The sequence below is a fragment of the Pan troglodytes genome, chromosome 5, assembly GCF_028858775.2.
Source record: "Pan troglodytes isolate AG18354 chromosome 5, NHGRI_mPanTro3-v2.0_pri, whole genome shotgun sequence".
NCBI lineage: Eukaryota > Metazoa > Chordata > Mammalia > Primates > Hominidae > Pan > Pan troglodytes.
In genome coordinates, this window is record NC_072403.2 from 139291621 (window position 1) to 139435799 (window position 144179).

Here is a 144179-nt window from a genome sequence, read left to right on the forward strand (position 1 = left end):
TTTATTTTTTATTGATAAAAATGTCATCAGTGTACTCGAGAGGAAGCTGGTATTCATCTGAGTAGGAGAAGGAGGACAGATCAGTAGTTGAACTTGCACTTGAGATGAGAAGCATCTACCACCCACACCTTCCTATTGTTCTACCTTCCTAATCCTGACCAGCTGTTTCCTTAGTGTGTACAACTGGTTGTATGGGTGGCAGGGTTACAGAGGATAGATGGGTCAGTTCCAACTTGTACCATTTTTTTTCCACATGCCCAAATGAGGATGAATTAGTCACATTTTTGCACACTAAGGACAAGGCATTTATTTTTTCAACTGATATATAGTATTTTTATAAACTTCTGGCTTAAGAGGCAGACAAAAATTATATGTTTAGATTTTTTTAAAAAATTATCAACATGGCAGAGTAATCACTTTAAAACCTGTGTGAGATCATGCCATGTCTTTGCTTAAAACCCTGAAATGGCTATTTTACTCAGGGTGCAAGCATACGTCCTTAAAACATCCTACAAGGCCCTACACAACTTGGTTCCTTATTACCTTTCAAGTTTCGCTTCTATTTCTGTCTCTCTTGCTTACCCTTTGCCACACTGGAGTCTTTGCTGTGCCTCTGAGACACTAGGCACATTGCTGTCTCAGGTTGTTTTAACTTGCTATTTCCTCTGTCTAAAACAAGCTTGTCTAACCCATGGTCCGTGGGCTGCATGTGGCCCAGGATGACTTTCAATGCAGCCCAACACAAATTCATAAACTTTCTTAAAACATTATGAGATTTCTTTTTGGTGACTTTTATTTTTAGCTCATCAGCTATCATTAGTGTTCGTGTATTTTCTGTGGCCCAAGACAGTTCTTCCAGTGTGGCCCAGGGAAGCCAAAAGATTAGACACCCTTGGCCTAGGGCACTCTTCCACAGATACCAAAAGAGTTTACTTCCTCACCTCCTCCTGGTCTTTGCCCAAATATCCTCTTCTCAGTGAGGGAGTCCTCTCTAATCACTCTTTAAATGGAATCCTCACCCCAGCATACCCTATCTCTTTCTGTTTCATTTTCCAACATACCATCTGACATTCTATATCTTTTATTTATGTATTGTTTTCAGTCCCTCTTCTGGTAGAAAATAAGCAGCAAGGGAAGGTATCTGAGCAGTTTTGTTCATGGTCATGTCTCTCAAGACCTTAGAACAGTGCCTGACACATACAGGTGCTTGATAAATAGTTGTCAAAATAAATGAGGCCTTTTACTTCCTGATGGTTGGGCATAACATCTTTTTGAACATCTTAGTTTATTAAAGAAATTGCTAATCTTCTTATTCATTTCAATGAATCTAGAGAAATTTCTTCATCCTCCTGATTATTTTGGGTTTCTGAATTAGATGTTTTATTTTTATTTATTTTCCTGGGGTTGGCAGTGTCACCAGGGTTTTAATTAGTGTGACTAAAGATGAGCTGTTTTCTTCTAGATCAGAGACTGGGGCATGTCAAAGCCTGGGTGTAGTGAATTTTTATAATTTTATGTTGCCTTGGCATCCATTTTGAGTATAAGTTTAATTTCCTCATACTAGAATCAGGGGTTAGTCACCCTTGAAACAGTTTGCAGTTCTATACCATGCCCAAATGGCTCAAGCCAATGGCCAAAGCTAAGAACTTCTGGATGTCTCCCCCGCTAGCAGATTGTACTCCCTGCTTTCCCACTGCTTCCTTTAAACAGACCATATAGGCATTTGCCCGTGAACTTAGTAACCTACAGCCTAGTCCGTTGTCTATCCTGCTAGTTGCCACACACACTCTTTCTCAATGCCTAACTCTTCATGTTCTTCTCTTGTGCCAGGGGATGGAAGATTGCCCTCCAGATTCATTGCACCCTTCTTGCCTAGATTCTGTAAGTAAAAATCTTTGAACTTCCTATTTTGGTGGTGTTTTGAATTTGCTCCTTCCATTCTCAAGAACCAAACTGCAGGCTGGGTTTTCCCTGGGATGTCAGGACTAACACACAGTTGACCTCTCAGCCCCAGAATGATGGTTAGGTAGGCATACACTAAACACAGGTCAGATAAGAGCCACAAGAGTGTCTTCTAGTATAAATAAGTTTTCCATGTGAGGAACCCCTTGTCATTGGTCAAACAACTAGACATTATGCTCTTTGCTAGGTGAAAGACCCACGTCCAACTCCCCCTCATTTATCTTAGCAGGGCTGCCAGTGGGGCAGGGTTGCTAGCCACTCTGCTACTGGAATCCTAGTTTATCTGTGGGATCCCAAGACAATGGGACCTTGTGAAATCTCTATCTGCTGGCTGGGATATGGATACTGTCTGTGATCAGATATATTATTACTCATTCTGTCTAGTCTGTCATTTTCACTCTGATTATATCTTACCTGTGTGTATTTAATTTGTGCTGTTACAATATTGTTTTATGCTCACCAACCTCCTAACTTTGGAAAGGATTCAAAGCATGTATATTTTCTGTCTGTAGCCAGTTTTTATACTTGAAGGCAAAGGACCAGTTTTCTATGATGTTAAAAATGATAGTGTGCACAGAGGCTCAATAAATGTAGGTTGACTTGGTGCAGTGACTACTGTCTTTTAATGCCACAGAAATTATTGTCATAACACATGGGTATCAATCATACCAAGCTATATAAGATCCATACAAGAAAAAATAAATTTTTTATGTCCTGAAAAATATCAAGAAATACGGAATCAGAAAATGGAAGGAAAGGAATAATTAAGTAATTTTATATTATACGGCTTCAATGTTTATATCTAATTATTTAAGCATTGAAAACATTTCAGAATGCAGATTATCCTAATGTGTCTTGCTTTCATATATTTTATAAAAGTAATTGGTATAATATTCATCAAAACCATTTTAGTGATCTCTTCAAATCCATAGATTCTCCTTACACTTCAGTGCCAGAGAATTTTAGAAGTAGGACCAAGGTCTGTTGAAGAAAATACTAGTGACGTGGCCTTTATTATGTTGTCTCAGCAAGGTTGAAGATAACGATTTCAGCCCTGATCTATAAAGATAAAGAGGCAATGTTTTCTAACACAAGATCTCACCTATTGGTAAGTCTTAAAGCCCCACCCTAACAAAGTATGAACCAGTTGTTACTGCTATCTCATTCATTTCCTCTCTGCCATGCTTCTTCCCAGTTTCTTGGTTATCTCAAGGCCTTTGGGAAACAAGACTGTTCTTCAGAAAATGTTTGAGGTCCTTGAATACAGAGACTATTTACTAGAGATGATAATGACCCAAGTTTCTTATATTAAAAACAACAACAACAACAACAACAACAACAATTCTTTGAATTTCTGGGCACTGCTCCAAAGAAAGAGTTGACATAAGTGTATATCTTTGTTTTAAAATATACTCTAAGTTCTAGGGTACATGTGCACAACATGCAGGTTTGATACATAGGTATACATGTGCCATGTTGGTTTGCTGCACCCGTCAACTCATCATTTACAATACGTGTTTCTCTTAATGCTATCCCTCCCCCAACCCCCACCCCGTGACAGGCCCCAGTGTGTGATGTTCCCCGCCTTGTGTCCAAGTGATCTCATTGTTCAATTCCCACCTATGAGTGAGAACATGTGGTGTTTGGTTTTCTGTCCTTGTGATAGTTTGCTGAGAATGATGGTGTCCAGCTTCATCCATGTCCCTGCAAACGACATGAACTCATCCTTTTTTATGGCTGCATAGTATTCCGTGGTGTATATGTGCTACATTTTCTTAATCCAGTCTATCATTGATGGACATTTGGGTTGGTTCCAAGTCTTCGCTATTGTGAATAGTGACACAATAAACATACATGTGCATGTGTCTTTATAGCAGCATGATTTATAATCCTTTGGGTATATACCCAGTAATGGGATGGCTGGATCAAATGGTAATTCTAGTTCTAGATCCTTGAGGAATCTCCACACTGCCTTCCACAATGGTTGAACTAATTTACACTCCCACCAACAATGTGAAAGCTTTCCTATTTCTCCACATCCTCTCCAGCATCTGTTGTTTCCTGACTTTTTAATGATTGCCATTCTAACTGGCATGAGATGGTATCTCATTGTGGTTTTGATTTGCATTTCTCTGATGACCAGTGATGATGAGCATTTTTTCATGTGTCTGTTGGCTGCATAAATGTCTTCTTTAGAGAAGTGTCTGTTCATATCCTTTGTCGACTTTTTGATGGGATTGTTTGATCTTTTTCTTGTAAATTTGTTTAAGTTCTTTGTAGATTCTGGTTATTAGCCCTTTGTGAGATGGGTAGATTGCAAAAATTTTCTCCCATTCTGTAGGTTGTGTGTTCACGCTGATGGTAGTTTCTTTTGCCTTGCAGAAGCTCTTTAGTTTAATTAGACCCCATTTGTCTATTTTGGCTTTTGTTGCCATTGCTTTTGGTGTTTTACTCATGAAGTCCTTGCCCATACTTATGTCCTGAATGGTATTGCCTAGGTTTTCTTCTAGGGTTTTTATGGTTTTAGGTCTAACATTTAAGTCTTTAATCCATCTTGAATTAATTTTTGTATAAAGTATGAGGAAGGGATGCAGTTTCAGCTTTTTACATATGGCTAGCCAGTTTTCCCAGCACCATATATTATATAGGGAACCCTTTCCCTATTTATTGTTTTTGTCAGGTTTGTCAAAGATCAGATGGTTGTAGATATGTGGTGTTATTTCTGAGGCCTCTGTTCTGTTCCATTGGTCTATATATCTGTTTTGGTACCAGTACCATGCTGTTTTGGTTACTGTAGCCTTGTAGTATAGTTTGAAGTCGGGTAGCATGATGCCTCCAGCTTTGTTCTTTTTGCTTAGGATTGTCTTCTCAGTGAGGGCTCTTTTTTGGTTCCATATGAACTTTAAAGTAGTTTTTTCCAGTTCTGTGAAGAAAGTCCTTGGTAGCTTGATGGGAATGGCATTGAATCTATAAATTACTTTGGGCAGTATGGCCATTTTCATGATATTGATTCTTCCTATTCGTGAGCATGGAATATTCTTCCATTTGTTTGTGTCCTATTTTACTTTGTTGAGCAGTGGTTTGTAGTTCTCCTTGAAGAGTTCCTTCACATCCCTTGTAAGTAGGATTCCTAGGTATTTTATTCTCTTTGTAGCAATTGTGAATGGGAGTTCACTGATGGTTTGGCTGTCTGTCTGTTAATGGTGTATAGGAATGCTTGTGATTTTTGCACACTGATTTTATATCCTGAGACTTACTGAAGTTGCTTATCAGCTTAAGGAGATTTGGGGCTGAGATGATGGGGTTTTCTAAATATACAATCATGTCATCTGCAAAGAGGTACAATGTGACTTCCTCATTTCCTAATTGAATATCCTTTATTTCTTTCTCTTGCCTGATTGCCTGGGCCAGAACTTCCAATACTGTGTTGAATAGTATTGGTGAGAGAGGGCATCCTTATCTTGTGCCAGTTTTCAAAGGGAATACTTCCAGTTTTTGCCCATACAGTATGCTATTGGCTGTGGGTAAATAGCTCTTATTATTTTGAGATACGTTCCATCAATACCTAGTTTATTGAGAGTTTTTAGCAAGAAGTGCTGTTGAATTGTGTGGAAGCCCTTTTCTGCATCTATTGAGATAATCATGTGGTTTTTGTTGTTGGTTCTGTTTATGTGATGGATTATGTTTATTGATTTGCATATGTTGAACCAGCCTTGCATCCCAGGAATGAAGCCAAATTGATCATGGTGAATAAGCTTTTTGATGTGCTGCTGGATTCAGTTTGCCAATATTTTATTGAGGATTTTCACTTTGATGTTCATCAGTGATACTGGTCTAAAATTCTTTTTTTTTTTGTTGTGTGTCTATCAGGCTTTGGTATCAGGATGATGCTGGCCTCATAAAATAAGTTAGGGAGGATTCCTTGTTTTTCTATTGATTGGAATAGTTTCAGATGGAACAGTACCAGCTCCTCTTTGTACCTCTGGTAGAATTTGGCTGTGAATTCATCTGGGCCTGGACTTTTTTTTGGTTGATAAGCTATTAATTATTACCTCAATTTCAGAGGCTGTTATTGGTCTATTCAGAGATTCAACTTCTTCCTGGTTTAGTCTTGGGAGGGTGTATGTGTCCAGGAATTTATCCATTTCTTCTAGATTTTCTAGTTTATTTGCATAGAGGTGTTTACAGTATTATCTGATGGTAGTTTGTATTTCTGTGGGATCGGTGGTGATATTCCCTTTATCATTTTTTTATTGCATCTATTTGATTCTTCTCTATTTTCTTCTTTATTGGTCTTGATAGTGGTCTATCCATTTTGTTAATCTTTTCAAAAAAACAGCTCCTGGATTCGTTGAATTTTTGAAGTGTGTTTTTGTGTATCTCTTTCGGTTCTGCTCTCATCTTAGTTTTTATTTCTTGCCTTCTGCTAGCTTTTGAATGTGTTTGTTCTTGCTTCTCTAGTTCTTTTAATTGTGATGTTAGGGTGTCAATTTTAGATCTTTCCTGCTTTCTCTTGTGGGCATTTAGTGCTATAAATTTCCCCCGTACACACTGCTTTAACTGTGTCCCAGAGATTCTGGTACATTTTATCTTTGTTCTCATTGGTTTCAAAGAACCTCTTTATTTCTGCCTTCATTTAGTTATGTACCCACTAGTCATTCAGGAGGAAGTTGTTTAGTTTCCATGTAGTTGTGTGGTTTTGAGTGAGTTTCTTAATTCTGAGTTCTAATTTCATTGCACTGTGGTCTGAAAGACAGTTTGTTGTGATTTCTGTTCTTTTACATTTGCTGAGGAGTGCCTTACTTCCAATTATGTGGTCAGTTTTAGAATAAGTGCAATGTGGTGCTGATAAGATTGTATATTCTGTTTATTTCGGGGGGAGAGTTTTGTAGATGTCTATTAGGTCTGCTTGTTGCAGAGCTGAGTTCAGGTCCTGGATATCCTTGTTAACTTTCTGTCTTGTTGATCTGTCTAATATTGACAGTGGGGTGTTAAAGTCTCCCATTATTATTATTATTATTATTATTTTTCTTTGAGATGGAGTCTCGCTCTGTGGCCCAGGCTGGAGTGCAGTGGCGTAATCCCGGCTCACTGCAAGCTCTGCCTCCCGGGTTTATGCCATTCTCCTGCCTCAGCCTTCTGAGTAGCTGGGACTACAGGTGCCTGCCACCACGCACGGCTAATTTTTTGTATTTTTAGTAGAGACGTGGTTTCACCATGTTAGCCAGGATGGTCTTGATCTCTTGACATCGTGATCTGCCCACCTGGGCCTCCCAAAGTGCTGGGATTACAGGCGAGAGCCACTGTGCCTGGCCAAAGTCTCCCATTCTTATTGTTTGGGAGTCTAAGTCTCTTTGTAGGTCACTAAGGACTTGCTTTATGAAGCTGGGTGCTCCTGTATTGGGTGCATATATATTTAGGATAGTTAGCTCTTCTTGTTGCATTGATGCCTTTACCATTATGTAATGGCCTTCTTGGTCTCTTTTGATCTTTGTTGGTTTAAAGTCTGTTTTATCAGAGACCAGGATTGCAACCCCTGCTTTTTTTACTTTCCATTTGCTTGGTAGATCTTCTTCCATCCCTTTATTTTGAGCCTGTGTGCATCTCTGCACATGAGATGGGTCTCCTGAATACAGCACACTGATGGATCTTGCCTCTTTATCCAATTTGCCAGTTTGTGTCTTTTAATTGGGGCATTTAGCTCATTTACATTTAAGGTTAATATTGTTATGTGTGAATTTGCCCCTGTCATTATGATGTTAGCTGGTGACTTTGCCCATCAATTAATGCAGTTTCTTCATAGCATCAATGGTATTTACAATATGGCCTGTTTTTGCGATGGCTGGTACCGGTTCTTTCTTTCCATGTTTAGTGCTTCCTTCAGGAGCTCTTGTGAGGTAGGCCTGGTGGTGACAAAATCTCTCAGCATTTGCTTGTCTGTAAAGGATTTTATTTCTCCTTCACTTATGAAGCTTTGTTTGGCTGGATATGAAATTCTGGGTTGAAAATTCGTTTCTTTTAGAATATTGAGGCCAGGCGTGGTGGCTCACACCTGTAATCCCAGCACTCTGGGAGGCTAAGGCGGGTGGATCACGAGTTCAGGAGATTGAGACCATCCTGGCTAACATGGCGAAACCCTGTCTCTACTAAAAATACAAAAAAAAAAAAATTACCAGGCGTGGTGGCAGGTGCCTGTAGTTCCAGCTACTCAGGAGGCTGAGGAAGGAGAATGGTGTGAACCCAGGAGGCAGAGCTTTCAGTGAGCTGAGATCGCACCACTGCACTCTAGCCTGGGTGATAGAGCAAGACTCCATCTCAAAAAAAAAAAAAAAAAAAAAAAAAAAAAGAATGTTGAATATTGGCTGTACTCTCTTCTGGTTTGTAGGATTTCTGCCGAGAGATCCGCTGTTAGTCTGATGGGCTTCCCTTTGTGGGTAACTTGACCTTTCTCTCTGGCTGCCCTTAACACTATCCTTCATTTCAACCTTGGTGAATCTGGCAATTATGTGTCTTGGGGTTGCTCTTCTTGAGGAGTATCTTTGTGGTGTTCTCTGTATTTCCTGAATTTGAATGTTGGCCTGCCTTGCTAGGTTGGGGAAGTTCTCCTGGATAATATCCTGAAGAGTGTTTTCCAACTTGATTCCATTCTCCCCATCACTCGCAGTTACAGTAATCAAACGTAAATTTGGTCTTTTCACATAGTCCCATATTTCTTGGAGGATTTGTTCGCTTCTTTTTACTCTTTTTTCTCTAACCTTGTCTTCTCGCTGTATTTTATTAATTTGATCTTCAATCACTGATAGCCTTTATTCCACTTGATCAAATCGGCTACTGAAGTTTATGCATGTGTCACGAAGTTCTCGTGCCATAGTTTTCAGCTCCATCAGGTCATTTATCGTCTTCTCTATGCTGTTTATTCTAGTTAGCCATTTGTCTAATCTTTTTTCAAGGTTTTTAGCTTCCTTGTGATGGGTTCAAGCATCCTCCTTTAGCTGGGGGAAGTTTGTTATTACCGACCTTCTGAAGCCTACTTCTGTCACCTCATCAAAGTCATTCTCCGTCCAGCTTTGTTCCGTTGCTGGTGAGGAGCTGCAATCCTTTGGAGGAGAAGAGGCACTCTGAGTTTTAGAATTTTCAGCTTTTGTGCTCTGGTTTCTCCCCATCTTTGTGGTATTATCTACCTTTGGTCTTTGATGTTGGTATGTTGGTGACCTACAGATGGGGTTTTTGTGTAGGTGACCTTTTTGTTGAGGTTGACGCTATTCCTTTCTGTTTGTTAGTTTTCCTTCTTTTTTTTTTTTTTTAGTTGGAGTCTCACTCTGTCACCCAGGCTGGAGTGCCCTGGTGCGAACTCGGCTCACTGCAAGCTCTGCCTCCCAGGTTCACGCCATTCTCCTGCCTCAGCCTCCCTAGTAGCTGGGACTACAAGCACCTGCCACCACACCTGACTAATGTTTTGTATTTTTAGTAGAGACAGGGTTTCACTGTGTTAGTCAGGATGGTCTTGATCTCCTGACCTCGTGATCTGCCCGCCTTGGCCTCCGAAAGTGCTGGGATTACAGGCATGAGCCACCATGCCAGGCCCAAGCCACTGCGCCTGGCCAGTTTTCCTTCTAACAGTCAGGTCCCTCAGCTGCAGTTCTGTTGGAGTTTGCTGGAGTTCCACTCCAGACGCTGTTTGCCTGGATATCACCAGCGGAGGCTGCAGAACAGCAAATATTGCTGCCAGCTCCTTCCTCTGGAAGCTTCGTCCAAGACGGGCAGCCACCTATATGAGGTGTCTGTTGGCCCCTATCAGGAGGTGTCTCCCATTTAGGCTACATGGGGGTCAGGGACCCACTTGAGGAGGCAGTCTGTTCGTTCTCAGAGCTCAAACACCGTGCTGGGAGAACCACTGCTCTCTTCAGAGCTGTCAGACAGGGACATTTAAGTCTGCAGAAGTTGTCTGCTGCCTTTAGTTCAGCTATGCCCTGCCCTCGGAGGTAGAGGGAGTCTAGAGGCAGTAGGCCTTGTTGAGCTGTGGTGGGCTCCGCCCAGTTCCAGCTTCCCGGCCACTTTGTTTACCTACTCAAGCCTCAGCAATGGCGGATGCCCCTCCCCCAGTCAGGCTGCCGTCCTGCAGATTGATCTCAGACTGCTGCACTAGCAGTGAGCAAGGCTCTGTGGGTGTGGGAGCTGCCAGGCCAGGCATGTTAGAGAATCACCTTGTCTGCTGGTTGCTAAGACCTTGGGAAAAGCACACTATTTGTGTGGGAATGTCCCGTTTTTCCAGGTAGCCTGTCCCGGCTTCCCTTGGCTAGGAAAGGGAAATCCCCAAACCCCTTGTGCTTCCCGGGTGAGGGAATGCCCTGCCCTGCTTCAGCTCACCTTCCGTGGGCTGCACCCACTGTCCAACCAGTCCCAATTAGATGAACCAGCTACCTCAGTTGGAAATGCAGAAATCACCCATCTTCTGTGTCGATCACGCTGGGAGCTGCAGACCAGAGCTGTTCCTATTCGGCCATCTTGGAACGCCCCTCCTCCATAAGTGTATATCTTTTAGCTACTGAGCATCCATGAGTGAATTTTGACAGCTCAAGATACCTATAACAATCTTGCCAAGATTAGTGGTCTGAACATTTATGGTCTCATGGTGAGGCAGTCCTAGGTTCCCAGGCATAAATTATTTAAAAATATGAAGAACACTTCTGACTCATCTACCTATTGAAGCCTACTGTCATTTTCTTCAAAGACATAATATCATTCCCTTTTTCCAAATTTCATTAGGTACCCACTGGGGTACTGAATAAAGTATATAACTTTATATTTACTATCCCAGCCTCATTGGAAGCCTCCCCTCCAGGCAAGATGGTCCACTCACTGTCTTCCAGATTTCAAGAGAGGCCTCAAGAATTCCCACTGCCATGCCTTTGCCAACAAACTTCCGCACTTGGCATGATCTATGCCCCTAGGCCCAGACAAATCCAGCATCTGTCAGGAATGCTCCCTTGGTACAGTCATGCTTCAATTCTGATCTTCTAGACATTTAATTTCTTGGAACATTCAGAATAATGAATTTGATACCAAGATCAAATTCCAAAAAACTAAATGTCTAGAAGATCAGAAGTGAAGGAGTGAAATCTTGAGCAAGTGCAGTTTTTTTTTTTTTCTTTTGAGACAGAGTCTTGCTCTGTCACCCAGGCTGGAGCGCAATGGCATGATCTCGGCTCACTGCAACCTCTGCCTCCCAGGTTCAAGTGATTCTTCTGCCTCAGCCTCCTGAGTAGCTGGGATTACAGGCACCTGCCATCATGCCTGGCTGATTTTTGTATTTTTGTAGAGACAGGGTTTCACCATGTTGGCCAGGCTTGTCTTGAACTCCTTACCTCAGGTGATCCGCCCACCTTGGCCTTCCAAAGTGCTGGGATTACAGGTGTGAGCCACCACAACTGGCTTGTGCAGTTTTCTTAAATACCAATTTAGTCATCCATTGAATTGTGACAATAATGCCAAATTTGCAGAGCTGATGTGAATGTTAAACTTTGTAAACTCTAGAAAGTTATGGAAATATTAGGTGTATCATTATAATTCCTGTTCAATACCATGTATTATTTATATTACCTTATTTCTCCATCCATTATTCTAAAGTTTTTGAGAGTGCTGTATACTTCTTATAATTTGTTTCCCCAGTATGCTTGGCCAAGTGTCCTTTCTATTCTATATGAACAAAAATATTTGTCAATTGATGAACTAGATTTGAAACAGTGATGAAATGCTTTCAGATTATTTCATATTTGACATCTTATTCATTGGTTAGTAATATGTGAAGATAGGGCTTAATTATTTTTGTTGTTGTTAATTACAGATTTTAGGTAATTTAAAACATAACCATTGTTACAAGAGCTATATATTCTGTATATTAATTTAAAAAAATGTACAGTTCTCTTTTTCATCTCTCTGCTGTAAAATCAATACTGAATTGGATCAAATGCCAGCTCGTATGCACTTTCAGCTTTGAAAGTTAGGACACAGCTTTGAGTCTCTCTGACCGCAGACCAACTTGTAATTTAACCTACCAGAGGCTGGGTGTGTATCAAAACACAGTGGCTTTACTCAGATCTTTTAAACAGCTACAAAGGTGAAAAAGCTGAGGATGGAGTGGAAAAAGAGAAAGGATACTTTGTTTTAGGGACCTGTTTTATTTATTTATTTTTTTGTATCCATTGATCACAGGACATCAGTGGCTGCTTCAGGGACTTGGGTTAGTAGTCTCCAGGGTTTACTTTACTCTGTATCTAGGGCAAACCTGACAGTCTGGAGTAGAGCAAGAAAAATATGTAATACAGTCAACTACATTATTTAAAAAGCCACCTTTCTGTTATTCTTATGGGGTTGAGGAAATTGTTTCTCTATATGAGTATAAAATTTATCACCAATGTTCAAGGCTTTAAAGCAGAGTTGAAGGCAACCTGAGAATCACTCAGTATTCTTTCTTCCCTTACGTTTTATATCTGCTACTGAATTATTAGTGATGGCTCACTGTGCTTCCAGTGAGGGCAGAGGGTGTTGGGCTCCCCCTAAACAGGGAGAAAAAAGAACAACAAGGATATATATTTTTTTCATGCTGCCTACTGGTTTTGAATGTTTTAGGCTATTTAATTGGAAGAAGAAGGAATTGTTAAAGTTACTTTAAAACTCTACAATTGCTTGATTAACAAGGAGGAGAAAAACTATTGGATAAAACATACAGTTATTTAAATAAGGTTTAGCAATTCAGCAACATCTATCAAAATCTTTATTATTTTCATGTTTAAAAAATACTTTAGGCTGGGCGCAGTGGCTCAGGCCTGTAATCCCAGAACTTTGGGAGGCCGAGGCGGGTGGATCCCTTAAGGTTGGGAGTTCGAGACAAGCCTGACCAACATGGAGAAACCCCCTCTATACTAAAAATACAAAAATTAGCTGGGCATGGTGGCACACGCCTGTAATCCCAGCTACTCAGGAGGCTGAGGCAGGATAATTGCTTGAACCCAGGAGGCAGAGGTTGTGGTGGGCTGAGATCGCATCATTGCACTCCAGCCTGGGAAACAAGAGCGAAACTCTGTCTCAAAATAAATAAATAAATAAATAACCAACCAACCAACAAAACAAAAAAACCAAAGCAAAACAAAAAAACTTTATATGGTAAAAAGACAGCAAAAATAGATTTTTGTTCAAAGAAGAAAAGATATACTGCCATTGTTGTGGTTCTGTAGATGATTTTAGTCTCTGGCTCCTCAACTGTGCACTGAAGTGTAGGTTGATTTCAACCATGGCTTCTCCAGCTTCAGTCATTTATCGAAGCTAAAACCATAGTTTAAAGATACGTGAAAAAACAGAGCAAGTGGAAATTAAGCTTGATTATGGTCTTTCATGTGTTACTTTTGCTGTCCTTGATTGTGTATTTCTGTTGGATCAAACACTCCTATGTTACTGCTTGGCACCATAATGAATCAATATATATTCCAAGTGGCAAGAGGTAAGTTGAGAAGGAAGATGAACCAGTGCAACAAAATGTGCAGAATACAGTGACAATAGTATGGCCAATCAATCTTGGAAATTACCCACTTGTTTAATTTTGAGCAACATGATCTAGCATTAATGTAATCACACTCTAAATCAGACAGTGTAATTATGAAGAGTGAGAGAAAAATGAGCCTGCAACTGAGGAGAAAGAAGACAAAGACCATGTCCTCTTCCTCTACCTATCAAAAGCTTTAAAATGTTTATTTACTCACAAATCCTATTCCTGATAATGTTTCAAAAGAAAACAGTAGAAAAGGCTGGGCATTGTGGCTCACGCCTGTAATCCCAGCACTTTGGGAGGCTGAGGTGGGCGATCCACGAGGTCAGGAGTTCAAGACCAGCCTGACCAGCATGGTGAAACCCCGTCTCTACTAAAAATACAAAAACTGGCTGGGCGCGATGGCTCCCGCCTGTAATCCCAGCACTTTGGGAGGCCGAGGCAGGCGGATCAGGAGGTCAGGAGATCGAGACCATCCTGGTGAACACTGTGAAACCCCGTCTCTACTAAAAATACAAAAAAAAAATTAGCCGGGTGTGGTGGCAGGTGCCTGTAGTCCCAGCTACTCGGGAGGCTGAGGCAGGAGAATGGCATGAACCCTGCAGGGCGGAGCTTGCAGTGAGTGGAGATCGCACTGTTGCATTCCAGCCTGGGCAACAGAGCAAGACTCCGTCTCAAAAAAAAAGCAAAAAAACCCAAAAATTAGCCGGGTGTGGTGGGATGCGCCTGTAGTCCCAGCTACTTGGGAGGCTGAGGCAGGAGAATCGCTTGAACCGGGGAGGTGGAGGATGCAGTGAGCCGAGACCGTGCCATTGCACTCCAAGCCTGGGTGACAGAGTGAGACTCTGTCTCAAAAAAAAAAAAAAAAGAAAAAGAAAAAGAAAATATGTTATTTACCAAGATGTCATCTATCATATAACATGAAATATAGCACAATCATTAAAATACTGCCATTAAAGTGATATTAAACTAATAACATGGGGTAATGTTAAGAAAAAAGTGAGACATAAAATTTTGTATATGTTGTATGTTAAAAGCTAAAAAAACCAAAATAATACATAAAATGTAAGAAAATATACAAAAATGCTAATCCAGATATAGGTAATATTGAATTTTCTCAACTTTTTTTGTAGGTTTTGTAAGGACAATTAAAATTTTAAAATAAGAAGCATAATTCTCCCTGCTGAAAATAAAAGATTTTCCTTCTCTTCTTTTTATCAGAGAATTTATTCTAGAAAGCTTCTAATTTTAAACATAATTATCCTCAGTATCTGTGAGCGATTGGTTCCAGGCCCCCCATGACCCCCGGGATACCAAAATCCAAAGACGCTCAAGTCTCTTCTATAAAATGGCATAGTATATGCATGTAACTTACACACATCCTCCTAAAGACTTTAAGGCATCTCTAGATTACTTATAATACCTAATACAATGTCTACATATCACTTTGCATGGACTGAATGTAGTACTTGGTATATGGCAAACTGAAGTTTTGCTTTTTGAAGCTTTGTGGAATGTTTTTTTTGCCCCCCAAATATATTTGATCCATGGTTGATTGAATCCACAGATGCACACTCCTGGATACAGAGAGCCTACTGTACTCTCTTGGTTCATTAAAATGTGTATAAATCATTTTGAAGACTAGATAGGCCCTTTGTCAGCCTAGGAAGGTCTCTCTCAATAATCTAGGAACAATGCCATTGAAATGTACACAACGAGGGAGATAGCATCCTTAATCTCCCAGTTTCTGTGGGAGGACAGGAATCTAACTTCAGTGGAAGCCAGGCTCCAGAACTACCTTCTGTCATAAAAATACGAGAAGTTTGTTTTTCCCCGGACAAGGTCAATTAGCTAACAGGAACGATCTCCTCAATTTCCAGGTAAAGTTAGGATGAATGATGTTTGCAAATAGGGCTGTCATGTTGTCTTACCTGAGAAATTGTTATTTATCTTGAAAACACGTATGTAATGCGTTGTATCTGCTGGGCGATATAAGGGGGTATGATTACTTTCTGTTTTTGGAATCTCTTAATGGATTACCTGTGATGTACCTCACATTCTGGCTTAATGTTTATTCAGTAATAAAAGTGCTTTCTTTACTACCTTTATGGAGAGAATTTCTGGGTTGGGAGAAGATTATCATTCTAATTATATTTATAATCAAATAAGTTCACATTGATATAATGAGCTTTATTATGCTTACAATGGGAAATATACTTTATAATTATTGTCTTTTTTCCTAGTTGATGATTTCTTTACCTTTTCGTTAGCAATAACTATCACCACTTTATTGGTTTATTCTACTCTAAGCTCTAAGCTCCCTTCCACTTCCAATTCTTTTGACTCACAGACTGTCTGTTCCAGTTTCTTCTCAGCTTCACAACATAGTTTTTAAGTCCAGGAAACACATCTGTACTATCTTGTACAACTAGGAACCCTGCTAGTGTCCCATGTAAGTCAACTGAAAGCCTTCCCTATTTTCTTTCTTTTTTTTGAGATGGAGTCTTGCAGTTGTCGCCCTAGCTGGAGTGCAATGGTGTGATCTTGGCTCACTGCAACCTCCGCCTCCCTGGTTCCAGCAATTCTACAGCCTCAGCCTCCCGAGTAGCTGAGATTACAGGTGCACGCCACTGTGCCTGGCTAATTTTTGTATATTTAGTAGAGATGGAGTTTCACCATGTTGGCCAGGCTCATCTCGAACTCCTGACCTCAGGTGATGCACCCGCCTCGGCCTCCCAAAGTGCTGGGATTCCAGCTGTGAGCCATTGAACCCGACCAGCCTTCCCTATTTTCAAAACAAGGACTTTATCACTAGTTCTAGTTAGCCCTTCCTTTGGTTTCTGCTTTCTGGTTTTAAACTATTCCTTTTTTTTCTTTTGTTTATCCTTTCATTCTCCCTTGAGTGCTTTGAGCTGCATTTTATACTTAATGTGCATAGATTTTGTTATATAATTTAATATTCAAACTGGGACACTTTTGAGAGTGAAAAGGTGGGGTAAATAATTACTGGGAAGTTATGCTGTAACCAAGACTGTCCTAGGCAAAACTGGATGTATGTAGGCAAAAGAATCTGAGGTTGGGAGTACCTTTGACTCAAAGTAGTGATTTAGTGTAATAAACCAATCAAGTGGTTATGAACTGATTGTTAACACAAAGATAGGTAGGTAAAGAGATAGATAAATGCAATATTTGGAGTATATTTATTTTAAAATATTTTTGTTGTTTATCTGAAATTAAAATTTAACTGAAGATTCCATATTCATATTTGTTAAATCTAGTAACCCCAGATGCATGGTCATCATAAATATGTTTATTGAAACTGTTTTCCTCAAGGATGGCAATTTCTTATTCATCAGTAGGGTGAATAGCTCAGCATTTACAGTATATTATTTAACATAAGTTAATAGGCTAAACACCATAAAACTAACAAATAAGGCTTATTAATTTAAATGACTAGAAAGAAATATATTTATACCATAAAAAACATAATTTCTTATTTTTAGGGGAAAATTAAGCTAATCTAATTAGGACTCTAAAGGATAAACATAATTTGAATGGCTAAATAAAATAAATCATAGTCTATATCTTTAAAATTTTGTTTTCTCTTTTCATATATCTGTTCTCATAAACATTTTGAATAGAAAATACAAAAATATTATTACCGTATAAAAGTGATCTCATTACTTTTTTGGCATTCTACAATATAGTAACTTTTTCCACTACAGTCAAAAGATGCCTATTTGCCAGTAAGTCTTCTAAAATTCTCAAAATTTTCTTTCTCTTTCTCTTGGCTGTAACAGTTCACAAGTACAATGAAAGACTAAGTCAGATGGCTGGCGTTGGTGACTCACTTCCTCCCCCTTTTGGTAGTTTAGCTAGACACCCGTCTGAGTCAGCTTAACCAAAGAACAAACAAGCAGATACAGTGCCTGAGTTCTGGGGCTCCCCCTTTGTCACAAGGCTGTTTTCAGTGTCCCATGGCATTGTTAAAGAAAGCTCTCCTTGTTACATTGTCACAATGAAGTAGCCTACCCCTCTTACTCTATCAATATGTAGAGTGGTAGTACCAGGTGAGGCATTGCTAGAACTCCTTCCAGGAAGCATCCAGATCCCCCTTCTTCAGCATGTCTCTCTGCAAGATAACACAAGCCAATGGGATGGTGTGTGCTTTGCTGTTTTCACTGCCGATATATTTGCTATATTCCCCAGGACACCCACTTTACTTTTATGCCTATGATTGCTAATTTTGTGTGTGTGTGTTTGTGTTGTGCTCCCATTACATGACATATACTGTCTGAATTAGGGAAAGATGGCAGTGGTGTAATTTTAAGACCAGAGCCGCCTTTTAATTGGACTTTTATGAGACACAAAGGGCTTTTTACCCCATGTCCAGACTGAAATAAAAAAATTCAATCACTTCATTACAATAATTTGTAAGTCATTCTTTTCATTCTGAAAAATCTCCCTTTGCACTTTATAACATTTCAGAAAGTAGAACTGTTTTCATTTGTTTGTTTATTTGTTTGTTTTTGAGATGGAGTCTTGCTCAGTAGCCCAGGCTGGAATGCAGTGGTGTGATCTTGGCTCACTGTAACCTCTGCCTCCCAGGTCCTGGTTCAAGTAATTCTTCTGCTTCAGCCTACTGAGTAGCTGGAATTACAGACACATGCCACCATGCCCAGCTAATTTTTTGTATTTTTTAGTAGAGATGGGGTTTCACCAGGCTGGTCTTGAACTCCTGACCTCGGGATCCGCCTGCCTCGGCCTCCTAAAATGCTGGGATTATAGGCGTGAGCCACCAGGCCCGGCCCAGAGAGTTGAACTGTTAAGGAAAAACATACATATTTATCTAAAAAATATATATATTTTTTTACTTAAGAATATATGTATTTTGAGATAGGATCTCACTTTGTCACCCAGGCTGGAGTGCAGTGGCACAATTACAGCTCACTGTAGCCTTGACCTACCAGGCTCAAGTGATTCTCTCATCTCAGCTTCCTGAGTAGCTGGGACTATATATAGGTGCATGTCCCCATGCCTGGCTAAGTTCAAAAATTTTTTTTTTCTAGAGACAGGGTCTCTCTGTGTTGCCCAGGCTGGTCTAAAATTCCTGGGCTCAAGCAATCCTCCCACCTGGGCCTTTCAAAGTGCTGGGATTACAGGTGTTATCCACTGTGCTTGACCAAGGAAAATAATATGTATTTCCCTCTTAAAATGAATTCAAGAGTTTTTTGGTTTTTTTTTTGACGGAGTCTCACTCTGTCACCCAGGCTGGAATGCAGTGGCGTGATCTCGACTCACTGCAACCTCCGTCTCCCGGGTTCAAGTGATTCTCCTGCCTCAGCCTCCCGAGCAGCTGGGATTACAGGCACATGCCACTACGCCCGGCTAATTTTTTTTTTTTTTTTTTTGAGACAGAGTTTTGCTCTTATTGCCCAGGCTGGAGTGTTATGGCGAAATCTCAGCTCACTGCAACCTCTGCCTCCTGGGTTCAAGCGATTCTCCTGCCTCAGCCTCCCAAGTAGCCGGGATTACAGGCATGTGCCACCACATCTGGCTAATTTTGTATTTTTAATAGAGACGGGATTTCTGCATGCTGGTCAGGCTGGTCTTGAACTCCCGACCTCATGTGATCTGCCTGCATCGGCCTCCCAAAGTGCTGGGATTACAGGTGTGAGCCACTGTGCCCGGCCTAATTTTTGGTATTTTTAGTAGAGATGGGGTTTCACCATGTTAGCCAGGATGGTCTTGATCTCCTGACCTCGTGATCCACCTGCCTCAGCCTCCCAAGGTGCTGGGATTACAGGCATGAGCCACCGAGCCTGGCCTAAGATTTAAATAATTATGGAATCTTTGTTAAATAAGCATGAACACTTTAGAATGTAAATTTCAGAGTTAGAAAAGAAATATTAGGTAAGTGAACATATTTACTGGTTTTGTAAATTATTTTAGGAGGACCTGGGTTACAGGCACTTGCTTAAGGCACATATGTGAAATAAAACTTAAGGAATAGCCCTCAATGCTTCATGAATCTCCTATCCTTCCCCTTTCCTCTTTGGAATGGGTTGAGTACTTTTATGGTGAAAGTCTTATTCCTTGCTCTTTTCCTTCATATGACAAATTAATATCCTGAGCATAATATTAAAAAAAAGCAAACCAAACCTGTTTATTCTCTGCTCTGGCAGTTTGACATTTCTGTGTAGTACCCTCTGCCAAGTTGAGCTATAAATCCTCTGTGTTGATTTTACTGAGAGCTGTAAGTAAATGATACTTCTGTATTTGGGGGATAATTTTATTTTGCTTTAAAATATTGAAATAAACAGAAAATCACCCAACAGACACTATCTTCTATCATTTTTCCTATAGTTTAAGGCATTTTAAAATCAAATGTTATTTTCGAATATGTTCTGCAGAAACACTTGGATTTTCCCCACTTGCCTTTACATACTTTGCTGTGTGTGATCAGGGCTGGGACATTACAAATTATATTTCCTTGGCTCCTTTGGTACTGGCAGAAGATCAGAAGAATTAAAGGAAAAGAGAAGCTTCTGGTTTCTAGCATATACCAGTGGGAAATACTGGTAGTTGTTGTTATGGCATTGGAAGTCAGATGATTTCACACTTTTTTTTTTTTTTTTGAGACAGAGCCTTGCTCTCGCCCAGGCTGGAGTGCAATGGCGCGATCTCGGCTCACTGCAAGCTCTCTGTCCCGGGTTCACGCCATTCTCCTGCCTCAGCCTCTCAAGCAGCTGGGACTACAGGGGCCCTCTACCATGCCCAGCTAATTTTTTTGTATTTTTAGTAGAGACGGGGTTTCACCATGTCAGCCAGGATGGTCTCGATCTCCTGACCTTGTGATCTGCCCGCCTCGGCCTCCCAAAGTGCTGGGATTACAAGTGTGAGCCACCGCACCCAGCTGATTTCACACTTTCAAATTGAAGCAGAACTTTTCCATGTGAAATGGTTCTTATTCAGTGTTCCAGAATCAGCCAACAGTGCAGCATCAGGTGTGTGTTCCAGGCCAGGATCATTAGCAGTTTCTAATCTCTAGGTATTATTTCCACTTCCTTCTTGCTCCCCTGTCTCCCATCATCATTTTGTTCTTCTAGATATTTTAGTACCTTTGTTTCCAATTTCCTGTTGTAATGTGTTTAAATTCTTAGTGTTTCTCTGTTTTCCTAACTGGACTTTGACTGATAAAAGTACTGATGAAAAGCCACTAGAAATCCTACACTACAAATAGAACATATGTCTTTGACACCAGAAGAAAGAGGCACCTCAAAAATGATGCTCCTTTTCTAAGAAGGTATAGCGTTTCACAAAAGAATGAGGAACTACATTCATGTTTCTGAAATGAAAATGGGAGTGGTGTGTCATATTTTAAGCTCAACACAACTTCCTGGAATGTAAATTTTACTTGAAAATTTGTATTTAAAGGACAATATTTCTTTCAATCTTGAAATTTTGGGGGCAGATGATTTTACTAGTGAATTCTACCAAAGATTTAAAGAAAAGTTGATAATTTTACTAGTTTAAAATCCTTTACAAACTCTTCAAAAAATAGGAGGGGGGAACACTTCACATCTCATTCTGTGAGGTCAATATTACCCTCATAACAAAGCCAGACAAAGACATCACAAAAAATAAAACTAGAGACAGTACATATATATTCATATATATGTAAAAAATTTCAAGAAAACATTATCAAACTGAAGCCATCAACATATACAAAGGATTATACCATAACCAAGTGGGATTTATCACAGGAATGCAACATTGGTTTAATACATGAAATCATTCCATGTAATACACTGTATCAGTAGAATAAAAGACAAAATTAACATGATCACCTCAACAGATGCAAAATAAGATTTTGGTAAAATCCAACCCCCTTTTATGTTTAAAATACTCAACTAACCAGAAATACAAGGAAACATTTTCAAACTGATAAAGATCCATGAAAAACCTACAGTAAACTTCATAACTAATGGTGGAAGACTGAATTCTTCCCCCTAATATTAGGAATAAGACAAGGATATCCACTCTTGCTACTTCTATTCAACTTTGTGCTAGATGTTCTATGTCAATTAGTGCAGAAAATGAAGAAAAGGTACCCAGATTAGATGGAAACTAGTAAAACTCTATTTGCAGATGTCATATTGTCGTATGTAAAAGATCCTAAGGAACCCTGCACAGAAAAATATTAGCACAAATGAGTTAATTCAGCAAGACTGCAGGCGACAAAGTCAATATACAAAATACATTGTAATATGAAATCAAGAAAAATATTCAACTTATAATAGCATCAGCAAATTAAATACTTAGGATTTTTTTTTCTTTTCTTTTTTTTTTTTGAGAGCCTCACTCTGTCGCCCAAGCTGGAGTGCAGTGGTGCGATCTTGGCTGACTGCAACCTCTGCCTCCTGGGTTCAAGCGATTCTTGTGCCTCAGCTTCCTCAGTAGCTGAGATTACTGGCACCCACCACCATGCCTAGCTAACTTTTGTGTTTTTAGTAGAGATGGGATTTCACCACGTTGGGCAGGCTGATCTCGAACTCCTGACCTCAAGTGATCTGTCCACCTCAGCCTCCCAAAGTGCTGGGATTACCGGCGTAAGCCACCACACCCAGCCAGATAAATTACATTTTATCAGTGATTCTGAGGATATTGTGTATCCACATCCAAAATCATGTAGTTAGACCTGTACCTCACAGCATATGCAAAATTAACTAAAAATGGATCATAGGCCTAAATGTAAGAGCTAAAACAATGAAATGCTTATAAGAAAGTATAGAAGTTATTCTTTATGACCTTGCTTTAGGAAATGGATTTTTTAAGATATGACATTAAATGCACAAGTGATAAAAGGAAAAAAAAACATCAATTGCACTGCATTATAATTAAAAACTTTTTTTTTTTTTTGAGATGGAGTCTCGCTCTGTCGCCCAGCCTGGAGTACAGTGACCCAATATTGGCTCACTGCAAGCTCCGCCTCCCGGGTTCACGCCATTTTCCTGCCTCATCCTTCTGAGTAGCTGGGACTACAGGTGTCCACCACCATGCCCAGCTAATTTTTTGTATTTTAAGTAGAGATGGGGTTTCACTGTGTTAGCCAGGATGGTCTCGATCTCCTGACCTGGTGATCCGCCCACCTCGGCCTCCCAACATAATTAAAAACTTTTGTGCTTCAAAGGACACAATAAAGAAAATGAAAAGAGAACATACAGAATGAGAGAGAATATTTGCAAATTATATATCTGACATGGGATTTATATCCAGCATATAAAATTTAAAAAGATAGGCTGGGCATGATGGCTCACGCCCATAATCCCAGCACTTTGTTAGGCTGAGGTGGGCGGACATCAGGACAGGAGTTTGAGACCAGCCTGGCCAGCATAGTGAAACCCCATCTCTACTAAAAATACAAAAAATTAGCCAGGCATGGTGGTGCATGCCTGTAGTCCCAGCTACTCGGGAGGCTGAGGCAGGAGAATTGCTTGAGCCTGGCAGGCAGAGGTTGCAGTGAGCCAGGATAGCACCACTGTACTCCAGCCTGGGTTACAGAGCAAGAACGTGTCTCAAAAAAAAAAAAAAAAAAAATTTAAAAGACAGACTTAAAGTACTAACATATCAATAATTACTTTAAATGTAAATGATGTAATTACACCAATTAAAAGAGATTGGCACTGTGGGTTTTAAAAATGAGCCAAGTTTATGTTGTCTACAACAAACTAACTTCAAATACAACAATGTAAGTAGGTTGAAAGTAAACAGATGGAAAAAGGTATGTACACATTAATTGAAAAAGAGCAGAAGTGGATATATTAATATGAGATAAACTAGAAGTCAGAGAAAAGAAAGTTACCAAGCACAAAGGGAGATTATATAATGATAAAAGGGTCAATACACAAAGGAGACATAGAAACTGACTTCAAAATACATGAAGCAAAAATTGATAGAACCTAATCCAAAATTATATTTGAGGATGTTAACACCACTCTCTCAACAGTTGATAGCAGGACTAGATAGAAGATCATCAAAGATATAGAAGACAGAACTACACAACCAACAAACAGGATCTAATAGACTTATACAGAACACTACACATCGAAAAGGAAAAACACATTCTTTTCAAGTGCTCATGAAACTTTCATTGATACAGATTATATCCCAGGAAACTAGAAGAAAAATTAGCAAAATTGGCCCAAAGCAAATTGAAGAAATGAAATAATAAAGAGCAGAGATCACTGGAATTGAAAACAGAAAGTAGAGAAAATCAATGAAACAAAAAGCTGGTTATTTGGAAAGATCAACGAAATGAATAAACTTCTAGCAAGACTGATGAATATTAAAAAGTAGAAGACACAAATTAACAATATAAAAAACAAAACAAGCAATATCTTTACACATTATGCAGCTGTTAAAATGATATAAGGGAAGCACTATAAACAGCTCTGCATATACAAATACAGCAATTTAGATGAAATGGACCAAATCCTCTGAAAAGTCAAACTACCAAACATCCAACCTGAATGTCATGATCTAATTAACCTAACAATTCCAAAAAAATTGAATCTATAGTCTAAAAATATTTTAAAAAGACATCTCCAGGTTCATACTATTTCACTGGAGAATACTACCAAATATTTAAGTAAGAATTAGTATTAATTCCAATTCTACATAATCTCTTTGAGAAAACAGAAGTGGAGGAAACACTTCCCAACTCTTTTTTTTTTTTTTTTTTGAGGAAGGGTCTCACTCTGTTGCCCAGGCTGTAGTGCAGTGGCATGATTTGGGCTCACTACACCCTCTGCCTTCTGAGCTCAAGCAGTCCTCCCATTTCAGCCTCCCACGTAGCTGGGACTACAGGTGTGCCCCACCATGCCTAGCCAATTTTTGTATTTTTTTGTAGACTTGGGGTTTTGCCATGTTGCCCAGGCTGGTCTCAAAGTCCTGGGCTCAAGAGATCCTCCTGCCTTAGCCTCCCAAGGTGCTGGGATTACAGGCATGAACACTGCTTTCTGCCCCAACTCATTTTATGAGGCCAGTAGTATCCTAATGCCAAAACCACATAGCACAAAGAAGGAAAACAACCAAATGATCATTATCTCTCAACTTCTCAAGAATTTAGACACAATAATCCTCAACTACATACTAGCACACTAAATCTAGTGGTGTGTGTATATATATGATATTATATATAAATGATATTTTATACATATTAATATATATAATATATATGTAAAATGACCAAGTAGGATTTGTTCCAGAAATACAAGGCTGGTTCAATATTAAAAGTTAATAAATATATCTGTAAGATAATAACAAAAGATCCATTTAGATCACTATGTGTCCGGAATTGGTTCCTTCCGGTGGGTTCTTGGTCTCGCTGACTTCAAGAATGAAGCTGCAGACTCTCGCGGTGAGTGTTACAGTTCTTAAAGATGGTGTGTCCAGAGTTTGTTCCTTCAGATGTTCAGATGTGTCTGGAGTTTCTTCCTTCCGGTGGGTTTGTGGTCTCGCTTGACTTCAGGAGGGAAGCCGCAGACCTTCGCAGTGAGCGTTACAGCTCTTAAAGGTGGTGCACTCGCAGTTGTTTGTTCTTCATGGTGGGTTCATGGTCTCCCTGACGTCAGGAGAGAAGCTGCAGACCTTAGCAGTGAGCGTTACAGCTTATAAAAGTAGTGTGGACCCAAACAGTGAGCAGCAGCAAGATTTATTGTGAAGAGCGAAAGAACACAGTTTCCACAACGTGGAAGGTGACCCAACCAGGTTGAGGCTGCTGGCCCTGGTGGCCAGCTTTTATTCCCTTATTCGGCCCTGCCCACGTCTTGCTGATTGGTCCATTTTACAGAGTGCTGATTGGTCCATTTTACAGAGTGATGATTGGTCCGTTTTTACAGAGTGCTGATTGGTGCATTTACAAACCTTTAACTAGACACAGAGCACTGATTGGTGCGTTTTTACAGAGTGCTGATTGGTCCGTTTTTACAGCGTGCTGATTGGTGCGTTTACAAACCTTTAGCTAGACACAGAGCACTGATTGGTGCGTTTTTACAGAGTGCTGATTGGTGCGTTTACAAGCCTTTAGCTAGACAAAGAGTGCTGATTGGTGCGTTTTTACAGAGTGCTGATTGGAGCATTTACAAACCTTTAGCTAGGCACAGAGTGCTGATTGGTGTGTTTACAATCCTTTAGCTAGGCAGAAAAGTTCTCCAAGTCCTCACCAGACCCAGAAGCCCAGCCAACTTCACCTCTCAACTAGAGTCCTAGAAAATAAGCCTGGGTACTAAAGATTATTCAAAGAAATAATGGCTGAAAACTTCCCAAAGTTAGTGAAAGAAATAAACCTACCAGTTCAAAATATTGAGTGAAACTCAAACAAGATAAACTTATTAAAGAAATCTATGCCAAGACATATCATAATGAAACTTCTGAGAGCTAAATAAAAACAAAACAAAATGAAATAAAATCTTAGAACACACTGTAGAGAAGCACTACATTATCTATGGAGGGAAATTATTAAAGTGTTTTTTTTATCTGAACCTATGAAAGCAAGGAGAAAGTGGTACAATGGTGTTCTGGTTTCAACCTCAGTAAAAATATCCACTGGAAGGAAGTAGAAATAAAGACATTCTCAGATGAAAGTAACCTAAGAAATTTCTTGCCAGAAGAACTACCCTTAAAAAATGTCTAAAAGGGGCCAGGCACGGTGGCTCACACCTGTAATTCCAGCACTTTGGGAGGCTGAGGCGGGCAGATCACAAGGTCAGGATATCCAGACCATACTGGCTAGCACAGTGAAACTGGGTCTCTACTAAAAATACAAAAAATTAGCCAGGTGTGGTGGTGGACGCCTGTAGTCCCAGCTACTCAGGAGGCTGAGGCAGGAGAATGGCGTGAACCCGGGAGGCGGAGCTTGCAGTGAGCCAAGATCGCGCCACTGCACTCCAGCCTGGGGGACAGAGGGAGACTCCGTCTCAAAAAAAAAAAAAAAAAGAAAAGAAAAGAAAAAAAAGTCTAAAAGTATGTTCTCTAAGGAGAAAGGAAACAATAACAGAAGGAGGCTGGGATTTCAGGAGGAAGGAATTTAAAAAGGAAATGGGTAAAAATAGGGGTAAAAATAATAGACAATATTTTTGTCTCATGAGTTTTTAAACCGTGTTTGAAGTTGAAATGAGAATTATAACATCATCTGATATGGTGCTTAAAATACATAGAGAAAATATTGAAAACATTTATATTTAAAAGCATGGTGAGTAAAAGGATCTAAATAAAGCTATGGTTCCTACATTTCCCTCAAAGTGATAAGATGTTGATACTAGTAGACTGTAACATGCAATGTCTGAACATTGTAATGAGAGCATCCATTAAAAACTATACAAAGAGATACATTGAGAAACACTCTCGATAAACCAAAGTAGTGTTCTAAAATATTTGAAGAGAATAAGAAATGGGAAAAAGAGGAATAAGAATGAGAAAAAAATGAAACTGAACCTAAACTTCACAACTTAAAGAAATTAACTCAAAATGGATCATAGATTTAAGTGTAAAATATAAAACTATAAAACTTTTAGAATATGATATAGGAGAAAATCTTTGGGACCTAGGGCAAGGTGAAAGGTTCTCAGATTTGACACTAGAAACATGATTCATAAGTGAAAAAAATTAATAAACTGGACTCCATTAAATTAAAAAGTTTTTCCCCACAAAACACTCTGTGAAGAGATTGAAAAGACAAACTACAGGCCGGGCTCGGTGGCTCACGCCTGTAATCCCAGCACTTTGGGAGGCCGAGGCGGGCGGATCACCAGGTCAGGAGATTGAGACCATCCTGGCTAACACGGTGAAACCCCGTCTCTACTAAAAATACAAAAAATTAGCTGGGCGTGGTGGCGAGCGCCTGTAGTCCCAACTACTCAGGAGGCTGAGGCAGGAGAATGGAGTGAACCCCGGGGGGCAGAGCTTGCAATGAGCGGAGATTGCGCCACTACACTCCAGCCTGGGCGACAGAGCAAGACTCCGTCTCAAAAAAAAAAAAAAAGAAAGAAAAGAAAAGAAAAGACAGACTACAGTTTGGAATAAAATAACTGCAGGTCACATATCTGACAAAGGCCTTCTATCAAGAATCTATAAAGAACTCTCAAAGCTCAACATTTAAAAAAATCCCGTTTGGAAATTGGCAAAAGAAATGTAAAAGCATTTTGTCAAAAATGACACATGAATTGCATGCAAATGAGCACATTTAAAGATGTTCAACATCATTAGCCATTAGAAAATGCAAATTAAAACCACAATGAGATAATACTATATATCTGTCAGAACATCTAAAACACAAAATAATTATATAGTTGGCCCTCCATAAGCGAGATTTCTCATTTTATGTAAGGGACTTGAACATCAGTGGATATGGTATCAGTCAGAGGAGGAGTCCTGGAAACAATCTTCTGTGAATAGGAAAGGCAGGCTGTAATAACAAATATTAGTGAGGATGTGGAGAAACTGGATTTCTCCTACATTGCTGTTGGGAATGGTGCAGTCACTCTGAAAAATAGTCTGCCAGATTTTACAAACCTAAACATGTAGTTATAGTACAACCAGGAATTATTTTTTGGGCATTTATCCCAGAGAAATTAAAACATGTTCACACAAAATATTTGAATGTTAAGAACAGTTTATATAGTAAAATACTGGTAATTACACAAATGTCTTTAAATGAGTATATGGATGAAAAAGCTCTGGTACATCCATGCAGTAGAATACTACTCAGCAATAAAAAGTAATGAACTATTGATACTATGTAATGATCTGAATGAACTCCAAGGGCATTTTGGTTACTGAAAAAAGTTAATTTCAAAATATTACATACTGTATGATTCTATTCATATAATACCCTCAAAAAGACAAAACTACAGAGACGGAGAACAGATCAGTGGCTGCCAGGACACAGGAACAGGTGTAGTGGGGAAGGGGGACACAAAGAGGTAGTAGAAGGGAGTTCTTTTGTGGTGCTAAAGGAATCTGTATTTTGACTATAGTGGTGATTACACAAATTTTACATGGAGAAGGGTGCACAGAGACACACGCACACACGCACACAATGAATGCAGATTTTTAACCACTAATATGTTAATGTTTATTTCCCAGTTTTGATTTTGTAGTACAGTGATATAAGATGTCATCATCAGAGGAAGCTGAGTGAAGGTTGCATGGGACTTTTCTATTTTTACAACCTCCCATGAGTTTATTCTCAGTTCATAACAAAAAGTTTAAAAAATGTGTTTGGAATATGCCAACTCAATGAACCTAAGAAAATTTTATTTTCTTTGTTGGTGAATATTGTGTTGCTTTTATTTAAGCCTGGAAAGCATAAATTTTTATGTGCAATTGCTGATTAGAAAATTTGGCACTTCTGTACTTGGAGAATAAAGTGGCATTAACATTGCCTCCCAAACAGTTGATTTGGGCAAGCTGCTAGAGGAAGAACAGTGTGTGCTGAGGTTGCTCATGGCACTGGCTACCAAAGTAAAAGAGCTGAAAATTGTGATGTCTTCATGTAAACTCAGAGACCCATACAGCCAGTATTTTGATAAATTATTTTGCTACTGCAGGAATCACTGTTTTAGATTACACCCCACCAGAAGTCATTGATTCCAAAAGAGCTTAAAAGTTTCTAAGTTACTCTCATTGTAAACTTTGTTTACAAGCAAGTGATTCCAATTAGCTCTACATCCTACTAATAGCAGATAAGTATCACCCGTGCCACCCACTAAATATTCTGTTTTGTGTGTATAGTTACCATTTTTTCCATTTACACATTTAAAGTGTAATAATTTTAAAATTATATTTCCAACGGGAAACACATACTGTGATTTAATACAGAAAGTTTGAATCATAAATTTGATATTGGGTAAAATAGGAAAGACAATTTAAAAATTTTAGTACAATTAGAAATCCGCAAAGATTGGAGAGATGAGACTTTCCCAAAGAAATTGATGGCAAAAAATATCACAGACAATTCTCTTTACTACTGGTAGTAGGTGGATGCCATCTAAAAATAGTAGATATACTCAGAGGCATATTTAAAATAGCTTTAATACTGTGTAACTGCCAAAGGTTTGATCCTTTATATCTTTCAGTGGATAAAATCCTGAGAATAATTACATAAATCTTCATTGTTTTTTGTGGGTAACATAAAAATAAACTGTTCAAACAACGAGAAAACATTGTATTAACAAAAGAAAAAAATATTTGCTAGGAATGAAAACCACAATTGAAAAGCCAAAATTACTTGATAATTAACTTAAAGTCTATTTACAATAACAACAACAACAACAACAAACCCCAGTCAAAAAAAATTGGTAAATTCCACACTGAAGTTAAGGTCAAACTTGTGTGGAGCTTAACAATAAACTGGTAAAGGCCAGGCACGGTGGCTCACGCCTGTTATCTCAGCACTTTGGGAGGCCGAGGCGGGGTGGATCACGAGGTCAGGAGATCGAGACCATCCTGGCTAACACGGTGAAACCCCGTCTGTACTAAAAGTACAAAAAAAAAAAAAAAAAAAAATTAGCCAGGCGTGGTGGCAGGCGCCTGTAGTCCTGGCTACTCGGGAGGCTGAGGCAGGAGAATGGCGTGAACCCGGGAAGCGGAGCTTTCAGTGAGCAGAGACCGCGCCACGGCACTCCAGCCTGGGCGACAGAGCTAGAGTCCATCTCAAAAAAATTAAAAAATAGAAAATAAAAAATAAACTGGTAAAGTGAAAAAGCCATACCTATTAAATGATACCCAAGGAAACAATTCTAACATTGAAGAAGGATAACCTGGAATGATTGGCTGAGAGATGAATCATAACCTTGCTATTTAGTTTACATTGGAAATAATGGACAATAATAATTTAGGAATGTAGTTATTGATCTTTGTCTACTAATTTTAAAAGGATAATTTATACTGAAATAACTGGTAAAGATAATTTTTAAAGATATTTGAGATTAAAAAAATGAATGTAATAACACATATAGATGGGTGTATGCATGGAAATAAATCTGTGATGCTGACATTGGCGGGAAAGGTAGCATTTCTGTATCCTGCGTGAATCAGCAGCCCTGCAGTCACTCACTAATAATATCTCCTCTCATATCTCCTCTCAAAGAGTTTGTCTCTTGGTTTTCTTTTTCTTTTTTCTTTTTTTTTTTTTGGGACAGAGTCTTGCTCTGTCGCCCAGGCTAGAGTGCGATGGCATGATCTCAGCTCACTGCTACAACCTCCACCTCCCAGGGTCAAGTGATTATCCTGCCTTACCCTCCACCTGTATCCTGGGATTACAGGTGCCTGCCACTACACCCGGCTAATTTTTGTATTTTTAGTAAAGACTGGGTTTCACCATGTTAGTTAGGCTAGTCACGAACATCTCTTGGTTTTCTTTGTGCTTTACTGAGCTGGAAAGAAATGCTGGATTTTGTTTAATATTAGTAGAAAAAAAATTTATATGCTTATCTTTTTAGATTAATCCATAAGGAAATGGGAGATGAGGCCAGGTGTGGTGGCTCATGCCTGTAATCCCAGCACTTTGGGAGGCCAAGGCAGGTGGATCACTTGAGGTCAGGAGTTCAGGACCAGCCTGGCTGACATGGTGAAACCCCATCTGTACTAAAAATACAAAAGATTAGCCAGATGTGGTGGCTGGCGCCTGTAATCCCAGTTACTCAGGAGGCTGAGGTGGGAGAATCGCTTGAATCTGGGAGGTGGAGGTTGCAGTGAACTGAAATCTGGCCACTGCACTCCAGCCCGGGCGACAGAGCAAGACTCTGTCTCAAAAAAAAAAAAAAAAAAAAAAAAAAAAGAAAGAAAAGAAAAGAAATGGGAGATGAGTTTGAAAACTTGCTCTTTGACATATGTATTTGTTGGCTTAGGCAGAGAAAAATACTGATCAGATTTTCAATTATTGGAATTACTCTTTTTAAAGTGGAGAACTGAAAAACTTTTCATGACAATGCCTGAAACATAGGTTAAAATGACTAATTATTGTTTTGCCTAATGGTAAACTGGTTCTCAAAGTTGGCTTATTCAGCCAAGATATTTTAAGGGTAACTTCTCTGTGAAAGTGAAATTGTGAAAGCTTTCATTGGTGAATTACATTTCACTTTTAATTCTGTGCAATAAGATTGCAACAGAATTAAAGTGTGAGAGCTGTGAAGAGTTTTATCAACAATAAAATTTTGAACACTTAATTCAACTACATAAAATTAAAGTCTAGGTAATTTGTTATTTTTCCTCCTTCAAAAAGGCCCTTCAACTATTGTTTTCCTAAAACAATGGAAGAGACAGCCTTATGATATTTCACATGATGCAAGTCCTTTGACCTTTTGTTGTTAATTTAATTAATAATAAAATTAATTTTAAGCCTGTTAAATATTTATTTAACAGGATTAAAATCTTTAATTCTTCTTTAATTCTGTTAAATAAGAGAATTTCTACCAGCGGTCATCTGAAATATTACAGTATGCTATCTCTTTAGTAGTATTCTGGTCATCTTGTCTTAGTGATTGTATTATAAAATTTTCAAAACAACAAGAAAACAGTTCAATTTGTATGCACATTTTTCAGTGGATTCAGGTTCTCAAAATATGCTGACACTAGAACAGAAATTACTGTACCATATATATTCAGGTCAGCTCAAGTTTTTGAAATAAGTAAATTTAGTGCAGCAAAAATTAGGCATGTGCAGCAAAAAGTCTGCACTCTTAATCCAGCTGTGACTAAACGAGTCAGAGAAGAAAAACTTTTTTTTTTTTTTTTGCTGATAACAAGTAATTAAAATATTTACAAATTTAATGAATTCACTGTTCTCCTAAGCGGCCTGAGGTGATCTATGAAAACGGTTTGGTATTCACTTGACCCAGAAAACTCCACAAAATCATGCCAACCAACAGGTTCAAATCTTTGTGTTCATTTTAAGAACACTCATGAGTCTGCCCAGGCCATCAAGGGTATGCACATACAAAAAGCCACTAAATATGTCACTTTATAGAAACAGTGTTCACTATTCTGATGTTACAAGGGTGGAGTTGATAAGTGTGTCCAGGACAAACAGTGGGGTTGGACACAGGGTCAGTGGTCCAAAAAGAGTGCTGAATTTTTGCTGCATGTGCTTAAAAATGCAGAGTTATGCTGAGTGAACTTAAGGTTGTAGACAGAGATTCTCTGGTCATCGAGCATATCCAGGTGAACAAAGCACTCAGGATGCGCCGCTGGACTTACAGAGCTCATGGTCTGATTAAATCCATACCTTAACTCCCCTGCCACACTGAGATAATCCTTACACAAAAGAAACAGATTGTTCCTAAACCGGAAGAGGTGGATCCACCGGAGAAAAAGAGATCCCAGAAGAAACTGAAGAAACAAAAACTTATGGTGTGAGAATAATAAAATAAAATACATGCAAACAAAAGTTAAAAAAAAAATCTTGTTAATTCTTTTTTTGTTTTTTGAGACACAGTTTCATTCTGCCTCCCAGGCTGGAGTGCAGTGGCGTGATCTCGGCTCACAGCAACCTCCATCTCCTGGGTTCAAGTGATTCTCATGCCTCAACCTTCCGAGTAGCTGGGATTACAGGTGTGTGCCACCACACTTGGCTAATTTTTGTATTTTTAGTAGAGACAGGGTTTCTCCATTGTGGCCAGGCTGGTCCCGAACTCAACTGATCCGTCCGCCTCTGCCTTCCAAAGTGCTCAGATTACAGGCGTGAGCCACCGTGCCCGGCTGAAATCTTAATTCATTCAACGTAATCTCTGCTGGCATTTTTCTAAGTGCTTGGCATAATCAGTGAATGAAGCAGATAGAATCCTGGTTTGTTTATAAACATTTTCAAGTTAAAACCCTTCAAAGTTAAAGAATTTTCTCTTAACAATGGGCTTCTTTAGATACTATCAGGGACCTTTGAAGGACTATTTCTTTTCTCTCCAATTAGAGAAAACTTACTGGAAACAGTCAAGAAACACTGATTTAGATGCTCTTTAATTTCTCTAAGGACCTAGGTAGTTAATCTGAGAATCAGAAGCCTCTTAGGATGAGTGTGAAAGAAGTCAGTTGATAGAATTGAGTGACCTCCAGGGATATCTGTCTGGCACAGATCCATCTGGAGGCATCTCCTGTTCCCACAACAGAAGGAAGTAGCCCTGTGGTAGAAAGTTTCTGTTCTCAGAGCCTGGCCTTTCTCACTGGACAGTAGTGGGTCAACACTGGATATTCTTGCTCTTGGGGTCCCTTTTCCTGCGCTCCATGCAGCCCATCACCCCACCGTAGATGGAGCTCAGGACTGGTCCATTCAGTTTCACTGCCTTTGCTTATACTCACATGGCATTTCTTTCTCCATGAGACTGTATTTATTCTTACCAATGCAGTACAGGTGTTCCCTATGCTCATCTACTTCATATTTATATAGACAATTTTAAGTAATTTTATAAGTTATAAAAATGGTCCTACTCTTTAACTATGTGCCTATTTTTGATTTTAATTGAAGAAAAATATATTTCCTAATTTCTGTTCTTATTGTCAATTATATGAAAGTATAGATGGTTTATTTTATTTATTACATTAACAGGTAAAGTTTTAGGTTCTAGGGATAGAGTCACAAGAAAATGACAATAAATGGAAAGTGGAGAGAAAAGAGAGGCTCAGTCCCCACCTCATCATCTTTGTGTCTTTTTCAGTCTCTCACAGTAAGGCCTTCTGATGGTTTCCTATAATTTTTTTTTTCTGAAAATATCCCAGATGAGGGCTCAAGCTGCATGGAGCCTCCATTTATTTCAGCTTAGTGGTGATTACTGTCCTAGTTGCCTGCAAATGGGTCCTCATTTGCCACTGTAGTCTTTTTAGGTTCCAACTTTAGTAAAGATGTGATGTGCTGGTAAAGACCTCTCAATTCCTATTTCCAATGGGCCTGCCTCCCTACCTCAGGCTGTATCTCTTAACTTTCCTACATGCTGGTCCCCAGGACTGGGATTCTTGATCTCAGATCTTGCATTTGCCAACTTTTTTTTCCCCCCTGGACACTTTATTCTACCCTGGCCCAGAGTCAGGTCTCTGCTGTTTTAGGAAGAGATCTCCTTGAGGATCGACTGCCTATCTGACCTGTGAGCACTGTCCACCCTGGAGTCCTTGATGTAGTGCTTTTCCCAGCCCCTGGATCTGTCTGGGAAGCCTAGATGCTTGCTTTTGCTAAGTAGAATACCTCATAAATTCACTTAGCTCTGGCTCCGTGGGCTACATGGCCACCATCTTTAACTAGGTGGCATGCCAGGTCTCAGTATCTCTCTCCTTACCTCTGCTTTTCTAGGAAGAATCTTTATTCCCAATCATTTACCTCCTGAGTTTTCACAGATGGAGACTTTTGCCCCCTATTTCTCCATGTAGCTTCCTCTAAAGAATATTGTGGGTGCTTTTCTGGCTTTCATTGCAAATGAACTATTTTACTACAGATATCATTAACTCAAAAAACCCTTTACTGGGTTAATTTTAAACAGAAAATTTTAAGAAAATATTCAAATAAACAAATATATAATTCAGGTTAGACAATTTGGTGTTGAGACTGGTCAGCATTATGTAAGAAAAAATCTGCAGATCCCAAATAGCTGGATTAAATTTGTTTAATGATTCTTATAAAATTGCCATGAGTAAGTAATTGAAAAATAAAGCTTCAAAAATAAACTGGCAGCAGAGCACAATTGCAGTCACATTGCTTAACAACAGGGATATGATCTGAGAAATGTGTTCTCAGGTGATTTCATCACTGAGCGAACATCACAGAGTGTAATTATATAAATCTAGATGGTAGGCTTCATAGTATAATCTATTGCTCCTAGGCTACAAACCTGTACAGCATGTTACTGTACTGAATACTAAAGGCAATTGTAACACAATGGTATCTGTATATGTAAACATAGAAAAAGTATAGCAAAAATATTGTATTATAATCTTATCATCATATATGTGCATTGAACTGGTTTGTGCAGCATGTGACTGTAATTTTGAGTGAGGTTTATATTGGAAATTACTGTATGCTTGCTATGGTTTGAATACGTACCTCCAAAATTCATGTTGAAACTTAATCTTCAATATTAAGAGGTAGGGCCTTTAGGAGGTGATTGGATTATGAAGGCTTCTCTTTCATGAATGGGATTTAAGGCCCTTATATAAGAAGCATCACATAGCATTCAGCTGCTTCTTGCTATTCTGCTGTTTCTCCATTGTTGGCCCCTTCTGCCATATAAAGACACAGCAATAAGGCACCACCTTGAAAGCACACAGCAGCCCTCACCAGACACCGAATCTGCTTGCAGCTTGATCTTGGACTTCCCAGCCTCCAGAACTGTAGAGAAATAAATTTCTGTTCTTTATAAATAACCCAGTCTCAAGTGTGTTTTGTTATAGCAGCACAAATGAGCCAAGATAATACTTCAAGCAAACTGCTTTTATTTATTCTGGAGTATATGTAACTTATGAAGTGTGAAACTATTCTGATTCTTTTGAAGATTGAGGTCAGGATTCAGTTGATGCTAGAGATGAATACTGATTGGCTATTTATTGGTTTTACTTCAACATCATGTCCTACATACAAAATTTATATAAAATCAGAGCATAGGCATTAAAAGTGGAAATATTTTGTTAAAGCCTTGTTCACAACTTCTTGAATTTCATAAAACCATTTAAGTCAGGGGTGATGACTTTTGATGATCATTCAAAGAGGGAATCAACAGAAACTCCCAATGAGAGCAAGATAAACAATTTGTGTCATGTATAAAATGAACAAAACAAAAATGAAAAAGAGCTGTTCAATCTTTTTTTTTTTTTTGTCTTCTCTTCCTTGGGAAAAGAAGGCTGGAAAAATAGCCTGAGCTAGGAGTCTGAAGAGCCATCTATTTAACTATCATCTTCAAAAATATTTATTCTAAATATTATCTTGACTACTTAATTTTTCCTTCTTACTTAGAAATCACAATGCCTGCCTTGTAGTTTGTTGTAAGAAGCAGACAAGTCGTGGAATATGAATTTGCTTTGCAAACAATAAGGTCGTAGATGCACATGGGACATTTATACAGGAGAGCAGATCATGAGTGAGCCCAGGCTTCGATTCTGTCCCTGCAATCTTGGCAGCCATGCAGACCTCTTTGAATCTCAGGTTTCCCACCTCTAAATGAACTTGTTCTGAGTTCATAGGTCCCTCAAAATCTAAACCGTTACCTACTTTCTAGATTTCTCCATAGCTTCATATAAACAGATTTTTTTCCTAAGAATTTGTTAATTTAACCTATTGGATTAATACGATCATTGAAATGTGTATCAGATTTTAAGTATGATGATTTTATTCCCAATAAAACAAAAAATTATTTTCTATGATGAATATGCATACATTAAAAATGACGAGAAATCATTTTTGGTACTTATCTGAAGAACTCATCCCCAATTTTTGCCTTTTTTGCTTTGCAAAGCACATTTTCTTGTAGGAACATATTTTCAGGGTGAGATGAACAAGTCATAGTTATAAGTTTTTTTTTTTTGTTTTTTTTTTGAGACAGAGTCTCACTCTGTCACCCAGGCTGGAGTGCAGTGGCGTGATCTCTGCTCACTGCAAGCTCTGCCTCCCGGGTTCATGCCATTCTCCTGCCTCAGCCTCCCGAGCAGCTGGGACTACAGGTGACCACCACAATGCCTGGCTAATTTTTTGTATTTTTAGCAGAGAGGGGGTTTCACCGTGATGAAACCAGGATGATCTCCATCTCCTGACCTCGTGATCCCCCCACCTTGGCCTCCCAAAGTGCTGGGATTACAGGCATGAGCCACCGCGCCCACCAGTTGTAAGTTCCGATACATGTACTTGCTACTTAAGAAAAACATGCCGAATTTAAAGCAAATAGTACTGTAATAAAAAAATCTGATTTTCCTGAAAATGGTTTAATTTTATGATGTAAATGCAAATCTTAGAAGTAAAAACTTTTTTCAAAGACTTTTATCAGACTCAATTAGCAGTTAAATGGGTAGAGAGAGGATGTCAGTGTACGAGAAGCCACATGGAGTTTTGGGTGGCCAGGAGCAGGAAGTCAGGCAGGTTTGGCTTCAATTGTACTACCTAGAGATATTTTGGAAGAAGCTAGAGTGAACTGTGTACATATATGAGTTTAGATTTCATAAGACACTTAGCTTTACTGGAGTTCACTGCAGAAAATGAGGGAAAGAAAAATGTTCTCGATGTATACAAATGCCACAGACAGTTGTTTTTACGCCTACTTTATTTGATAGCTTCTAATGGCTGAAGGAGATTTCAATATCAAGTAGTTGTTTATCACAAATGTGCCTAAAAATAATTTTAAAGATCTTTGTAGGGAAGCAGAAACTCTTTTAAGTCCAGATGTTTTCTCAGGATAACTAAACCTGGTAAAATCACCTATGTAGAAGTAAATAATATTTTATGGCCACATCTGCAAAATGAAATATGATCATCTTCATTGTCGATATAAAAACAAATGAAAGTTATGGGTAATTTTTGATAAAATGAATTATACAAAGCATCATTTATATTTTTATATTTGGCTTTGGGACATAAGGCAATATGGAGAACTTATGTGACACTGACACACACACACACACACACACACACACACACAGAAACTCAAGTACTCCTCTCTGCCTCATCCTTATTCCTTTCTGAGATCAGCCCATATATCAGTAATCCTCTGCTGAACTAAAATAATATTTTTGCTCCAAAAGTCTGCTAGGGAAAACATCTATTAATATATGTTTTTAAATCAAATATTTCCAGAAATGCTTACAAGTCCCTTTAAATCTAGCAATGATAGCATAATAAAGGGCATATTCTAGGGAAGAAAATGCCCACCTAAAGTAGAAATTTACCAGTTAAAAATCACAAAACATCAAAAACTATTTTCAAGGATTATTTCCATTTACCTAATAGGTTTTTCCATTTAAAAGTTATAAAATATTTAAAAAGAGAAAACAGAACATTCAAATAACCTTAGTTTTTCAGTTTTATAATCAAGGAGTTGGACTAGATGCTAATTTTTTTTTTTCTCAGCTCTAACTATAATTTTAGTCAACATAAAAAGACGTTAAAATGTATCCCACTGGTTCATTCAACTGTTAATAGAAAAAAGTAGCTTAAAATTGTGAAGTCTGAAAGTATAGCCATTCTAATTTACAGATAACAAAGGCAAGTCCTAGGAAGAAAAGTGACCACCCAAGGGCATCCATCCATTCAGAGATCAAGCAATGTCACTGTTTTCAAATCTGCCTGATCATCAATATTTTGCTTTGTTTTGTTTTGTTTTATTAATGGTTCTGGAGTCCCAGTCCCTACCCCTGGAAATTTTGCTTTAGTAATATGGGGTGAGATCAGAAATTTCATTTTTTTAAAGAGATCCTCAATATTCTAAGGAACCACAGATCATACCAGACTACTTGGGATACAGTGGTGGAGAGGAACAGATAGGTTGCACAGTCCTTGGGCAGGCTCTCCATTGTCACACAACAGCATTTTCCTAACAGGTCCGTCATTTTATGACCCAGGGTTCCTCTTTCCTGGTGTTTTCTCCCCTCTAGCTGGACAGCATATTATGAGAGTGATATTACTTGGTGTCTAGTTTACTTTTCTTTGATAGCTTCCTGTGGAAAAGGATCTTCCTGAAGGAAATAAGAATTAAAAGAGTAGATGTATAGACCTTAGTTACCATCCAATACAAATCACTCTAGACCTTTAATTCCACTTAACTACCGAAACTGTCCTTACAGTAAAGTATGAATCTAGACATCACCATGCTACAGTCTTGAGCCTTTCAAGGAAGTCTGCAATTTGAAAATTATTTTCTTTACCTCAGGTCATGGGGTACAATGAAGTGAATTTCTCTAAATGGTTCAAATACATCATAAGGAGATGGCTCTTGGAATACATTTGGCATAAGAATTTCTTAGTAAAAGAAAAGCTTAAATAGAGTTAATATCTAATAACATAACATAATTGGTTTTATATAGTGACAGTAGAGAGCAAAGTTCCTTCTAAAATCTTCCATTTAGAATTCCAAGCCCCTCGACATTCATATTTCTGTCAGTTTTCAATATAGATTTTATGTGTTCACTGTATGCAAACTGTAGCCAAAATATACATTTCTATTCCTGATGCTACTGTGGATGTCAAGGTTTAGTTTAAGCCTTTTTTTGGTAGCAAACTGTGAGAAGTATAATTTCAGCTTTCAAAGAAATATTATTCCTGATCTTCCTTGTTAGTAAAAAAGTAACAGTTTGTTATCTATTAATTTTAAGGAAAAGATTAGAAAAAGGAAAAAAATAATAAATGACTTACCTCTAAGTATGTATGACTCCATGTTAAAGCAGCTAAACTAAAAGCTTACCACAACTTAAAGAAAAACTAAAATTCAACATCATTCAGTTTCTTTTTGCATCCCATTTAGGAAATGTTTGTTGCTGAGGCTGACAAAATAAATTCATCATTTAATCATGTCATTTATAATGCTGTCTCATGATACTGTCTCTGAGGATCAAATATTCAGTTAAAGCCATACTAGACTACCAAATAATATATAAAACATTTATGAACATTTTATGCTTGCTTTACAAGGCTGATCTATTAAACTTGTGACATTTTTATTTAAAAAGAATAAACAAGAATATCAATGGTATTATTTTATCCTTATATGGGTTAAGAAATTATTTATGAGTTGTCTTTAGAAATCTACCAATGTTAGATGTGTACATAATTCTTCTTTTTCATTGTAGCTGGGGGCCAAGGAAGTGGTCAATTAATATTTGTACTGCAAATGCCTTAAGTGGATACCTATTAAAAGGTATACAAAATATAAACAGTACTGCATATTTTCAAAACTTTTAAATAAACACAAGGAATATATAGGTATACATGTTATAATTTCAAAGTCAACACTAGCACATAAGTTTTTCATATCTAAATACATACTAGGATACTTCCTATTTCAACACATGCACCTACAAAAACATGGCCATGCACATAACCTTACTTTCTGCCACTTGCAACAAAGAATATACAATATTGTACATTGTTTCAACTTATATTGTATTGGAAAACTAATGAGGATGGCATTAAAGAATTCTGATCTAAGAAATCAAAATGCAGGAAGATAATTATTCCTTAGATTAAAAACACTGAAGACTGATGGAAAGTTAAGATTCAAATTGCTTGTCGGAAGAGAACAGGTCCGCCTGTAAACACTCAGAATGCTCTGTTTGACAAGTGGGACTAGAACTTCTGTAATATAGCAATCCAGGCCAAAGACTTAAACCATCGATGCTTCGGATCGCAGAGAAATGGTATAGTTGTGGGTAGTTCTGCGCAAGGCAGGGGGTGCAGATGGAGATCTGGATGCCCATCTGGAGGGAAGACGACGATTTGCTGGTCTAGCAGGTCGGGAAAATCCTTTTCCATGTGAGGCGTTCACTGACATGGATTCCTAGGACACAAGTAAAAACATTCCTCTCACTTTGTGGGTACCAACAATAGGCTTAATATACGATGGGTCTCAACTATAAGATTAGTCCGTTAGTAAATTTACAAGAAAGAAAAAGCATTGAAAACTAAAGAAGGTAGTTGTCTAATATTTGTGGTTTTGAATGTTTTAAAGCAATTCAATTTTAATATGGAATATGACATTTGATAATTTTGTACCTTTCCTTACGCTGACAAATTTTAATACAGTTAATCTCTCTGTAGAACTAATGATGAGCTCAGGATTTAAAATTTCAAGTTAAATAACTTGAATATCATGGAAATACAGATGTTTCTTAGTGCGCTGTTAGTATGTTACAGTGTTATTTAAAAATAAAAAGATAATTTATAGAAGGAACTGTTCATTTATGTCAAATTATTGACACTTTTAGAGGTGATAAGCAAAAGGCACACAAACCAAATGATTAATCTGATGCTTTTTTTTTTCCACTATCACTGGCACTATCTATCAAAACCTTAAAATTATCATTAAAATACTTTTAAATACATCTTCATTCTAATTACTAATACAAAATTGCTATCTCTTGGGCATGTTCTGATGAGAGAAAACCTTTTCTTTCACTTTTCTTCTCTTTCATTTTCTTCCTTCTTTCCTTTTATTTTAATGGAAAAAAAGCATTCCTTGGTCCTTAAAATTAAAACAAAAGTACAAAGCTTCCATGACACACTTTATACACTTGGTTCTTATTGACCCTTCTTAGACCCCACAAAGCCTGTGCTCTTTCATCTGAGCTAGGCAGTGAGGATGGCCTCCTATTTCTACTATTTTAGCCATGGTCTGACAGTAAACTGCAGTTTCTTTTTCTTTTTGGAGACTTATTTTCTAGATTTGTTCCCACAGGAGGAAGAACAAAAAACAAAAACAAAATCTGCTCCTAAGGATCTATAGTAGAGAACCTCCCTGCCAAACTCCCAATGAATGCAAAAAGGGAAATCACTCAGTATTATTTCTTGTTAGTTAACAAGAATTTTGTTTGGTTATTGTACAGATATATCTATTTCCCATCTTTAGCTATAGGACCTTGCGGGCATTGATGGGCTCAATTAAAAAGCAGAGAAATACAAAAGCAGGATACTTTCTGCACCTTATAAAAACGGGCAAGATTTCTCATAAGATGGATGAAAACTGATATTTTTGCAGGGTTTGAAATCCACATAGTAGTTTTTTACACCAGAAGGAAGCAACTTGCATAATAGTTTAAAACCATGCTGCGTACCCACTGCATTCTATGAAACTAGGAGTTCTGAAGTATTGGTTAATAACAACAATATGTCACCTTGTAATTTTTGTTAGCTTCTTAAAAATTATATGAGTAAAAGAGAGTGTTGTATAACTCTTCTTTGTAAATACCAATTTCTTTGACCTCTTTTTCTCTTATAACTAATGAAGATTAAACTCTTTCATAAATAGGAACAAAAAAAGATAACAGTTTACTTAAAATGTCCATTTGAGTGGGGTTTTTTTGGTCAATTTCTATGCTAAGAATACATACAAATAAGAATAACCTTATTTATATATACTATCTTTTAGTTCCACAGATAAAAAGGACTCTATTAGGCACTGTTTTAAATGATGTGTATTTCCCATATTCATATTAATGTGATTAATCCTATGAGAAAGAACATGAGTCAAATGCTGAGAATGACTGAACCAATCATAGTTAATAACTGAAAAGTGAAAACGATTTTAAAAATATTTTCCATACACTTAAAAAAGAACCTTTAAAATAATGAAATTCTATAAATTGAGAAATGTCCATTCTGAGTATTTTTTCAAGAAAGAGCAAACATTTGATCTTCTTCAGGTTCCTAAATCCACTTACTGTATTTATGTTATCCCATTTCAGAATTTTTCAAAAGTTACAATGTACTATTCTCAGTCTTAAAAACTACACCTTCAAGGTTCATGTTGAGTTATATTTATTTACAAACAGGGTCAAGGGGCTAAGAAGAGTCCAAAACTTGTGCCCTCATTCTATTTATATGAATTGGACATATAAACATGATTCAGAGCCATTGCTAATATGGATGCTACCAAATTATGTTATATTTGCTTTCTCACCTCTGTTATCTTTTTCGGATCTATTCCTTGCTTCACTTCCTGTCCCCCCCACACAGCTGTCTTTTGCTGAAACTGTTGTTCCATTTGGAGCATTTCTAAATGCTGACTTAATGTGGCACCACCACTGACATCAGAATTACATTTGGTGCAATTATCCTGGAAGCACTTAGAATTTTGCAATGCAGACTCTGTTGCTGTCTCATAGGTTTTCAGCAGCTTTTCCACAACACCATAATTTGACCTGGGATCAGCTGACCTCGGACGGCCAGACAAATTACTCGGTCTCCAGTCATGCTCGTGGAGCATATTTCGATAACTGCGAGGACTCAGGTGTCCCTGCATTTGTCTTACTAGGCCTGTTGTGGATTTCTTGGTGGGATTATCAGGCACATTTTCCATGGGCACAGGCATGTGGGCATTGGTTTTCCAAATACCAGACACATCGTTACTTTGTGATATGCTACCTGTGTGAGTAGATGAGGTATCACAGGGCTTGAGATCCTCCGATGATTTTGAGCAGCTGTGATTTTGCTGTATTGCCTGACAATTTCTATCTGTTCTAAATACAGTTCTGTTAAATTCATCAGTCTTTGCTGCCAGCTTCTCATTCCTTGTAGTCCTTTCAAAGCCACAACTGAAATTTCTAAGTGGGCTACTGCTCTCTGCTACTGAGGAGCTACAGTCATTACTTACATGAAGATCAGGATGAGATTTAGCAGGGTGATCTGGGATCACCATTTCATATTTTGGATTACTGGGGGTAGAGCAGGTTTTCTGAAACCACGAAGTAGAGGGGCTCCTTTTTGCACCTATCCCAATGTCACATGACCACATGCTAAGTCCAACATCTTCATTACTTGGAGGCTTGCTATCTATTTTGACTTCTGGTACCAAAGAGGAAAAGATGATACCATCTTTCGAAGTTTTCCCTTCATTTGGATACAACATAGACATCTCTTGTTGTCTCAAAGGGAAGTGAGGGTTGTAATTCCTTTTACTTCGACCCTCATGGGGCACCCAGCTGTTGTGGTCTAACCTTTCCTTCCATCTTTCATAGGCTTGTTCAGAATCCGAGCTGGGAAAATTTCGAGAGGTGCTTCTTGGAGGAGGAACCGGTGGAGTTTCATTTCTTTTTAAATCGATTGTATCAATTCCACATTTTTTCGTAGAATTGCTCTGGAGCACATTGGTACAGCTCAGATTCTTCCTATTTTTCTGTTTTTCTTTTTCTAAACTGATTGGAAGAATGCACTGGTCATTGTTGATCATGGGGTCCCCATGAGGTATATTAGTTACATTTGGCATTTCCTGGAGAAAAGAATCTGACTTCATCCTAAACAATGATAAAACATGGTGTATTGGTTATAACTTTATTTAGAATAAGCTCTCAAAAGCAACCATAGCTAAAGCAATGAGTTTCTGCTATAAGAAAAGGATTCACAACTGCCTCATACATCATTTTTATATAAATCTCCCAGTCAAAAACTTAAGTCCTTTTATGGTGGAATGAAGTCTACCTCTCAGTGTTATATTCAATGCTCTACACACTCTGACTCAAACTCTTTCCAAACTTGTCTCTCATTTTCACTATTACCTGAGACTTCACCTACCCTCAGATTAAACTATGTAGTCTCCTGGGTTTCTGCTACTGGCATTTCTCTCTCTGTAGCTTTTATCTTGCCATTCCCTTACCTTCTCTCTGCCTGCTGAATTCTTATTCATTATGTAATGTGAGCTCAAGTTCTTCTCCTTGAATTTGAAATAACATTTTAAGTAGTCAGATAGAAATCTGAATAAAAGTGCAATGAGATATGAGTAATTCCAAATGGAAAGTGTCATTTGGTCTTGAAAAAAAGTAAAAATTTTTTGGATGACTTGAGTAAAAGGCATATAGGATTGAAGTAAAAGGCAAAAGGATTAAATACTATGGCTACTCGAAGGAAAATGAGTACTTTGATATAGATTAATTATAAAGCAGAGTGGGGAGGATAATGAAAAATGAGAGAGAAACATTAGGTTATGTCAAATTGTAATGTCTTTGAATTACAAATATCTTGAACCTTGTTCTAAAGTCCATGGGGTGACAATAAGAACGTTATATTAGGTGTGATTTGTAAAAGAAAATTGGCAAGTAAGTCTTTTCTGAGTTATATTAAATAAAAAACTAAATATCACAATTCAAACTTAACCACACTGATAAATATAAATCATATTTATACCTCTTCAAATTATAAAAGATTATGGGATAGCTTACAATAAAATGTGGATAAATACCTATTAACAGAGAATAGAAAAGCTAAATAGGCAAATAGAGGACAAAGTTATGTTTAAAACATGATTGGCTAAGAAAATCTATTGCAAGTCAGCACAAAAATTCTTTCTGAGCTTCCTAACAACTAATGAAAAATAAGGGAATGTAGGAAGCCTACTGACCCACGAGGAGAGATAAATGTTGATCCTAGAATAATCCATCTTTACTAAACTTGTAGAGAATTCCAATGTATTTGTTAATTTGGCTAAAACTTACTGTTATTAAGTATATACTGTTTCCAAATGGAAACAGCATTTTTTGTGGCACGCGTACATGTGTACATATTTACAATATGTTGTTCTGAAAACTATGTAGGCCTCCATTACATAAATACGAATTGAAGCAAAATAAACTGCTCTTAAGCATTAAATATTTTAGTAGAACATGATTATATAAGCAAAACGCCACACTGTTAATTCTGACATCGTTTAATGATACGTTTAACTGAATTAGCCCAGTTGTACACTTTCATTGTCCAAATGCTCAGAATGAGAAAGAACTACTTTAGAGGTTACTTACTGATTTTTACTTAATTAGACACGAAAAAGAGTAAAGTATTACTAATAGATTACAAAGAGAATTGGAAGATTTGCTTTAAGAATTAGTGAACAGAGAAATATACAATTACAGTTTCTGGCCTGGCGTGGTGGCTCACGCCTGTAATCCCAGCACTTTGGGAGGCTGAGGCAGGGGGATTATTTGAGGTCAGGAGTTCGAGACCATGCTGGCCAACATGGTGAAATCCCGTCTCTACTAAAAATACAAAAAAACTAGCTGGGTGTGGTGGTGTGTGCCTGTAGTCCCAGCTACTTGGGAGACTGAGGTAGGAGAATCGCTTGAACCTGGGAGGCGGAGGCTGCAGTGAGCCAAGATCATGCCACTGCTTTCCAGCCTAGGAGACAGAGCGAGATAACATCTCAAAAACAAACGAGCAAACAAAAAATTAAAGTTTCTATCTCCCACCCTAGATAGTACATTTTAATAACTCATTAGTTCTTACATGTAAGGAGGAGGCAGTTTGGAGTCATTAACTAAAAACAATATTCTTTTTTATTTACCCATCTAAAATAATCAGATGTACCAGCCTACCTTCTATGGTTAGACCGCTTTCGAATTTCCTCTTGAAAGCTGCATAATTCTTCACTCACCTTCGCAAGTTCTTCAAGAGCCTTTACACATATAAGCAACAGCCCGTTAGCACTTTGAAATGTAAATATTTCTTTAGAAACAGTTCTAGGCCAATCACATCTTACTTACTGTACTGAGGGCGCCAGAACAGCTCTTGCTCTCTTCCTCAGAAGTCCTCAGGTCAGGCCAGGCCTCACATTCCTTTTGGTTGTCTGTAGCCAAAGGATCCAAAAACCCTACTTTTGATTTTGTTGTTGCTTTTTGTTCCTTACACATTTGATTTCCTCCACTGACTAAGCTCTGCTCTCTTTTATTTTCTTTTCTCAGACCATCTTTGTGATTCGTCCTTATAAATTCACTTTGTCCTAAATCGGGGTAATTTGGGGAAGATTCTATCACTTTCTCTGGAATGGTCTTCTCATGGTAAAGATCAATGATCTTAGCACGTTCATTCATATTGATTTTCCTCCGAAGCTTTACTTCCCGGCAAAGCTGTAAGAAAAATAAAACAAAATTAAAACTTCTTTTCCCCTAATTCACCTTGTTAATATTCTTGATACTAAGCAAACCGCTTTGAGTTCTCTTTGCCATATTAAAATATACTTCCTGGGTATTAATGCTTCGGCCTCCAAATAGTGCCTCTAAAATATGGATTAGCTGGAACAAGTTTGATGAAACATAAAGGCTACTTTTAGTAGGGCAACACATGGATGCTAATTCTTTTGACTAGCAATCAATCATTCAAAAATAAAATAAATCTGTATCTGTATATAAATACAGAAACACTGTCACAAAATTAGAATGACCTGAATCAATTACTGGCCATACTATATAATTGCTTTCAGAGAGATGCAAGAATTTAACATTAAAGTCATAGTTTTCAAATGTCGGGTCCTACTTGTACACTAACATTTAACTGTCTAAATGCTTGACAATCTCAGATAGTAAGTCAACTTATTCTTGTTCCCTAAACAGTCACTTGTCAGTCAAAAGATGTTTCCTTTGGTTGGTCAATTACATTGTGAGGGCTAGATATTACTGAGATTTTTTAAAAATCTCAAAGTGATACACATTTTTAAAATATTTCTCATCCAGATTAAAACAAATATGACAATACCCTACGTGATATAATAGAACTGCAAGGCTTTGATCATCTATTAGTCTGTATTAAGGTAGAATCCAGATTACTTCTTTATGAGATCTTAGTTGAACCTGCACACACTCATTCAGTTCACTTCTGAATAGAGGAAAGAAATGGCTTTCTCTTTAGGCTTGGGTCATGTAAAAGCTTGTCAAACTTCAAAAGAGACTGTCAGATGACTATCAAAGCAAATGACTCTATGTTTAACAGCCGCAATCAATATCTACACTACATGTATTATTCAAGTAATATAATAGATTTATTGCTGCTTAATACATACCGATAACTCAGTTGAGATAAGCACTAGAGTTGATGCCTGAAAAATATACAGTGTATTTATTTTTCTAATGCTTATAAATGTATTAGTATTTATTGTATGAAGTCAGGATAGCATCAAACTGCAGCCGTGAATTGATTGTTTGGTCGCTACCAAATTATTTGTACTGAACTTCTGCGGGCATTATGGTTTGAGCTGACCTTGAGGGATATAAGAAGGAACCCTAAAAAGTGACATGTTAAATCTAAGGATGCTCTTGGTGACACTGTCCTGTTTTTGCGAAGTCATGAGTGAAAACAAAATTGCTTTAGTTGCAAAACCGGGGAAAAATGTGCTATTCCTGGGAAATAAGTTTGCCTTATCATTTGAATTTGAAGGTATATGCACCTGATAATTTTTGTTAGTTACTAGAAAGACTCACTAGTACATTTCATATATGATCCTTCCTCCTGTCTTCAGCTCATCTTTCCATTTTTGTTTTTGCATATTTTATATCATACCTAATTTTATGCCATCTTAAATTTTCTTGATTTAGGTGAGGTATGAATCAACAAATAACAATGTTATTGATGGAAAACTATTTTGTACAAAGGTACTATGTTACTTGGTACTCAGCCCTTGTCAATGGTTATCTGATTATTCTACCAAAGGATACAGGCAGGAGACTACAGTGTGGAAAAAAACAAAACAAAACCCCAGACGTCTATAAGTTCTATCCAGAATTTCTATCTGGATTATTTCAAATTTCAAATGATCCAAGTATGAACATCTTGGTTTTGCCATAGCAAATGCAATGACTGTGGATAGTGGCTGAATAGGGAACTACGAGCATCTTAATAGCCAACACTGCATCCTCTCATTAGATATTATCACTTAAAATCACTGAAGATATATGTGCATACCTGGGAATCTACAGTTCTCTAGTACATGGCTTAATAATTTACATCTGATTTAACATACAGAACTTTGTGATAAATGTTAAACAAATACAATCTTTTATGCTTGTGGCACGAGATTATTTTTCCAAGTGTTGATTTCTTAATTTTAGTTTAGTTATGGAGCTGTATAGCACAGGCAGCAAAACATAAACAGCAGTACAGCTACTCTCCAAGATAAAAAAATATGACAGCCCTTTTGTCTCTCTGATACAGAAAGGGATGTTATCTCTATGAGGTATAATTTGATGTTTAAAGCATATTTCATGCCTGCTAATTGATAAAGCTAATATTTACCATAGATGAACTCTATAGAATTGTCAGAATAATTATTGGACAGTAATAAATTTAATCAGACAGCAGCTTCTTTTAACTACATGGCTTTAAAAATTGGCTAGACTAATCCTGCATCCCTTAGTTATTTTGCTTGGATGCTAGAATTGTCTGAGACCGTTATGAACTGAACTTCCCAAACATTTGGAAGGCAATGACCTAGGACTACAGGTCAGTTTCTGATTGCGCTGGAGTTTTGGATTCTGATTTGACCAGGGAATCTCTTTGTTGATCCAATCCGAGTATGGATAGAGGGGTTAAAGGAGCAAGCAGGACACATTTTCTAAACTATAGAGGGACAAGAAGTATATATTCTCCTTTAATCCCTAATCATACACCACATGCCTGCCTTCTCAGCTCTATTTTAGAGGAAGGGCTTAATAGTTACTTTTCTTCAGCTTTCTTCCTACTATGCCAATTCATATTTTATTCACAGTCAATTACATGGCTGTTAATAAGAAACATGACTGTACTATAAACACATAAAGCACTTACTTTGCCTGCAAAAAAGGCCAAGAAGTCTTAAAATAACAACTTTGGTAATGCGCATAAAACCATATAAAGTCAATACTAAGGATGTTACCAAAAGAAAGCAAGATAAGCATAAATTATTTCCAGTTGGTGCAAAAGCTTGAATATACATCAATGCAAATGCTTGAAGGAAATATTTCAGGGTCAACGGACTGAGGGAGGGTTAACGGGAACAAAATGACTGTGTCAGAGTCGTGATATGTCATTTTTCATAACTCCTTTTCCAATAAATATGCCACTAAATGTGCACACCTTGATAGAATAAATCTCATGTCTACTGCCATTTTCTGTTTGATATATGATACTCCTTTTGATTATACTGCATTATCTAACATGTAATTTCCTTTAATAGACATTACTCATAAATCTTCTTAGGAAAGATCTATGTTCTAATGCCCAACTATAGTTTTGCTAATCTATGTCCCACCAAGTGTATCTTTCTTGCATTTTACTCCTGGACCTGGTATTTGAAAATTCATGCAAAATACATACCTCACTTTTGACAAAAAAGCTCTCTAGCCAGAAAATAATAAGTTGAAACATTATAGAGTGACATTTCAAATGCTTAATTTTCATGCAATGATATAAAATAATCCTTACAATACCATTGGATAAGATTATGCTATTTTTGTTCTAGTAAATGTCACTGAGAAATGTACCTCTTAGGTCGAATAAGGAAATCAAAAACAGTTTCCAATACAAAACAGCCCACAGAATTTTCATCCTGCACTTAAACATTACAGTATATCCAAAACAAATTAAAGTGTACCTCTTCTATTTTCTTCTGCATAATCTTCCATTGACTTTCCCATTCCTTTCTTTCATTGTCAAACTGGTCCAGTAATTCCATCTTTTCCTTATGCCAGTTAGTCTCTGTGTTCTCCCACTGCTTATGTAGGTCCATGGCAACAGTGTAAGTGTCAGCGAAGAAGTGTTTCTGCTCCTCTCTGCCTCCTCTTAACTGTTTCTTGGAAGCTTGAAGTTGTTTTACTTGAAGCAGTCTCACTTGCCTTTAAAATAAAGCCTAATATAAACATAACAAGAGAGAGTTCCAAATCCATGTGCTTTCTGGAAATATATTTTATCATTTTGTCGAGCCATTGACATAAACAAACTATAGGAAAATTGGACTCAAAAGAAAAGAGATGACAACAGTCTACTTAAGAAGAAGAAACTAACACAGTCAATAAAGTAATAAGTATTGTCCAAAGTTTTTTTCCCTTTCTGAGACCAGACAGCAAAATTATAGTGGACAAGATGATTAAATGCGCATGTGAGATGTAATCATCCCTTTAACCACTTACTCTAAAAATAGATTTTTTCATGAATAAGAGTGTAAGTATACAATTCAAATGTATGCTCACATCTACACACTGTGACAGATTCTGCTGCAATAAAATTATTCTTTCTGTTCTGATGCAACCTGATTATATATTCTTATGACTTAAATTCCTGAAACAGAGCTGGTTTGCAGTCTTAATTCTATATTCAGAGATCAAGCCTGTGCCAAATGTCATTACTGTGTTACTTATGAAGACCCCAAAGTTGGTAGTCAACTTAGGACTGATGTATCATCCAGAAACTAATCTAAATTATAAAAAATATATTCATTATGTCACTTCATCAAGGAAAATCTAGAAGCATCAAAACTATCCTGTGAAATATACGTTAAAATTTATCCATGCTCTCTTTTCCTTTGAATAGGCTATATACCATAAACTGCTTAGGATATTGAATACAGGGATCTGAAGAAAACATTTTGCTCAGTTTTCAGGGAATCCTCTATTACATTAAGTAGTGACTGAAATAATTAACTTTCTAGCCTTCAGGGACTTGTATTTAAGGTTTGAAGTCACAATTTAAAATACCAGCTATGTAACTGGTATAAGTCTAAAATTTCTGAGATTTAGTTTTTTGCATTAAAATGGGGATAGTCATAGAACTGTTAAAAAGATTAAATGGCATACTGAATGCAAAGTAGTTTGAGAAATTTAAGAAAGTTTTCTATTTTTTGCTTTACAAAATTTCATTGTGACTTCAATTAAAAATAATTTTGTATTAAATAAGTCATGTGCCTTTTTAGGGGGTAGAAAAGCATGTTTAAAATGTTTGAATCTCTGTTTAAGATAATTATGCCTATAAGATGTCTAACTCTTCAGTCACTAAGCCATTATCAAAATGCTATAACTTACTGGTGGCAGCTAATGCTAATTACGGACAAAGATCCCAACAGTCAATAGCTTTGTGGGTGCTGGCACTGCCGAATTAAGGCCACATACCCAAGCAGCAAGCGCCAATTTTGTATTCACAGAAGGTAACTGCATATTTCAAATCCTAAATATCAGCTAAATATCGAACACTAATTTTATTTTTGTCAGACTGTTGTGAACATACATATCTGACTAGGAAACAGTTTTGAATCTATATTTTTTGAGTCACGATCAATGAATTAGCATAGAATAAGAAATGAAAAATGTTAGCTATATATGCAGGGTTCTACCTTCAAAACACCCGAATAATTTTGGGATCTATATTGTTACTTTACTCTCAAACTATTTACTAAAGATACTTTGAAATTTTTTTCCTATGTCTTTGGCACTAGCACTATTATGATTAATTCAGTCACGAAAAATACATAATTTCAGATCTGGCTATTAAAGGTGCTATCATATCTCATTTTATCCATTTGGCCATGCTCAATTTCTGACCTCATTTCTCCACCTCCTCTGTCACCCCTTTCTTTGCTATCTTTCCCACATATAAACCAGTAACCACAAGTACTTGCCATAATAAATGTCAGTGAAGAACAAATAAAACGAAGATGGTAAAGAACATACAGAGTTTTGGTTTTTGTTTGTTTTGGCTAATCTAATTTCCATTGATCTTGATCTTGAATACCTAGTAATCTTTTAGATTCGTCTAACAATTCTTCATAGGAAATGCAGACAGTGCCTGTCTTGAAACTAGCAGACTGCTTTAAAACTATACGTAATTAACTGTGTGGTGAAACTACCTTGCTGACTAGAAAGTATTTGCCACTGGAACTTCTTAGGAAGAATGGTGTGGTTTGAGATAATAAGAGATAAATGCAGATTTAACCAAAGAAACTAAAAAAGGATGCAGACTAATTTCAAGCTACCTGGAAAAGAGGAGCTATGATAAATCCATGTTTTCTCCCAACTGTCTTTAAACATTGGAAATGTTCAGAAATCACCATAAAGTCTTTTCTACAATTATGTAGCAAATGGCTCCAATTTTTCCTTCTATTCCTAACTCTTCTTGAATCACTTCCACGCTACTGTTGAAAGATGCCAGGCCTTTCTCTTTTTAACCTACCAGAAGATCATTCAGGATTACCCTAGATCAATCTTGCTCTTGATAACAAGACTATATCTAAACCCAGGTAACAGTCCTGAAGCAGACCGAATCCTGCACCTATTTGCAAAGAGCCAAACTCATCCCTTAATATGGAGAAGGACCAATGTATGGAGCTTTTCCTTTCCAGGCCCAGAGCAATTGCTAGTGCCAAGAAATGTAATAGTTATGGATCAGAAACAAGCCTTTGCAAGAACATTTCTATAGAGCAATATCTGTGCCAATTTTTTGTGGAAGGATTTGGCCTTCTTAGCATCTCAGTCTTGTCGTAAACATAATGTTAGATGTAACGCAGCCAAACATATTGCTTCCACCTCTAAATATAAAGTGGAGGGGGTGGGGCATAGAATTGTTTTGGAGATTAAGTGAGCAAAAGGGAAAAATGCTTAAAAGAAGTGCCTAAACACTGCTCTGGATCATAGCAAATGCCTGAAAAATACTTGGTTCTTGTTTTCTTCCTTCTGTCCTTTGTTCCCTCCCTTCCTCTTCATGTCTTTCCTCCCTCCTTCCCTTTCTCCTGTCTTTCTCCATCTATCCCTCTCCATGTTGTTCTCTGGAAAAAAAACAGATTATTTTGGTCTTTATTTTAAAACGAGATAGAAGCAAGTGTAATTGTGTGAACTCTCATATTCTCCATGATCTTCTTTTGCCTTTTTCCAAATATTTTAAAGATACATGTCACATATTTAAAGAAAAAAGTTTTATTGTTAGTAAAAATGTGAACAAATCTTATGTAAAACTGCTTTTGTTATAAATCTGACTTAAATATTACAAAAAATATCAAACTGAAGGGGCAACTTTGTAAAGACAGAATGTTTCGTAATGAGAAGTTATGGGGTAAAGTGGTTCAGCAGATTCAAAAACTCAATTTAAGTGCTCTCTACTGGGGCAAAAATAAAAGTTCTTTTTGTTCCTAGTTGTCACTCATTTTCTCCCACAGATACTGGCATCTATGTGGGAGAGAAGGAAGGATTTCTGCTATCTGCATCCCCTACCCCATATCTCTTTGGCTCTCCAGTTTATGTTGTTCCTTCTAGAATTCCATTTCAGAATAAAAATTTATTAGAGCAAATGTAAGAGGACAGAGTGAGCTGCATTACTTAGTCACACACCCCAACTCTAAACCAGCATTGCATAATCCCTTTTAACTTACTTCCCCTTTCCAGGGCTGAAAGCCAGAATTATAAAGAGTTGTGAGTGGGTTGCATAAGTATGGTGATGGGAGGCAAATAGTTCTGCTAGCCTTCCGGCCCTACCAGTAAGCAAAGTTTAAGAGTAACATGCAAGTCTCACAAGAAATTATTTTCACCCTCAAATTAGCCTCAGTTTGGTCATGGCAGCAATTCTTTCTCTGAGGGGTGCTCCATTCTTAGGACACCCGGGTCACTACCCTTTCAACCTCCATCTCGCCCATTGAAAGCTGGACTGCATCCAAACAAACTAAACAGCGTTCCTTAGGGGCAGCTGCTCCGTTGCTACTTCTCTCTTTTTAGATTATTGTTTAGAGTACTTGTTTCTTGCTGTCCTTATTTCCTTTTGCTAAACATATCACTTTTCACATAATTAAAGATTTTTCATTTATAAGAGGTTACATATTCCAATAGAAATGCCACACACAGTAGGTACTGCTAATATCACAATTCCTAGAAGACTCATTTGGCCTGAAGATGCTTTGCTTCTGCTTAACTTTGATGGATTAGGAATTCCCCAGCTTATAACCTATCAGAGCAATGTACCATTTACCTCCTAAATTCTCTATCCCTTTCTCCAGGCTATTATAATCACTTGAATTATTTCAATGAATTAATAAATCTCATTCCTCTCTATTGTTCACTTGCAATTGAATCTTTCCAAAGACCACCATGATTTGATTTTGTTACAGAGTAAAAGGGAAATTTTTTTCATTGCTGTGTATTGCTGATTTAGCACATTCCTCATGCTCCAACAAGGTCAAAGAGACACTACCACATGCAATTCCGAATGAATCAACTTTACCGTTTCATTTAATTATCTTCTTCCTTGTTTTCTTTACAGTTATTTACTCAAATTAGAAAACATCCAAGCTGTATGCACACTGATTTTACTTATAAAATGCAAACTTTAAAAGCAAACATTTGGTTTGAGTAAACAAATGTCTAAAACTAACCATCGTGAACAAAAGACATAGTGGTAAGTTTCCCTCCTAACCGTAGATTATTCAATTATGAATGGCATAGACTTCAGCTCAAATTACAGAAACACTAACTCTACAGTGAGTCCACCACCACCTTAGATAAAACTAAAATTTATTTTTCACCGCAATTTTCAAATACCAAGTCTCCAGGATTGTGACCTTTAATTTGCAAATGTTAAAAGTCTTTATATGAATAAAAAATCACATTTGAATAAATATACTTAGTGAAAATCAGTGATGGGCAAAGTGCTTTTCAAACAACTGAGAAGCAGTGTTGGAAAAACAGTCTCAAAGAGCGGATGGTACTGTCAGTCCACAGTTGGGAAATCCACCCTAAGCAGCGGAACAGCCTTTTTCCTAGGAGTCAGTACAATCTGTTATGCACCCCGCCCACTGTTTTTAAGCCCAGACACAGACAACAGCAGAGACAGATGTTGAAATTACACTCCACTTAAACAGTATCCATAGTTTAAAACATCTCAACAGCAGCCCCTTTGTATCCTGCCATAATTAGTCACTTGCTTGTAAACTTGCCGGAAAGAAACATACCTTTCGCACTGGGGAGAAATCCTATGGATGCTCGACCACTGGTCAATTAGCAGTGGAAGAAAGTGGATGGCTAGCTGTCTTAAAGAGAAAAGTCTCAGCTCGGTGAATCTCGATTCTTTACAAGAAAAGGGGATGCAAAATAAGTCCAACCATTCCACAGAGCAGTACTGACAAGTCCCTTTGAAACCTTCACCACTTTTACAAGTCAAAAAGCTGCTCAGCTTAGTGTCACAGCAGCAGCTGAGACTACTGTGACGTCAGTTACTTGGAGGCGGCCTTCAAGCCACCTCTTCCAACCAGAGCTCTGTAACTTTAGAGCAGCTCATGCTCTGGGTAAACAACTCCAGGTCCAGGACATTTTTAGCTTTTATAATGGAGCCCAGTATTTTCAAACTTGCCAAAAGAGCTGGTTGTTAACATCATACGATGACAATGGCCAATTTTAGATTTATTTTATTAGGAAAGTAAACTCATTTTTTTATAGGCAAGAATTATCTCCCTCCTTCCATAATTCTTTCTCCTTCTCAGCTGGTGGCAGGATGTACTCTGCTGCACCTTTAGAAGTTTGCATCTGGATGTGGCAGAACAATATGTGTAGCATAATTATATATATTATGCACTCTCAAAAGATCTGTGAAAGTTATGAAACTTCTATCTTCAAATAAAATAGAAATGGAACATAAAGTCCAACCTCTTAGCTCTCTGTGATTCTGACAGTGTGTTGCTTTTATCTACAGTAGTAGCAATGTCTTTACGTTAGAGAAAATCAGAGCCCATGGGAAAGGATGAGATTTCTTATTGTGGGAGGACAAAACACACACACACACACACACCCCAAAAATGAGATACCTACGGGCTTATTTTCCACTAAAGTGTGCTGCAGCCATAGGAAGAGAAAGCAGCCTAAGTGTATGGAAAAGCTCTCTAAATCATGATCAAATCAGCCTGTTCTGAAATGCTAGGAGATCTTGCCTCCCCAGCGACATTTTCAGGTTTATTGTGGCTTTGTACACACATGCATCTGATGATATTTGGTTTAATTTAGTCAAAAAAGTCTCTAGAGCAATTTTTTGCCTAACTTAGCAAATACACAAGTTTAAACAATAAGGTCTTATCTTCAAGTCTGAAGAGCTTCCCTGGTGTGGTCTTTAAAGTAATACATATTCACTCACATTATTTTCACCTGCTTCCAGATAAACATTTCATGAGGAGCTAAAGTTTAGTAATAGTAACCTGCTCATAGTAGGACTTTAATACATGTAGGACAATCAAATGAAACTGTACTCTGTGTCTGGAAAGCCTGACATCATAATCTCAACAGCAATAACAACAATAACAGTGATAGTTATAGTAATAATAGTGATTATTCACTGAGGGGCAACCCTCTGCAAGGTTCTGTGCTAAGTACTTTGAACAGACCTTCATCTGAGTTCACCCTCAGAGCAATTCTGTCTCTAGATACTGATAATCTGATCTTACTGATAAAACCCAAGCAAGGCTCATAGTGGTAAAGCATCCTGCAAAAGTTCATAGAAATGCACCCATGGGGAGGAAAGGGTTTGAAACTGTTTTTTCTGATTGCAAACCATGGAATTTTGTCATAGAGATCTAAGTTTCAATTCTGCTGCCACCACTTATCTGTGTGATCTTGCAGACCCTGATTCTTCCTTAAAGACATAATTATATTTACTTTAAGAGGCCATAAGAATATGAGGGAATGCCATAAGAATATGAGGGAATATATATAGCGCCAAGCACACAATAAAGGGTAGCTCATGTCTGCCTCCATGCTTATGAGGCTAGGAAGAAGATTCTTTGAGAGAGGGAAAGGGAGGAGGGAGTTGCACAAAAACATCAATACAGAATTATCTTAACATTGTTTCTGGCCGGGTGTGGTTGCTCACACCTGTAATCCCAGCACTTCTGGAGGCGGAGGCAGGTGGATCACGTGGGGTCAGGAGTTCGAGACAAGCCTGGCCAACATGGTGAAACCCTCTGTCTACTAAAAATAAAAAAATTAGCCGGCTGTGGTGGCTCAGGCCTGTAATCCCAGCTACTAGGGAGGCTGAGGCAGGAGAATTGCTTGAACCCGGGAGGCGGAGGTTGTAGTAAGCAGAGATGGCATTCCTGCACTCCAGCCTGGTTGACAGAGCAAGACTCTGTCTCAGATAAACAAAACAAAAAACAAAGGTTTCCTTTACCTTTTCTTCTACTCCAAACTTCTATGTATCACTTGTAAATCAAACTAAGACTATTTTCTAAATCCTATCGAAAATTCAGATAGTATGTGTCTAAGTTACAAGAGATGTTAGGTTGGACTATACTTCCTAAGTGTCACTCAGTAGTACCCATTTCAATCTCTTTTCATGGCTGTCCCAGTGTGATTGTCCCAGGGCAATCACAAATAATTGCCCTATGTTTTAGAAAGAATTATGTCATTCATACCTGATGACATACTAATTTATTTCAATGTATAACAGATTCAAGTGCTTCATCTGCTTCTTGTCATGGTAAAGCTGATCTTAAATTGTACACAGAATCAAATAATAATGAAAGTCTTTGACAAAAAGTTTACTCCAAGTTTACCACTTATTCTAGCATTTACCAACCTTTTCTGTTGAAGTTTATATATATATAATTTATATTATATGTTATTTATATAAAATATATAATTTCCAGGCCATATTTCATATCCAAAAGACTGAAAGTAAGTCAATTAGGTGATACGGTGCAAAGTCAAGAAATGTTCAGCACAGCTTTTGATATTTTCCCTTGAAAACTTTTTGTTTTTTAAGAAAACTTTTAAAAGAAAATTTACCACAATTATATACATAAAATGAATGCATTTAAAAGACTGATGCTGGTATACTCAGCCCTACAGTTACATTCAGACATCTTGAACTGCCTGAGGTTTTCAATCAGAATGACTGAAAATCTTATGAAAAAAATGCAATTTGTTTTGTAATGCAGTTTTTCTTTAAACCATTTGAACATTTAAATCTTCAAATATGAAATTCACAAATGATTGCCCTATGTTTTAGAAAGAATTACATCATTCATACCTTATGACATACTAATCTTATTTCAATGTATAACAGATATGTAAAGAAATGTACATAATAACACTTAATGGAAAATAAATGTAGAAACACTGCCTGCTGTCAAGAAACAAAAAAGAAAATTCTAAAAAGAAATGGAAAAGATCTATATTAATAATAATATTAAGGCACAATCAAAAACATTTTGAAAAGGGTAAAAGAGAACTAATGCGTGCATAAATGTCACTAGCAGGTGTTTCCAGACTTACAGAATTTTAGAGCCAGAAAGAACTTCAGAAATCATCTAGCTAACCTTCTCATTTTACAGTTGAGGGAAGAGGCCCTGAGAGTAACTCATCTGCTCAAGGTCACAAAGCCACTAAGTGGCCATTCCAAGAATAGAATCCAGGTCTCCTCATTCCTGGTGGAGTGCCTTGAAGTTCAAAATTCCAAGAAGTGCAAGGGAAGAAAATCGAAATATGAATGCTGGATATGAGAGGAGACTGAGAAGTTGATTTCTGGCTTTGGCAAATTTTAAATTCAGTTTTCTTCTATGTCCAAATGAGAGAGATGATACTCTATCTTTCAAGTATGACATAAGAATCATATAGCTGAATATTTATTTATTTATTTTTGAGATGGAGTCTTGCTCTGTCACCCAGGCTGGAGTGCAGTGGCGCAATCTCAGCTCACTGCAACCTCCGCCTCCCAGGTTCAAGTGATCCTTCTGCCTCAGCCTCCTGAGTAGCTGGAACTACAGGGGCATGCCACCATGCCCTGCTAATTTTTGTATTTTTAGTAGAGACAGGGTGTCACCATATTGGCCAGTCTGGTCTTGAACTCCTGATCTCGTGATCCACCCGCCTCGGCGTCCCAAAGTGCTGGGATTACAGACGTGAGCCACTGTGCCCAGCCAGCTGAGTATTTACTACTATCTAAAGAGGCTCGTGTCCTTAGCTAATTGTAAACACTGGGTCAAAATAAAAAGGCAAATGGATTTTATCTTAGCAGTTAAAAAATCTGAAGATAAACATGGCAACATGGCCTTAAGCATGCCAGTGCCAGTACATATTTAATCTATGGTTTTGTTTGCAGAATGATCCTGAAGTGTTACAAAGCAGTTACTCATTTGTTCTCTTTATGCTATGACAACCTGGTTGTTATGAGACTGGAGAGCTTCTGATTTCTTGTTTATAACGTTTTTCCATTGCTTATTCTTTTACCCTTTAAACATATTTAACAATAAAAGGGGTACTGTGTTTCTATTTTCATTGGAAAGAAGATAGAAAAGATTGAAAAAGAGAACAACTTTTAAAAAACTAAACTTGTTCTTTTTTGTTTGTTTTAGTTTAGTTTTGTTTTTGAGATGGTCTTGTTCTGTTACCCAGGCTGGAGTGCAGTGGTGTGATCATGGCTCACTACAACCTCAACCTCTGGGGCTCAAGCAGTCTTCCAGCCTCAGACTCCTGAGTAGGGGACCACAGGCACTTGCCACCATGCCCAGGTAATTTTTTAATTTTAATATTTTTTTTTTGAGATAAGGTCTTGCTATGTTGCTCAGGCTGGTTTTGAACTTCTGAGCTCAAATGATCCTCCCTCCTTTGCCTCCCAAAGTGCTGAGATTATAGGCCTGAAACACTGTGCCCCGCCTAAACTCATTCTTCTGCATGTTAAAGTTCAAAGGCTACTATAAAGGACGTATTTTAAGAAATCCTTCCTTCTTGAATAATGTCTGCCCCTTGCAATTTTCAAAGTACTTTAAGATCATGCGATCTCAGTTGTTTAGCAGAACTCTTAAATCTTAAATTATCTTCAATTCCTAAGGTCTTGGGTACTTCAATTAACATTCCATTTAACAAATATTTGTGAATACCAATTCTGTGCCAGGTTAGACCAAGAGGACTCAAACAAGAGGAAGAAATCCTTGTCTTCAACAGGTCTGGTCAGCTCTGAAGATTCCCTGAAATGTGACATGTAGCGTGACTGTTTGCATTTTGAGTAGCCCACTACACTGGTATAAATTCACAAATTTGGAGAGTCTCTCCTAGGAGTACCCACAGCATTCCACCAAGGAGATCACGGTTTAGTGTTACTCTCACTCAGCCCTAGCTGCATACTATAATCACACAGAGAATGAAAAAGAAAAATAGTAATGCTGGAACTCTCCCCAGACTTCTGACTCAGACCATCCAGTGGTGAGGTCCTGGCTTCAGACTTTTGATAAAGTTCCACAGCTGATTCTGTCAAATTTGGTCCTGTGTTATTTGAGTTCTAGAATGGCAATTTCAACTGTGTGTTAATAAATATAATTTTGATCCTCCTAAAATACTGTTTTGGGGTATAAAATTATGAGGATCACACACAGAATATTTACTATCCATGTACATGTTTGGATTATTACTTGCCAGCTAATGTACTATTTTTCCAGTGGGTGATGTTTATCCTTAGAATCATGGGACACTGGCTGTCTCTTCTATTCTGAAGGCTGAGGACACGTCAACAGGTTTTTTAGCCAAGCACATCCGTCATGGGGCTTATGCACAGGCATTTCCAGATGACAGAAATATTCAAAAGACACACGTTTGAATGATCTGTTCTTTTTAGGTAGTGGTCCAAATTCTGAACCAAACAGTAACATATTTGAGAAATGTGGGCTATTTTAAAACTAGAAACAGACCTTGCTCACATTTTTCAAACTTGTTTTTAGCATCTCATTGTATTATTTACAGATTCTTGACTTGGAGGATACTGATAATGATGACAATAAAATCAAAATAATAAAAAGGACTGTTTGAGGGCTACCTTTACTTTAGTGACCAGCAGAGTCCTGGGAATGCTTGTCCACCACAAGAGGGCCACCCTGAGCCACTTACTTCTCTCTGCTAGGATGTTTCAGCAGTAAAGCATGGCTCAGGCTTGGTGAGTGTAATTTGAAGGACACAGGAACTAATCCATATTCCCCCAGGGAGTAACTAATCCACCTATATCTTCTACGAGAAATGTTAGATTTATCACTACTGGATGGCAGCATTCTATTTCCAAGAATTGCCTAGTAAAATACCACTGGTAGAGGAAATAACTATTGGCTACTCACACTTCGGCACAGAAAAGAAGAGGTAGCACATACTAAGGACTAGAAGGAACAAATCAATATGGGTAGGCTTTGATTAGAGGTCAGGAAAGCCATCTGTTTCATTCACAGGGCATGGAGTGGGGAAACAGGTGGAAGATCTGAATGGGGAACTGCATAGGTGGGTGTTAGATTTTAAGCACTTGGAGTTCAGGTCAAAAGGAATGTGGCATCATGATATGAGAGGGATACAGTAAAGGATCTGGAGGTAAAGTTACAGAACGGGAGGCCCAAAGTCACACTTCAGCGTAGCTCCTAGGCCCACTCTGCAGAACCAGCCAGACCCATTTTCAGGGTCTTCTGCAGAACCATGCAGACCCATTTTCCATGGCCAAGGTCCCTCAGTAAGTCCATATTAGCCTATAAGCACAATACCTTGATGGGTAATTTGCCCATGAACATCTCAAAAATTCATAAAGGAAAAGGGGTTAGGAAGAGAGAGTTACAAAATGGCGATATCATGTAGGGCAAAAGCTATTCAAGTGCAGGAAGGAAACAGTAGGTATTTAGTACATCCTCAAAAGCAGCTGTGTCTGACCCTTCCACTGTATTCTGATGTTGTTGACGCTATCAATATATATTGCAAAATAAGATTTCTGTAACCTTATTCTTTTTTTTTTTTTTTTTTTTTGAGACAGTTTCGCTCTTGTCGCCCAGGCTGGAGTGCGATGTCACGATCTCAGCTCACTGCAACCTCTGCCTCCTGGGTTCAAGCAATTCTCTTGCTTCAGCCTCCCAAATAGCTGGGATTACAGGCACTCGCCACCAGGCCCAGCTGATTTCTGTATTTTTAGTAGAGACGGGGTTTTGCCATGTTGGCCAGGCTGGTCTCGAACTCCTGACCTCAGGTGATCCACTCAACTCGGCGTCTCAAAGTGCTGGGATTACAGACGTGAGCCACCGTGCCCAGCCAACCTCACTCTTTCTTTATCCAATCTTTTTAATCCACATTACTATTTTGAATCCAGTCACTTTCTACAAATATCAGGTATCTTCAAACAAATAGCTGCATCTGAATCAATTACATTCCCTCTGAAGTAAGGAGGCTGAATAGAGACTTCAGTTTCCCCTCTTGGACAGTTTTTTTCATATCAAGATGAGGTCCAAGGCCAGGGAGTCCTCATTTTCCTTGACTACCTCAACTAGCTTCACTACGGCTTTTTCCACTAGATGTAATCTAAGCTTATTTACAAACGCTAAGGCCCTCTATGCTATGCCCTCTATGTGGGCCGACAGCCTCAGCAGGTACACATTTCCTTTCAGGCAAAGGCTCAGCAGATACACATTTCCTTTCCTGCTTGGATTCCCAGGAGTCATCTAATGTCCAGAAAAAAATTAATTTCAGTAACTTGTCATGCTGAAACCCAGTTATAAATGACTGATCTAGGCCACTACACAGGATGTTCTATTTAAGAAGTCTAACTCTATTTTGTCTGTCCCGGAGTCAGTGATGCAAAAGGAGTAACACAGAATGTGAAAAAACTGTTTATAAGAAAGATGGAAGGGAGTTATAAACTACAAACTAAACTGAGTGTTCTGACTTTAAGAAATAAGAGTATATAAGTCATTTCTTTAAAAAAGCTCTTAAATTACCTTCCCTTACTAAATCACTTGAGGCAAGTAAGTAAACTGATGAGCTGCTCTCTGCCCCTCATACTCTCTTAATATTTGAATGCACAGGTTAAGGCAGGTACTTTTGACATAAACTTAAAGAGCTAACTTTAAAGGTACATCATGTTGGACAACCTCAAAAAGAAGTGATGCCGTTTCCCAGCCTTCAATAATCACTTATGCATATGCTTGTTAACATAAGCAGCTCAACTCAAAACATTCAGAAGAGACTACAGAAAATAAACGCATAAAGCACACTTTTTCAGAGTCAGTAATTTCCACAGCTCCATATCTGGAGTACACATGACATTGTAACACTTCAAATAGTCAAGATATTGCACCACTCCTGAATACCTCAGGGTGGTTTGCCATTTTCTTAAGTGAGTTGATGTTCTAAACTTTTCTGAAAAGTTCTAGTTTTTAAATTAGTGTAATGCTCTACACTGTTACTGTTTATTTAATGTTTATTTAGTAAAAAATAACAATCATTTAAAATCATTTTAAAAATATATCTAAAACTTTGCTGATAATTTAAATAAAAATCATCAAAACAGGCAAATTTTTATTATCTGAGTTTAATATATGCTAAATAGGAATTTGGATTCAAAAACATTGAGAAAAACATTCAAATATGCAAGTCAATAAAATTTTATTAACATTTTTGTAAAGACTGAATAACTGCTAACAACCACTGATTATGTATTCTCATCTTAAACTAAATGTTTGCAATTTTATCTTCAGATGTTGAGTTTTGTTGGTACCTTATTTTGAAAAATAGCTACAGAAAAATACATACAACTCTGAACTAAAAAAGTTTTATAATGGTAACATTGAAATTGAATAATCAGGAAATGTCAATAGACTTAAGTTTATTAATCATAAATATCTGGGATATAAGATCAGATGGGGCTCTTTAAGACAACACAGCCTGGGCCGGGCGCGGTGGCTCACGACTGTAATCTCTGCACTTTGGGAGGGCAAGGTCGGCAGATCATGAAGTCGGGAGATCGAGACCACCCTGGCTAACATGGTGAAACCCTGTCTCTACTAAAAATACAAAAAATTAGGTGGGCGTGGTGGCGGGCGCCTGTAGTCCCAGCTACTCAAGAGGCTAAGGCAGGAGAATGGCGTGAACCTGGGAGGCGGATTTTGCAGTGAGCTGAGTTCGCACCACTGCACTCCAGCCTGGGCGACAGAGCGAGACTCCGTCTCAAAAAAAAAAAAAAAAAAAAGACAACACAGCCTGGCTTAACAGTGAGCAGTGCAAGGTAGAGATTTCTGAGGTTTCTCTTTACATCTAAAAAGTGTTATATTTGCTGCTCTTGTTCTTTGATCAAGTGGGTTATAACAGTACTCTACTCAAAAGATGCCCCCAGAAATATTGAAAATATTACCCACAACTTCACTAGGACAGACACAGACTAGAACTGCCAGTGAGTGCAGAAAATACACCTTTAAGCAGGGAAGACATAGATGAAAATGTATTTAAGTTACATGGAAAGGACCTTTAGAGATTCTATGATTTGCACACATTTTCAAAATGGCAAACATGAAAAACAGCCACTACCACTTTCCCTTCTCTCAACTGATCAACTCAGAAGTACAGTTTAGAAGCATTACCACATTTAAGATATTACCACATTTATTACTGTAACTACAAAGGTGTTCTGCCATGTCCAGGCCATGAAACGTTCTATTTTGTATGAGTTTCTATCTGAAATTCTAGAAGTAGACTGCTGAGAATATCAGGACCTACCCATGAAATGTGAGTTTCATCAAAATATGAATGAAATTACTTTACTTATCAAAAACCAGATCAAAATTAAAAACGTAGAATGAAATCTATCTTTCATTAGACCTAATTGGTTTACAACTAGGATTTAAGCAGTTATGTCTTCATGCGTACTATGTTTTAACTGTACCATATCCCAGTAGTTTAATAAATGGTCGACTTTTCTTACTTTCTGGTAATATTCTCCACTACCTTCTCTTCAATTTCTACATTCAGTTATGGTGTCTGACCCAAAGCATGACTCTACTAGATGAACTGGACTGTAGTTCTATCAGAATGCAGTTACAAACTCTGCACGAATATTTGGAATTAAGGCTGAGCTACCAAATTGACACTCCAAACTTCGTTGGCAGCTGATTAAATAACCATATCCCATTCTATCACACAAACTAAAGTGAAGATTGGAGAATGCAGGCCAAAACACATTCCAGGCTCAGGAATGAATTTTCCTTTGTTTTATGAGTTTAGTTACTTATGCCTAAAAATAGCCAACTGAATTCCTTTTTTCTTAGATCTAGGCCAAATTAACAAGAAGACACTTCTTCCTATGACCAAGAATGTGCATACAAGGGAATTTTCTAGAATATGGCTTGCTCTGTTGAGTTTACTTTGGTGTGATGTTTAAATAGCACAGCTTCAAAGGTCCAAACAAAAGATGACGCCTTGTCTTAATAATTAAGAGTCTTTGCTCTCTTGGTGAATCAAGAAGCCTGGTTGTTCCTCTTTCAGAAACAGCTTAATATAACAAAAATAATGCAAGCAACAGGATCAAAGGGGAAGATGCTGGGGACTCTCTTTCTGAGGTTTTGGGCACCATCTTTGTCAACTTATCTTCCCAAGTCTATGTTCTACGCTTTAAGAGATAGGTGCACCCTGGATACTGGGCGCCCATTGAACAGCTTGAAGTTATAGGGAAAAGATGGCAAGGAAAAAGGTCACTTTGTGCCTGCTGGCAATTTTCTGACCCCACCTTCCACCAACTGGTCCCCAGCATGTCCCCTAAGATGGAGGCAGTTCTGAATGCCCTGACCCTGGATGCATTTCTCATTATACACCACAGTGTGATGGAGCTGTGTGTGTACACACAGGCACAACTGGGAAGCTGGTTTATGCAGTGAGCGGGGCAGAGTGGAAAAGAGCCTCCCTGGAATTCAACTGTTCAGTAAAGTTGATTCACTAACTTCAGAGGAGCTGTTGGAATGATCCCATATCCCCCAGAATCTGTGAGCAGCAGTCAAGTCAGTACTGCTTCAGCCTACTTTCCTCTCCCCAGTATTTCACAGGAGTTTCACATATGGAGGATCTGGATGAGGTTTAAGAGTCTCATGAAATTCTATAAAATAACTGCCTGTATTAGTCCACTTTCACACTGCTATAAAGAGCTTCCCTGAGACTGGGTAATTAATAAAGGAAAGAGGTTTGACTCACAGTTCTGTATGGTTAGGGAGGCCTCAGGAATCTTACAATCATGGTGGAAGGGGAAGCAGGCACCTTTTTCACAAGGCAGCAGTGGAGAGGAGTGAAGGAGGAACTTCCAAACATTTATAAAACCATTAGATCTCGTGAGGACTCACTAGCTATCATGAGAACAGCATGGGGGAAACCACCCCCATGATCCAATCACCTGCCTCCCTCTACATGTGGGGATTACAGGTCCCTCCCTCAACCTGTGAGGATTACAATTCAAGATGAGATTTGAGTGGGACACAGAGTCAAACCTTATCACTGCTTTAGGAGTTCATAGGTAAGATTAATACCCCTGTTGCCAGAAGGGCAACATAGGGAACATGACCATAGTTCCTAAAATGAGATCTATAGTTGAGGCTGGTGTTTTGGTTAGCCCAGACATCTCTCCTTTCCTATTCAGGTCATAAGTTATCACTGAGGTGTTTGCACCATCTTTGCATATATTTAGGCTGTCAGCCCATCTAAGAATGCCTAGGGATTTTGTTGTAATAACATGTTAGATCACTGTGGGATCATCTTGAGTCTTGAATTCAGTGTGCACATGTGCCTGTTTCTTTCAGTGGGTGTGTGACCCTGTGCCCACACACTATTCATCTTGGTTCTCTTTTCTGTTAGGTATTACTCCTATTTACCTTTGATTTTGTGTTTTTGAAAACTTGTATTAATGCAAGCCAAGTTTTCTGGCACGACCACCAGTGCAGAAATATAATTGCTTTATCACTGGAGGTGATATCCCTTCTGGCAAAGGCTGTACAACTAAGTGGAAATGCTCTAGAGAGAATTCAGACATCCACTGAGCAGCTGAAACTTTAAAGTCTACTCAAACCTAGACAACTAATGATCCTATATCTTGGTATCACATAGTTTACTGTAAGCTTTGTTGAGGCTATATAGAATGTGTATTTTAGATAATTCAAATATCTAAGAGTAGTGGTTCTGGGGCATTTTTAAAAATACAAATGCCTAGGTCCGTACATTTTATTTCAATTAGTATGGAGTAGGTCCCCAAATAAAAACATCCCAGAAATTCTGATGTGCAGCTAGTGTTGATAACTACTGATCTAGTTATTTAATTTTTGATTCCTCTCATGATAAAGAAAGCTAAAATGTAAAGCCAGTTTCTTAAAGTCACACAGGGTGGTGAATACGCATGATGCTTCTGAAGTGAATAAGTGCATACCATATCACATTTCTCCACAAAGACAACATCAGCAATTTGGACAAGCCAATTATTTGTGATGTGGGATTTCAGGGACCTTGAAGTTCTGATCCCTTCCTCCTAAATGCCAGCGAACTTCCCAGTCATTGTAATAACCTGCAACACTCCACACACTTCCAAATGCTCTGTAGGTGGCTGAGAACCTTTTAACAGGTATAACTGGCTCCAAAGATGATAAATATTTCAGCTACATTTCTGCCCTCAAACATTTACTTTCAGTTCCTGAAATGGTGGCCTGGAAACTTATCACGGATCTAACAGACAAACTTTAGGTTTTAAAGTGTTTGTTATCTCTGAGATGAAAAATTTTAAAAAGCAAACACCTGAATTATATATAATTGATTAAACATGGCATTTATCTAATTTCATTCATTTTTGTAATGAAGCTTTACCTAGCTCTCAGAATCTCTAAAATGAAAAGCCAGAAGTGCATACTGACAGATTCCAACTGTTGGGTAACCACTCCTCACTCCAAGTCTCTCCTCCCCCTATCAAAAAACAAACAGAACCAAAAACCAAAACCAAACAAACCCTATAGAGAGTAAGAGCAGTTATTCTAAACTAAAGTTTTAGACTATTGTGAAGGTTGGTTTGTTTGTTTAATTAATACTCAAATGGATGTGTGGGAGGATGAGACTATAAATAAATCATAGTCCCTTGAAAGTTAAATTCCTGGGATTCCAAGGACCATTACCAATAGCAACTTTTATAACAAAGTTTTTCCACATATCCTTTTTGCAGACATGCAGGATACTTCACTTTCCACAGATTTTCATATCCGTCAACCAACCTGTGAATATTTACAAGTATGTGACTTCAACAAGTGCAGAGATTGCTGACTCTTGGGTGGCACTGGATAAACTATCAATGAGATGGACAGAATGGGTCCTTTGGGTAGATGGAGTCTATCCAGGCCACTTTAGGTTTGAGGAGAAAGGGGGATGCTCAGGTTTATTGAAGTTAGTTTATATCTCGAGAGCACCTCCTGCCTGAACTATGCTACCAGTCTTGGATTGTGATCTAATGAAATTCTAGAAAATGACGATACTTTAATGAAATTCTAGAGAATGACTGTATTTTTTCCCATTCAAAACAATTCACATATCATATTTATAGAGTATTTCCTACTCTGGAGGCAATCTATTATAGAGGATAGGACTCCAAGCAGTAAGTTTGATTAGCAATACACGACTTCAAGTATAATAAGTAAAAGCAGGAGTGGCAGGTTTGGTGGGAATCTGGTCAAATAGAGTAGGATGGGGATAATTATTTCCTAAATGAACTAAGACCTAATCCAATCTCATGCTTCCAAGCATATCTCTGTAGACAAAACACATTGGCATTACAACACATTACTTAGTTTTCATGAGGGTCACATTTCATTTATTTCCCATATTTTTTTCAGATATTTATTGGATGTCAAAATTATCTTGTTAGTTTGATGCAACCTGGCAAAGGTACTTTACAAATGTATATACTTTTTGGAAATGTGACCAAATTGTGAATGTCCGTCCAGCTTTTGAATAATAATAGTGAACTACTGAGAAATAATTATGAGACATGTAGTCCATTTTTATATTAAATATGCCAATTATTTATCAAGAGGAGACAAACAGGATGAAAAAAAGAAATAAAAATTAAAACAATTCATACAGAAAAATGTCACACTTTCTTACCTGAAATATTTTAGTGTTTGGGCTTCTTATTGAATTTGGTCTTGGTAAGATGAGTTGTATCTTTTTAAAGAAATAAGCAGTCTTCAGTGTTTTTATAGCATTGGTTACTACAGAAATTATACTTCTTTTACTTCTTGTCTTGAAGGGTGAACAAAATAAACAAACTGAAAATACTACAATGAATGGTAAATGATGAAAGATTTACAGTACAAAAAACAGTGTAAAAAGGAAGACAAGTTTAAATATTGTTGTGTAAGAAAGTGATGAAAATAATACAAGAATGAGAATAAGTAAAATGATAGGCTGGAACATCTGGGAAGGTAAATGCAAAGACAAAGAGAAGAGTTAATTAATAATAATCTTTAAAACTTAAATTCATATCAACAAATTTAAGTATTCATTCAACTTAAAAAAGAACCTCCACCCTCTCTTAAGCCTATATCTATAAAATCTGAAAGCCTAATATACATAGCACTTTCTCTCACTCTAATTTCTATTATTTTCCCTAAGAGTATAACTGAATACATATCAAAATTCAACACGTTTTATCATAAAACGATATTTTTCATAGCAAAGCAGAGCAACATGCAAGATAAATAAGCGATAGGGCTGCAATGTTTCTAGCTGTACCAACAGGCAGTTAATCTAAAACCATGCTTCTGTACGTAAACTGGCTTTTAAATGTCTTGCGTGTCTTAAAAGCCATGCATGCTGTTGTACTTCCGTGGGTTCTCCAGTGGATACAGGACACCAGGCTTGCCAGAGGAAACAGCATTGCCTGTTTTGTTTCATAAATTATCTTTCATGTGATTAACTCTGACAAAATGCATTGGTCTTTAAATGGCCACCATACCTGGCCAAAGCAGCTCAGTCCAATTCATCCGGTGTGCCTCTACAAATCAGGATGGAGGAAAAATGCTGGTTTTCCCTGTTCTGGAATAGTTATTACTATTTCTCTGAATTAGTGTTGCCTTCAAGCTACCGTATAGACTCCTTCCCCAGTCCTGAGATTCTCCACTATACAACTGAGAGTGATTTTCTCTGGAAATAATGATCATGTTATTTCAACTTATGGTAAAAAAAAGTGGCTTTCATTTGTTCCTTTCCCGGGGGTTGTAGACACAAAACCATGTCTCTTTACCACTGGTTTCTACATTTACCAGTAGTTATCCATCAGTTCTGTTTTATTTAATTAAATTAATTTTTTTTATTGAGACAGAGTCTCACTCTGTCGCCTAGGCTGGAGGGCAGTGGTGCAATCTTGGCTCACTGCAACCTCCCTCTCCCCGGGTTCAGGTGATTCTCCTGCTTCAGCCTCCGGAGTGGCTGGGATTACAGCAGTGCGCCACCACACCAGGCTAATTTTTGTATTTTTAGTATACACGGGTTTCGCCATGTTGGCCAGGCTGGTCTCGAACTCCTGACCTCCTGCCCTCTTTGGCCTCTGGGATTACAGGCATGAGCCACAGTGCCCTGCCATCAATTCTGTTTTAGTTTTATTCTTTCTTTTTTTTTGAGACAGGGTTTCACTCTTGCCCAGGCTGGAGTGCAGTAGTGCAATCACCATTCACTGCAGCCTCGACCTGCCTGGGCTCAGGTGATCCTCCCACATCAGCCTCCGGAGTAGCTTGGATTACAGGTGCGTGCCACCACACCCAGCTAATTTTTCATATGTTTTGGAGAGACGGATCTCGCCTTGCTGACCAGGCTGGACTCGAACTCCTGAGCTCAAGCAATCCACCCTCCTCGGCCTCCTAGTCTAGTCATTTTTTTAAAATCCTAAACTCAATATGGATCTTGGCTCGAAAACCACATATCAGCAGTTAAATATTCCTATCCAGGACCATCTTGCAGTTCATCTGCTAGCAGAGTAACAGAGAAAAATATTGACCTTCTAAAATAATAACGTGCCTCAAAATCCGTTACTCTTTCCACAACAATTGAGGGTAATGGTGTTCAGTTTTCCTTTTAAACAAAACAGAGGAAGAAATGGTGACTATGTGATGGAGTCACAAAAACCTCAGCCCTGCAGAAGGACAGTGTGTAAGAACTGGTGGGCCGAGGCCGGGGGTTTCAGGCCCCAGCGCGGCCCTGAGCGGGGGCTTCCCTCAAGCGGGGCGCGGCAGTCCGGGCGCCGAGACGCCCCCCAGGGACGCGGCTCCACGGGCCAGCCTGGCCACCGCCGTGGCTCGCAATAGGCAGAACTGTACCTGACTCACGGAAATGGGCTCCTCGGCGCCGCGGTCGTCTGCAGACTTGGGCACCTCGAGGCGGTCGATGAAGGTCTGCAGCTCCTTGCGGAAGGCCTTCATCTGAGCGTTGATGCGGTAGAGCAGCTCGTGCTCGCGGATGCGGCTGCCGTCGTCCTCCTCGTCCATGAGTCCGAACAGGTCCCCGTTGGCCACGTAGATGCGCGCCTCGGTGATGATGGTGCTCGTGTCGGCGATGAGCCGGTCGATGGTCTTGCCCAGGCGCTCGGCCTCCGAGCGGATGTCCTTCATCTGCTGCCGATCGGAGAAGCTCTTGGGCCAGGGCCCGGGCGCCGGGTAGAAGGAGCGAGTGGGCGTGAGGCAGCGGATGTTGCGCACCTCCTCCGAGTCGCTCTCGCCGCCAATGGGCCCTTCGCGCTTGCGGTGCGGCGGCCGCGAGTCGTCGTCGCTCTCCTTCTTGCCCGCGTCGCTCTCGGCGTCGCTGTCGCGGGGGCTGCCGCGGATGCCCAGGTGCGAGGCCAGGTCGTAGCGCTGCATGTTGGACATAAGCACGCGGTTCTCATACTGCAGCTGCATGACCTTGCCGCTGAGCTCATTGATCTGCAGGCGCGCCGCCTTCAGCTCCTCCTGCAGGGCCTCGGTCTTGGCGTTGTCGTGGTGCCGCGCGCTGTCGTGGCCGCCGGACTTGTACTTGTACTTGTTGAGCTCCGCCGTGATGCGCTTGTTCTGCTCCTCCAGGTCGGCCACGTTCCTCCGCAGCAGCTCCGTCTCGTCTTCCACCAGCTGCAGGTGCTGCCGCAGCTCCGACAGGGATTCGCTCTGCTCCCTCATGAGCGGGTTGGCCGAGCCGTTGAAGTCATCGCCCCTAAGGTCGTCCAGTTCCGCCTTCAGGCCTCTGTTCTCCACCTCCAGTTCGACGATTTTCCTGCCCAGGATGTTGGCTTCTTCCTCCACCAGCCTTAGCCGTAGCTTGAGCTCGGCCTCCCTAGTGCTGGGAGGGCCTCCGGCTTCTCCTTTGGGCAAAGGACTGTCCAGATCCCCATAAAAGGATCTGTACTTCTGGAGCTCGTGTTCAAATCTGTCCTTTTCTTTATCAATCTTGGCCATTTTCTTTCTCATCAAAGCGGCTTCTTCCTTAACAAACTGCAGCTGGCACTTCAGATCTTCATTGTCCTCCTCATTTGGGGGAAAAGAGGGAAAAGGATAGGAGATCATTTTTATGTAAATCAAGGAAACAACCAAAAGAGGACACCTGGATAAATAATTTTTCTTGCAATCCAGATTTAATGACAGAAACAGAAGCAGATACTGTGTATTTTCTTCAGATCACTTAAATTCTCTGGCAAATTAAAGATTAGAACAATGTTACATCCTGGAAGCAAAAAGGAAAAGGAATATGAAAAGAGAAAAACTGTGGCATCACTATTCAGAGATTATTATATGTTGTAACTGCATACAACTGTTTGGTGATCATTTCAGCAGTGTTTCTTTTGTTTCATTATTGCAGTAATAAATATAAAATCTGTTCAACGAGCATGTGGTTCATATGCATTTGCGGCCACTTTTTTGTCACTTACACTGAGCCAAGTGCTGAAAAGTGTTTTACAAATATAAACCTAATTTAATATTCAGAGTAAACTTAGGAGTAGGTATTACAGTTCCTGGTTTAAAGATGTTCAGTAACCGTTCGAAGGTTACACAGCTAATGAATAGCAAAGGACAAAGGTGAAATTTGAATCCAGTTCTGGCTGAAACGAATGCTCAGGCTCTTGATTTCTGTGTCACTTAGGAAATAATCTGCCCCCTGTTTTTATTCAAAGGAAAATTGTTTTAGAGGCCTGTAAGTCAGGAAAGTTTGACATTGGAATGGTCCATCCAAGGAGAAACTGTTAAGTTTTCCATCTAAATCACATTTAAAATAGGTTGTACTCCCATCAGTCTGAAATGGATAAAGCCTGGCAAAAGGATAGTGGAACTATAGAAGTTCTTCTCACACATTCTTACGACAACCTCAGAGCCCAATCATTAACTAAATTGAAAAGTACAAAAGGAGGAATGGAAATCTTTCTCTGAGGGATATTACTGAAGCATGTTATTATGTCTAAGGTCATTTCTCCCAAGGACAATTTCTCAAAATTCTCTTTTAAGTGTGTACTTTGAGCCAATCATATAACTTCTGTGAACTTTGGTTTCTTCATTAAAAAGCAAAAATAAAAATTCTTTCCTTATCCAGTACTCGGTCATCTGTGTTTGAGATGCATTCTGGTAAAGAAGGAGCAACCACTGGCGAGAAGGTGAGGAGAATAATGAGCTTCTGCCAGAGATGCTCAGTAAATACCACACAGAGCCTTTGAGATGGAAGAGATGGAGAACAGGGCACAGGTCTTCTGTCTTCCTATCTACTAATGGGAATATGAAGAATATGAAGGGTTTGAGAGCTGCTGGGTGTGCAGAGCCTGAACATTACATTCCATATAGTATTAAATACTTATATCAGTCCTTCAAGATAGGTGATGCTATCTCCCCTTTACCGATAGGGGAGATTTATTAACATTGCAGTGCACAAGTTAATAAGTGACAGAGCACAGTCTATATTCTGGCTGAGTCCCAAACTCATATTCCTTCCACTGCACATGCTGCCTCTAGAAAAGAAGCATAAAAGAAAAAAAATAGAGCAATGTGGTAAAATCAAAGAAGTAAGATGTGTTGCCTTGTACACTTTCCTCTAGGAGAGGTTTAGAAGAAAGAAGAGAAGGACTACCAGAAGAGATGAGAGAGCCTTAGCAGCATCCAGAGAGGAGAAGAGGGTATGTCATGGAAAGCTTTGATGGAAGATTTTTTGAGGATGAGACCAAGGACATGTTACAATGTTTTGGATCACATCAGCAGAGGAATCAAAGATGACCCTGAATTTTTGAGTTGAGGGGTCTCATTGGATTGTATGGCCAATAGCAAGGGTAGAGAATGAATAAAGAGGAGCATTCCATTTAGATCGCTTTTAAAATAGGATGTACTCCCATCAATCTAAAATGGATAAAGTTGGTTCTGCCTGCTGAAAGGATAGTGGAATGAAACTTACAGAAGTTCTTCTCAAACATTCTCACGACATTCTCATGACAACCTCAAAGCCCAGTCATTAACTAAATTGAAAAGTACAAAAGGAGAAACGGAAATGGTTTTGGGTGAAGAATGTGGGTTTAAGGTTTTAAGAATGCTGTCTGTGAGGTGTTCCAGTGGAGGGATACAGGGTGGAAACATCCATCAACAGTCATGTAGAATCTCAGGCTCATGATTAGATTACTAAGATTACAGCTTGGCACTTAGAGCTCAGGTCTAGAAGTGAGGACGTGTGGATGAGATGTGTAGAGGTGATGGTTGAACCTATCATAATGGTCACAGACACAACCAATGAGGAGAAGAAAAGAAAGGGAGACAGATGGCCAGGCGCGGTCACTCATGCCTGTAATCCTAGCACTTTGGGAGGCTGAGGTGGGTGGATCACAAGGTCAGGAGCTCGAAACCAGCCTGGCTAATAGGGTGAAACCCCATCTCTATTAAAAATACAAAAATTAGCTGGGCATGGTGGCATGCGCCTGTAGTCCCAGCTGCTCGGGAGGCTAAGGGAGGAGAATTGCTTGAACCCCGGAGGCAGAGGTTGCAGTAAGCCGAGATTGCGCCACTGCACTCCAGCCTGGGTGACAGAGCGAGACTCCAACTAAAAAAAAAAAAAAAAAAAAGAGAGAGAAAGGGGGAGACAGGTAAGAAATAGTCAAAGGTTTGGGAGGGGAAATCTAAGGTCATGTAGGCCAATAATTAGAAACAATGTTTGAACAGAAACATGACCAAAAATGATATGCTAAACAAGGGGTGGATTATTCATGCCTCCCCTTTTTAGACCATATAGGGTAACTTCCTGATGTTGTCATGGCATTTGTAAGCTGTCATGGCACTGGTGGGATTGTAGCAGTGAAGACGACCAGAGGTCACTGTCATTGCCATCTTGGTTTTGGTGAGTTTTAGCTGGCTTTTTTACTGGAACGCATTTTATCAGCACAAATAAATGTCAAATATGCTTTTACATAGGCTAGGTTTTATTTGACATGCAAGAGTAGATGAGACTGGGAAGCCAGGTAGGGTTGCATATGTGGTGGAAGTCCTTGATTGCAAGGCAAGGCCTTTATTTGCTAGTATAGTTGGCATATACTGCAAATTGAATCTAACCAAAACAGCAGTGGGTGTGATACAAGGCACACACTGAAGCAGAATAACACTTCACTGTGTTATATTAAGCAAATAAAAAAGAGAATATCTGATTTGTGTGTATGTAAGCGCTCCTGCCCAAAGGAATGAAAACAACAATTATTTTAACACTTGGACATAGATTGAATATAATAGAGTCATTATGAGGGAAAGAGCTGCATCAAGGGCTAATGGTCATGGTAATTATTTTATTTATTTAAAAATAAATATTTTCAAGATACAAAATGTGCTAGTTTCTGCAATGCCAAGAGTTTACCACCCTGTATGCCAATATGCCTTGCATCCTGATCTTGTAACCCAACTATTGTAGGCTGCATTGGAAACTTGGCATAGAAATATCATACATAATTATTGATTTAAAAAAAGGAGATTGTATGCAAAGTGCCTGGTCCACAGTAATTGAGCAGTAAATATTTTCTCCTATTTTCCACAGTGAAAGGTAGGCAAGAAAAATTAAAATGCTCTGAGGTGTGAAGCAAGTTATTTCTTATTTTTGTGTATGTTAAAGACTCACTCAATTGAAGATGCAAATTACATGTGAAGAGGGGAACATGAAGATATGATGATGGTGAAGGCCAGTAAGAAATGAGCTACGCCTGGCTTTCACTTTAAGAGCCACTACTAGAAACTAAATTGCATTCTAATCGATTACATATATTAACTCATTTAGTCTGTACAACAACTCTATTATGATTCCCATTTTATATATGAAGAAATAGAGGCACTAAAAAGAATAAGTAATGGGCCCAAGTTCATACAGCCGGTATATGCCAGAGATTTCAACCTAGGCAGCCTGGCCCTAGAGCTACAGTTCTTAATTGCTGTGCAGTATCATTTCTCTGTAAATAAAGTCACTGTGCTGCTGGAGGAACATGTGAGGAAGAGATCAAAGAAGCTGAAGCAAATTAACAAAATGAAATACAAAGCTAAATGAATAATAGACAGTTGGACCATATGAAATTGCCACTTCTGTAGATCAAATTCAATAGCATGTTGGCAATTTTGTGTGATTTACATAGAAAAAGGAGACACGGGAGTATTTAAAAGCATGTATTGAACCTGTGCAGAGTGCCAATCACTAGACACAGATGATTCAAAGCTGAATAAGATGGCTCCTGTCTACAAAAATGCCCTGGCTAAGTAGGAGAGATGAATGCATAAACAAGAATTACAATAGAATGGTATATTTTCAGTAATACAAATATGTGGATCGATGGTTTGCAACCTTGACTGAGCATTGGAATCGTGTTATAATTTTGTAAAAATGGACCATTTTATAATTGAGATATCCCATCGGAGATAGCCTGATCAGTCTCCTGAGGTGGGTTTTTTAAAAGTGACAGGTCATAACCTCTGAAAATAAATGTGTTGGAAATGATAGCAGAAACTTCAAATGCTACAGTATACTTATAAAAAAGGAAGTTTTTGCCCATGAAATAAAAGCTGGTAGATTGCATAGCATCTTGACTTTTGTAAGGTCCCTGACCTCACTGAGAAACTGATTAAAGTTGTGGATGTTTTTGCAGAAAGTTGCCCACATGCATAGTGAGTGGAGGTCCATAAAGCCAAGACTAAACAGTTAAGAATTCCTGCATCAGAGACTATGGTTGAAAAGAATAAATAAGCTTTTAACACAGGAAGTGTAAGAATAGGACAAATGTAGATACAGCGTCTACTCCATAAACAAGGTAGGAAAGAAGATTCATGGCAACACGTGAAATGATTCACAACAAAATATTTAGAGTGAGTTGGATAAAGTGACAGCAAAGACAGAGTGGAAAAGCTGTAGTGACAGAGTATATTTGGACTTACTAAGGGAACAGAGAGAAAGGTACAAAAAATGATATCATGGTCCTGGCTGTGAGATTCCCTGGGATTCTAAAAATGCTGAGGTCCATACATGTTCTGGTGCAAGTACCAGGAGAAAACAGAGCAGGAAAAGAGCAGGTACAGAGAGGAAAAAGGAAAATAATATATAGTTAATATGTTATGCTTTAAAAAATGTCTGAGATCAACTTTTTCAAATTTTGAATATTTAAAATCACTTTAGTTAAATTATCTATCTAATGTGAAAAAAACCTTGTAATCACAAAAGTATACTACAGTACCATAGATTCCAACTGACATAGTTTAAAGGTTAATATCTAGCCAAGTGCTTTTGGAGAGTCATAATGTCAGAGGCGTGTGACCCAGAACAACTACATCTTGAATAGGAGCTGGGTAAAATGAGGCTGAAACCCACTGGGCTGCATTCCCAGATGGTTAAGGATTCTGAGTCACAGGATGAGATAAGAGGTCGGCACAAGATACAGGTCATAAAGACCTTGCTGATGAAAGCATTCCAGTAAAAAAGCCAGCTAAAACTCACCAAAACCGGGAATGACCTCTGGTCGTCTTCACTGCTACAATCCCACCAGTGCCATGACAGTTTACAAATGCCATGACAACATCAGGAAGTTACCCTATATGGTCTAAAAAGGGGAGGCATGAATAATCCACCCCTTGTTTAGCATATCAAGAAATAACCATAAAATGGGTAACCAGCAGCCCTCAGGGCTGCTCTGCTTATGGAGTAGCCATTCTTTTATTCCTTTACTTTCCTAATAAACTTGCTTTCACTTTACTCTATGGGCTCGCCCTGAATTTTTTCTTGCACGAGATCCGAGAACCCTCTCTTGGGGTCTGGATTGGGATCCCCTTCCTTAACAATAGTGTCATTTTTATCCCAAATGTTTCCTCTTCCATTTTAAAATCTTCTTCATTACAACCATTGGCACCTCTTTTTACCTTGAAAGCAAAGCTAGTCTTTACTGTGGCTGTGTTTCTAAGGTTTTTAACAAGCCCATGTTGAGTACATCTTTCAACTTTCATTTTTATTCTTTTGTCTCCTTTCTTTTGCTTCTCCAATCACTGGTATGGAGAATTACTTCATTCCAGGGCTCTCTAAAGATATAATGAGCCTTTCTCTCCTTTCTGACTTCCCTCTGCAACATTCCTTTCTTTACTTTCTCCTGACACTATAGGAACAGCCTTTCTATTGACCTTATTAATTATAAAAGGACAAGATTAGCATCATGAGTACAGTTCTCAAATATAGCAGCGTATAAAATACGAATGACATTTTTCTGCATGCTTACAATGTAAAGCAATTATAATAGGGATGTTATGGCTGGCTTTATAAGTAAATATTCTGATTTATACTACCTGTATCTACAGCTACATAATTGATATGCAAATTTGACTTTGTTTTGCATAAGTTTATCTGGCCATTATATCTATTTATAAATGTAGCTTGTGATTATATACACTTAGAGGTACTTGATGTACTAGTTGAAATTTTATTTCCACATACCTCTGTGGGAGTCTGTTGAGCCTTTTTTTCAGATTTTGGCAAATCTTTGCTTCCTCTTCTTTTTAAGGATAACTGAAACAAAGCACGAATATATTTAGTTGGATAAACTATAATTTTAATTCAATTTTATGTTTTTAAATATTCTAGTCTCAAATGACAAAACCAAGACAAATAAAAAGAGTTAGTTCAATAATCATAAAAGGAGGAAAAAAAAATCCTAAACCAGATAGATTTAGATATATTTTTACTTTGGACTAGGATACACATCACAGTAGAATGTAGCTGGCAATTATTTAATTTGAGAAATACAGGAAACCTACTGTGAAAATGCAGAAAAACAACAGACAAAATTGATTGTTGACTCAATATGATATATAGTTCAAATGTAAACAAATGCTTGTTAGCATTCCACATCACTGAAGGAAAAAAAGTAAGTTATTATTTCCAATGTTGGGAGTTAGGTTGCTATAAGCTTATGAACACACACTTTCAGTGAATTTATGTAGAATCGGAAGCACTTCATTCTCCCCTCACCCTAATCACCCCCTTGCTCCTCCTCGACACGTGCAAAATGATAGGGCATGGTAGAGGTTGTAGTGAAATGGAGAAGGCATGCCCCATCTCAAGAAACAGGTGGACCAGCCACAGCTTCAGCTCATTGTGTGATACAGGAATGTGGGCTTTTACAAGAGAAGCTGGAAATCTGGATTCTTATGTAAAATCTCCCACATTTTACTGGCTGATCCTAATTAAAATTCAAACTAACACTTTGGAAGTCAAAGAATACACAGCTAGTGCCAAACTGTTTCAAGGACAAGCGTAATATGATCTCTGGTGCTCAGTTCCATTTCTCACACCAATATAAGAAGAAGGGTCTCTGTATGTAAACAATAATTATCCATATGTATGACTGTCTACCATATACTAGACATTGAGGGGGAGACTCAAAGTTTGATTAGATACTGCATCTACCATCAGGAAGCTGAAACTTAGCAGGGGAGGAGACAGAGAAGCAAACAATTACAGTGCAAATTGATAAATGCTATGCTTTAGGTTCTGTGAAGCAGGGGTTTTGATTTAGTGTGGCATCACCACCATAAAAATAGTGCTTGCCACATGGCAGGTGGTGAAAAAAATACTTGCTGAACTAATGATGTATGAATACCAAATCGAGGTTCTGAGGTCAAAGAGAAGGACAGGGGTATAGACTGACAGTAAAAATAGGGAAGCCTTTTCCAAAGAGGAGTCTTCATAAATTCACAAAGAAATGAAAATTAAATTCTTCACATGTTAATTTCTAACCCATATCCACTGTTAAGTAAAGGCATACGTTCAAGCACAGAAGGCAGGGGAATACTTTGGTGCAACTGCTTTCATTCAGTATGAAACTGAAACTACAGAGACAAATGAATAGCCCACGTGGTTATTCATTTCTAGTTCTTTACAGGAAGAAGTTCTTTCTGTTGCTTGTATAATCTTCTTAGAAAGGAAAGCTTGGGGACTGACTCACCATAACCAAAAAGTAATTTAGGAAGTAATCAACAAAACAGTCCCAAGAATACCAAGAATAAAGTGAGCTAAACTAAGAAACCTGGAACATTCTAGGTAGGGGCTACCTACAAGAAGCGTTGAATTTGTTTCACTAAATACTTATTGAATGCTTGTATTTGAATTCACTCAATTATATGTTTATTTAGTGACTACCAATGCACTTCATAACATACCTGTGACACAATAATAATAAAACCAATGTGATCTTTGCTCTTTTGGGGGTTCTCAGCTTACTTGGCATGATCTGTTCAGTCTGGAATCCAACACAGTGTTATGAAAGCAATGATAATACAAGAACAATATTAACTGTCATTGAGCCCTAATTCATGTTAACCCCTTCACATACATTATCTCAGCTAATTTTTAAACACTCCTTTTAGCCTCACTTTGCAGGTGCTGAAACTAAAGTTTACAGGGGTAAACAGAAGTAGATGAATAAATTATCAAAAGCATCAGTTATCTCTGTGCTCCTCAGAACAGCATCATCAGTGTCACCCAGAAAGCTGTTGGAAAAGCAAATTCTTGAGATTCATCCCAGAACCACTGATTCAGAAACTCTGAGGATGAGGCCCAGTGATCTATGATTTAATAAGCTAAATTTGCAAATGTCTAAAGTTACTAGTTGGTAACAATAACTTCAGACCTTGACCCAAGTCTTTCTCATATCTAACTGTTAGCTATTAGATCACTAAGGAGAAAGACTTTATCTAATCTAGGGCTAGAGATGGTGTGGGGAGCTAGGGATAATTTCCAAAATGAGTAGCATCTTATCTAGAATCTGGTGCATGAGTAGTTAGCCAATGGAAGATGAAGAGGAGGAAAAGGGAAAAAAAAGGCATTCCACATAGAAAACCCATTTCTGGGACAGAAATTCCATATGGGTGTTACAGAGTGAGAGGAGAGGAGTGACATGAGATTTGCTGGTGGCGTAAGTCAGATCTTGAAGGACATTGAATAAAGATTGAATTTTATCTTATTCAGGTCAAATTATTGTCCTAGGGTCAACTTGGAGCACTAAATGCTCCTATTGAGCAAGAAATGTCATAATTAGACTGTCATAGAGATATACAAAGACACAAGGGTGGCAGTACAAATGGCTGTGAGATAAAGATGTTACATGCAGGGGTTTCAAGGGAAAGTATGTTCTAGTTCTGGAAATGTTTTTTGGTCTTTGTGTTTCATTCATTTCATAGGTATTTAGTTTCTGGTCTATATGTGGTACTGTATATATGCCAAACACATGTGACTAAGAAATATTGTACTCTTTCCCCGAAGAGCTAACTGTTTATAATGATAAAAAGGATGCAATTAGCAAAAACAGTGGGCAGAACTAACTCAGGGCAATAAATGAACAAAAGGGGACTGAGAGGGCAAAGGAAGAAGCTCTAATTCCAGATCTGGGGAATCAGAGAAAATCATCCAAGAGAACTGACTTTTGAAGGATATGCAAAATTTCAACAGAAATAAAACTGAACAAACTGTTGTAGGAGTAAAGATATAGAGGAATGAGTGTGCCTTTCAGATGCACTAACTCCTGAAAAGAAGTGATGGAGGTAGGGCCACTGTAGAGATGGGGTAAAAGAAGATGCAGAAAACATTGAGGTCAGCTTGTGCAGCTGAGAAATTTAGACTTTATCCTGTGGGCAATGTTAAAATGAGACCTCTAAATTAATATAAGAGCAATGCTGAAATTAGGGCATTCTTTCCTAAGAGGCATTTTCTATTTTGCTTTTATTTAAATATCACTCAGGTGGGGTGTTAAGCTCAAATAAAGCTCTGAAGTAAAGCCTTCCCCTTGAATAAAGATACATTAGCTTTCAGGTGCCTTTAGGGCTGCTACTATGTGTAAGTATCACATTTGCATTTTCAATAAATATTTCATCATATTTTCATATTCCAGTAAGTTTATGTTAACTTTCTGAATCCTATGAAACAAAGATGAGACATTTCTATGGATACAGAAAGTTAGAGAAATAATGTGAGTCCAAGTAGTCCCTTTCCTGTGAGGATGAAACTGTGTAACCTCCCCCCTTGTCATCCTCCCCCACCATCATCCACTAAATCTTGTAACCTCTGCTAGGGGAGTAGCTGGGGAGGCCACAATGAAATCTCAGATTTTCATATTTGCTGGCAAAGCAGGCACTTCTCTAGATGGTTCTCTAGATAAATACGTTGAAAACATTTATTGTCCACTTCTTAATTCTTTACATTCCCAGCCTCAGCTTGTCCAAAAGAGGCTGCTGTTCTTTTTGATCATGAGAAGGCCAGGAATTAGAGAGTTTTGCCAGTAATTATTTTTTCACAGCAATGATATAAAATGCGTTGTTTGTTTTCTAAAAATGTTTTGAGATTATCTTCCTTTTCTCAATTAAAATTTACTCCACTTAGTATGTAGCATCTTTATGTTTTCAGCAGTTAAACCACAGAGAAGAATGTGCCTAACATGCTACCAAAAGACGTATTATGCATATAGAAGTCTCCTATGCTGTTGATAAAATTAAAGAGAGATTCATTTGTGTGGTAATTAAATCAAGAAGGAAACTATAGAGACATTAATATTTAGATCTTTTGAGCCCTAAATATGTGTCATGCACTTTTCTAAGCACTTTATATGTATCTACTCATTCAGACTGACAACAGACTTATTGACACCATTGTCTGAAGCACACAATGGATTTATCGCTCAGCTAGCTAGTGTTAGAACCAGGATGCAAATTAGCCAGTTTCAGAGTTCCCACTCTGAACAACTACATTATACTGTTACTTCGACAGAAAAAGGTGCAATTTAGATAGCAGGCTTATATTATTTCTGAGCATATCCTTTATGGTAACAGAGCATGACAGCAAGGTTTGGGGTACTAGGTTACATATATGACACATGTGCAGAAGTTTTAATATTTTCAACACAGGCATCAGCAGAAGTGACATACACCACTTACTGGTTCTTAAATCAATCTGTAAATACTGTGACTATAGGGTAACACTGGGAGGGAGGCCCAGGGATTGCCTGCTGGAAGGAAACTGAAAAAGGTAGAAGCTCTGTCTCCAACTTGTCTTGGAAGGGGACAGAATGGGCTCTTGTTCCTAGAAGTCTTCCTCTTTTCCTTCTATTACATCCTTGACACTTACCCAGACAGACTGGCAGAGGCAGAACAGGTGAAGTGCCCAGAGAGCTTGCTTAGGACCACATTCACTCTCTTCCCTAAAAGGGTGAGGCAGGATCCCAAGCTTCATACTAAGGCATGATCTTAAGGTCCAGAGGGGAATGTGGGTGAAGAAGAGGCACATGCCAGGGTGATCAAGCTGTGTCATCCTGTGCAAAATCTTTCAGTGGCTTCCCATCTCACTGAGTCAGAGTCATGCTTTACTAAGGTATACCAGACCCTGACTACACACTAGATTTATTCTGGTAATGTTTTATAAAGACTTGACCAGATTTCAACCCAGACCAATTAAAACAGATTTTGGGATTGGGCCCAGACATTTTTTCAAAGCTCCCAGAGTGACTAGAATGTGTAGCTGGTTCTGTCAACTACCAGCCCACTCTATGTGGTCACCCCACCCCCCAATCCCACATCCCAAACAAGCCCTTCAACCTCATCTCCCACCACACTCCTCACTGCTTTCTTTGCTCTAGTGTCACAGGCATCCTTGCAGTTCCTCAAACATACCAAGTATGCCCTTGTTTGGGGCCTTTGGATTATGGCTTCCTCTGCCTGCAACATTCTTCCGTCATATACTCTCATGACCCACTTCCATAGTCTCTTCAGGGTCCCTAATAAGAGAGACCTTCCCATGCCATTTCATATCAAAAAGCAAATCCTTCCCCCATTCTCTTCCTTTGCATATTCCTTGTCTTCCTAATTCTGCTTTTTTATTTTCCCCATAGCTCCTCTAATCTCACCAACTGACTTGTATATTTGTTTGTTTCATGTCTGTTTTCTCATTCTGCAATGTGAGCTCCACAAGAGCAGGCTCCTAGAATTGGTCTCTGTTATAGCTCCTGCTCTTAGAAATATACCTGACACAAAGTAGTTGTTTAGTCTATATCAGTTCAATGAGGAAACAGCCACTGTAGCTTTATTTCTTACCTAGATTTGTTTTGGAAGCGTTACTAAAAGTCAATAAATGATAACAGGTAAACAAAAGCCCATTTGAAAAGGTCTACTTTAAAAGTAGACTTTTAAAAAGCTGGAATATAAAATGGAAAGAAGCTGGAAAAATAAAAATGTCTTAGGCTTTTCAACAAAAAGAGTCAAAATTGTATGAGCTGAAAAGTATTTAAAACAGGACATATCACATATAGCTGGCCCTCTGTATCTACAGGTTTCACATCTGTGGATTCAACCAACCACAGATTGAATTTTTTTTAAGTACAACAATAAAAAATAATGCAAACTTAAAAATTATACAGTAAAACCACTATTCACATAACATTTACATTGTATTATGTATCATAAGTAATCTAGAGTTGATATAAAGCACAGGCATACCTTGATTTATTGAGCTTCACTGTATTGTACTTCACAGATACCACAATTTTTACAAATTTAAGATTTGTGGAAACTCTGCATTGAGCAGGTCTACTGGTGCAATTTTTCTAAAAGCATGTGCTCATTTTGTGTCTCTGTGTTACATTTTGGTAATTCTCCCATTATCTCAGACTTTCTCATTATTATTATATCCATTATGATAATCTGGGATGAATGATCTTTGATGTTACTCTTTCAATTGTTTTGGGGCACGATGAACTTCACTGATATAAATTGGCTAACTTAAATGTTGTGTGTGTTCTATTTGCTCCACCAACTGGCTGTTCTCCCATCTCTCTCCCTCTCAGGCCTATTCCCTGAGACACAACAGTATTGAAATAGGCCAATTAATAACCCTACAATGGCCTCTAAGTTTTCAAGTGAAAGGAAGAGTCATATGTCTCTCACTTTAAATCAAAAGCTAGAAATAATTAAGCTTGGTGAGGTAGGCATGTCCAAAGCCAAGATAAACCAAGAGCTAGACCTCTTGTGACAAACACCTAGGCCTCTTAGCCAAGTTGTGAATGCAAAGTAAAAGTTCTAGAAATAAATTAAAAGTGCCACTCTAGTGAACACACAAATAATAAGAAAGCAAAACAGCCTTATTGCTGATATGCAAAAAGTTTTAGTGGTCTGGATAAAAGATCAAACAACCCACAACATCCCCTTAAGCCAAAGCTTAACCCAGGGCAAGGCCCTAACTCTTCAATTCTATGAAAGTGAAGGAAGAGAGGTGAGGAAGCTGCAGAAGAAATGTTAGAAGCTAGTGGGCATTGGTACATGAGGTTTAAGGAAAGAAGCCATCTCCATAGCACAAAAGGGCAAGGTTCAGCAGCAAGTGCTGATGTAGAAGCTGCAGCATGCTATTGGGAAGATCTAGGTAAGATGATTGGTGAAGGTGGCTACACTAAATAATAGACTTTCAATGTAGATAAAACAGCCTTCTATTGGAAGAAGATGCCATCTAGAAATTTCATAGCTAAAAAGGAGAAGTCAATGCCTAGCTTCAAAGCTTCAAAGACAGGCTCTCTTGTTGGGTGCCAAAATAGCTGATAATTTTAAGTTGAAACCAATGCTCATTTACCATTCTGAAAATCCTAGGGTCATTAAGAATTATGCTAAACCTATTCTGCCTCTGTTCTATAAATGAAAGAACAAAGCCTTTATGACAGCATCTCAATTTACAGCACAGTTTACCAAATATTTTAAGCCCACTTTTGAGACCTACTGCTCAGAAGAAAGGATCCCTTTCAAAAGATTACTGCTCGTTGATAATGCACTTGGTCAAACAGGAGCTCTGATGGAGATGTGCAAGGAGACTAATGTTCTTTTCATGCCTGCTAACACAAAATCCATTCTGCAGCCCATAGATCATGGAGTAACTTTAACTTTCAAGTCTTATTATTTTAAAAATGTACTTTATAAGGCTATAGCTGCCAGGTAGTGATTCTTATGATGAATCTGGACAAAGTAAATTGAAAATCTTCTGGAAAGAAATGGCATTCTAGATGCCATTAAGAATATTCATGATTGGGCCAGGCGCAGTGGCTCACACCTGTAATCCAAGCACTTTGGGAGCCTGAGGCAGGTGGATCACGAGGTCAAGAGATTGAGACAATCCTGGCCAACATGGTGAAACTCTGTCTCTACTAAAAATACAAAAATTAGCCTAGTGTAGTGATGCGTGCCTGTAGTCCCAGCTACTCGGGAGGCTGAGGCAGAAGAATTGCTAGAACCCGGGATGCAGAGGTTGCAGTGAGCTGAGATCGCGCCATTACACTCCAGCCTGGGGGACAGAGCAAGACTCCATCTCAAACAAACAAACAAACAAAAACACACACAAAAAAGAATATTCATGATTGATTGGAGACAGTCAAAACATTAACAGGAGTTTGGAAGAAGTTGATTCCAACCCTCAGGGATGAGTTGAGGAGTTCAAGACATCAGTTGAGGAAATAAATGTGGTGACAATAGCAAGAGAACTAGAAGTATAGCCTGATTGTGACTGACTTGCTGCAAGCTCCTGATACAACTTTAATGGATGAGGAGTTGTTTCTTATGGATGAGCAAAGGAAGTGATTTCTTGAAATGAACTGTATTCCTTGTGAAGATGATATGAACTTTGCTGAAATGACAACAAAAAGTTTAGAATATTCCATAAACTTCCTTCATAAAACAGTGGCAAGGTTTGCAAGAATTTATTCCAATATTTTAAGAGATTCTACTGTGGGTAAAATGCTGTCAAACAGCATTGCCTGCTACAGGGCAGTCTTTCATAAAAGGAAGAGTCAACTGATGTGGCAAATCACATTGTTGCCTTATTTTAGGGAATTGTCATAGCCCCTCCAACTTTTGGCAACCACCACCCTGATCAGTCAGCAGCCATCAACATCCAGGGAAGACCTGCCATCCAACTAGATGATGACTTGTTGAAGGCTAAGATGATCCTTAGGATGTTTTAGCAATAAAGTATTTTAAAATTAAGGTATATACTTTTTTTAGATACCATGTTATTGCACACTTAACAGACTACAGTATAGTATAAACATAACTTTTACATGTACTGGGAAACCAAACGATAGTGTGACTTGCTTTACTGCTGTGGTCTAGAACAGAACCTGCAATATCTCTGAGGTAGGCCTATAAATGGGAATATGTGAGTAGACCAGCCTGGGCAATATGGTGAGACTTTATTTCTACAAAATTTTTTTAAAAGTTAGCCAGGCATGGTGGCATGCAGCTAGTCCTAGCTACTTAGGAAGCTGAGCCAGGAGGATAGCTTGAGCCCAGGAGTTCGAGGCTGCAGTAAACTATAAACCCACCACTATACTCCAACCTAGGTGACCCTAGACTCCAGCAAGACCCTGTCTCAAAAAAAAAAAAAAAGATGGAGTCTACTTCTGTACCTCTTCTAACTGAACTGGCCTTGTGACTTGCTTTGACCTGTAAAATCTGTTGGCAGAAATGGCATGCTGGTTCTGAGTCTACCCTTGAGAGATTGTACAATTCTGCTCACTCTCTCTTGGAAATCTGCTACCCTGTGTTTTAAGTCTGGGCTGGCCTGCTCCATGAAAAGTCATGTGGCCCAGATGCTCCTATTGCCCTAGTGAACCGCCAGTTAATCCTCAATGCAGAGCCTTATAGCTGTTATCTGACCATAAATACATGCATGAACCTACCTGAGACCAGAATGGACCACAGAATTATGAGCCACATAAATGTTATTTTAAGCCACAAAGTTTTGGGATGGTTTGCTACACAGCAAAAATCCACTGACACATCTACCAAACATTCTTCACCCCTGGGATTAAAAAATACACTAGGCTAATAAATTTAGTTCAGATTTATAAACAATATCCTGTATTCAAATTCCATAAAAGCGAAAAAAAAAAGAATGTAAAAGGCTAAGAGGAAGAGTTGAGAAGGTTATCAAACACAAGAAAAATAAAGCTTAATGTATTTTCCTTGTTTTTATTTCTCCCCTGCCTTTGCCACTATTTTGATTCCAGAAATTTTTTATTTTTAAGACAGAGTCTCACCCTGTCGCCCAGGCTGGAGTGCAGTGGCCCGATCTTGGCTCACTGCAAGCTCTGCCTCCTGGGTTCACGATGTTCTCCTGCCTCAGCCTCCCTAGTAACTGGGACTACAGGAGCCCGCCACCACACCCGGCTAATTTTTTGTATTTTTTTAGTAGAGGCGGGGTTTCACTGTGTTAGCCAGGGTGGTCTCAATCTCATGACCTCGTGATCCACTCGCCTCGGCCTCCCAAAGCGCTGGGATTACAGGCCTGAGTCACCAGGCCCAGCCCCCAGAAAAATTTTTTAATGAAACTGAGCTTAAATAAATTATTTTTAAAGTTCACTTTTCCAGTTCTAAATTGCAGATGCTTCCCTTACTAATAGCAGGTGTTCAATTAGCACCAAAGGTATATAGGAGTTAAAAGCTAATAAATTTCATCCTAACATTTAAGCTTATTATATATGAAGTGTTTCTTCTATTTGAACTTAGCTTTTATTCTTCATTTTTAGGAAGAAGTGATATATACATCTTCACAATGCCTTTATCTATGCCTCTGATTTATATTTGTTCATCCCACCCTTAGTTTTAGCAAACTTTGTTTATCATTCTGTTTCTATAGTTTTCCTAGGCAAGAGAAGAAAAATAACTTTACATTTTCCAAAATTTCCTACTTATGTAAATTTACAGAGTTGAAGCACAAATACAAAGTGAACTATACCCAGAAAATTATCAATTTTAATTTAAGGATTCGATTTTCCAAACTTACAGTGATAGTTTAAAAAGCCAGACTTTAGAAAAGAATAGAGAAGGGAAGAAAAGAAGCATTATTAATTCATTGATTCTAATAAATAATGTTGGAAGATATGGGAAGGAAAGTTGACTGGCAATTTAAATCTGGAAATTGTTTCCAGAAGGTAATAATAAATTTTAAAAGTCCTGGATTTTTCACTTTGACTCCCTTCTAAAGATGGTCATAGAGGCACATGTCAGAGGTGAGGAGGTATATCTGGCATACAGATGTTTATGTCATGAAGGCAGAGACCTGAATTTGCCAATAAATCAGCCAGCCCTCTTCTGCTAGACAGCTAAACCCTTTCTCCATCCCATAAGGCCAGGTACCATTCCTATCTTTTGAGTTATGAGGCTGCCAAACTTATTTCATCCTATCTCCAGTGAATGCCTAAATAAAAGCAAATTTTAAAAGTGGAGAAAACTATTTTTCTGCTCTAAAAACTGATACAATGCCAAACTAAAATAGCTGTGATCATGGTATTATTTTGTTTTATTTTTTTAAATTAAAGAATCCAATAAATTTTCCTTTTCCTAGTTCCTCTATTCTTTTCCCATGTGATAAAGTAGATATCTACAGCAGAGCTCAGATTGACGACAGAGTGATGTGAATTCTTTATTGTTAAGGAATATTAATGAGTCAATTTGTAGAGCATACCCTTGAACCAGGCTACCAATAAAAGAGGAAACTTTTAAGTCTTTTTTGGTGTGGGAATCAGAATTATCTTCACAGGGCCAAATAGGTTTGCATGGCCCTTCAATTGTACAGTGTCTTTTTAAGCCATTCTTTGGTGCCAGGAATTACTTTAGGACATATCTGCCCTTTTCCTAGTGTATTATTTGGTAATAATGCTTAAATGTCTTTAAATTGGAACCCATGTTTTGTAACTATTAGTGGCATTAAACTTAAAATGGCAAAACTGCAATTACTTTTGCACCAATTTAAGAGTACAGTGAAATTTAGGTACGTCAGAAACTTAGAAAGTGAGATGCTGAACTTAACTCTAGAAAATATAAGAGAGCTTAAAAACCATGGGATATCAGAAAGAAGAAAAAAAAATAGAGGCTTCTCTTGTTAATGGGATGTGGTTACAACAGAACTGGAGGAAATAGCACTGACAAAAAACTGTAACAGTTGAGGCCTACAAGATCCTTGTGAAAACATCCCCTTTAAAAGTCAGGTTAGAACTCCATATGGGCTGCCTTGCATTATGTAGTTCATATCATATGATCAAAATGTTTCCTGGATACTTAGGAAGAATTGGCCTCTGTATTTTCTAAGCTTCTCTGGGATTCATCAAGGGACTCAAGGCTACCAGTGAAGTAGTTTATGATACAATTAACTCTTTCATCATTGTAGAACCTTCTTTTGGAGCAGGGTATGGGTTATTAGAGGGTCTGTCAAACTGCCAATAATAAACTGATCACGAAGCAAGACCACCTTGCTTTAAAAAATCAAAGCCAACATGGTAAGTGCTTCTTTAATATATCATGTATTATACTTGGTTGGCACCATGCAAAAGCCTCAGAGAACTCCACCCAAGCAAATGGATTTAAGACTGGGATATTTCTCAGCTTAGAGTTTTAAAAAATCTGAGAACCTGGTGGCTCACACCTGTAATCCCAGCACTTTGGGAGGTCGAGTCGGGCAGACCACGAGGTCAGGAGATCAAGACCATCCTGGCTAACATGGTGAGACCCCGTCTCTACTAAATATACAAAAAAGTAGCCGGGCATGGTGGTGGACATCTGTAGTCCCAGGAGGCAGGAGAATGTCGTGAACCTAGGAGGCGGAGCTTGCAGTGAGCCAAGATCGAGCCCCTGCACTCCAGCCTGGGCGACAGAGCATGACTCCATCTCAAAAAAAAAAAAAAAAATTATTTTATATCTTAGATCCACAGTAAAGATATGTTTATTAAACTATGGATGACAACAACAAATGCAGAGATGTATTCTAATTTACTCTTGTTAATGGATTGGGTTCTAACCATCATTGCATTGAGTAATTAAAAGACACTTAGAAAATTATGTCTGGGTGGTGACCAGAGTTCCTTAAGGCCTTTGTTTATAATTCAGGCAAAGAAAAAAAACTGTGGCCAACATTTATAAGGTGAAAGGATGAGCTGTCCAGTCTATTCTACACTGCATCTCAACCAGCTTCGAACTCATTAATGCAGTGAAATTAGCAACATTGTTCTATCAGGATTAGAATCTTGTAAGAAATATGCTTGAATGTGCCGTTACAAGATGGCAGGACACTAAGGGGTGGGCATTACATGAGTGTTTTAAAATTATTCTTTACACAATTACATCTTTAAGATATTTCATAATACAAATTTAAAGGTCAGAGTATTCATTAATTTCCAAAATGCACTGAAAGGATATAGAAGCACTTTTCTGAGGGTAATTCCTGGACTGGGTTAAATGTGATAGCCCACAATTACGCTTTAAAATTTTTGGAATTAGTTACCAAATTTAAAAATGTAAACCATTTACATTTGAAAAATCCAAATTTCCAGTTTCACTTGAAACACTTGAAGAACGGGTAAAGTTGGGTCTAGATTATGGCATGGCAACGCTGGGTTAAATTGAATATTAAGACATACACTCTCGGCTGGGCATGGTGGCTCACGCCTGTAATCCTAGCATTTTGGGAGGCTGAGGCGGGTGGACTGCCTGAGCTCAGGAGTTTGAGACCAGCCTGGACAACATGGTGAAACCCCATCTCTACTAAAATACAAAAAACTAGCTGGGGGAAATAAATGCATGTACACAAGAGCATGAGATACCACTGCCACAGGAATAAAATATTCCACATATTAATGAAATTAAGGAAAGTAATCAAAGATGAACCAGACTTATTTCCTAAAGTAATATTTTTTAAAGAAAATTTACCCTGTTCATATTGTTACTCAAATTGACAGAATTCTGAGTTAATATAGTATAAAGCTATCATTTACTTCTGATTAAAATATATCTGAAGGCCAAGACAAAAACGTAAACACAGTAATATCAAAAACTAACATGGCAGTCAAGCATTAACCAGAATCTGAGAAAATTTTCTTTTAAAAATAACATCAGTGAAATTCAAACAAGAAATATAAGCTATCGAATGTATGGCCTTCAATGTGTGAAACAGAAGGATTGGACATGCAGACCAATGAAAACTAGAAATCCTGTTTCTCAAAAGGCTAAATGTAAATTTGCCATATGACCCAGCCATTCCAATCTTAGGTACATACTCAAGAGAAATAAAAACATATATCCACCAAGGACTTGCACAGTAATATTCCTAGCAGCATTGTTCATAATAACCAAAAGTTGGAAACAACCCAAAATTCCACCTACTGGTGAGTGAATAGATAAAATATGATATTTGCCCAATGGAATATTATTTGGCAATTTACAAAAGGAATGAACTACGGATACATGGTATGACACAGATGAACTTGAAAAACACTATGTTAAGTAAAAGAAGCCAAACCTAAGAGACCACATACAGTGCAATTTCATTTATATGAAATGTCTAGAAAAGGTAAATTCATAGATAAAAGAAGTAGATTAGTAATTGCCTGGAGGTAGTCAAAGGGAAGGAAGAAATAGGAATTAACAGTAAATGGGCATGAAGAATCTCACTACTATGGTAATTAAAATATACTAAAACTGATTTATAGTCATTGTTGCACAACGTGGAAGTTTACTAAAAAATCACTGAATTGTACCATTGGAAATGGATTAATTATATTACATGTAAAATATGATTCAACAAAGTTATTTAAAAAATCAATCAGGCAGCTAAAACTTCTGCATCCCAATCATATTTTCCCCAGTACATGCATAAGTACTGCACAGACAATACTGTAGCTCTCTGGTGGTTAAATATTCAAACAAGTAGGAATTAGGCAAGGAAAAAGAGCTAGGTGACTAGCTGTGCAATGAATCATGAGATATATTCTTTCCTTATCCAAACATTCAGGGGAAGAAACATAGGTAGAAAAGACTTGGGAGCACCCATGTTGAGGTTTATTCTTTTTCATATATTAAAGGTAGTTAAAGAACAACTACAAACTTCTTCAAATATTTCTGAGATATGTCTCCCTCAGAGTTAGTGTACCTGAGTGCTGCAGTAGCAGCCTTTCCTACTTCAAACAGGCCAGAACTAGCTGAATGTTTACTATCATCAGTAATTGAGCTGGAATTGTGCACGTCAAGCTGTTCTATATCTTGGCTCTGAGAAGGGGCAACTAATAGCAAATGGAGAGTGAGAGGAACTAAGAAAAAAAGCCACACAGTGAGTATCTAAAGCCAACATTGAATCTATAAAGAATGTTTGACATTCAATGATGATATTTTCTAAGAGAAAGAAAAAGGAAAAAAGAAGATAAAATTGCACTGAGTCAAAACAAATCAATGAGGAAAGGATAGTCTTTTCGACAAACGGTGCTGGGGCAATTCGAGATCCACATGCAAAAAGATGAATTTAGACTCCCGACTCACTCTATACATGAAAATGACTCAAATTGGATTGTAGATCTGAATGTAAGAGCTAAATCCATGAAAGTCTTAGGAAAAGAAAAAACATTGAAGTGAATCTTCCTGTAGGTTAGGCAAAGATTTCTTAGATGCGACACCAAAAACATAAGTGATGAAACAAAAGAATACAAATTGGACTTGATCAAAATTGCAAACTTTTGCACTTCAAAAGACACTATTAAGAAACTAAAAAGACAAGCCTAAGAAGAAAACATTTTCAAATCATATATCTGATAAAAGACTTATATCCAAAATACAGATAGAGCTTAAATTGGAACTCAAAAATAAGTAGAAAACCCAATTAAAAATAGGCTAAACATTGTGAATAGACATTGCACAAAATAAGATATATGAGTGCACAATAAGCAGATGAAAAGATACTCAACATAATTAGGGAAACAAATTAAAACCACAATGATGTATCATTTGATGCCCAGTGGACTAACAATAATAAAAAAGATATACAATCAGTATTGAAAAGGGTGTGGATAAATCGGAATCCTCATCTGTTGCTGGTGGGAATGTAAAATGGTGCAGCCCCTTTGGAAAACAGTTGGCAGTTTCTTTAAAAAGTTAAACACGAATTCACCATATGACCCCCAAATTCTAATCTTAGCTATCTACCCAAGAGAAATGAAAACATATATCCACAAGAAAATTTGCATGTGTGTGTTTATAACAGCATTATTTATAAAATTAGAAAGTATCCACTGTCCAAAAACTGCTGAATGAATAAACAAAATGTGGTATATACATACAATTGAATATTATTTGGAAATAAAAAGAAATGAATTACTGATACACGCTACAGGGATGAACCTCAAAAACACTGGTCTAGGTGAAAGAAGCCAGGTACAAAAGGTTACATATTTTATGATTGTCATTATATGAGATATTCAGAAAATAAAAGCTATAGATTCCAAAAATAGATTCGTGGCTGATTGGGGTTAGAGCTAAGAACAGAAGGTGACTGCAAATGGACATGAGAGATCTTTATGAAGTGATGGAAATGTCCTAAATTTGGGTTATGGTGATGGTTGCATAACTTTGCATATTTACTAAAAACCATTAAATTGTACAATTAAGTGAATTTATGGTATGTAAATCAAACCTCAAAGCTGTAAAAGTAAAATGCATCAGGATGATTTAAAAAGTCAGCTTAAAAAAAGAAAAAGATCCCCCAAATATTTCTGAAAACTATTTGCTATGAGAAACAGAAGATAGCTTTAGAAAATATTGTACCCTTAAAAAGATAACAAAGATGGCCTCTATGAACTAACAAGAAGATCATAACGGGAGATGAAGCTCTGAAGACTAGGAAGCTGTCAGGAATAAGAAAACTCAAAAAGGTCTTTAAAATTCAACACAAGAATGAAATTTTGCACTGATGTCTTTAAGGAGCACAACTGACATCGCAGAAAATTGATTCCATAATATTGAAAACAAACTTGAAAATTATCTAAGGCCACAGAGGAAAAGGATTAAAAAATGAAAGGATGAGAAGGTAGTAAGGAATACAAAGCAAAGAAAATGCTAAGAAGAAAAAATAGAGCACATATGATTATCAAATCTATAATACAAGAAAGCTTTTCTGAAATAATGAACACACAAGTGTTAATTTTCAGAGTAAAAGGTCTGTATGTTCTGGACATGTTATAAACAAAGACCATCACCTAGATATGACCAGGTGGTATTTCTGAACCGGGTATTCTTCTTTAGCTACCCAGATTCATGCTTGCTCCTTCTCTGCCCTGCTCTGTGCTCCAGGAGGCTGACTTCTGCAAACTTTACCCAGGCTTTCTCCCCATCGGTTGACTCCTCCTTGGGTTTGGCCAATAGAAGGCACTGGCAGGCACGCTGACAGGTGGAAGGTGGGAGAAGAAATGGTTCAGAGTATTTCCCCTCACTACCTTTCTCTTACAACACCACATTTTTAGGCAGTAGCTAAGTCCCCTTCAGGCGATAGATCCCACTGGGAGGACCCTACTCAACGGTTAGTTTTCACTGGCCTCTATAATACTATTTCCTCAGCTATGTCTTCATTTCTCGGGGTGGTGATGGTTTCCAAGAGTAGCAAGATTTTTCTGAATGCCTTGCCAGCCCTGGTTTGTTCCCATAATCCTGCCCATACTGCTGTGAGTAATAATCTCTTTTCATTTGAACCATCTTGGGTGAATTCTGTTTCCCACTGGGGAACTCAGATTAATATAAATGATGAAGAAAAATATCCATAAATACATAGAGAGAAAATAATCTGACCTACAAAGGAATAAAAGTCAGACTGATCTCATACTTCTCCATTGCAAAATGAATGCCAGGGCTAATATATAATAAGACATATTTTTTGACTCAATAATTTCATTCTGCCATTCCTGTGTGAAATCAACCAAAGGCTATTTTCAAAAATACAAAGGTTCAGAAAATATTTATAAGCTTTTTCCTGAAAAATCATGTCAAGTATTATCTAATCAATGAAAGACTAGTTAAAACTATGATCTCAGAATTGTAGAAGCTGTGGTTTAAAATCATTGATAGCATTGAATTGTTTGAATACCTATAATTTTTTTTAACTTTTATTTTAAGTTCAGTTGTACATATGCAGGTTTGTTATATAAGTAAACTTGTGTCATGGCAGTTTGTTGTACAGATTATTTTATCACCTAGGTATTAAGCCTAGTGTCCATTAGTTATTTTTCCTGATCTTCTGCTTCTCCCACCTTTCACCTTCCCACAGGCTTTAAAATGGAAAGTATATACTATAACAATGAAACATTTAGTAGTAATAATTTTATCTATAATCTCACATTAAATTAACAAAGAACAGGCTGTAGTGTAAGGAGTTAAACTAACTGAAAGAATTTTTTTTTTTGAGATGGGGTCTCACTCTGTTGCCAGGCTGGAGTGCAGTGGTGCGATCTCAGCTCACTGCAACCTCCACCTCCTGGGTTCAGGCAATTCTCCTGCCTCAGCCTCCCAAGTAGCTGGGATTACAGGCACGTGCCATCAAGCCTGGCTAATTTTTTTGTATTTTTAGTAGAGACGGGGTTTCACCATGTTAGCCAGGATGGTCTTGATCTCCTGACCTCGTGATCTGCCTGCCTTGGCCTCCCAAAGTGTTGGGATTACAGGCATGAGCCACTGCTCTCGGCCAGGAATTTTTTAAGTTTCATTTTTGATTTTGGCAATTGGGAAAACTGAGAATTGTACATGTATTACAGAATAAAATTAACACTAGTAGAATTAAAAATAGGATAACTACTTTCAGAACGACTCTAGAACATAATTATTCTAATTTAAACTTAGCCATACCGCTAAATGAATAAACCCAATAGCTACATTTTACCCTTGATAGATAATACTTCCCATATAACAAATATTCCTAAATACACACAGTTGGATCACTTGATAAAGTTCTATGAAAATTTTTCTTTTCTTCATATGCAAAGAGGCAGTGGATACAACTACATACTAACATATTAGTTGCTCATTATATATCAGAATAAATAAGCAATTGGTCTAATTATTTCTACTATTATTCAAGGTTCTTGGCTAATGTAATGGTAAGAAACTGTTACTTTGTGAAGGAAAGAAAAAATTAACAGTTAATTGTATTAACCACTTACCCCCATGATTAATTGGCTACACAAATTTAAATAACTGAGCTAGCCAGCAGATCAATGTAGAATACTCTGAATTTTTAATTTTAAGTGCTTCTAAGTTGAATCATGCTGAATATAAATGCTCCAATTAAGTGAAATATATAAGTATAAAATGGAAAATGTTAGGAAAGGCTAAATGACAACTTCAAATGTCATCTTCAAATGTCATTTACCATCTGGATAAAGATCAATTTAACTGACCCTGAAATGTAAAAATGGAATTAGGACAGAAGCATCAAATAAATAATTGTATTTCCATTCAAATTCAGTCAGGTCTAAGGTCTTCAACATATAACTGAAATTCTAATTTGGAAAATACTTTCCAATATGCAGTAAAATTGCACATTATATTTACTCAAAAGTAACATCACAAGTATTTGAAAACAAAAGAACTGAGTAAATTATAATTTAAGAAGCTAAAGATGAGCTCCTATGACAGCAATCTTATCTTTCTAAACCTCTTCTCTTGCCCAAACATTTATTGATATTTTTTATATGTATCACTGTGTGTGTAAGTGAATTAAATAGAAATATAATTCTTAAATTCAGAGAACATTAAATTTAGCTGTGGAGTCAATAAAAACTACAATGCAAACTAAATTATCTTGTGCTTGACCACTTTTGATCAAAGAACAGTTCTTCTTTCTCTGCTACTCTGTTTCTTTTTGGGAAGCATATTTATCTAGCAGTAAGGTAGAAGAGAGATATTTAACAGGACAAATCAACATAGTCAGCCCTGTTGCCCTGTTGATGAATGCAGTGGCAGGTAATGCAGCCAGATTATCTCCCTGTCCATCAAAACATTTGCAAATATGAGCTAATGTATCCTGAAGCAGTAAGGACTAAATACAGGCCTAGTGGAAGAGGCAATGGGTCAGATGGAAGAAGTTAGCATGGCTTTATAATGAAGTGAGATTTAAAGGTGAATTTCAGAGAGTAATAGACATTCATGAAAAAATGGAAAGAAAAAGCATTTCAAAGTTCTGTAGAAAAAGTTGGGGTCCTAGGTAGCTCTAAAATTTTATTCTGATAGACTTCAAAATTCTTTCCAGGAATTGTCTTAATTAGCTAACTTACAGCTACATGGTGTTAATAACAGTAACATCTGATATGGTACCATACAATTTATAAAGCACCTTCACATATGTTACCTCATGTTACCCTTGTGAATAGACTGGATAGGAAAAATATTTATTTTCCTTTAAAAGGTGATTAAATTGAGAGTCAGCTATTACGTGACTTATCTGAAGTAACATAGCTATTACATTTGTAAAAAGTGAGATAGAATTGACAGACCTGAAAACATTTTTCTAGCCCTATGTTCCTAGTTTTTGCTCCAAAGATTCCCTTTCTGTAAGATAAAATAGATTTTTCCCTACAGCCACCTTGGAAGTCTTCTCTCAGTGTTTACTCAAAACATTCTCTGATAGACCCTAGAGTATTATAGAGGATTATAGATTCTAGGAGTATTGAGGTTCCCTAAAGAGGGTAGGTTATTTGTGGGTCAGGAAGAACATGAAAGTGGCAGTGGAGGGGCAGCCTGAGTCCTTGCAGTGAGGCCATGCAGCACTGATGACTGCAGACCACGCGTTGGAGGCAGACAGACTTGGGTGTGGGCCTGGCCTGCTAACTGGTGACATTAACCTCTCTGAGCCTTAGAGTCTTCATCTCTAAAATGAGGCTATTAACAACATAATTATACATAAACTATCTAGTTCAGCCGCTGGCATGTAATTAGCACTCAACATTGGTGGCTACTGAGCCACTGCAGCCCTGGGGTAATTTTCCATATCTCTCCAGCCAAATTAGCTGCTAAATCAATTGTCTCAGACATTGAAGATATCAAGCAAATTCCAATGGATAGTCTTTGGGAGTGACAGGATCTGCAGTCTTCTCTCATTCCTTAAACCCACATTTTACATTTTTTCACCAAAGCTCAAAGAAGTTAAACTGCAGAGCTGATGCCCAAGATGTCAGAGTTGTCTTCTTGTTCTTGGGTTCCTGTCCCCATTCCCTTTCTCAAGAATCCAATGGTACCTTGTTTCAGGGAAGACCTGTTGTTTCTGGGGGATAAATGGAATTTGAGAGATGCAAAGCAGAGTGCTAGAAGTTTCTAGAAGGTAGTAAGGTCTTGGGAGATCTCTATTTCTGGAAGTGGGGTGAGGCTGGAGTTACCCATCTACTTCCTTTTCATCATGTTTGCACTGCACTAAGCACCATGGAAAGAGCCCTGGTTCACAGCCACTTTTTTTTCTCTCTGCAAAATCAGGCATGAAACACCTTGCTTAATTACCATTTATTCTCTTTTCGAAATTACTTATTGTTTATCAACTTTGTGCCCTGTTCTCTTTTGGTTATTGTGGACACAGTTAATAACATGGACTTGGTCTTAATAACATGGACTCAGTCTTTAGTCTCAAGGAGTTTACAGTCAGGAAACTGTAAACAGTTTCAGCAGGAAAAAGTTATATACAAATCAAGTAAAAATAATTATTGTAATATTACAGAAGAAGGTGGTCTCATTGCCTATATGCTGGGTACTGAACTAGACGCTGAGGGTGCCACAGGGACCAACACAGGAGCGGCTCTTGTCCTCTTAGAACTCACAGTCTGGTTGGTCTTCTGAGGACTTCATGAGAAGTATTTGGTATAGTAATGTGTATGTGAAGCTATAGTCAAAATACAACCTGTATGAGGCTCTTTCCTATTAGAAAATAATTAACTTGTGGGCAATGACTATCCACCTGGTGACATTATCTGTTATTCCTTATACATATTATATATATGCTTCATAAATAGTTGCTAAGTGAAAGTCAGGTCCAAGTTTATATGTTTTTATTTTTATGTAAAAGGCTGAGACAGAAATAAGATGCTATTTCTGCCACTACTGGGAGCAAGGCCATTCACAGGCAGCCAAGGGTGGCCATGGTAGAGGGGAGTGGTGGAGAATAGTGTCGTTTATTACTGTCCCAAAGCCTGAACGCACCACATGGACTATTTAAGTTACAACTGTGCCCTGATTATCTCCTAAGGAAGGGATTGAGGTTAATTGAGGTCTTTTCTGCATGAGGTTGATGTCTGTCACACATACAAAGGCCAAGTAATCTCAAAAAAATTTTTATTATGCTCTTGAAAACATAAAGACTTGCAACTTCAAAAAACATCAGAGAAGTCATAGGGAATAAAAATAAATTTCAATAATAACAAAATACAAACATTTGGATGTTTAGCTGAGGATCAGTGCTGGTAATGGCCACATTCTGCGGTGAGAGCCTGGCAGCCTTCCAGGGGCAGGAAGCAGGGGCAGATTTCATTCTAAGAATCGTATGGTTAAAAACCCCACCTCAAGACTTTTTGCAGAAATTAGAATGTTTAGGGGCCATCATTCAACACCCTGGTTTATTTACTGGAATAGATGATGAATTCTTGTGTTACCACATGGTCTTTGTAGCTTCCTAGAGTGTACAGCCAAGGCCACATCAAAAGGCATGCCTGGATTATTAGGGAGTTTCAACTTGTACTCATTCCCACATATCAGGTCTTCAGTTGTAATTTCTACAGCGCTAACACAGGCCCTGAGTACTGAGTAGCAACGGCGAGATAACTGTGGGTCTTACTTCCTGTGTTAAAAATGGAATCAACCTAAATGCCTATCAATTATAGACTGGATAAAGAAGAATGTGGTACATATACACCATGGAATACTATGCAGCCATAAAAAGAAACAGATCACATCCTTTGCAGGGACATGAATGGAGCAGGAGGCCATTATCCTTAGCAAACTAACACAGGAACAGAAAACCAAATACTGCGTGTTCTCACTTACAAGTGGGCGCTAAATGATGAGAATACCTTGACACGTGGAGGGGAACAACACTCATTGGGGTTTTTCAGAGGATGGAGCGTGGGAGGAGGGAGAGGATCAGGAAAAATAATTAATAGGCAATAGGCTTAATACCTGAGTGATGAAATAATCTGTACAACAAACCCCCATGACACAAGTTTACCTATGTAACAAACTTACACTTGTACCCCTAAACTTAAAAGTTAAAAAACAAAAAAGATACATGTTCCTCAAATGTCCATTTTTTTAAATTAAAAAATGTGTATCTGGAAAAAAACTTTCAGTAGGGGCCTTCAGTGGGTGCAAACTTGGAGTTTAATGCAACGCTTTGCCATCTATATCTTTATATCCTGTGTTATCTACATGGCCACACTACACCAGGCATTCAAGAAACAGCTGTTAACTGACTATATGAAAAAATAATTATAGTATTTAAATAATAGTAATGAAACTGAATTTTATACCTATGAAACTTTCAGGGAGAACAGAGATGGATAACTGACAAAGTAGAAAATGATATATTTATAGGAAGCTTCGAGAGCACTCAGTTTAATTTCTGCATTTACATATTAAAAACTGAGGCCTGTAAATTTTAAGTTATTTGCTCAAGGTCATAGGGAATGACAGATGAGGTCTCAAAGCTAGTTTCTAGACTCCATTATACGTGTACTTTCTAACAATCACACTCAAATTCATGGCTAATGAAAAAATGACTATTATCTTTTCTGTAAAATTTTAACTCATAATTTGTTGATTCTATAGAAAAGACCTGTCAAGTATTTAGAAGGCTCATTTATCCATGATGGTTGCATGTAGAGTCTGTGTATAACTGCAACTTTTTGTTGTACTATATTGATTTTCTTCATGATTGCCCCAGAGGCCTCACATAAAACTCAGTGTTGCTTCTGTATCTGGTCACAGCTAGGAAATGAATTCTTTCAATATTTGGTCCCCAGCCTTGAGTGATACTAAACTCAGAGCTGTTTCATAACAATGTACATCCCTTGGATTAAGTTTTTCTTCACCTTCCCAGCGTTTTTACCTAATTTTAAAACCCTTATTTCAATAGTTTTATGGCTTTATTGTGAACCATTTCAAATTCCCCCTCCCCCGTCTTTATTTATTTAGTTTGATACGGAGACTCGCTCTGTCGCTCAGGCTGGAGTGCGGTGGCGATCTTGGCTCACTGCAAGCTCCGCCTCCCGGGTTCTCCTGCCTCAGCCTCCCGAGTAGCTGGGACTACAGGCACCCACGACCACGCCCGGCTAATTTTTTGTATTTTTAGTAGAACGGGGTTTCACTGTGTTAGCCAGGGTGGTCTCGATCTCCTGACATCATGATCCACCACCTTGGCCTCCCAAAGTGCTGGGATTACAGGCATGAGCCACCACGCCCCGCCTCAAATCTCCTTTTAAGGTAGGTTGGATACAGAAGTCAGTGAAGTAAACAACACTTCAGTAACTATATAAGTAATATACTTCCATGGAGATACTTAACATGGATAAATTGCTAACCTCACAGAGGTGAGTCACTCAAAGTTCAGCCTTGAGCCCTTGGACCAAGTTAAACTGGCCTCATAGAGTTCAGGGTTGGAGACTTAACTCTTATGAATATGCTTCATCAGCAAAAGCAACAAAAATTTAAATATACATGTATTAAACAATTTTTGGGAAGCCCATTACGTTGCACACATCAAAATCTATAGATATTTTAGATGGGAACTGGAAATGTACTCAATAGGAGATGCTTAATCGGGTAAAAACCTGTATTTGTTCAGCACTCTACAGTTTCAATAATATGTAGTGCAAAATTTCAGCCAAGAAAGGAACTGGAATCTGATCAACAATGTGGGGGTGTGCCATGCTATCCTGTATTTTTATGTAAATAAGAAATTTGAAATTTATAATAAAAGCTCATTATATTGCACAAAAATAATCCACCAATTTCTGATCTGTGTACTACTTTGCTTCTAATGGGGACTTGGCATCTGGGTAAAACAGTCATTTACGTGTGACTGAATATTAAAGATCACTTCAGAGTACATGGAACTGTATATCTAATTTCATTTAAAAATCCAATAAAATTTATAATGCCTACATAAATACATCTTTAAAAATGCATTCATAGGCCGAGGTGGGTGGATCACAAGGTCAGGAGATTGAGACCATCCTGGCTAACACAGTGAAACCCCGTCTCTACTAAAAACACAAAAAATTAGCCGGGCGTGGCGGCGTGTGCCTGTAGTCCCAGCTGCTGGGGAGGCTGAGGCAGGAGAATGGGGTGAACCCGGGAGGTGGAGCTTGCAGTGAGCCGATATTGCACCACTGCACTCCAGCCTGGGTGACAGAGCAAGACTATGTCTCAAAAAAAAAGAAAAAAAAGAAAAAAAAATTCGTTCATAACACATGGCAACTTCCTGGAAGAAAAGCTTTTCTATGCTTACCTGACACACTCTTCCTTTTTTTAAATTTAGTCTCTTATTCCTGCCCATGTTATTCGACAAACTATTGGCTCTGAGAAGATATGACTAAAATAATAATGTTTAATTGATGCATCTAAATATATGTGTGGCCATTTCATTTTAAAATATCAATGACTACAGTTTTATTTTAAAATGTTAAGTAAACTACCAGAACCAGGGGAAAATATTTGCAAGAAATGCCCCATTAAAGCGTCTCTTGGAATGCTTCTTTGCTGATTTATCACTCAACATTTCTTTTTCACATTTTATTATTCAGGTAAACATTCCCTATTAGAATCAAGTGTAGCTATGATCAGTTCTTTATTTTATATAAGAAAATAAATAGGTAATTGTAAATATATAGTACAGAATTTGCCTATTAAACTGTTCCATTTGTAAAGAGAATCTGGATATACAGATATACTCTCAAGGGACTCTAAAAAACAAGAATAACAGAGACGCTGTTAAAATTTATAGTACTAATTATTTTTGTGTTCTAGAATGAAAGTTCATTGTAATAAATAAGATCTATTATACCAAGTGCACAAAAAATAAAAGTCCAAGATAGATGGTGCTATTTCAGTAGGCCAGTTAAGAACCCTCTGGAGCAAAGACTGGGAAAAGTTAAGAAAATTATTTTCTTTTAAGAATCTTGTGTATGGGTGAGGTATGAGACAATATAAGGAGTACAGATTCTGAAAAGAAAAAAGATCTGATAAACAGTTCTCATCATCATCATCTTACTCTTTTTCTTTGCTCCTCTGTTGGTGAATTCTTTGCTCAAATGTCTCTTATCAACACTTCAACAAGCACCAGACCTTAAAAGTGACACCAGATGACCCTTCTTCTCCTGATGATTACAAGGAGTTTCAAAGCTTTGAAAATAAAGTTCACTGCTACAGCAGCAGAACCTCATGACAGGCAGTGATCCTCAATTTAACTGGAGCAAAAACTCACCTCTCACAGAGAATGCATTGTCCAAAGCCTCCTCCACAACCTCACTTTATCCTATTTGTGTATGAACCCATTCTGGCGTTCAAAGAGCTAGTTGTTGTTTACATGACATAACTTTAATTAAAAACCTCTGTCTCTTTGATCATTTGCAATGTTGAAAGATAGAATGCCATTTTCTACAGGTTACAGAAAGGTAAAGGCATTCTTCTACAGCAAGAAAGCATAGTGCTGGTAGCAATCAGTGTTTTATAATTGGGATGAAAATGCTATTAAGATTCGAAGGCAGCATTCGAAGAGGTCCCTCTTGTTTGCAGTTGGTCAAACATCAGCTATTTCAATACAAGCAATGAGATGCAATAGATGCAGCTAATTACCTCTATCCTGCCTCTACTCAATTCTTCTTACTCCCAAGTGCCTACTCCATCCTCTCAGGGGGAGAAGATAGACAGATAGATGTGAGGAGGTGCACAAGACCTTGTGCAGCCACCAGTCCTGAGAGCAATTGGTCAATACCCTTGAAGCTAATTAAATTTTTAGCAAACAGTTCTAAACTGTAGCAGATGGTCTATTGGTCCCAGCGGTGCTGTTCAACATCTATATGACTCCATGTAAAGATCTAAAATCTTGGAATTGGAGGATTGCTTCTCTAGAGTATATTCTATGATTTTTTGACTTTATAACTAGTGTCTTTTCTCTTAATGGAGAGCTTGGCCTGGTTCTACTTTTCTCCTTTAAAAAAATGACACGAAGGGATGACAATTCATCACTCACCAAATTAACCAAGTTGGTTAACACTCACCAAGGGCTTGAATATGTTTTCATTTTACAACCAGTGAAGCAGATGGTTAACTGAAGTTGTTGCAAGTCATCCAAGGAGTAGCTTACAACCGTTATCCACAGAGTAAGCCAGTTATAATTGCAGCTCAGTTTTAATATTTACCGTTTTAGAGCATCATAAAATTACCATTGCAAAAATCTTATCTGAATGAAACATTTCTGATTTCTAAACATATTGTTAAACTACTTTTTCTATTTCTGACACTTTTCTGAACACTATGAAGGTCAACCTCAAATGGATAATTATAGAGAACTCCTACCAGAATATTATTTGGTTTTCCTTTATTATATTTAGTATCTTCCAGATGTTTATCTTCCACTCTTTCTCCCTTCCTGTTTTTTTTTACTTCTGTTCCCCACCACCTTCCATCTTCTCAAATCGTGAATGCCATTTTCCTAATAAAAGATTACTTTAAAGGCTGATGTTCTGCATATATACTCCTAAATTATTTTTACTTTTATTGTTGTATTCCCTAATCAGGCATTGACATTTGGTTTTTTGTAACTCCAAGGAGAATCAAATTGCCTCTTTGGTATGAACATATATACCCACACTGCTTGGTGCTGGAACAGCATTCTCCCAACCCAGAAATAGAGCCCTGAAGGAGGAAATAGTCACAGGGAAGAGTGTGAGCAAAAGAATCAAGGAAACGCATCTTTACAATCTCCTGAGGACATTCCCAAGCTCTACCCTTTCCTCCTGGTGGCCAGATTATTTTGGCTTTTATTTTAAGATAGGAGAGGTCCCATCGTTCTGGCTAATGGATAGACAGTCTATGCATATTTTCCCCTTTAATGGAAGTAAAGTGAAAATCAGAAAGCTCTTATGCCATTCTTAAGTACAATTTTTCAGGTATCCACTTAAAACATTCACATGATACCAAATTAAAGGCATTTCTTTTTTATCTCCGGTAATCAAGCGAAGTTTGTTTGTACTTGAATGTTTACAATTTAAAACATTCAAGGAATATGAGAGAGCACAAGTAACGTATGAATAGGGAATGGCGCCTATGAGACTGACAATGAACATTCTCTTTGCTTGCTCACAGGAAGCTATTAGATTGTTGCTGCTGTGGGTTGAATTCTGTTCTCTCCTTCTACCCTCCCTGTCAAATTCATATATTGAAGTCCTAACCCCCAGTTGCTCAGGATGAAATCTCATTTGGAGACAGAGGTATTTACAGAGGTAATCAAATTAAAATGAGGGGCAGGTGTGATGGCTCATGCCTGTAATCCCAGCTCTTAGGGAGGCAGAGGTGGGAGAATAGCTTGAGCCCAGGCAGGTCAAATGAGGTCCTTAGGGAAGACCCTAATCTAATATCACTGATATCCTTACAAAAAGGGGAAGTCTGGAAACAGAGAGCTACAGGGAGAATGCCATGTGACCATGAAGATGGCCATCTACAAGCCATAGAGGGAGGCCTGGAACATATCCTGCCTTCGCAGCCCTCAGAAAGAACCAGCCCTACTAACACCTTGATTCCAGACTTCTAGACTGCACAACTGTGAGACAATACATTTTTTTGCTGTTTAAGCCACCCAGTATTTGGTATTTTGTTACAGCTACCCTAGAGAACTAATACAGTTACCTACTTTACTTTTTTTTTCTATAAATGAAAGTCAATTTTTGACATACCTTCAACTGTACATTATTGTTGAAGAAATATATACTTATAACTATATTAATTTCATATTTGATCTTTTAACTTTAGGGAAAAAATCTTTGCCATTCCTTAAATGGCAATGTTCTGAATTTCATGAGGAAAATCTTACATACCAGAAAAAGATGTTGAGAATCATCAAAAACAACCTTTCAGTGTAGAACTGGATAAAAGTAGACAAGTACAAGTTACAGGCCTTTTAAAGTCACCCAGTTACTGGTGAAAATAGATCACACAGCTCCCAGTCTCCATATTTTTCTACTATAGCACAGAGCGACTCCTAGCTAGTAGCCAAGGATTTCATATCATTAAAATTTTTTTTACTATTTTGTTATGCTAAAAATTGTTTAAAGTCAGGATAATATAAGTAAACGGATCACAAAAAATAGTTTATTCCACTGAAACTGTGTTCTTCAAAGTCCTAAGACATATTCTTAATCAGACTGTTGATAATTGCACTGTTATTTGCACTATATTTTTGTACCATTTTGAGATAAGCACAGCAATGACAGGTGGGTCAATACCTCAGTCTGTGGAAAGATTAGAATTTTCTTTAGAATTCTGCTTATCCAAGCAGAGGAAAATTTTCGGAAGACAACTTGTGCATTTGCTATTTCTCAATGGTAGTTTTCACAAGTTGCATTGTACATGTTCAGGTAGCTATCAAAGAAAAGTATAATTTAATTCTAATTAAATTGCTATTTATCTTAAAGCTAATCATTTCTTGATAGGTGTTTCTGTCTCTTTTTTCCTCCATTTCTTTACCTTGATTCTGTTCTTTTAGAAGACTTATGGTAAATACATTTGGAATCTTCAAATAGCTGACATGAAGGAGAACTTTGACTCTTCTACCCTAAAGGATATAACTAAGATGAGCTGGCTAAAGTTGCAATTAAATATATATCATGTAAAAAAAAAGGAAAATCTTTAAACAGAGCTATGATATGATACAATTGGCTGCTGTGAAAGATCTTCAGGGATAGTCACTGGTGATATTGTAAGCATTAGAACATTGTGGGAAGGGCTGGCTTTGCTATATAGAGACTTCAAACAATGAATGAATTAGATCAAATGGACCTTAGAGTCTTTTCCATCCTAAAAATTCATGGTTCTATGAACTCAATAGTAAGTAATCTCATGGGGCTAATTATTCCCCTCAACTATCACAAGTCTCATTCCTTCACACGCTTGACACTCTTTGCATTTAATATGCTGTGGAATTGATTTAATTAACATACATTTAGAAGACACAGAGATGAAACACAGAGATCAGTCAAAGCTCGTACATGTCGAGTTAGATACCGTGTTTAGGTCAGAATCTTTCGTTGCTACTCATTTATTAGTATGAAATCATGTATTTTTTACTATTTGGGTAAGAGTAAAAAATTGTCCTGCAATCATAAAAGAAATTTTTTAACAGTCATATTAGTCTTTGGGATTCTTTTTCAAAGGGCTAAAAATACATAGTACACCATGAAATAATCAAATACTAACCTCTTTCATTTTTTCCAGTTCATTCTGTAAAGCTTGCTTTGCAATTTCAACTTCTATGAGCTGTTGCCTCAGTTTCTCATTTTCATCTTCTGTTGTTGTTCTCTTTTCTTCCACATTTTCTAATTCATGGTGAAGTCTCACAGATACATCCTTTGCAACCTGAATTAAGGTGTTTGTAACAATAAAATATAATTAATGACAATATAATAAGGGCTAAAATTGTATTCCTATTGAAAGCATTAAAACCCAATATTTATATGGTGTTTACCATGTGCCAGGCATTATTCCACAAAGTATACATATAAGCCATTCACATATATCAATCATTTAACCCTACAAAAATCCCATGGGATAGGTACTATTATTACTTCTATTTTGTAGATGAGGAAACTGAGTCTCAGAGAGGTCAAGGTCACACAGCTAATGAGTAGACACTGCTGGGCTAAGAGGCCTGGCAATCTGGCTCTAAATTTTGTTCCCTTAACTTCTGCACTACTCTGTGGTAACAAATGTTCTATTGCATTTTATCACATGTAGAGAAATTTCACAAATCTCCTTTACTTCAACAAAACTATGAGGTAGATGTTTCCATTATAATCTATGTTAAAGAATGAAAAATTGAAGTTTTTACAAGTAGTGGGTTGGGCTTGAATTTCAGTCTTATAACTAGAATTCCAGTTGCTTAATCTTAGTAAAGTTTTAGTCCTTGAGATTATTATTTTTTGAATGACTGTGCATTTTTGCCTCATATTTTGAGATTATCCTGGAAATTCTAGGGTTTGGAAGAAAAGTGGAGCAGTCTGGTGTAGAGGCTTAGGACACAGGTTGTGATTTTGGACTGAGTGGAGAGTCAGCCTGGCACCTATTAACTGTTTTCCAGGCCTGGGCACTTAACCTCTGTAAAAGGTGTAGCTTCTGCACCTATAAAATGGTGCCTTAATAATCCCTACATTGTAAGATTTTTTTTCCCTTGAGAATTAAATGAAATAATAATGTATGTAACAGTGTTTGCTACAGCGCTTAGTACATACTAAGCACTCGACAAAAGTTAAGGAAAAAAGTAATACGTCTTTCATAAAATGTTTACACGTAGCTTTCTTTAAAACAAAGATTACACGTGATCTTTAAATCCCAATGAAGTTAATGCAATGAACAGTATACTTATTTGGTTGTGCAAGGAGATTAAGTTAATATCTAGTTTGCATTGTCAATGAATCTGCCTACAGTCAAACTGAACTGGAGACCATACCTGTCTAGAAAATGCACTTCAAGGTTGAGATTTTTCCACTGGAAGAAATTCTGAAGGAACAATTGCACTTAAAAAAAATGAGATTATTTCATTTACCTCACACCAAACAGGCTGCAAGTTGGTTATCTGTTTTTTTTCCCCCCTCCTCAGGGAGTCACCTAAGTGGCAAGTGCAGAAAGGAAGAAGTCCTGGAAGAAGGAGGTGGAGTGGACACTTGCTGAAAGAAATCTTAACTCTAGTATCTTCCCAGTGCAGTTCCTATTTTGGGTTTCAACTCCCCCAGAGGAGTCCTTTTAGTGCAGCTCCTGACTGCCCGATTCCACCGGCCTTCTCTCAGTAGACAGACTGAAGGGCAGATCAAAGGCTAGAGCCTGCGCTCTGCCACGCCCTTGCTTCTGCCCAGAAGGGAGCCTTCTTCTCATCACCTCTTGAAGAGCCACCTTTGCTCCCAGGAGAGCACACTTAGCTCGTTTGCTGCCAGGCCCTCCACACACTCTGCACTCTTTAGAGCCACCTGCCAGTTCTCTCCCTTCTGAGACCCTAGTATTTTGTGGTTAGCGCTACGAAACTGTGTCCCTAAGGCTCCTTGCCAGTCGCCACTGAAGACTTCTCAGCCTAAAGAGCCCTTGGCCAAAGTCCCCACCCACCGCCCCTGCCGCGCGCCATTGAGCCCCCGCGCCGCAGACCTTGAGGTCCTGCTCCAGGCTGCGCAACAGCTCCCCGTCGATTTCCCCGGTCTGGGCGTAGCGGAGCCTTTTGCGCTCGGCTTTGCGGAGGCGGTACTGCAGGATCCGGCAGTTTTTGTTGGCTCTCTCCAACTCGTGGCGCATTTCCTGCAGTTGACAGGCATCCTCCTCGAAGAAAGTGTCCCTCATCTCGTCCATCTCGGTTCTCAGCTCATCGATCTCGTTCTGAGGCGGTGACAGGCCGCGTGTCAAAATCAAACTCGCTTCCAGCCCTTCCGACACACACCGTGCACACCCCATTCCAATTCCAAATTCTCAGCTTTAATTGCCCTCTCTCTCCACGAGACAGGAGTGACAAGGAGCTGAGTACAGAAGAGGAAACTGGGGAAAAAAGGCCCACTTTAGGCCCTCTCTCGTTCTCTTACTCTACCTCTCTCCAGGAAGAAGTGTGACAACCCATTATAATTAGAGAAACGGAGGCCCAGATTTGAATTTAAATGAAAACCTCGCGTTACTGAGAGCAGATTCAAATTCAGACAAGGCCTAGGAAACCCCCTCCCTCCTTTCTTGTTTCCTCCCTCTTCAAGGCTCCCTAACAGGTTAGCAGCCTCTCATCCCTGCCGGTACACGCCCTAATCCTCCCAGGCCCACTCTTCCCATCCCCCAGCCGGGTCCCCCCACCCTCCTCACCTTGAGAGTCTCGTTTTCCTCTCGCAGCTTCTCCATCTCCTCTTGCATTTCTTCCTGCTCTTGGAGCTGCTGCGGGTGCGGCTGCGACGAAGGGGGCGCTGCCGCCTGCATGCCCCCGCCGCTCGCGCTGCCCTCTGCGCTCTGCTGGGGGCCCTCCGCCGCCGCCGCCATTGGGGAGGCGGAGGCGACGGCCAGGGTCTCGCAAATGGCAGGGGGGCCAGAGACCGGGGAGCTGCGGCTACTGCTGCTGCCGCCGTTCTTAGCGTGCATCTGAGCCGCGGCCGCCGCCGCCGCCGCCCGCTCCTTCTTGAGATGGAACTGGATGAGCTCAGACTGCAGACATCCTTCCTTCCAGTAGCTCCCTCCACCACCGCTGCCGCCCCCCGCAACGCCGCTTCCGGAGTTTCTGCTGCCGGTTCCTGGGGTTTTGCCCGCAGAAGAGGAGGACGGAGAAGGGGAGGCCCCCTCCCCGCCGCTGCCGCCCCTCTGCTGAGCGCGTACGCCTTTCCCTCGCCAGCCCCTGGGCGGCGGCGGCTGAGGAGCGCCCCCCTCCCTTTCCCCGGAGCCGCCGCCGGCTCCTCCTCCTTCCCCGCCCCCTCCTCCCCCTTCTTCGAGCGGAGGGGGTTCCCCGAGTTTCGAGGGCACGGACTCTAGCTCCCGAGGCGGCTCCTCGGGCGGTCCGGGCCTCCTGCCGCCCAAAGCGGCCAGGGTCGCGGCGGGGGCCGCTTCAGCACCAGCCACAGGCTGGACAGCTCCCGGAGCGGCCCCTTTAGGCGCCAGGGGCGTCGCCTTCTCGGCCCCACCTCCGCCTCCTCGGATGCTGGCGGGCGGCCCGGTGCGGCTCCCGGTCTTGTTACCCTGCTGTTGCTGCTGCTGCAGCTGCTGCTGCCGAACAGAATTGAGTTTAGTGCCGGCCCCCACTGGGGACCGAGTGGCCGCGATTGTCTGTCGCAGCGAACTGTCCCTGGGTCTAGCGGGTGACTGAGCTCGCTGCTGCTTTCTGCTGCTGCCCTCCGGGTGCAGACGAGCCTCAGTGGCTGCAGCGGCGGGAGAAGCTGTTGCTGTGGCAGGGGCAGCGCCCCCGGTTGGTGGCTGACTCATGGCTAAGAACCTACCAGATGCGATTTGGAAGAGCCCATTACTAGATCATCCTCTTCCCTCTTCACCGCCGCCAACCTTCCTTCCTAAGCTGGGACAGAAACAAAAGGAGAGAAGAAGACAACATGTCTGAATTTTTGCAGAGCAAAGGGTGATATTGCTCTATTTGGACGGCGCTTAATAGAAGCTTTGACTTTAGGAATAGGATGCAGGGCTGTCTTTAGGAATAGGATGGAGGGCTGTCAATTCTCATTTTGCCCAGGGTGGCGCTGTCTCCATCTCACTCCACCTCAGCAAAATGACGGATCTGAAAGCAGCTGAACCTTACATTCTCATGGTAGCAGGCTTTGGAAAGGGTGAGATACAGAGTCAGACAGGAATTGATGGAAAGGGAGATATAAAAGAAAAGAGGATAAAGTGGAAAAGAAGCTTCAGAAAGAAAAGATATCCATATATTAGAGTTGTCAACTCTGCTTTTACAACTTTGGCTTTCCTCACCATCAAATCCATATGTAAAGCCTAGCTTACTGGAGAAAGTTTTCATTTAATTAGTATTCCCAAGTTCAATTAGAGGAAAAGGGTTATGATGTAGGGCTCCTAGAGAATATTTTCTATGGATAAATGACACTTTCCCCAGGCAGCTCCAACCCTTAATGTTGTTTTTGGGAAAATGCACCCAACTTCCTTTATAATAGAACTAAAAGAAAATATAAATAATGAATGCCTTTAAATCAATCTCAGTTTCAAGAAAATAATAGCATTAAGAATTGTCTATATGGGTTAGTTATTAGCAACCCCAAAACGTATTTTTTCCCTTTTGGGAAATAATTTTTAAAATACATTTGGAAAAGTTGTGGTCAGTTCTGCAGTTTCCTAAGTTTCTGGTGATGAATTTTCCTATGCTTACCCAGTTTTGTAGTCTTATGAATCACTTTAGTTTTAAGTGTAATTGCTAGATAGAAAATATTTTCATTCTTAGCCATCTTCTTACATCGCATATCATAGGCAAAAGTTGTACTTTTTAAAGTGCCCATTTCCTCCCATATAGCAATTCTGAGACAGAACCCAGAAGGCTGGTGCATCTTCCCTCATGGTGGTAAGATCAATTTCCAGTATGTGTATTTCCAAGATAAATCCGTCACTAGCTTCTTTAATCTGAAAAATAGCAAGTTACTGCCTCATGGGTTCCTCTCCCTAGGGATCCAGGCAGCTAGTCAATTAGTTGCCTTTTCCTTAAAATTATTTCTGTCTAAAGCACTGAAAGGGGCATGACTAGGCATAAATTTCTCCTTTAACAATATTTGTTCTATACAGAGAGCAGATTACTTTACTGCCAGTTATTTTACTTGCATTATTCTTGTTAACATCTATTGTTAGCATCACAACTTAGCATGCAGTAATTCCTCATTTTATAAAGAAATATTACCGAAGGGTTCCTAATCCACCTCCCTTTCTGTTTCTGGCACCTCCTTCCAACTCACTTTGAAATATAAAGGTGAACAAAGAAGACATTGGGGGAAAATTGCCCACCAACTTGTTTTCTACATCTTCTCTCCCAGCCGCGATACTACTAGAATGTCTGGCCTAGTTTATCGTCATGGGTGGCACTAACATTGTCTAGCTAACTAACTTATATTGCCAATGCAAACTTATTTTTGTTTTTAATCAGGCAGAATAATTCCAGAGCTGAGAAGCCAATTTTAAACTCAGCCCTCAGACAGCATTAACCCAGGCGAAAGCTTGTGTTCCAGTAACTGGGCTCCACAATCAAAGGTATCCGGCTGCTGTCACGTGGTTCCCACAAAGTGACAAGATGCTGCATCTCTTCAAGGCTTTCCCGGTGAAAATTATCACCCAACCAACCCCGGCACGGCTTAGACCAACACTTTTAATCTCAAGTTTTATCCGCCTGCTAACCCACCCCATCATTCATCCCCAACCCTTTAGAAATCCAGAACTTGCTCACTTCTCAGCAGAGGCGAGGTTTCCAAGTAGCTGAACAAATCAACAGCACTTTCCTTCTGATATTCCGGGTATCTCAGGGTTTATTATTGTGCCTTTCTGCGCCGAGGAAAGTTCAACTTCATATTATTGTACGCGACTTTCCGGCTGAGCATGACTTTGGGCTCGCTCGCCGCAGTTCCACACCCACTCGATTTCTCCAAACAATGGCGGTAACGTCAAGATTCAGCTGCCCACAGAGCGGGTGACTTCCCGGCGGTCCGCGGCTGGGCTGGAGCTGCAGCTCTCAGCAGGCTAACACGCGAGGTACCAAGCTGGGCCAGACGCTCCCCAGGAAGTGCAGAGATGTTCACGAGCTGACCTCACCGAACTGGGCAGGAGAGAAGGCGGGATTGCAAGGGACGATAGGGTAGAAGTAACCAAAGAGAGGTTACTTTCAAGAGGAAAGAGAAGAAGGCGGGGAGGGGGACGGGGGACGGGGGTGGGGAGTGGCGGGATAAAGAGACAAAAAGGCCAGAGCCACGCCCGAGATGGAAGATTGGCAGCAGCGCTCAAACTCCTTGCTCTATTCTCTTATCCCGTACTTGGCAGAGGATCCCCAAACCGCTCGAACACGGATGCACTGGTTTCCTGCAAAGCTTTGTCCTGGGTTCGGTCATTCTCCATCAATTATTTACTTGAGCTTCTTTTCCAAGGAGGCGGACTAGAACAGCCTTCCGGGCGTGACTAACATCTCCTGATGCAGCTGGCTGGCGGCTGCTGGGAGTTCTCTTTGTTCACTCACTTTAATTCTCAGTCGAGCTCTCCACGCGGTGCTCCCTCCCCACCCCCAGCCCGGGCGGAGTCATCAGATGTCGTTTCCACGAATAGATAATGGTTGCCATGATGGGACCCACCGTCCCACAGACAAAGGGTTCTTGCGAAGCCACGACTAATTTAGTGCAAACCGAAATAATATCGGCCCACAGAGATCCTTTACAGAACCGTTTGCCTTCAGTACGTTTTCCTGTTTTCTATTGAGTGCCGGTTTCTACCGTGAAAATGAGTAATTGCTGGGATCCATAATCTTTATAGTAGTGCATGCGAACAATAACAGAAACCAGGAAGAATACATTATATCAGCCTAAAAGGGAATTCATTTAAAAAGAGGAGTTCAGAATATACATGTCTTTACAATTTACACTAACCCATACTGTTTCACAGTAATAATATTTTTAAAAATTAAGTGGAATTTTCTCTTTTTCTTTTCAGTTTCTTCTTTCAGTGGGGGGCGGGGGGCATGGGAGCCTCCCTTCTACCTCTAAGAATTCCTTTGTGAGCTTGAGTATGAGAATAAAAGTAAGTACTGCTTTTGAAAGGGCATTTTAAAATTTAATTTGTCTTACATTTATATGGTGATTTTGTAAGTAAAAGGAAGAAGATATCTTGAAATAATAATAGCTTTTTGTGCCAACATGAATTTTGGCTTAAGAGATTCAATTTTCCAAGTGTTGATCTTGCATTAAAAGTGAAATAAAAACAATTTAGGAGTAGTTTGCATAAAAGCAATTATTACAGCAAAATAAAAACATGCTCAAGCTCTGGTTATTCTTATCTTTAGAGACACATAAAACAAATATGATATCACGATAAAATCATTCATGTTCCAAAATAGGTATTAAAAGCCAATTTTGAGCCTGGCACTGTCCAAGGTACTGGGATGCAAAGCTGAATCAAGAAATTGTCCCTGTGCTGGGGACACTCAAGCATACTGGTGAAAACTGAGATAATTTCCTTATTTTCTTTCAAATACCTTTGGGAACAGGAAAAGTGACATCTGTGACATTTATAATAAAAAGCCCACACCTCGACTAGCATACCAAAAATAAAGGAAAAAAAAAAAAGCAAGTGAAAATGTAATCACAAGTTGGTTTGAATTTATATTAGGCAATTTCTTATTATGTACCCAAACTTGAGCTGTAATATCCTCAATATCAAGATGCACATGTCTCATCCAATCAAAATGGATAAAGTAGATACAAATATTTTTCAGCTCAATCTTTACCAATAAAATATTGATACTGTAAACACAGTCTAAAGACACAGAATATGCATAGTCCTGCTTCTCTAAGAATTTTTACTCTGCTCAGGCATCTATGTTTTGATTTTTTTTCCGAAAGCGGTATCATTTATTTCAGTGCAAATAGTAACTTTAAAAAGTAAAATAAATATTAAGAATGGATTATTATGTATCCTTAAATCAAACAATGTGTCTAAATGTTTCATTTTATAATTTAGTATTATGCAATTTCAAGGTTGAAAACTGTAATAATACAGAATAAGTATAAGCAATATTTAACATGCTTGTTTACCCATAAGTATGCCATAAGAAAAATAACTTCTGAATTGGATATTTTCCTGATTTATTCCTTTATTTGCTGGTTAAAATTATATTGCTTCAACTAAGCAAAACTTAAAAATGATTATTCAAAGGCTTTTTTCCAAGATTTAGAAAGATTTCAGCATTATTTTTACTGTGTTTCAGAAGCAGACAGGCCAATCAGCCTTCTAATGTTTGCTTATAATAATGAGTTATCCACTTCATAGCACAGCAAAATGTGGACCTTCGATCAAGGGAAGAAGGCTAAAGTCTCAAATTGGAAACCCTTAAGAAATACGTAGTTTAAAATTTCCAACCTCCTATTCTCACGACTTTACATCACAATATCTTAATTTATATAGCTTTATATTTTGCAAGGCCCTTTCATTTTGTGTGCTCAAAACAAAGCGTGTGAAGTAGATACTATCTTCTCCACCAAACACAGAATAACTGAGTTTCAGAGATGTTAAGTGACTTCCTCTAGTTAAATTTCAGAATCACAACTTAAACTTGGTTCCTCTTCTCCATCAATTGTGCTTACTATATTGGCCTTAAGTGCCTCACCTCCTTTTCATAGCATGATGTAAAACTCTGCATCTCAAAGCCAGATTTTGCACCTGTATCCTAGTTCAATGTTTTCACCAATGCATAGAATATCTACATTTGGAGATAACACTATCACCTCAAACTCATGTAATTTTTTTCTTTTTTCCAACTCTTATCTATTTCTATTTATCTTTTAGTAAAGAAAAAACAATATATTCTGTATCTATTTTTCTTTTAGTGAAACTATCATGTCATATACTTTCCCACTAAACATGGGCTTCTTCATTGCTTTGTCTTTTCCCTTCACTTCTATAATCATATTTTCTTTCAAAATGTCTTATATTCATCATTTCTTCTTTATCTCCTTTGCAATCAACTACCAAAATGCAGATCCTCATAATTCTAGTTTAGACTGTTACAAATGCTTCCTCTGTTAATGATAGATTTTTTTCTCTCAGATCCGCACTGCTTAATGCTGCCTGTTTACACCTTTATTAAACAACACTTTCCTCATGTCATTCTGTTTACAGTCATATCTACATTGTTACATCGCATCCAGACTCTTCTTCCTAGACCGCAAGTAAGTGTACTGTCCCCATTCTATAAGATGTACTCTCTAATACATCACTCTGTCCTCATCAGACTTACTGTCTCTTTTTCTCATTAACATGCAGGCTTATTCTGCTTCTGTACCTTTCTTCTTTCCAGTCCCCATACTTGGTATTTCCCTCTTCCTCTCTAGCCTGAAATCTGCTCATATTTTCAGGTTTAGCTTAAGTTTCAAATCTTTCTGTCTCATGAACTTAGGCAAGTTATTTAAACTTTCAGAGCCCCAGTTTTTTTCACTTACTTCTTCACTTGTTTATTCATACATGTATGATATATTGTTGACTTTTTGTCATTAATAATACCTAGTTTATGTGATTATTATTATGAAATAGTGAAGTTAATTTTTATCACAGTGCATGAAACACAGTAATCATAACTAATGTTAAGTGATGATTACCATGTGCTTGGCATTGTAGGCTATCAGTATGAATTAACTATTATTGTTGTTATTATTATCATTAATTTAATCAAATTCTACCATTTCTGAATTTCTACAAAACTATGTCACACTATTTAAAAATACTTGGTTAGTCTTGGCTTATGTTATAATTTTTCATCCAGAGAGTAAATATTTTAAGATAATATTTCTGTTTTTCTCATTATCTCCAGCAGAGAATTGGATACATAGAAGCTAGTCAATACAAATTGATTAGTAGAGTCATAACTGAGAAAAGCTGATGTGTTTGGGTTCATCTTGTTTTTGGAGAGTAACTTAGCTTGGAGATGTGCCATTGTCCTGACCTTTATTGACATATGTATGCAGTCACACACTGTATTTGTTCTCTGGATGACACTTTAGGTAATCATTAATGAATCATAGAGTCCTTGAGGTGTAAACATCATGATTCATCTTTTTATCTCTAGGCAGGGTGACCAAGCTGTATTATACATTGGGATTAGCCTAATTTCAGCCATCTCAATAAAGGCTATTCTACAATCTCTCTGAGTACATGTACACATGTTATAACTTAACTTTATGAGCAATAACTTACAGTTTAATTCATATATTGGAAGAAGGATGTTTTGTGAATCACAGAAATTGCTATTTTATAATGGCTGCCTTAGTTACTCATGCCTTTACTGTTGAGTATATTTGCAGTTAGGCTTTGAATAGACTTCTATTCAAGACTATTGAGTAGTCTTGAGTAACTTTACATCTGTAAGTACTCTTGGTAATTCAACCCAATGTCTAGCCACTCATTATAGCCAACATATTGTTGGATTCCTGATTTCAATCTAAACCCATTCTCATTCTAGTCTTAATCTTAGTGAAAACTTTTAACAACTCTGGTACTTATTATATAAATGCATTATACATATTTAGAATCACCATTAAAGTTCCCCTAATATCTCTACTTTAATAACTCAGAGTCATTAAATTGTCTCTATCTGCATTTTAATAATCCTTTATCTTACCTATTGTGGATCATCTTGCTAGTTTCAGAATTCATCACTAATTATTGTGCCTTAAAATGAGCACAGTAGACCAAGTTTCATTAGCCAGACCAAAAAGGATGGCATCCTAAGTTACAAACTTTACATTTCTAGCTCCTCTCTTCCCCTATGCTGTCTGAAAAAAAGTCAAATAGTCCTCTGCATAGACATAATCTAAGAAAGATCTTAGTAACTGTAAATGGATCTGACAGATATTTATATTATTATATACTGAATATCTGTTAAGCAAACTTCAAATGTAAGGTCTTGATATTCAGTTGATCCAGTTATGAAAATGTAAGCAAACTGCCACTTATATGTTATACTTTAATATCTTGCTTTTCTTGTTATTGTTCTTAGATATCAGTAGGATTTAAATTCAATTTGTAGTCATTAAAGTTTTGGATATTGTAATATGCTATGCAAATTCAGAGTACTTTCTTCTGACAGGATGCTAGATTGCTTTGACTTGATTCATTCTTCACCCAGTGATATTTATTATACATGAGTAATTTTTAGGGTCCTTCAAGGAAATACATAGCACATTCAATGTAAAATAATTTGAAAAAGGTTTGTTTACAAAGGGACTACTTACAAGATGTGGATCAGATGTCGGAGAAACCACAACGGAGAGTTCAATAAACTGGAGTTAAGTACCAGGATGGTGCTATCACCACACTTATGCAGAAAAGAGGATACTATTGACAATGGGATTAAAAAGATGAGAGAACAGAGTGGTCACTGTACCCAGAAAAAGATGTGCAGAGCATGCTACTTTGAGAAGAGCGATTTCCTATTGGATGACATAGCTAGCCCAAGATTATCTTGCTGTGAGGGATTCAGTGTTACAATTATCATTACTGCAATTCTCATCCCTGTCTCTGGTGTCCTGCTGGTGCTGTCCATTTCTTGGTCCCTTGAAGTCCAGAAGGCTATAGAACCAACTGATGTGGCCCATAAAGGCCACCTCCTGGTTTGAGATTAGATCTTAAGATGTGAAATGCAAAATATTCAGCACAATAAGCAACAATATGATCAATAATGCAAAGTCTTTAAATTTACAATGTCCCTCACAAACTCATTTTTTTTCTTTTTCTTTTTTTTTTTTGAGATGGAGTCTTGCCCTGTCGCCCAGGCTGGAGTGCAGTGGCACTATGTTGGCTCATTGCAAGCTCCACCTCCCGGGTTCACGCCATTCTCCTGCCTCAGCCTCCCGAGTAGCTGGGAATATAGGCGCCTGCCACCATGCCCGGCTAATTTTTTTTTTTGTATTTTTAGTAGAGACGGGGTTTCACCGTGTTAGCCAGGATGGTCTTGATCTCCTGACCTTGTGATCTGCCCACCTCAGCCTCCCTAAGTGCTGGGATTACAGGCGTGAGCCACTGCGCCCGGCCTTCAAACTCATTTTTATATATGGTGGTGATCTAAAAATTTCAGTAAAAGCATGTATGTTGAGTTATTTCTTATAAGTCTGGTAATGAATTTTCTCTGTGGGTATTTTCATTGGAACTGCACATTAATCAATTGGAGAATTACAATTTTATGGTATTAAATTTACCTATATATCCACATGATATGTCTTTTTATTTAATTAGGTTGCCTTTCTAAATATCAATATTTTTTTCTCAAAGATCTGGCACACGCTTTGCTAGATTTATTCTTAGGTGTTTGATATTTTTATGCTGTTGTCAAAGGTGTCTTTTAAAGCATGTTTGCTAATTATTTCTTGTTAGCGTATAGAATCACAATGGACTTCTTTGCAATGATCTTATGTCCACTAAACTTGCTTTATTCTTTGATCATTTCTGATAATTTTTTTGAAGATTAATTTTTAAGTAGATAATTCTATCATGTGAAAATAATGACATCTATTTCCTCCTTTCCAAATTTTTTGTCTTAAATATATGTTTCTTGTTTTATGGTACTGGCTAGGCTCTGTGGTACCATATATATAGAAATAGTGACAAATGGCTGTATTAGTCTGTTCTCATGCTGCTAATAAAGACATACCTGAGACTGGGTAATTTATAAAGGAAAGAGAGGTTCAATAGACTCACAGTTCCACATGGGCTGAGGAGGCCTCATAATCATGGTGGAAGGCGAAGGAGGAGCAAAGCCATGACCTACATGGCAGCAGGCAAGAGAAGTGCTGAGCAAAATGGGGGAAAGCCCGTTATAAAACCATCAGATCTCATGAGAACTCACTCACTATCATGAGGACAGCATGAGGCTAACCACCCCCATGATTTAATTACTTTCCACTGGGTCCCTCCCATGACACTTGGGGATTATGGGAACTACAATTCAAGATGAAATTTGGGTGAGGATACAGCCAAATCATATCACTGGCTATTACTAAATTAAGAATACATGAGAACTTTCTTATGATAATACAGTATATCCACTAAAAGTATCCAGAGTAAGCAGGATAATTTATGATTGATTAGAAACATTCAGTTAAAAATTAGAACCAAACATGGAGACATACTCTCACTACTTTTATTCAATATTGTGCTGAAGGTTCTACAGGGAAACAAAGAGAATAAAAGTTTAAGGATTGAAATGGAAGCAAAATTGGTTTTTATTTTAGATGATATATTGGTATGATTAACTATCAAAAATCTTAAGGATCTGCAGATAAGTTATGGATGCTAGAGTTAGGAAATATTGTTATATAATAAAAAATCAACTTATAAGTCATGCCAACACACCAGCAACAAACAAAAATAAGGTTTTAAAAGATATATTATCATAACTACAAAACAGTTAAAGTATCTATAAAAATCTCTAACAGGAAATATATCTTTTTGAAGAAAACAATAAACTCTTATTCAGAAAAGTTAAACAAGGCATAAGTCAACTAAGAAATTGATGTTAATAGATGTTATTAAGAGAACTTGTTATCCAAAAGGTGTCCATTTTTTCCAAGTTGATTGATAGGTTCAAAGAATACCAATCAAAATCTCACAGGTTTATTTTTTGAACTTTAGTATATGAGTATTAGTTTTGTACATAAGTCTCGAAGACCAATGATAGCCATAACACAAAGTGAGTTAACAGGCTGTACCAGACATTTGTATCTAAACTATAACACTTAGTATATGTAAATGCCTCAGGGATAGAAAACCTAAAGAAACAGAGATGGTAACGTAACATGGCGCATTAAAATCACCAGAGAAATGATAGATTATTCAATAAATAGTGCTAAGACAAATGGTTAAATCTATGAAAATAAAAAAAAAAGAAATTGAGTCACTATGTTACATCATAAAATATCATTTGACAGTGGATTTGTGGCTTAACATGAAGGGCAAAACTTTAAAACAGTTAAAAGGAAGATTAGGAGAAAATATTTTTTGGTCTCAAATAAAGAAGGAAGTTTTAAAAAATAAAATTCAAAAATTGTATAACACAAATGGGAACATTAATCTATCAGACTTTATTAAATATAATAATTTATCTTTATCAAAAGATAATTTTTTTAAAGTGCAAATATGGAAGGGTAGCTTTAAATTTGTAACAACAAAGGATTAATATCCAGAAAATCTCAGTGTCCCTACTAATCAATAAAAAAATTAACAGCTTAATAAAAAATTATCAAAAGACATAAATAAGCAATGGATGTCTCACAAATACAGAAAATATTTTCAATCTTATTAGTAAAAAAGGAAATATTAATAAAAATACTTGAACTAACATATTCCCATCATATTTTCAAGATATTAAAAAGTCTGATAAAACTAAATGTTGAAATGGATATGGAGCAACATTAAGCCTGGTAGGATTACATATTTGTGCAATCACTTTGGGAAACATTGTAATGTTATGCAGAAATATTACAGGCAATAAATTCTTACAATCTGGGATCTTCAATCACAGGGATAGAATTTCTTCCATGTTTTCCAGTGTGTGTGTGTTCATGAAGACATTTGTAATTTCAAAAACCCAGAAATTACATGAATAATAAAATTGTGACATATTTATTCAATGGATTGCTATATAACAGTCAAAATGAATGAACTGTAGCTACAAACAATGTAAATAGTTCTCAATAGTGCTAAGTAAAAGAAGACATTCATAAAATACATGAACAAAACATTTACTCACATAATTTTAAAACATGCAAAATCAGGCCGGGCGCTGTGGCTCACGTCTGTAATCCCAGCATTTTGGGAGGCCGAGGTGGGCAGATCACGAGGTCAGGAAATCGAGACGATCTTGGCTAACACAGTGAAATCCCGCCTCTACTAAAAATACAAAAAAGTAGCCGGGCTTGGTGGCGGGCGCCTGTAGTCCCAGCTACTCGGGAGGCTGAGGCAGGAGAATGGCGTGAACCCGGGAGGCGGAGCTTGCAGTGAGCCGAGATGGCGCCACTACACTCCATCCAGCCTGGGAGACTGAGCGAGACTCCGTCTCAAAACAAAAAACAAAAAACAAAAACAAAAAACAACCATGCCAAATTAAGCAATATTATTTAGGGATGCATGCATAGAAGTGAATCTAGAATGAAAACCAAGGAAATAATAACAAAATTCAGAATAGTAGTTAACTCTGAGTGCAAGAAAAAAGTAGTTCCGGGTAGAACTGGCTTTAGTGACACCTGAAAAAGCTGGATTTCAGTGTTCAAAGCATATCTTCAATTTGTCATTTTCCCCCTGTATGTCTGCTTTCCTCTGTATTGGCTTCAATCTCAGACAGTCTCTTCATCTGTGGGGAACCACCCGCATTTCCAGGCTTAACAACCTCAGAGAAATAAGAACATCTGGTTTTTTTTTTTTTTTTTTTCAGTTAGCTTTAGTGAAATTCCAGATACCACTCTCCTTGTTCCACGTTAGGTCTTAAGTTCACCCTCCAGTGATGTTGGGAATGTGTAATTATCACTACCAGATCTAGACCATGTGTCAGATGCTTAAGCTAGGCTGTAGGGTAAATCTCATCGGTCCATATGGCAGGATGGAAGATTCAGGTCTTCCAAAGGAAAATTAAGTCTTTGTTATCAAAGGAATGAGATACTGATGCTGAGATGCCCAAACGATAGATATGTACTTCAGTCTCAAGGCAAACAATAACAGTTTCTGAATCAAGGGTTAAACAACCTTTAAATGGTGATTGATAATGTGGCGAGTCTCTAAGATGCCTAGTTGAGTTCTGACCAGAAATTAGCAGATGGGAGGACAGACCTCTGGATATGTTTGACAAGACACCATGCCACTGTGGAATACCCTCTGGAAGGTCTGACTCAATTGGAGCAAGTTATGAGTAAAATTTGCACCAACTTGTTACTGAGGAAGGTGAGACTTCATTAAAGATCCAAAGGACTCCCCCAAGTTCTCACCATTTATGTAGTTATTACTGTAAGAAAGGAAACCAAATTGGATGCTCTCAGGTAACAGAACTAAATTATGGGGTCAGATTTGAGTTATAAATTCATATTTGGAGAACTAGAGCTCATACAACCTCTACAAGTGGAATTCCTGATAAGCATAGGCCCAAGGAGTGGACACTGCTAATAAGAAGGGTCCTGAGTGGAGACTTTCAGAATGGGGGGCCTGGGACTCAGTCAGACAGCTGGGACCACTTAGACACACACTTCTAGCTTTCCCCATCTCTCTTATCCACATAGAGCAGGGATAGAAAAAAAACATTCAATATAATGTTTTAACTTAAACCTGTTCAGTGAAAATACCACATGCTGATTTGTTTTGGTCATGGTGGTGTGTGTGTGTGTGTGTGCGTGTGTGTACATATATATATAATTGTCCCTGGGACTGCCTAACTCTGGAAATCTACAGATAAAAAATAGACTAATGTATAAAATATGTTTATATATTAGCATATTATATATTAATATATTAGGATATTCTATCACATATTAGTTATATTAATATATGAATATATAATTAAACATTAGTTATATTAATATGTAGTATTAATACATATATTAATACATATTATGTGTTAATATAACTAATAATATATTAATATATTAGATATGAATATGTATTATTTATTATATATTAATTTATTGTATAGTAAAGGAATATATATTTTCTATTACTATATAACTAAAAAATTAATATATACATATATAATATGTTTATATACTAGTATACAACAAATATATTAATATGCATTTTAATATTAGAAAGGTCTTCTCAATAAAAAAGAGCTTAATTTTATAAATGGGTAGATACTGTTATTATCTCCATTTTATACATATCAAAATTTAGGTTAAGTGAGATTAAATAATTTTTTCAAGGTGACACAGCCAGTTAGTGTCAGGATCAAATTTGAACACAGGCACTCTGGCTCCAGAATACATGCTCTTAACTGTATACTAATTATTTAATATTCTAAATTCCAATATTAGTACGAGTCTTTTTCGTACTATCTAGTCTGTTGATTAATCTATTATTATGCTAATACATGGTATGCTAATTACCATGAATTCATACACCATGTTGATATCTGGTAGGGCATTCCCTCTTATTTATTTAAATCTTTTCTTGTTTATTTTTATTTTATCTTTCAAATGAACTTTAAAGTTGGTTTGTCAAGTTTCATGAAAATCTTGCTGTGATTATCTGACTTTATACATTTGTTTAGGAAAATTAATGTCCTTAAGATATTAGAGTATTTTTGCATAATCTATACATTGATTTAGGCTTTTAAAAAAAGGTCCTTAATAATGTTTCAGGTTTTTTTGTTATAGTGTTGCACTTTTCTTCTAGTTTTATGTCCAGGTATTCCAGAATATTTGTTTCAATTATAAGCAAACTATTTTTCAGCTTAATTTTCCAATTATTTATTGCTATGTATGGAAACTAAAACTAGTTGATTTTTGTCTCTATCACAAAGCTGAATGCTTTTATAAATTCTAATTCTAATTGTTATTTCATGTATCATATTAAATTTCTTTTACAAATAAAGAATATTAAAAGCCTTTTATGCTTCCTTTAGAAATGAAGAATATAAAATGGTTACAGAAATGAATAAACAGAGGAAGAAGGCAAAGAGAACTATAATGTTCACTGAATCTACCCATCAAAGTAACTAACTACATTTTATGTATTTTCAGCTACTTGATCTGTGTTTGAAGCAATTCCCTTCAGTTCAATGTTTTTTCTCTTTGCTATCTTTTTTTGGCTTTTTCTTTTTCTTTTGCATAAAAAGTACAATAAAAATGATATTTCAGTTTACATTATGATGATCTCAAATATTGCTTAAGAAACTCAAGTGTGGCTGACAAATGGAAAACATCAGCATTGTGCAATAATTTCTTTCATCATGTTTTGTCAATCTTGGCATCTTTAAAAACAAAAACTTCATGCTATGAATGTCACTGATGGCCTGAGACAATCTAAAGGATATTTTGTTTGAAATGCACGCACACAATTCCTAAAGTGTGAGAAACAAAATCAGCAAAGTAACAAACTGCTGTCTGCCATTTTAGATAAGTGCCCCATTTTGACCAAAGGCATCTTGCCAGAAGACAGAACTGGCATATTAGCAGGTTTTACTGGTAAACAAAAATACTCTATTTTAGTACAATGCTTCACGATTGATAGCGTTTCCATACATGGTTATTATTATTTTTAAAATTTTCATCACCATCCAGTGCTATGTGACAAAGGCAGGGTTTAGTTGCTCTGTGTTATCGATGAGAGAGCAAATCTACTAGTCTGAGTTAACCAGGCATGGAGATGAATGAGCCACAGAGTTGGAACAAAATATAGATCTGACTGCACGTCAAGTGAAGTTTTCACTCCCACTGAAGAGGCTTAGAAAAATCAGTATTCAGTGGGAATTTAAATTAGAAATATTTTAGAAGAAATTAAAGTGTAGTTTTCACTCCCACTGAAGAGGCTAGAAAAACCAGTATTCAGTGGGAATTTAAATTAGAAATATTTTAGAAGAAATTAAAATAATGTGCAGTTCCTGATAAAAGGGATCTTTACATCACACATCTCATGATTGATTGAAATTGTACACAATATGTGGAAATAGTACCACTTCCTGGCTTAAAATCTGACAACTAAAATTAGGGATCAAGTACTTGACGGATTCTCTTGAACACTGAGTGGATTCCTATCTTGGGCTGCAAAAGATATATATTCCCAAAGAAGGAAGTTTTCTGGGCTTTTGGAAAGACTCCCTACCCTCTCCCCCTTTTACGAAAGCGATTTTAAGTAATGTAAAACATTTTGTAATATTCAAGTATATGTTGTAACTTTTTCACAATATTTATTTAGCATCTATAAAGCTCAAGGGAAATTAAATATGATGAAGCTCCTGCTATCAAATTGATATTCTAGAGCATAACTAATGTATAGTTCTAAGCAAACATAAACATAAGTGAAAATCAGACTAGTGCTGATAGTATGTAAGTATAGAGGAAACTTGCTGGAGAAGCATTTAGTTAGAGAAATCATCATGAAACAGTAAAATGCAAGCTGGTATTGCAGGAACTGCAGGTTTGACCTATTTATTTAATTCCCCTGGCTGACAATGACCTCTTCCCACTTTAGTTCTGGTGTTTCATTTTTTCATTTAATGCATTTTGAAAAACTGTTACATTCCAACCAGGAAACATGGATGTCACTTATTGAACTTTCAGCATATGTTACAAAGTTCCTAAGAGCAGTCATTTCTTGTTCATAGTTATATCCCTACTGTATGTCTGTGGCTATTCACTAATTTTGCTCATAAAAGGTTATTTATCAAGATAATTTTGCATATTTGAATTATATTTTTATATTATTCCAGGTAAACATTATTTTTCTCACATAAATTCTTAGAAACTTGTGGAGTCACATAACATATTTTGATGTCCTTTTCAGTTTCTAATGCAGGGCTTTGCAAATTATGAGTGGCTGATAAATGTTCTTGATTGAATAAGAGTGTTGTGGGTGGACAGATGAATTTTAGCAAAGGAAATGAGAGATGCAGAGTAAGTCCAGGAAGGAGGCCAAACTGAAACACATAGAATCTTTTTATTACGGAGTACTTGGACATCTTCTGTAGTTCTCCAATGTCAGTTAGTGAAAATGCCAACTTTCTAATTATTCAATTAAAAATCTTTGGCTCCTCTCTTTCTTCTCATATCCTACTTTGGTTATTCAGGAAATCTTGTCAGACCTATAAGCAAAATAATTCTCTAATAGAAGAGACCCTTTTGGCACCACTTTGACTGTTACCAACACAATCCAAGGGAGAAGCTTATGGTGCCTGTAAGAGTCTCCCCGCTTCTAACTTTGCTCTCCTTCTCATATAAGTAAAGCTTACATGGTGACCAGAGTCATCTTTTCAAAGGTTAGTCAGATCATGATGCTCCTAGCTCAGCCTGTACAATGGCTTGGGATCTCTCCCATAGCAAACCCAAGGTATATATATATTCCTCAGGAAGATCTCCATATTGGTATATATATTGCTCATGAAGCCCTACCAATTCTGGCTCCTGCACTCTCTCTGACCTTCTCTAATCTTCTTTCACACTGACCTCCTTACTGTTCCTCAAATACTAGATGCACACTCATGACTCATGATTTTTGAAGCATCGTTTTCCATTTGATAAGAATTCTCTTTCCCCAAATAATTGCTTGCTTTTCACACTTCCTTATGGTCTCATTTCAAATGTCATTTCAAATGTCACCTTCTCTGATTGTCAGAATATAATCTTAATTCTTTACATAAATTTCCACCCATTCAATAATCCCTACCCTTCTTACATTGCTTTATTTTTTTTCTCATAGCAGTATTCTCCACCTGATATACTGTTACTTGTCTGCTTCCTCGCCTTACAGTGGGAGCTCCATGATGGTGGAGCTTTGTTTTTTTCACTGCTGTATCCCTAAGACTCAGGACAGAGGATCTTAGTAAACACTAAAAAAGTTTTAACTTATTTGAATAAATGAATGCATGTATGGGTAAAATATAAATGCATGAATAAACAAAAAGCATTGATGGCAATTACAAATTCCAAATGGAGTTTTGTTTTGGTGTGAAAATCAGCAAGAACACACTGCAGATACCTGAGGAAGGGAATAGAGATTATCTTCAGTCAGAAAGCTAGATAAATCTAAGGAAGACAAGAAAGAGTAAAGAAGGGACTGCTATAATCCAAACTGAAATCAGGTTTACATAAATAGTTATGGAAATGAAGAAAATGTTATAATTTTCATGTGGGAGAAAATGTGAATTGGCCAGATTAACTATAGTGGGAGGATGAAAATGGTATTTCATAGACATTCCCAATACTGAGATCTTTGAGAACTGGAAAATGTGGGTCCACTCACAACAAGGAGAACTTGGAAAGTTCCGTTTGTTTGGGGAAGATGACACTGTTGTGAACGGGAGTGGGGTGGGCAGCCATGGCTTATTGATAATTTTTTCTTTAATCATTTCGAACCCACAGTATTCTTTATTGCAATGACTTAGTGAAGGGTGAATGGACACACTGTTAAAAGACTGTCCCTTTTAAGCCACGTTCTTACTTTTTATACTTCATATTTCTCCTCCACATATCAGGCAGCTGCCATTTGATCTGTATACTAGCCAGCGGAGGAGCGGCTCTGTACAGATCCAGATTAGCTTAGGGTATGTTCCTGCTGGATCTAAAGGAGTCATAAAACCAACAAATAAATCCTGAGGTTCTCTGTGGCCCTACCCTGCTAGCTGTGTCCCCATTTTAGGATTCTGCTTTCATAAGCAGCTCATTGCCATAGTGGACTCCAAAATCCAACATCTTTCCAGAGAGAGAGAGAAAAGACAGAGAGATATAAACACTAAGAGAAAGAGATAGAGGAAGGGAGAGAGAAGACAGACAGGGAGGGGGGAGAGGAAAAGAGAGAGAAAGAGAGGGAGAAAGAAGACAGACAGATTGAGAGAGAGGTAGGAATATCTCCAAATTGGCTTATTGCTTTGAGGTTCTGTACTGGATTAGAACCCCTGGTAATTTCTGCTACGTACTTTAGTCTTGGATTTCTGAAAATTTAGGTACCTGGGAAATATATGTTAACACTATCAGTTTACTGTATTTTTAAAACATGTTTAATTAACATATTTTTATTTTTATTATGATTATTTTTTGAGACAGAGTCTCATGCCACTGCACTCCAGATGTGTTGCCCAGGCTGGAGTACAATGGCATGATCTTGGCTCAGTGTAACCTCTGCCTCCCAGGTTTAAGTGATTCTCGTGCCTCAGCCTCCCAAGTAACTGGGACCACAGGCGCATGCCACCACGCCAAGCTAATTTTTGTATTTTTAGTAGAGACAGGGTCTTGCCATGTTGGCCAGGCTGGTCTTGAACTCCTGGCCTCAAGTGATCTGCCTGCCCTAGCCTCTCAAATTGCTGGGATTACAGGTGTGAGCCACTGCACCCAGCCAACACCATCAGTTTATAATCATCAAATTAGGACCTCTATAAGTTAATAGAATAAAGTTATACCACTCACCTACCCTCAAAACTATTAAAATCCCCACTAGGAAAATGTCTGGGAGGACTGAAGTATCTAGATTTTTAGGATTGAAGTTGTGGTTTTAAAAGGCAATACCTATTTTCAAAGTGCTTGAGTTTTTTGGGCAGGTGTATCTCTCTCTCTCTCTCTCTCTCTCTCTCTCTCTCTCTCTCTTTTTGAGAGTGAGTTTTCGTCCTTGTCGCCTAGGCTAGAGTGCAGTGGTGCCATCTCGGCTCACTGCAACCTCCGCCTCCTGGGTTCAAGCGATTCTCCTGCCTCAGACTAACGAGTAGCTGGGATTATAGGCATGCGCCACCACGCCCGGCTAATTTTTGTGTTTTTAGTAGAGACGGCGTTTCACCATGTTGGCCAGGCTGGTCTCCAACTCCTGATCTCAGGTGATCCGCCCGCCTTGGCCTCCCAAAGTGCTGGGATTACAGGCGTGAGCCACTGCACCCGGCCCGTGTATCTCTTTAAGATTCTCGCTCCTGTAATCCCAGCACTTTGGGAGGCCAAAGCATGCGGATCACCTGAGGTCAGGAGTTGGAGACTACCTGGCCAACACGGCGAAACCCCATCTCTACTAAAAATACAAAAATTAGCCGGGCGTGGTGGCGGGGGCTCTGTAATCCCAACTACTCAGGAGGCTGAGGCAGCAGAATTGCTTGCGCCCAGGAATCAGAGGCTGTAGTGAACTGAGAGCTTGCCACTGCACTCTAGCCTGGGCGACAGAGCAAGACTCTGTCTCGAAAAAAAAAAAAAAAAAAAAAAAAAAAGATTCTAATTAGTTCTAATGAGCCAAAGCTTTGAACTTCTCCTTATTTCGTCTTCTCCCTTCTTTGCATTTTTCCTCTTTTGGTGTTAAATGTATAGCTGGGAGTTAAACTTGAAATAGACCACGTGGGTAAGGACTTAAACAGCTCCACTATTCCTCAATGGACAGAATGAGTGAGCAGCTTCCGTCAGCCCTTAGTTTACCAATGTGAATAAAACTGCTCCCATGCTGGCATTTGATACAGGAATGGGAAATTAAACTAATTTTTAAGAGCTAGAGTAGCATCTCTTTCTCACCTGGGAAAGAATTGGTAAGAATTGCATTGGTTAAAGTAACTAAGCCTAGTCAAAGTAGCTGGGGCAAAAGTGAATATTTATTGGAGAAACGCCTTCTTATCAAGTTTGATTAAAGAAGTACATGAATGTGGCTGCGCACGGTGGCTCATGCCTGTAATCCCAGCACTTTGAGAGGCCAAGGCAGGTGGCTCACCTGAGGTCAGGAGTTCAAGTCTAGCCTGGTCAACATGGTGAAACCATGTCTCTACTAAAAATACAAAAATTAGCTGGGTGTGGTGGCGTGTGGCTGTAATCCCAGCTACTCGGGAGTCTGAGGCAGGAGAATCACTTGAGCCCAGGAGGCAGGGGTTGCAGTGAGCCGAGATTGCACCATTGCACTCCAGCCTGGGTGACAGAGTGAGACTCCAAAAAAAAAAGGAAAGAAAGAAAAAAAGAAAAGAAAAGTAAAAGAAAGAAAGAAAGAGAAAGAAAGAAAGGCAGAAAGAAAAATAATATGAATGAATAATCAACTCCTGGAAGAATGACATCATGGCTTCCAGGAATAGCTGGAACCAGGGAATCAACATGATCAGGACTCTCTCCCACCAAACCCCCCACTCTCTACCTCAGTATACTGTCTGTGCTCCTCTCTGCTTTTCAGTTTCATTTTTTTTTTTTCCTACTCAAGGGCAGCTTCCTGCCCTGCTTCCTCCAGCATCTGCATTTTACATTTTGCTGCTCCCACTACCAGGGATGTACTAGCTACTCCTAAGTACAGTTTGAAAAACCCTGGGGAAAGATTCTGAGTCACTTTTTAGGTTATAGGCTTACCTTTGGTATATTCAGGCGACATCAAGAGGCTACATGGGGGATTGTGCACTACAATTCATAGATGAGGAAACTGAGGCACAGAGAGGATAAGCGACTTGTCCAAGATCACTCAGTTACTATAATATTATTTGATCAGTGTCTAGAGAAGATATTAAATATTAGTTATAATTAAATCTGTGATCATTAAAAAGCCATTTGGAAAGAGCTTGAAGCAGAGAACAGCACAATCAGGGGGAATAGACTGTATTTAATGTTGTATACTACCATCTAGTGATAATCTAGAGAATTTCAGCATTATACATTAAATATGTATTTAATATTCAAAGTTTTATTTTTCTTGATGTAATCTTTACAAATGTATCATAAATTGGCAATAAATATATAACCACATATTTACATTTTTTATGGTCCCAGTAAGAGAATAGCAGCCATTTAAAGGATCATTTCCATTAATGTTTTCAAAACCCGCGTTTTTAAGGTGGATGTCACAATAACTTTGAAATTTAGAAAATTTGGGATGAATTATCTTGCATAAAATATTCATTTGCTCTCATTTTATGGTATGAAATGAACCAGATGTCAAGGTTTGCAACAGATAGCCTGGTATGTGAGCCTTCTTCCTAGGAGACAAATAGGTGCTCTTGAGAATGAGGCAAAACATAGTTAAATAAGTGGTCTCATTAGCCTACCATCTGGAGGGCATGCTTGCTTACTCCAGGGCCAGCCCTGAGAGCTGCTGTGCCACTTTGGTACTAGGATAGGAAATAGGGAGTCACAGGGCTCTAAGCTGGCAGTCAGCTTGGTTCTGAATCCACATGTTCACTCTGTACCCAACAAATATTTTAATACAATATAGCCATGTTCCCCTTTCTTTTACAAATGTGTGATTTACAACAGCGGGATTCTAGCATTTATCAGGTCTACATAGCACAACATAATTTTAATGTGAGGGATTACTGACAGGCTTATATATTAAAAAATTGAGCACTCAACCATGAATATTTTAAAGACTATATTTAGTCCAACATTATTTGATGATATTTAGTATAAACTGACATTGACTTAGAAGATATAATATTTCATAGTGTATGTGATCAATAAGCTTGTACTGGGAGCACTAGATGTGTACCAAGGTCTTTTACATATCTTTAGAAAATTCATCGTATCATGACCCATATCCCTGGGAGCTGGCTAATATTTACAAATCCTCAGTTATTTGATGAAGTTTTTCAAATCTTGATATGATCAACAAGGGAAAAAGTCATGAGAAAAGAGGTAATTTGAACATATTTTCTTCCCTTGACGTAGCAATATTTCCTGGTGTGTGGAAATATTATTCTATCCGTCCTCAGGTGAGAAAGAGCTGCTACTCCAGCTTGTTAAAAAAGTTAGTTTAATTTCCCCTTTCTGTATCAAATGCCACCATAGGAGCAGTTTTTAGTCACATTGTAAACTAAGGGCTGATGAGTGCAATCTGTTGAGTGGTAAGATTTAAAATCAGACATATTTTGAATATAAATCACAGTTTTACTGAGGTAAAAGGTTTTTTTAAATGGAGTCTTAAAATATAAAATGTATACGTGTAGTCATTAACATATTTTCTTTAGTATAGCCATGTGGGTGATATATTTTAAATATATCTGGAATATTTATTGAAATCATCCGGCTTCTTAGCAGTTATTTAAAAATGTACCACATTAATGACAATTCTAAGAATGTTTCATTGGAATATATAAAGCAATATTGCTCCCCTCCATCTCATTGCTTCCTTCCAGAGTAATCCGTAGGTGTCCTAGAAATCTCCTGAGATTCAGCAAGAATCAACATTCACATACACAAGGCTCAAGATCTGGGGGAGCCTGAAAGAGTGGCATTTTGTCATAGTGCCCTGATTGAGGAAAGCGTACTGGTGGGTTTTCCTGCATCCAAGCAGGATGCAGGATTCCTGGGCCTCCTGTAGGCATATTTCCATGGGCTTGCATATTACAACCGAATGAACACTATTATTCACCAATTCTTCATGGCAAGACATAACTTACACTGTTCTTGGCAGTAACCAGGAACAGCTTAGCAAATTATTCAGAGATGCTAGGAGATAAATCAGCTTAAGTGTTGTTAGAGCATTATTCAAGCAGATGTACTTAAGGCAAAGGTATGTCTGCTCATCTTCGCCATAATGTAAAGGGTCCTCCACCCCCAAGATCTAATGCAGTGGAATCATCTTCCCCAGGTGAGCCTGGGAAAGCTGTGGCTGGGCTTGTTTACTTGGAAGCACAACAGCCTCCATGAAACTTCTACGTCAGGGGTAACCTATAAAAGGAGAGATGAATCTCCGATGCCCACAGGACCCTGGCCCTTAGCAGACTTGGGTTTATAATGAAAATCAGATAAAACCAGAGCAGTCTTGTTACACAGAGCCTGTCTAGAGTAATTTAAAGAGGGGAAGTGGGGTGGAGAAGATGTGCTTTAATCCATTTTATGGACGAAATCTTTGGTTCCAGGTAGTTTTTTATCCCCTCCATGGAGGGCCATCCCAATATGTGAACTTTTCAAATGGATGCCTTCTGATGGGGCCCCTAATACAGACAAATTCCCCCACCCTCACCCTGTGGACTTTGCATGAGAATCAACTCCAAACTGCCATGTTCTCTACATACATTTCCCACATTTTCTTCAGTCATTAGTTTCCTGCTGAAAACACACAGAACCAACACCCGCTGGAGAACTTGCTGCTATACATTTGCACACACCTATCCAAGTTTTCTGCAGGACCACAGATTTCTATTCCACTCTATTACCTCTTCTCTCTCTTTCCCCTTATTTGGCATCTGGATTCCTTTCTAAATGTGTCATTTACCAAGAAGCGAACCCACCAAACCTCTTCCTCACCTGGGGAGTGTTGCCAGTGGAGAGACAAGCCTCTTTATTAAACTGCTGTTTCCACCCCCTGAGCCTGAGATTGGGATTTTTGCAACCCTTGATGACCATGTTTCCTGTATCTACCCTTCTTTCTGGGGCTAAGTTTAAGACAAATCTTGGATTAAAAGCCAGCTTTTGGAAATACAACATAAATCACAGGAAGAGGCAGAGACAACTTTAGCTTAGTAACCCCAGGAGACATGAGAGGAAGAGACCCTCTTAGGTCCTCACTTTCTACTCACAGCTTTACTCCTATCTCCAGAACCTTGGAGATGGATGATATCAGAACACTTCACAACCTGAAGCAGGGCACACTGAAGAGAAGAGGCATAAACCTGTGGCAGGAGCAAGAGGGATCCAGAGACATGTGAAGTTGAGAGCAGAGGAGAGAAGAGATGGTGGGCCAAGAGGGAACATTTGCTTATTGCCTACTAGTCACAGGGTAGGCGACTACTAGTCACAGGGTAGGTAGGTAGTGGCCCTAAGGCCTTAGCTGAGAGGCCCTGGACCCCTTGATTATTTGGACATGATTCATATATGGCAGGAAAAAGTATTTCTGATATTTTAATATAGGTTAGCAGATGTGATTTAACCTAAATCATATTATTGTTTTACATATTCTTCTGGCCTCCTAGTGAGTGTGATGAGGAAAGAGAGGTTCAATACTGAACTCCATTACCCTCCTTTCTACAGTAGCATAGTCCCAGGTTATATGTCTACCTCTATGAAACACCGTATCAATCACGTGCCATCAGTCTCCTCTGGGACTCATCCAGTGCATGTCATGAAGAAGAAAATTGGATAACTACATTTCCAACATGTTTTCTTCAGCCTCAATGCGTGGCCATGAGAGACCACTACTAACATTTACCAGTCCTTTCCTAGCCCTGATCGCCACAAAGCCAGAGCTTTGGGGGACATAAATATCTGAGAAATAAGTGAAGAGAAACACATTTTCAGAGATTCCTGAACAACCCAAATTTCTACTTATGTCTTTTATATTCTGGTTTCTTCTGACAACTGACATACTAGAATCTGCACAACATTGTGAAACAGCCAGTATCATTAGTTACCTACATAGTATATTCCACTAATCTGTTTTGTATGGTCTCAGGTCCAAGTATTTTTGGGCTGATTATAGCAGTACCATATTTGTTCCAAAGCTAAGAAACATGTATCTGGAGGCCTGTAGTAGAATTCCCTGGAAATATTTCATCTGCTAAGGTCACCTGCAGAACACCAGGTTTCATCATTTACTCTGAATGGGAAGGGTCCCAACATTAAGGACATCCAATAAATTCTAGATTTTGGTGGGTTCAATACGGAACTCCATTACCCTCCTTTCTACAGTGCATAGTCCCAGGTTATATGTCTACCTCTATGCAACACTGTATCAATCACATGCCATCAGTCTCCTCTGGGACTCATCCAGTGCATATCATGAAGAAGAAAATTGGATAACTACATTTCCAACATGTTTTCTTCAGCCTCAATGCGTGGCCATGAGAGACCACTACTAACATTTACCTATCCCTATCCCATTTTCCCACCTTCACTTCCTATATATATATATATACACACACATATATATATACACACATATATACACATATATATACATATATACACATATATATACACATATATACACATATATACACATATATATACACATATATACACATATATATACACATATATATACACACACACACACACACACACATATATATATATTTTTTTGCTGAGCAAGGTGGCTCACGCCTGTAATCCTAGCACCTTAGGAGGCCGAGGAGGGCGGATCACCTGCGGTCAGGAGTTTGAGACCAGCCTGGCCAACGTAGTGAAACCTCGTCTCCACTAAAAATACAAAAATTAGCCAGGCATGGTGGCACATGCCTGTAGTCTCAGCTACTCGGGAGGCTGAGGCAGGAGAATTGCTTGAACCCAGGAGGCAGAGGTTGCAGTGAGTTGAGATCGTCTCAAACCAAAACCAAACCAAAACAAAACAAAAAACAAATAATTTTTTTAATGAAAAAGAATCTTCTTTACAAATTAATTATTGGTTTCTGCATTTGGTTACATAACTGGATAGTTTTCTCCCAATTTGGGATTGTTCATCAATATTTTTTTCTAGCATTTTTATATTTACATGTTTTCATTAACTCATTAACATGGATTTTTCTTTTCTTTATAAAAACCTTTCAATTTTTTCTATGATGTAGAATATATTTCTCTGAGGTAGTGGTCTATCTTGATGTTTAGTCACTTAGCCCAATGCATTATTCGAAAGTCAAACTGATTTAAAATTATACTTCTATCATATACCAAATTATTTCAAATGCTTGGGTCAATTTCTTGTCTTTTTTTCTTCTTCTGTGTATCTGCTTGTTTTTAAACTATTGACAAATGTCTTGTTTACTTTTTTAGTTTCTTTCCTTTCTTTTTTTGTTTGTTTGTTTAGGGAGACAGGCTCTCACTCTGCCACTCAGGCTGGAGTGCAGTGGCATGATTATAGTTCACTGCAGTCTCAAACTCCTGGTCTCAAGTGATCCTCCTGCCTTGGCCTCGCAAGTAGCTGGGATTGCAGGCATGAGCCACCACACCTGATTCCTCTTTCTTTATTTTTCTCAGATATAGAAAAGTCTTTAACTTTCTATTTTTTTCCAGAAACACTTTGCGTTTCTAAATTCTCTCATAGGCACTGACAGTTCTTTATTTGATTATCTTGGATTTTCTAAATAAATAATCTTATTGCTTGTAAATAATAATAAATTTGCCTTTCTTTTTTTTTTTTTTTTTTTAATGGAGTCTCACTCTGTCGCCAGGCTGGAGTGCAGTGGCATGATCTTGGCTCACTGCAGTCTCTGCCTCCCGGGTTCAAGCAATTCTTCTGCCTCAGTCTCCTGAATAGCTGGGACTATAGGCGCGCACCGCCATGCCCAGCTAATTTTCTTGTATTTTTAGTAGAGACGGGGTTTCACCATGTTGGCCAGGATGGTCTCAATCTCCTGACCTTGTGATCCACCTGCCTTGGCCTCCCAAAGTGCTGGCATTACAGGCGTGAGCCACCATGCCCGACTGACTCTTTTTTCATAATTATACTCTACTGATTTCCTTTCTCCTTCCATTCTTCCCTCCCCACCCTTCCTTCTATCCCTGTTTCTTTTTTTCTCTTTCTCTCCGTCTCTCTCTTTCTCTAGGTTAAAGCTTTCTAAACAATGCTGAAAAAGAGTAGGTAATGGTGCAGTGTCATTTATATCACATTCTTCATGACTGTAATGGAAATAGTGGGGTTTGGCTTTGCTTTTGTTTTTCAATCAAACATAGTTGTTGCTATTGGATTGATTACTAATATACTATTTGGGCCGAGTGCAGGATAGGATGAGAGCCTGTGAACAAGCCTCCATGCACTTTCATAAGATAGGTGTAAGGTAAGATTGAGAATTCCCTTTCCCCTTCTCACCCATCATCCCCTTCTTTAGGCTAGGCTTGCCTGTATTTCTTGCCAAGCAGAACTTCACTGTGTTTTCAGATCTTTCTGAAAGCTGTCCTTTGGCTTTCCAGGTGGGCTAATAAACTGCTGGGTGGTTTGCCATTCACTAAGTTTAATCTCATCAGTATCATGTCTTCCAGAAATTGCTTGAAGTCGCTCTTCTCTGATTTCCCTTAACTTTTTGGTAGTTCTTTTGAATTTCAATGAGAACTAAGTAAAAAAAAAAAAAAAAAAAAAAAAATCAGCTCAGCCAACCAACTTGAAATAGTTCCTTTAAAAATAAAAATTATCATTTTTAATTCTCAAGTGTTAAAATATAAATGAATCCTCCCTTAAGTAATAATGACAGATGGAAATACTATATTAAAAACTCAGCTCCTATCACATATCTGCAATGGTAACTCACTTAAAAATGTTATCCTGCATTGGATTAAATGGTTTCAAAATGAAAATATGAATATAACTAAACTGCTCTTTTACAAAAGAACTGAAAACTAGCAAGTATACTGAAAAAGTGCTTCTTATTCAAATTAATCTATGAATTATTTTCCTTTTTTGATATTGAAAAAGAACCTTGCTAAGAAACAATGTTGAATTTTGTATCAACGCTGAATACTAATTAGGAAAAAAAAGCACCCTTATTATTCTCTCTGAATAACAAGTATTTTTCCAGTTGGATCACTGTACGTTTGCGCATGTTAATGACTTATTTTTCAAAGATTTACCACTCTGATGTATGTTTTGCAGTAGTAGATTTCCTCGTGTCCTCCACAGTGAAAAATCTTCATTGTTTGAATCACATTTTTGGCAGGATGGTGTTCTTTTACATTTTGAGGGAATCATAGGAGCCTGAGAGAGGAGGGAGACAAATCTTATCTATAAAGCTTATTCGTGAATTTTTGTTTTGGCGTGGGAAATTTGCCCCTGTGTGTAACAAGGGCATTTAACAAAATCTGTAATCCTTGTTTGAAATAAATTAGTTTCTTACAACAAAGCTGTAAGAAGCTCTTTTTTCAGTTGTTAACATGTTTTTAGACTAAGTTCCAAACTCAAAACAAATATGAATGCCGCCTTCAATCTACACCACTGCACCTCATCTTTGTTCATTTTTCTTCCTTTCCCAGACACCTATATTCTCATTTTATTTCTTCAGCGGACATCAATTAGCACTTTGGTCCCTAACCCAGATCGGTTTTGTCAGCACCTCATGTTTGGAGTTTTTCTTATTTTCATCGTTTGACTCAACTAGTCCTCTGATTTCCCTGACCCACTTCCCTGATTTCCAAGGTAAAAGCTGGCTGATCTGTCAGACCAATTCTAAATCTGTCCATAGTCTTTTTCTCTATGCTATACTCTCACATCAACTCATTATTATGACTCGGTGTTAAAGATATGATAGTATGAAGGGTTACATTATTTTTCAGGAACTGGATACTTGGTTTAACATGACTCTGCCCTGGACAGCCTGGCCAATTACCCTGACTCCCCTACTTTCAATCATACTGAAGATGTTATATAAGTAACATGTTATTAAATATATTTTTAATGTCTGCAAATGCCATTCTTCTATAGCTGTCAAATTCAAGAAAGTTATCTCAGAATTCTGCAAAGCCTCAGAACAGATAGTCTTCAATGACACACACTGTGGATGCTAAGATTTACCAACCCAGTAACTTCTTGGGCTGACTGAAATTTTTTTCAAGAAGGCAGCTGTGCACCTCCTGCTGGTGGGTTGGTGGCCTCACTGGTGCAGTCACTCCACTAGTGGAAAGGCCCACGTGTTCCTTAGAACTGTTTCTTCTTCTATATGGCCAGAACAATCCTCTGCTCACCCTCCTGATGTACACTGATGAAGCTATTTATTTATTTATTTATTTATATTTTTTAAGACTGGACTGTGGCAGAGGGTAGGGGGCTGGCTTTGCTGTGTTGCCCAGCCTGGACTCAAACTCCTGGGCTGAGGTGATCCTCCGGTCTTAGCCTTCTGAGTACCTGGGACTATAGGTGTGTGCCCCAGCACCTGGCTGATGCAGTCTTTTACATACAGGGCACTACCCTTGCAAATAAAAGTGCCAGATAAAAGAACTGTACAATCTACGTTCTAGGTCTGGTTCTATTCCTGATCCAATATGTGATTCTGGGTAAATCATTGTCTCTAGGCTGGACCTCAGTATTCTAGGAAGTAAAATGAGTGTTTTGGATTATATGATATTTAGTGACATCTCCTGTCCTAAAATTTAAAACTGTCATTCATCTCAAGGTTACCTTTCTGTTTGTCTATGACTTGCTGTCCTGGCCCATTGGCTGTTGAGAGGAGTAATGAAGCAATTGGGGTATCTGAAACTCAAGGTTTCTAGGAAATTAAGTCCTGGCCCAAGTATGCATTTTATTTTTCTCCATGTAACTTATCCCCACCTAGTGATTAAAAGTTAAAATAGCAACTCATACTTGGAGAGAAAAGGGATTTTATTTATCACACCCAAATGATGTTTTCTTGGGGAAATGATACACGGTGTATATATGTAGGCCATGTTTTTTAACATCAGGTTCAAGATGATGGCTGACAATCCTCCTGTATCCACCCTGCATGATAATTACAAGGGCTGGAGTTACCAGAAAGGCAGAAAAAGAATTTTTAAAAGGTTGTTTCTAGAAGCTGCTTTGAAGACCTTTATGCCTCAAATGACTAAGAATTTTTTGTGTGCCTTGGTTTTTTACAGTTACTTTGAGTAATGAGATTTGAAGGCAACTAATCCCTGACAAAATCAGAGACAGCATGAGAGAATAAGAGTCATCTGTTTAAAGTTGACACACAGGCAGGGCAAAGTTTATTTATTCATTTTTAAATCCTGGAAGGTGTATGCAGAAGGGAACTATAATACCCGATTGTCTGGAACACACCCCATTTGAACAGCTGAGTGGAGTTTCTGTTTTTTGCCACTTCTTCTCATTTGTTCAGGCTGCCCCTGTGGACCACTGAACAAGTAGGCTAGTTATAGAGCTGCTGGGAAGTTCAGGAGCCTAGGTGAAATTTTGGAAAAAGGCAGTGGCATAAAATAAGGTCCCAGGGAACAGATGTACTACTCAGAATTCTGAAGCTCAAAACACTTTGTTATAATAGTTGTTCTTAGGCTTTTTATTATGGATGAGGATAAAAGAGTGGAGTAAGAATCTTTGCTATTACTCAGTCTTCTTATTTGGGTTCTTCTAATACTGTTAGGCCACTTTTGTTAGATCAATTTTATTTGGAAGCCAACAGCTAAAATTTAGGCCAGGATCTGTGGGATCATTTAAATTCCATGTAATTCATCAATTTGAAGAAAGAGTTACAATAATTTTCACCCAAACTATTACATAAAAGATTCTTTATAAATTAATGATATGACTTGGAATTCACTCTTTTACTTTGTCTTGGTTAAGCTTGCTGGAAGTTTATGCATTTTATTGATCTTATCAGAGAATCAGCTTTTGTAACTTTATTTTCTAGATTGCTTTCCCACTTTCAATGTTTTAAATTCATGCTCTCATTTTTCATATTTTTTCACTTCTACTTTCTAAATTTAATTTGTTAATCTTTTCTAGCTTCCTAAAGTGGAATACGTTATTAATTTTAACCTTTTCTAACTTCTTGATAAATATATGTATTAAAAGCCAAACATTTCCTTTGAAGCACTACTTGTACTAGCTATAATTTCATTCAAAATATATTTTAATTTTTTTCAAGGCTTATTCTTTGACCCTAGTTTTATTTAGAGATGTTTTGTTTAATCTCCAAATATTTGGAGATTTTCCAGTCAACTTTCTGTTATTACTTCTAGCTTAATTCCACTGTGGTGTGAGAGCATACTTTGTCTTAAATCTATTACTATAAATTTGCCATGTAGGGAAATAATAAAAATGTGAGCATAAATTTGTTTTCTCATTTTCATAAAGTTTCAACTTCATGAAAATGAGAAAACAGGATGGGTCGGGTGGCTCACACCTGTAATCACAGCATTTCTGGATGCCACAGAAAGGTGACTGCTTGAGGCTAGAAATTTGATGCCAGCCTGAGCAACATAGCAAGACCTAATTTCTACAAAAAATAAAAAATAATTCAGGTGTGGTGGCAGGTGCCTGTAGTTCCAGCTACTCAGAAGGCTGAAGTGGGAGTATTGCTTGAGCCTAGGAGTTTGAGGTTACAGTGAACCATAACCATGCCTAGTTGATAGAGCAAGACCCTGTCTCAGAAAACAAAAAAAAAGAAAGAAAAGAAAAGAAAATGAAAACACAATATAGAAAATATCTAACACCAAAGGTAGTTATTTGAAAAGATC

General features: G+C 38.2%; 2 protein-coding genes and 1 pseudogene across 3 annotated transcripts; all 3 read right to left on the minus strand.

The window, feature by feature from the left end:
- Positions 1-13267: 13267 nt before the first annotated feature.
- Positions 13268-13670, minus strand: LOC100611304 (protein cornichon homolog 4-like; annotated as a pseudogene).
- A 24103-nt stretch (positions 13671-37773) lies between these two features.
- Positions 37774-69948, minus strand: KIAA0408. The gene is made up of 6 exons (XM_003311475.7): positions 69821-69948; positions 50560-50814; positions 46703-47065; positions 46535-46614; positions 43135-44467; positions 37774-41016 (listed from the first exon to the last, which is right to left on the minus strand). The coding sequence occupies exons 2-6, from the start codon at positions 50692-50694 to the stop codon at positions 40843-40845; spliced, it is 2085 nt and encodes a 694-aa protein (XP_003311523.1). The 5' UTR covers positions 50695-50814; positions 69821-69948; the 3' UTR covers positions 37774-40842.
- Positions 69942-115922, minus strand: MTCL3 (MTCL family member 3). Of its 2 annotated transcripts, XM_003950919.6 has the most exons (7): positions 115166-115922; positions 112102-113290; positions 111412-111636; positions 109477-109635; positions 79643-79714; positions 72031-73206; positions 69942-70132 (listed from the first exon to the last, which is right to left on the minus strand). In XM_003950919.6, the coding sequence occupies exons 2-7, from the start codon at positions 113200-113202 to the stop codon at positions 70022-70024; spliced, it is 2844 nt and encodes a 947-aa protein (XP_003950968.1). In that variant the 5' UTR covers positions 113203-113290; positions 115166-115922; the 3' UTR covers positions 69942-70021. The 2 variants fall into 2 exon arrangements, with proteins under 2 accessions (XP_003950968.1, XP_054542264.1); XM_054686289.2 differs by lacking the exon at positions 115166-115922 and having other exon boundaries at positions 72040-73206; positions 112102-113258.
- Between the last annotated feature and the right edge of the window lie 28257 nt (positions 115923-144179).

Excerpts from the sequence above, each read along its gene's own strand:
- MTCL3 (XM_003950919.6), bottom strand. The coding sequence starts at position 113,202 with ATGAGTCAGCCACCAACCGGGGGCGCTGCCCCTGCCACAGCAACAGCT. Across the intron at positions 79,715-109,476 it reads AACTGGAAAAAATGAAAGAG|TTATCCTTAAAAAGAAGAGG; the intron begins GTTAGTATTTGA and ends GCTTTGTTTCAG. Across the intron at positions 73,207-79,642 it reads CTCAACAGACTCCCACAGAG|GAGGACAATGAAGATCTGAA; the intron begins GTATGTGGAAAT and ends CCCCCAAATGAG.
- KIAA0408 (XM_003311475.7), bottom strand. The coding sequence starts at position 50,694 with ATGGACCTACATAAGCAGTGGGAGAACACAGAGACTAACTGGCATAAG. Across the intron at positions 47,066-50,559 it reads TGCAGAAGAAAATAGAAGAG|CTTTGCCGGGAAGTAAAGCT; the intron begins GTACACTTTAAT and ends TTTTTCTTACAG. Across the intron at positions 46,615-46,702 it reads GTTCTGGCGCCCTCAGTACA|GCTCTTGAAGAACTTGCGAA; the intron begins GTAAGTAAGATG and ends ATATGTGTAAAG.